The 144,179-nt window shown below is 34.9% G+C and overlaps 10 protein-coding genes, 1 long non-coding RNA gene, 1 other non-coding gene and 1 pseudogene across 16 annotated transcripts in view; 7 read left to right on the top strand and 6 right to left on the bottom strand.

Annotated features, from left to right (window-relative positions):
- The first annotated feature begins 9,874 nt into the window (after positions 1 to 9,874).
- LOC142641512 (caffeoylshikimate esterase-like) lies at positions 9,875 to 13,820 on the top strand (annotated as a pseudogene).
- A 1,337-nt stretch (positions 13,821 to 15,157) lies between these two features.
- Positions 15,158 to 21,438, bottom strand: LOC142639132 (spliceosome-associated protein 130 A). Its single transcript, XM_075813242.1, has 4 exons — positions 18,273 to 21,438; positions 17,485 to 17,976; positions 16,215 to 16,370; positions 15,158 to 15,498 (listed from the first exon to the last, which is right to left on the bottom strand). Exons 1-3 carry the CDS (start codon positions 21,285 to 21,287, stop codon positions 16,233 to 16,235), a joined length of 3,645 nt encoding a protein of 1,214 aa, XP_075669357.1. The 5' UTR covers positions 21,288 to 21,438; the 3' UTR covers positions 15,158 to 15,498; positions 16,215 to 16,232.
- A 36,285-nt stretch (positions 21,439 to 57,723) lies between these two features.
- Positions 57,724 to 58,491, top strand: LOC142640110 (uncharacterized). Its single transcript, XM_075814203.1, has 2 exons — positions 57,724 to 58,142; positions 58,359 to 58,491. Exons 1-2 carry the CDS (start codon positions 57,724 to 57,726, stop codon positions 58,489 to 58,491), a joined length of 552 nt encoding a protein of 183 aa, XP_075670318.1.
- A 6-nt stretch (positions 58,492 to 58,497) lies between these two features.
- On the top strand, positions 58,498 to 58,938 carry LOC142640109 (uncharacterized). The gene has a single exon (XM_075814202.1). The coding sequence runs from the start codon at positions 58,498 to 58,500 to the stop codon at positions 58,936 to 58,938; it is 441 nt and encodes a 146-aa protein (XP_075670317.1).
- An 8,419-nt stretch (positions 58,939 to 67,357) lies between these two features.
- LOC142640108 (dirigent protein 25-like) lies at positions 67,358 to 68,074 on the top strand. The gene has a single exon (XM_075814201.1). It carries the CDS (start codon positions 67,358 to 67,360, stop codon positions 68,072 to 68,074), a length of 717 nt encoding a protein of 238 aa, XP_075670316.1.
- A 1,968-nt stretch (positions 68,075 to 70,042) lies between these two features.
- Positions 70,043 to 71,470, top strand: LOC142641575 (dirigent protein 24-like). Its single transcript, XM_075816019.1, has one exon. The coding sequence runs from the start codon at positions 70,065 to 70,067 to the stop codon at positions 71,364 to 71,366; it is 1,302 nt and encodes a 433-aa protein (XP_075672134.1). The 5' UTR covers positions 70,043 to 70,064; the 3' UTR covers positions 71,367 to 71,470.
- Positions 71,471 to 76,149: 4,679 nt separating this feature from the next.
- LOC142637967 (dirigent protein 25-like) lies at positions 76,150 to 77,169 on the bottom strand. The gene has a single exon (XM_075811957.1). It carries the CDS (start codon positions 77,121 to 77,123, stop codon positions 76,260 to 76,262), a length of 864 nt encoding a protein of 287 aa, XP_075668072.1. The 5' UTR covers positions 77,124 to 77,169; the 3' UTR covers positions 76,150 to 76,259.
- Positions 77,170 to 78,648: 1,479 nt separating this feature from the next.
- LOC142641236 (uncharacterized) lies at positions 78,649 to 83,800 on the bottom strand. 4 transcript variants are annotated; one of them, XM_075815635.1, is made up of 5 exons: positions 83,344 to 83,797; positions 82,409 to 82,512; positions 80,295 to 82,266; positions 79,466 to 79,652; positions 78,649 to 79,350 (listed from the first exon to the last, which is right to left on the bottom strand). In XM_075815635.1, exons 3-5 carry the CDS (start codon positions 82,185 to 82,187, stop codon positions 78,743 to 78,745), a joined length of 2,688 nt encoding a protein of 895 aa, XP_075671750.1. In that variant the 5' UTR covers positions 82,188 to 82,266; positions 82,409 to 82,512; positions 83,344 to 83,797; the 3' UTR covers positions 78,649 to 78,742. The 4 variants fall into 4 exon arrangements, with proteins under 4 accessions (XP_075671750.1, XP_075671751.1, XP_075671752.1 ...); XM_075815636.1 differs by lacking the exon at positions 83,344 to 83,797 and adding an exon at positions 82,897 to 83,289; XM_075815637.1 differs by lacking the exon at positions 82,409 to 82,512 and having other exon boundaries at positions 78,649 to 79,341; positions 83,344 to 83,800.
- A 6,785-nt stretch (positions 83,801 to 90,585) lies between these two features.
- On the top strand, positions 90,586 to 94,928 carry LOC142640487 (glutathione S-transferase DHAR2-like). Its single transcript, XM_075814612.1, has 6 exons — positions 90,586 to 91,003; positions 91,109 to 91,199; positions 91,327 to 91,470; positions 92,545 to 92,662; positions 92,763 to 92,903; positions 94,696 to 94,928. Exons 1-6 carry the CDS (start codon positions 90,946 to 90,948, stop codon positions 94,780 to 94,782), a joined length of 639 nt encoding a protein of 212 aa, XP_075670727.1. The 5' UTR covers positions 90,586 to 90,945; the 3' UTR covers positions 94,783 to 94,928.
- Positions 94,929 to 114,667: 19,739 nt separating this feature from the next.
- LOC142639124 (uncharacterized) lies at positions 114,668 to 116,615 on the bottom strand. Its single transcript, XM_075813232.1, has 3 exons — positions 116,460 to 116,615; positions 116,222 to 116,327; positions 114,668 to 115,078 (listed from the first exon to the last, which is right to left on the bottom strand). The coding sequence occupies exons 1-3, from the start codon at positions 116,493 to 116,495 to the stop codon at positions 114,933 to 114,935; spliced, it is 288 nt and encodes a 95-aa protein (XP_075669347.1). The 5' UTR covers positions 116,496 to 116,615; the 3' UTR covers positions 114,668 to 114,932.
- Positions 116,616 to 126,208: 9,593 nt separating this feature from the next.
- LOC142641287 (uncharacterized) lies at positions 126,209 to 127,068 on the bottom strand. Of its 2 annotated transcripts, none has more exons than XR_012845358.1 (2): positions 126,697 to 127,068; positions 126,209 to 126,436 (listed from the first exon to the last, which is right to left on the bottom strand). It is a non-coding gene; the product is annotated as an uncharacterized LOC142641287 (long non-coding RNA). The 2 variants fall into 2 exon arrangements; XR_012845357.1 differs by having other exon boundaries at positions 126,209 to 126,431.
- Positions 127,069 to 128,878: 1,810 nt separating this feature from the next.
- LOC142641834 (U12 minor spliceosomal RNA) lies at positions 128,879 to 129,030 on the bottom strand. Its single transcript, XR_012845511.1, has one exon. It is a non-coding gene; the product is annotated as a U12 minor spliceosomal RNA (small nuclear RNA).
- Positions 129,031 to 142,262: 13,232 nt separating this feature from the next.
- The window catches only part of LOC142640107 (uncharacterized), a 4,569-nt gene continuing 2,652 nt past the window's right edge, over positions 142,263 to 144,179 (top strand). The window contains exons 1-5 of the mRNA XM_075814200.1: positions 142,263 to 142,386; positions 142,790 to 142,987; positions 143,412 to 143,574; positions 143,677 to 143,728; positions 143,778 to 144,154. Coding sequence (XP_075670315.1) covers positions 142,263 to 142,386; positions 142,790 to 142,987; positions 143,412 to 143,574; positions 143,677 to 143,728; positions 143,778 to 144,154 — 914 coding nt within the window. The remainder of the gene's footprint in view (positions 142,387 to 142,789; positions 142,988 to 143,411; positions 143,575 to 143,676; positions 143,729 to 143,777; positions 144,155 to 144,179) is intronic.

Below are 144,179 nucleotides of genomic sequence, written 5' to 3'. Positions count from 1 at the left end.
GAACCTCCTCGGACGTAAGCCGAGGACAACTTATGTATTACTTCTCTTTCTTCTTTCAAAGGTTACAGTCTTTAATATTTGTCTAGCCCCCCTTTTCTTTACTCTCTTCCCTTCTTAAATACTTTTTTTTTCCCTCTTTATCCACGTGTAACGCAAATCACCCTATTAGACACCTATCCCATCCACCACCCTCTAGAAGTCTTCAAACGATAGCAAGAAGGCTGACTTCTACTATTCAGGGGTCATTTTCCCATTAATGCGGCCAGGGAGGTAGGTGCAGGGTCTTTAATGTGGAGATAGCAGCCTTTTTTTGAGATATTTTCTCACACCGTTGCGTCTGGAGGGTGCTTAAATCCTCCTCTTAACCAACGATTTTTCCAGAACTCTGCCTTGATCTTTTTGACGAATCCCAGGGTCATTGTGGGTCTATCCGAGGATGAATCCTTGGACTCTCAACTCATGGGCCGACCTGCAGTTCTAGGGGGCTTTTAGTCCAAAACAAATTAGCGCCCATTAATAAAGCCCAAGGCCCAAATACTTACTTAGGTCTTTTTAATCCCCACAAAAGTGTTTTTTTTTTTATTAAACCAAGCCCTAATCATTTTTTGTTGGAAGTTTTTTTTCCCTTCAAATTTTTGTGACGACGAACAGTGATATTTAACCAACAAAATTTTCACTAACCATATTTAAGACTTGGTCATTAAATTATTTTCAAATTTTGGAATATTCTGTTATTGTTTTTTTATTTTATTTTATTTTTTTATAAAGTTTCAATCTATAGCGTTTGTTTCCGAAATATTCTGTTATTGTTTTTTTTATTAAAAAAATTAGGCAAAAATGCAAAACTAACCCTCTAACTTTCGCCTTTTTTTCATTTCAATCTTCTAATTTTCAGTTTTGTCAATTCAGTCCTCTAACTTTCAATTTTTGTCAATGCAGGACTCCATTACAACTCAGTTAGTAGCTACCGTTAATGTCACTGAAACGACGCCGTTTGGCATTTTTTTTTAAAAAAATTTGGAATTAAAAGAAAATAAGAAAAATCTGAAAAAATAAAAAAGAAAACATTTCAAAACCGAGGAATCAATAACCACATTCTAATTTAATCGAACCCAATACTCAAAATAACACATTTCAGTTCAAAATTACATCAATTGAACACAATGCATATAACAAAGCAATGAAATCAACACAAAACCTGAGACAAGCTGGCGATGACGGGCAAGAGCAAAGCCTTGTTGAGTAAGTTAGGATTATTAAGCAACCTACAAATCCTAGGGCAGAGCTTCTAGAACGTGGAGACGGGCGGCTCGGCGGCACACTCCACCATCTTCGCCATACACATTGCCACACCGGACTGCACCACCTTGTTTAGCTCCCCCATCGCCTCGAACAGTGGCCTCACGAACAACCCCACCACGCTCTCGTTATTACCATTACCGCTACTGGCAGGGGGCTTGAGGTAGAGGTTAGAGAGTGAGCCAATGGCGTCGCGACAGGCGTTGCGGACGGCGGAGTCAGAGTCCTTGAGGCGCTTGATGACGTGGCCGATGATTTTGGTGAGGTGGGCAAATGAGGAGTCAGGGTGGGCGACACAGGTGAAGGCGAGGAGGCGGAGGGAGTCCTTACAGGTGGAGGGTTTTGGGTTGAAGGAAATGGCGTTGTAGAGGGAGTTGAGGAGCATTGGGAGAGCGTTAGGGGAGAGGTTTTGGATTGTGGTTTGGAGATCTTCAATGGCGATTTGGTGATTCCTCGGAATTTTGAATTGAAATGTGGTCGTGCCCTAAATGTTTTTTTTTTTTTTTTCTAGATTTTTTCTTATTTTCTTTTATATCCAATAAAAAAAAAGAAAAAGCAAAACAGCGTCGTTTCAGTGACATTAACGGCAGCCACTAATTGAGTTGTAAAGGAGTTCTGTATTGACAAAAATTGAAAGTTAGAGATTAAATTGACAAAACTGATGGTTAGAGGACTGAAATAAAAAAATATATATAAATGAAAGTTAGAAGGTCAGTTTTACATTTTTACCAAAAAATTATTAATATATTAATTTATTTCTAGGCTTCAATTTTTGATATGTTCTGTCACTTAAATTTGATAAAACTGAACATTCTATTAAGGTAAAAATAAACTTTCAACAATCACAAATTTCCAAAAAATTAAAATTAAAATTAAAACACACACAACAAAAAGGTGCAATGCAATGTATCATTCATCCATAAAAGTCTAGCATTTAAAATAAATGTATTTCATGTAACTGTTAGATACTAAAAAAAAAATCTCAACCCTAAATTTATATTGAAAATGAGGGTATACTTATCCTTAAAGTTATCCTACTCCAACTCATCCTTGTCCTTGTACGTTATCAATAAGTATCTGAATGGATGCGTCAACCATTTGTGACTTCCAAGTTTCAAGTTGCGTAAATGGCCCATATGGCTGTAGTCAAAAGGCAATTTGGAGAAATGAAAGCAAAGTCTGACCCAAGAAAAAGGCAATTTAGACGTCCGTGAAATTCATGGTACATGACTGGTCAAACCTGCCGTCATCAAGATATCCCCCCAAACAGCATGAGTAAAGGAATATATACACAGTTTTTTTTTTGTTTTTTTTTTTTTCTATATTGGCAAAGTGAAAAATATATATATTTTTTTTAGAAGAAGTGAAAAATAATTTTAAGAATGATTGATAATTACCTATTGAACAAAGAATGATTTACAATTATATGTTATTTAATAACTAATTGTATTCGTTAAGTGGTTAAATTATAAATTTGACAACATCTGGGATCACTGGCGGAGCCAGAGGGGGGCGAGAGGGGGCACCTGCCCCCCTGACTCCTAATTTTTTTTTTTTTTTTTTGTATTAGTAGTCACATGAAAAAAAAAAAGACTTCTACTTGTTAAAACTTGAAAGTGACCAAACCACCTATTTCACTATTTTTTTATTTTTATTTTATATCATTATTTACATCATTTTTACTATTTATGATACTTTTCACAGCATTTTATCTTTGAATGATGCTAGAGATATTACAAATTTTACTACTTATGTCTTACAAATTGGCATGTCACCAATCACAAAAAATAATTTCAAACATTTATTCATTATATTTTTTAAGTAACACTAATCATATTTTTACTCCATCAGTTTGTAAGTTTTTTAGTAGCTATGAATTGGTTGTTTTTGTTTATTTATTTTAATAATATGAAATATATTCATATTTGCTTACAATTTTTTAATTATTTTGTTATTATTGTTGATTAATGTTTTTTAGATAAATTTCACTTTTAATATCGTCTTTTAATTTTGCCCCCTCTAAACTAAAATCCTAGCTCCGCCACTGTCTGGGATCTATGGTTAGTATGGTTAATATGGATAAGATAATTAGTTAATATTGATAATCTCTCACACAAATCCAAGATTAAATATTTTTGGTTTATGAAAATTGTAGTCAAATGAATTAGGGAGAAATGGTTTCTTTCATTGTTGTAACTATTGATTTATAATAAAAATTAGATGTACAATTTGTATTTTTAAGTTATGGGGAAAATGATCTTACCCCTTGACAATTTTATTTGGCACCTAAATTTCAATTTTCTACTAAAAGGCAAGTCAATAAATAAAGATATTTTGCCATTTTAAATATTAAAAGAAGGAAAATGCTAAAAGCAATACGCGTAATTATTTGGTTATTTTTGAATATGGTAAAGTAGCGCTCACTCCTTTCACATTTATCGTAGATCTTACTAATTAAAATTATGCGTAAAATCCCCCATGAATGTGAGTAGAGAAGAGAACAACACCATTGCATATCAGAAGTATCTAATAATTTTTCAGGCACAATAATTTTTACTACATAAAACTTGCAAATTAATATGACAATAAAGGTGAATGGTAAGTTTCAACTACCTAATAAATTAATGACTTGATTATTTTATGGTGATTAACGACATGTCAATTTGTAAGTTTAATAACGACATGTCAATTTGTAAGTTTAATGTAGTAAAATTTGCAGTATTCTTAAAACTATTATTAAAATAAATAGAACCAAAAAGCAATAATAATAACAATATTTAAAAATAATGAATTCTTAGAAAGAACAAAAAATGTTTTATAACTCACATTTTTTACTTGACTTTTTTTTTTCTCCATATACATTCTAAAAAGGTTAGGCCTCTTATGCTATCAAAACAAATAGAGTATATCAATACCACTTACATGTTTACTTCTAAAATTTGAGACATATAATGTTATGCAATTAGCACGAGTAATCTACAATCTATAATCTATATAAAACTGAAAATTTTGGCTTTTGGTTGACCTTATAATATTTTGCCACTTAAAATTTTCAAGCTTCACAAATTCACAAGTCAATATTTTAATATATGTTATTAATTAAATTTAAATTATATTCTATATTTAAACTCCCGATTATAATTTTTTCTTCTTATATTTTATCTATATATATATATATATATTAATGGTCAAAGTTTAGAGAAAATCCAATTAGATTTTAATTAGATCCTTAATTTTATGCCATGTGTCCCATATAATTTTTAATTTTGTGTCAAGTGAATTATTAACGCTCTGTTTGTTTCGCTGAAAAACCTTCTGTAAAGATAGTTTTCCACATTTTCCAGTGTTTGGTAGCACAAAAAAAAATGGTCAACGGAAAACTGTCTTTAGTCAACGGAAAATCTTAATAAAAATAAGGCTTGTTTTCTATAAGTTGTTTTCCAAAAAAAAATTTTGGAAAACAATCTTTCTCATGGTATACTCTCTTACTCTTTCTCTCTTCCCTTTTCTTTTTCTTTCCTCACACCCTCACTGTCACTACCTCTTATCTCCCCTCTTTTATAGATCTCTCTCTCTCTCTCTCTCTCTCCATGTTTCTTTTCCCCTTTATAACACAGTTCTCTAATTAGATTTTCCCCCCCTCATTGCTCAGTAATTATTCCATTCCTCTCTACTAACTTGCAAAGGAGAACATATTTGCAGCAGTAATTATTTCATTCCTCTCTACCAAAATCTCAATTCTTTACTTTGAATTTCAAACTCGATTTTATTTTTTTCTCTAAGAAATTTTTGGTTTGATAGATTCTAGGTAGTTATTTTTTGCACATAAGAGTGCTAAAAAAATATAAAAAATAAAAAAGAAGAAGAAAGAATGAATAAAGTAAAAGACGAAAATTTTAAACATAGTGCCGGATCTAAATTGCTTTTGCATAAGATAATCTTTACGGTAAATTAATAATATTGTTATATAATGAATGATAATTGTTTAGGGGAAATGTATTTGCTGGTAGATACATTATGCAGATACTATGTAGTAATAATATACTATGTAGATACATTATATTAATACATAATTTCGAGTAATATTAAAGACTTGTGGTTAACCATAGTAGACAATTAGTGTACAAGCAAAAAGAATAAACAATTAAAAGTTATTGTTATTTGTACTTATTAAAGATGTATTCCTATGTCAATTTTATGTATATAAACAAATGATTTATATATATATATATATATATATATATATATATATATATATATATATATATATATATACGTATGTATGTTTGTATGGACATTACTGTCCATATATATGAGCAAGATGAGTGGTAGAGATTATGAAAATTTGAAAACTAATTTTGATTGTATCTATTGTCAAAATTTTAGTATGAAAACCAAATTCATTCTTGGTTTTTTATTTATTTTATTTATATTGATAACATTAGTTGGTTTACATAATACACATGTTTTAAATTACACAAGAAATTTAAAAAATAAAAATAAAAATTTGCATACCAAACATCAGAATATATTCTCAAGTTCATTTTCAAGATCGTTACCAAACACTGGAAAATGATACAGTTTTCTAGAAAATGCTCTTTGAAAAATGAACCATTTTCTAGAAAACGTTTATGCTGAAACAAACAGAGCGTAAGTGTAGAAATCAAAGAGTCCAAATCCAATTAAGTCTTGATTTTTGTGGCCGGTAAGTGAATTATTAGGTGTAAAAACCAAAGAGTCTAAATTATAAATGTATGGTTCAAAAAATGAGTAAGCTAAATAATGAGAAACTATTACATATTTTATAAATGTATAGTTTAAAAAATATAAGCTAATATCATGTATAATTTAAACCTCTTTTCAAAAAAATGTATAATTTAAATTATATAACTGTGATTGTTTTTAATTGTGCCTATGCATATGCAGGAGTTTACATACTAGTTTAAATAATAGAATAGACAGTTCTATATACAAATCCAATCAAAATAAAAACCTATTAATGATTACCATAATTATGTATTTAATAGTACTAAATAAAACCATAATCATATATAATAAATACCCATTGATGATTACCGTAAGTTTATATTTAATAGTTTCATATAAAAACAAAATCATAATAAATGTCCATAAATAACTATCATAATTATTTTATTCATATTTAATTATATACAAAATACAAGAGAGATAAAAACATTTTTTAAAGATAAAACCATATTTTATTAAACATTGGTTATTGATTAGGTATCTATATAAAATTGAAGTTGTTTTACTTTTGCTTGATTTTATGATATCTTGCCGTATAAGATTTTGTGTCTCATAATTTACAAGTCATTATTATAAAAATATATATCCAAACTCTCATGATTTTACAATATTTTTATAAAATGTTCATGTGGTCAATCTCTTATTTGTTTTCATTTAGACTCGTCATTAATATCATTTTTTCATTTATCAATAATCACTCACTACATCAATAGTTTGAATTTTTTTTTATACAATAGTTTGTATCTCTAGCATTATTCCAAAAAAAAAAAAAAATCTTATTACATATTATTTCTTTAAATGATATAATAGACAATTCTATATATAAACATAATCATAATAAATGTCTATTAAATATTAACGGTTGAAAAATCACAAACCTTCTTAAATTTGACACCTTAGCAACAAACACCTCATTGGTTAAAATTTTGTATTCCCAAAGCTCTTTCCCTCTTTGAAAGTTAAAACAAAAGATTTTTCATAACAAAAGTTTTTCTTCGACCAATAAGATGGTACATCAGGCAAAGAAATTAGATCCAAAAGTGATATTGTTCAAGGCGTTACACCTTTTCCAGCAGAAATTCTGGAGAAGATACAACTTCCCAGCTCCAAATCATTAAGGATTCTTTAACTTATGCAATAGTTTTTAGCTTTAGAAACTACTGGATATGGATGAGAGCACAGCATGGTGATTGAGTCACCATTTTTTTTAGATGCTATGAATATATATGTACCAAAAATCCAAAACCAACATTGAATTTGTTGCTAAACGATGAAGGGACATCAGTTTTATTTGAGAAAGTAGTCATGTTATGAAAGAAGGATTTTTTTTTTACTGGATTCATCATTTTCTTCATCGATCCAGAAAATTTCTTTTGGAAATCTTTATTGGGTAAATTGCAAATTGCATCCCTAAAGTTTGGGAATGAATGGATTTTACACTTTAAAGTTTCAAAATTTAGATTTTACCTCCTGAAGTTTGGGGTGTTTGGATTTTACACCCTGACGTTTTAGAACTTGGATTTTACCCCTAAAGTTCAGGGTTATTTGAATTTTACACCCCTAAATTTCTAAAACTTTAGGAGGTAAAATTCAAACACTCCAAAACTTTAAGGAGTAAAATCTAAACACTCCCAAAATATAAGGGGTAAATCCAAGTTTTCAAATGTCATGATGTAAAATCCAAACATCACTAACTTCAGGGGATTAAATCCAAATTCTGAAACTTCAGGGTGTAAAATCTATTCACTTCCAAACTTTAGGAGTGTAATTTGCAATTTACCCATCTTTATTTTACATCAATGAGGTGTTTATTGTTGAGGTGTCAAATTTAAGATAGTTTGTGATTTTTCAACCAACAATATGAAAAATGTGTCACTTAAACCTATCTTCTTAATAATTACCATAATTATTTCTTTAGAAACAATTACCATAATTATCAAATTTAATATTTAAATAAAAAACAATATTTTCTTAATTTTTTTTTAGAATCGATAACACATAAATTTGTAAATAGTACGTAGGAAAACTTCTAGTAACCCTATCATCACTCATAACATAATAACAATGGAGTATCATATCATATTCACTGTATTCTACAATTGCATAATAATTTTTCCAATTTTCACTTGGAACACATTTTCTGGCGTTACCAAATAGAGCACCAAGTCCACGTTGGCAAAGTGAATTATTGACAAAAATCAAATAAAAGTAATTAATAGTATGTGAAAATTGGCATGCATGTTTAGAATATATAGAACATCAGGGACGTAGCTACCTTTGGACTAGGGGGGCAATGCCTCCCCAATTTTTTTAAAAATATATTATTATATATATGTGTACTAATTTTAGCAATTTTGTTTTAAAAAAATTACATTTTTTCCCTAAAATAATATCATTGATTCTTTTAAGAGTAATGATATACTTACAAACTTTTTTACAACTTTTTTACAAATTGTTTTGGTAGCAAATTCTTATTGGTTCGCACATGGACCTACCACTCACATTCATTTTTGTTACCTACTAGTAACCATTTATCACATCAATAGTTTATAAAAAAGTTTGTAGCGCTAGTATTTTCCTCATTTTAGTGACTATAAAAAAAATTTATAAATTTAAAACAGAATATACAAGCCCAAAAGAAATAGATCAACAACAAAAATTACAAATGGTAAATCTAAAAATATAAAAAATTAAGCTCAATTAACCAATTTTATATAAAATAAGCAACCTTGCCCTTTAAAAAATTATAAACAAAAATAATTTTGTTCTTACCAAAAAAAAAAAAAAAAAATCTCAATAGCTAAGTAATATCAGAATTAAAGGTTGAAATCGCTGCACACAGCCAATAATAAAACTGCCTCTTAACTCAAAGTTCTGGCTCCATCCCTGCAGAGCATGTAATCTGATAGTGACATTTTCAAAATATAAATTTATTAACAAATTATTGAATAATGTAACATTATTTAGAGTTACACCAAATATAACTTGAACCCATACCAAATATATATATATATATATATATATATATATAAAAAGCAGAAAAGTCAACGATCGAGTACGTAGCAACTTACAATCCAAAACTGCTGGTCAGCAACAGCATGCCAAAGCAATAGACCGGATAAGATTCATAACTTCTTTTTTTTTTTGACAGATTATTAACAACCTATCTGAACCCTCAAAAAGTTAGGCAAAACTTCCTAAAAAAAAAAAAAAGTTGGGCAAAAAATTTGTAGGCTTGGATTTCTCTCATCTTCTTTGCGTTTAACCTATAAAAAGTTAAAAAACTATCATTAGTCTTTCCATTTTTAATATATTATACACTACTATATATATAATAAAATTTTGGAGCTAACAATTCTATCAATGGTAAAATATGTATTTAGTTCATATCTTTACGTTTTTTTACATTATTTTTAATCTAATTCTTAATCTTTTAGTGTCGTATTAATTTAGTCTCTGTCATTATTTCTTGGATGAAAATTGCTGACGTAACTAACAGTTAAAACTAATTTTGTATGTTAAGGACCAAATTAATACAATTGAAAAGTTATGGACTAAATTAGAGTCTCTATCAACCAAAAAAAAAAAAATCATTAGGGTCCAATAAAAAAAAAAAAAAGAAGTCTAAAATTAGGGTCTTTTGGGTGTGAACGGCACTTTATAAGGGATATAGCATTGTAGATGAGGTACACCACTGGCAACGTAGCCTAAAGAGACGGGTATAGCATTGGATATATATAATAATAATTCATCATCTTCTATTGTGATTCACTGATTTGTTTGTATTTAAAACACGCCTTCAACTTTCAAAAGCTCTCCCCACGTTTCTCTGATACCAAAAATTCTTAGTACTAAAAAATTAATGCTTTTTACTGTATCTCTTTACTCTTTTGTTATAAATAGTGTCTCTTCCTTCATATTTTTGGTAAACTCAAAAAGTCCCAAAAAAACCAAAACCAAAAAAACCTTATTTGCTCTTCCTTCTTTTTCTTCTTATTAAAGTTTCAGAACTCAGAAGCCTATTTCTTCATGGTTTCTCTCTCTCTCTCTCTCTCTCTCTCTCTGATCATACACTATCTATTTTTTCTCTCATGCACACAAAGGGTTTTGATATTAATGTTCTTCTCTTTCTTTTAACGTTTGCAGGCACAAGCACCTGACTTAGGAGGTGTTAAATATGAAGAGGTAAGCCTGGTTTCTAATATTATAAATTCTACTATCATATTATATATATATATATGTGTGTGTGTGTGTGTATTGAATTCATTGTTGATTGTTTGTTTCATAATTTTGCAGGACTACATAGTGAATTCCCGTGGATTGAAGCTTTTCACGTGTAAATGGATTCCAGAAAATCAAGAACCAAAAGCCTTGATTTTCTTATGCCACGGATATGCTATGGAGTGCAGCATCACCATGAACAGTGAGTTTTTTTGTTTGTTGGTTTGTTTGTTCATTAATTTTATATGGAAAACCAAATATATAGAACAGCAAATAAAAAGTATTCTAATATCATTTTGGTGATTGGATTAGGTACGGCAACCCGGCTGGTGAAAGCGGGTTTTGCAGTTTATGGGATAGATTATGAAGGCCATGGGAAATCAGCAGGACTGCAGGGCTTAGTTATGAGATTTAACAATGTTGTGGATGATTGCTCTGATCATTTTACAACCATATGTGGTCAGATTTTACTCTCTGTCTCTTTGAACCTAAAAAAAAAAAGCATATAGATCACAAAGTTTCAAAACGTATGTGTTTGGGTGTTAAATAACTGCTTTTTTCAAAAGCTTAATATAATTCTTCCTTCTAACACTTCCTTCGCATCCTCCACGTGCGGGCTCCAACTCCCTTTTAATGGATGAGTTATAGATAAGACTCAACACGTATGATTGTAAGGTGAAAAAAAAAGTGATTAAATTTAAGAGCTGCCACCCTGATACCATGTTTTAAACCATTGATAAAGTTTCTAGGGTCGAATTCTATTAAATGGTTAGAATTTACTCAGTTCTTATCACCTTGAAAACTAACTTAGAAATTTTGGAGAATTTCAATTATAATTCAGCAATAAAGTCTTAGTTTTTGTCTTTTTCTGGTTTGATGGAAAAAAAAAAGTTCAATATTGTGATTCTAATTAGCCTCTTTTTTTTTTGTGTGTGGGTGATATACAGAGAAGAAAGAAAACAAAGGGAAGATGAGATATTTGTTGGGTGAGTCCATGGGAGGTGCAATGTGTCTGCTATTACACAGGAAAAAGCCTGATTACTGGGATGGTGCAGTCCTGGTTGCCCCTATGTGCAAGGTATGAACTTCCATTATTCTTTTTTTTTTTCTTGTGGGGTTCAATCTTGTCCCGCTAGTTTTGGAGTGTGTTGAGAAAAGTATGTATACGGTCCTGTTGCAAACTACTTTGTAGCTTGTACAGGTTATATATTTTCTTTCTTCATTTGTCCTTATACAGTATTCATTGGATGTGACCTGTAATCTTTATGTAATTTTGTCAAAAAATTAACTGTTATAAGAGAGCGTTTTTCATATTTTTCATAATTTTTTTGCGTACACGGTTGGTGACACATAACTAGCTAGAACAACTTTTTATAGGGACCATAGCCATAGTTTTATAGAGTACGTTTGAATAGAGTTTATTGCTGAAAATTAAAAATACGGTAGTAAAATAATTTTTAAATGTGTGAATAGTGCTGTGAACCTATTTTTAATTTTTTTTTGAATAGAGTGCTTGTGGGTCCCATAAACAGTGCGTGAACAGTGTAACTACAGTACGTGAACAGTAAAATTGGTCTCCCGCAAAGTGAAATAACGTGCATAAACAGTACCGGTTACTGTTCATACACGTTGAAAAAAAAAAAAAAAAGAACGACAAAACTCAAAATCTGCAAAACGTAGCAACAATAATCTGTATCCAAACCACACCTTAGTCTTAGACAATAAATCCGTGTGTAATTAGTCAAAAATAGAATACAATTGTTTTAGACCATTAAAAGAAGTAGAACTTTCAAAAAGTACTTTTGATAACATAAAATAAAAGAGAAGCCAAGACGACTTTGGGAGAGCTCGTGTCGTGATTTCTTGGGTGACACTTCTATAACGAAATAACATGGCATTAAGTCTCCATGATCACCAAGTATTAAGGACTAGAAAATTCATGTTTTAAAACGGTATTAGTTGACCAAATCAATTTAAAAGTAGTAGTGGTAGACACTATATATGACAAATGATAATATGTTGAATGTGCGAATAGAAAAATCTGGATCCAACTCATGGTTTGAATTTTTCCAACAATTAATTATTTGGGAAAATCAAAAAGCATATAAGATTAGTTAGCCTCTAGATTCAATCTTGACAACTACATAAAGATAATGACCATTTAAATATGACTTTATTTTATATTTAATTTGTTTTCAATTTTTATATTTTGCACAGATTGCTGATGACATGAAGCCTAGTCCAATAGTCATCTCTATCTTGACAAGGCTATCCACAATTATTCCAACATGGAAAATAATTCCAGGACAAGATATAATTGATCTTGCCTTTAAAGAGCCCGAGATAAGAAAACAGGTATATATCTCCTGCTTTTGTTTTTATTTCCTATAAATAATAATAGGGAAAAAAATAGAAATAGTTTATATTTAGTAACAAATAGCTGAATAAATTTGCAACTTTACTGTGCCAGTGTGAAACTGAGTGTTAATGATAACATTTTAATAGGTAAGAGCCAACCCATATTGCTATAAAGGGAAGACTCGCTTGAGAACCGGATATGAACTTCTCAGGATTAGTACAGACATCGAGAAGAGACTTCAAGAGGTTAGTTCACATTTCTATTTTTGGACCTACAAAGTCTTTTTTTTTTAATTATTATTTTCTGTTCTATTCTATAATCTAGTAGGAAGTATTCCAGCATAAGATGATCATTGTCTATAACATCAATTCTTCGGTTACAATGAATCCTAAGAAAGGTATATATAGAGATTAGGAGGTAGAGTTAGACATACACGAGTTGAGAAATATAATTGAGCCTATTGAACCTATGCGCAAAAACCTAATACCTCTAACAATTGTCGACTCTGTAAGACATTGTACATTTTGTTATAAAAAAAGAAGAAAAAAGAAAGAACTTTGAAGAACTTTTCTACTATATGGAAGCAATTGGACAAGAGCATGAGTTAACATGAGTTTTTCTTTGACCTTTGTTAGGTTTCATTACCATTTTTAGTTCTGCATGGTGAAGAGGATAGAGTGACTGACAAAGCTGTTAGCCAACAGCTTCATGAGGTGGCTTCAAGCACAGACAAGACCATCAAAATGTATCCAGAAATGTGGCATGGTCTACTCTATGGAGAACCACAACAAAACTTGGACATAGTGTATGCAGACATTATCAGCTGGTTAGAGAAGAGATCCACCTTAGGAAACTCGAGGTTGGAGAGGGAGCATAAGCATGAAAATGACCGATCGCTCAAAGACTAACAATGTGCCTGAAAAACAATAGCACTACTGTTTTAGCGGCCAAAATTTGGGGGTGGATGGAAATTAATTAGGCAAGAGCAAGGAAAAATTTATGCCTGCTTTTGCTACTATAAAGAGGGTGAATTGAATATTAAATTTATTTATAGCTCAATTCATGTGTAAAAGAGAGCTTGTTAATAAGTGTGGCCCCAGGTTTGAAATACAGATACTATTGTATCTAAAAAAGAAAGGCTAGACCTTGGAAATTCATTACTATTTCTATTACATATTTGTTTCTTATTGAAAATTATAATTTTGCATTTTGATCTTTGTTTTGCACCTACTCTCATTTTTGTGGTTTGGAAGAATAAAACTCAACCCCAAATCTTAAGATACACAAACCCCTCTTGAGGTTCGGGGAATAACACTCAACCCTAAATCTTAAGATAAATTATACTCCATCTCTTTAAGGTTTAAAGAAATCAATACAATAATTCTCCTATTAATAATTGTAACAAAATACTCTAAATTTTAAAGAGATCCCTTTAATCAAAACATAGCCATGATTATTGAAGGCTTTCTTTTGGTTAAATATTGTTACATGTCACCAAATTGTGGCTAGGGTTTGATTTCGAGAATCTTTTCAAAATTTTGAATATATGGTAATATTATTAACAAAAGGACTATTGTGTTAATTTTGCTCAAACTTCAAGAGAAGTGAGTGTCGTTTTCCTCCAAATCTTAAGGAAGATCGTGTAATTTACCAAAAGTAGAATAAATAAATAAGTTGGAATCAAACACGTGCACTCTTTTGACAACCATGCCTACAACTACAACCACATCCATACCTACAGCTACATTGACATTTTGCTTAATGTACTATTTATTAATTATGATAAGGAGATATAGACGTTATTATAATCTAAAGGTTTCAACTAATTTAGCCCCGAAAAAAGGTTTGTGAATGATTTCACCAAATATTTAAAGAATGGGGGCTCTAAACACACCAGCCAAAGGGAAAACAAAAATGGAGGAAAAGGAAAATAAAGCATAGCTTTTATAGTGATAATTCAGTTGGGAGAGGGTGGATTTGAACCCTTAATATTTTTGTTAAAAACACCAAGAGATTCCAATTGAGTTGAGCTACAAAGCTCTTGGCAAAAAAACATAACTTTTATAAACTCATCAGGCATCAGACTGCATTTTAATCGATTCCCACAACAATTTAAACTTAAACTATAATGCTAGTTACAAAACATATCTATTTTACAATGGTTGAGGAGATATGTTACAATTGGTGTATAATAGAAACAATGCTCCATGTAAGTGATGTTGCACGTGCACCAATCACAACTTGCCACCTCAACAAGTTGCAAAAGTTTTTAATCTCTGAAACTGAAAACACATTACAGACAAAGATTGCATACTACCCATTCTTCTAGATCACCATAAATTGCTAGCTGAATAGCGTTAAAATTGCATGCTCAGAGACAAAAGAAACAGTGTATGAATGTTGATTGTTTCTAACTACAGCAGTGTCTCATTGTTCAAATTCCAAACTAGGTCGGACAGTATTCTCACATTATGCGATCCTGCAGGTTTATGTTAGTTTTTACAACTCCGATTAGTGACAAATATAAGTTCAGAATATATCTAAGCGCTGAGCAGGCCTTACACACATTGACCAGGCAAGAATACCAGTAACTTTAACATACAATCCATGAAAAGAACAAAGTCAACGATTTTTTTTTTTTTTGATAGGTACAAAACAACGATAAATTATAACCAAATACAACAAGAAAGGCTGTCTGGGATTTCCAATATGCTTGGCTTTTCCCAACATTAGGTGATTGCGTCTCCGTGTCTTGTTTAAGAATCAGACAACATTCCTTTGCCTAGCATCTACTGCCTCCTCAGTGCAATTACAACAGCTAATCTACGTAGATCAATATCTAGAACAGTGGCCTGCATATACAAAGTACAAACAAATTATGGGTAGGATTTGGCCATTCTTAAAACCCTAACTTGGTCGCAGTAGTCTGACTCTTGGTACTGTTATTAGGTTTTATTCAGTTTTCAGTGGTCTGCACTCTGCAGTTTGTTTACCATCTATATTTATTAAATTTAATTTCGTTCTACACCAAGAGTCATAATTCTGTTAGACTTGTAGTCCAAGCAGCACGTATAAGCTCATATAATCTGTCAATTTTTTCAGAGTTGGAATGAGAAGATAGCCAGCAGCCTAAAAATCTTCTTATAAAATGTCATTGCCTTCTTGCCTAGGAGAGAAGTGTGAACACTAAGGTTTGATTACATATGCTTCCATAATTCTTCTTCTTTCTTTCTTTCTTCCATCATGAATTGAAACCAGCACGGAAATTCTGCCTAAAGTAGACTGAATCTAAAACCTTGGGATTAACCCCATCAAAGCTTTTCCTAAATTTCTACTCCATTAGTGCATAACGGTATATAAACCTATAACATATCACACCATAACCAGCAAAAGATAACACAGTGCAAAATTTAAAGAACCCAGCAAAATTGTGCCCCAAAAGCTGCACTGTTTTGACACAATGTCAGGACCAATTTGCTGGGTTCACCAATGTCTAATTATTTATATAAAAAAGAAGAAGAAAGAAAGCTATATTGATAAATAAATAAAATGAAGGGGAAAAAGGCACCTTTAAGTTGTTTTTTCTTCAAATGATCTTATTTCGAACTTCTTCAAGTTTCTTCAATATCTCTCCTGGAGTTCTGTCTAATTCATCTGCAATTTTTCTCTGCAAATCCAGAGGCAGTGTAGGGAACTGCTCACATAGATCCCCATCGATCACATCCTGCCAATTAACAATTCAGTACTTCCAGCATTGTTTCACAAAGTTAAGGTCATAAGTAATGGAACCAAATATACATACTCGCTCAGTTACAAATTGTTAGCCCTCTATTCCATTCTGGGTTGTTCAAAAATGAAGTCCCGTTTGAAAAGTCAACTTATAAATTTTCAAACATACCATTTACTTTAATTAAAAAGTCAGTACCTCTCTTTTGCTAAAGTATAAATTAGGAATGGTAGTTTTGGAACATGTACTTATTTTTTTAAATGTAAAAGACATTTTTTTTTTATAGGTATGTAAAAGACAATGTTTTAAATGATGTTCCCTTAAAAAGTTAGATTGTCTAAGCAAGCCTAACAATAGGGGAAAGAGGGTGTATATATATGAAAGGAAGCAACCTGGAACGGTCAAAATTGATCCAATTAATAACTGGAAGTTAAACATGATCACCAAACACTGCTAACATTTTGGATAAGAAACTATGTTCTAATATTATTATGAGTAGGACCAGCATCAATAATAGTAATTATAAATAATTTTAAGGCAATGGTCAATAGCTCATACACAGATCTGTCTTAAACTGTAGTAACAACAACAACATCATCAATAGTAGTAATTGTAAATATCCTAAGGCTATGGTCACAGTTCATATACAAGCCTTTCTTAAACTGTAGTAGCAACAAACAGTAACAATAATGTTTTGGCAGTAACATTAAATTGATGAGAAATAATTCAATTGTCCTTTGAAATCCACAGGTCACCTCCAAAGAAAATTTATATTTGTACATATGTACACATGTATGTGAGATAATAACTTGACTCATTCCAAAAGCCACCCTATTAGTGGAATCTTTTCCTTGCCCATATAATGACTCTAATTTTCTCCACAGAAGAGATCAAAATATGCAGGATATCAACAGCACATGCCCTATATGAGAAACAGCAGACCTATTATAAACACCTAATGTAAAGAAATACAAGAATCTCAAACATCTTTACTAAATTGCAAAATATCATTGAAGAACAAAATAGCAGTTAAAATAGGATTATCCTGCACGTATGGTGGTTATATGGACAACAAGTAATATAACAAAAAAGAATAAAAAAGGCATATTACCTTAACCGGAAAATATGCAGATCTATAAGCCATGTGATCTCTTCCACACAATGGAGGATTATCCTGCCTCAGATGCATCTCCAAGTGAGAAAAGAAGTCAACATCATCACGGGATGTGAATGCTAGCAATGCCCCCAAGCTCCCCATCACTGTGCCATATATGAGGCACTCTCCACCTCCTGGAATTAGAGATGCCTTCTGCAAGCAGGTGACAACATCACCGACATGAAACTGCACTATCTCCTCTACCTTGTTTGGAGCTCCATTCAACTTCCCCTGCTCCCATTTTATCTTCCCACCAGTTGGATCTTCTTCTATCTCATCTGAAACATCCTGTGGTAATCGCACAAAATAGACATTCCCAAACTTGTCTGCCCCTGCCATGGTGTCAAAGTCTATGTGGTATGATGCAGTCAACCATCTTGGAACACTATCATCAGCAAATATATACAGTTGATTCTCATCCCGTCTGTACTTGCAGTAATGGAACGACTGCAGAGAAGACACCAAAAGCAGTTATAGAAAGCACTTCCCAACACCCCACTTTCAGTATACACCACAAGCAATTAAAAGACCAGGATACAGATTGATTCCACCTACCCAACTAGTGATTAGAATGACCACCCAATGGTATGAATATATATGATATATGGTTTACTATCTATCAGTCATTAAAGGTCTGATAAATTGCTATTATTCGAGTGCTTCATGTAATTTTTTTTTTTTGGGATAAGTGAGTGCTTCATGTAACTCAAAGATATAAATAAGAAAAAGAAATAAAACCATACCTCTTGAATGTCACCAACATATATCCGATCACGGTAAGTGTGAATAGAGACAATAGTGTTGGGGAACAGCTTGTTCTCACATTTTCTAAGCAATCTCCTCTTGCCCAAATCATATAATCTGAGCACAGGTCCTATACCAGCAAGTAATCTTCCCTGAAACTGGCACAAAGCAGTAGGAACACCTTCCACTTGTGTCTTGTGCAAAAGTTCAAGGGATCTTCCATCCTCTAAAAATCTATAAATATGAATAAAACCAGCAGTTGAACTTTTTTTGGGCCAAAACTGTAGTCCTTTTGCTGTGCCAACGGCTAAAAGAGTTCCATACTCCTTATCATGGAAATTCACAGTGCATATGCTGAAAGCAGCTTCATTCTCCTGAAGCTCAAGCAGACAAGTTGTACTTGCTGTCTTTGGGTCAAGAACTCTGATGCAAGAAACCCACCTTTCTGACTCTGCATTGGGATAGCCATAGTTCTCATCTGAGAGGGGATCATCTTTGTCTTCATCATCACCACCATTCTCCATCTTCTCTGCATTACCATTTCCATTTTCACCTGTTCCAGAAGCCTCAAAGCACTCCTTTTTTGCAGCTTCGCGCTCTTCAGCAGAGAATGCTTTTTGATCACTCTCAATAATTACCAACAATTTTCGCTTGGGTTGAAGGACAAACTTTCTTGGGGTGTACCTTAGAGGAATCACAGTTTCATTAAATGTTTCACCCAGTCTCTCAATAGTGAAAACCCTCAAAGCATCACCAGCAACAGCAACCACACCTTCTGCACATTGGTCGGAGGCAAATGACGCTGCATATTCAAGAGTCTCATACGACAGGGGTGTTAAAAGAAAATGTCCTTGGTGAATATAACCAAGCCAAGGTCGACTTGATAAGCAAAGCATTGCACGCTTGCCTCTTACAATAATAGAAAAGAGCTTTGGGGCTCTCAGTCCCAAGAATCGAGAACGGGAATCAGAAAGCTGACCAGTCACCATATCTACAACTGTTCTGAACAAAACCCCATTCTGTAGACCAGCATTAAGAAAAAGGCTCGCAGGATGATCAGCACCATCTTCCCCACCTACTGATGCCTGGACTTCAAGAAAAAGAAGAGATTCTGGAGCTGAAGAAACACTTTGTACACTGAGATCCTGCATACCTTCGTCAGGGTCCAACGTTAATATACGAATCGTGTTGTCATATGAACCAACTGCAAGGAACCGGGATCTCTGCCTTCCTTCAGGAACAGGGGCAATGTCCAAACAAGCCACATCACCATTCATTTCATGCTTATCCACCTCAATCAATTGACCAGTGATATCCACCTCAAAATACACCAGTTCACCCCCACTAAGTGCAATGACTACTTGAAGTCTGTTAGAGCCAACCTTGGCAATTGTCCTCTTTCCAGGAGCTCTCCACTCATTGATACGTCCATCCTCCCTAATATGCCTTATGCCATTGGGATGAACTTGCATGAGAGAGTCATCACCTATCAAAGAAACAGCAAGTGAAGGGGTAGTATCAAGAAACCCACTATCACTAACTTCTTCAACTGTCTCACCAATGGAAAGAACAAGAGTTGCATTTGAGAATGACACAACAATGTATGCATCAAACTCATCAGTGACATTCTTTTTAACAGTCCAAACTGCACTTGGTACACCAGGAAGCTCTGACACAGCCATTTCACTAATAGCTAAACCAGGTCTTAATATTCTGAGGGATGAACGAGGACCCCGCCCACAAAGTGTAAAAATCTGAGGCGTTTCTTCTTCAAAGAGATTTACAACTTTCATGTCCATTATTGGACACAAGCTCTCAACTTGGTCAATCCTAAGAAGGTTCTTAAGTCGTCTGGGTTGGAAAAACACTGGCTGGAAACCTTCTTCAGTTTCCATCAACGAAGCCGACGAAGACTCCACATCGGCATCATCACCTATCCCCTGGAACTGATAAAAAGCATGATTCCCAAATTCTGAAGCAGCAAATAAGTGACCCGACTTCAACACACACATGGAAGAAGTAACTGGAATTGTATCAAAATACTTAATCTTCAATTCCGTAACATGGTCATTGTCATGGTCCAAAGTAACCTTAAAAATATCCCCATACTCCGTTTGCAACAGAAAGAAGAACATCGCTTTCTGCTTATGCGTAGCTGCTGAAACAATAAGAACCCCACGCTCGGCAGGCAAATCTGCACGCCTAGGAATCACAGCCCTAAGATCCGGGTGTCCCTGATTCTTATATATCACAAAATTTTCCGCACAAACCAACACACCACTAGGCCCATCCCCACCTCCAGGAACAGTAACAAGCATATTTGCACCATTATCAACAGCCTCCGTCCACTTCCTAGACACATGGTTAAGCCCTAAATCAAGCTCATAAAAAGTCAAATTCTTCTGAGCATCACCTGCTGCCACCCCAGTTGAATCCTGGTCTGCCTCCGAGTAATCCAGCTCAATAGCAGCAAATATGGGATTATCAAATCCACAATCCACCCCACAAATCGAATACACTATTGTATGCGACTTATGCGCCTCCAAAGGAGAAGAAATGGTAAGCCTAGCCGCTGTATCCCTATTCAACACATAAACAAGCTTCTGCTTCTCACAAGCCCCAATCATCACAGCCCTACCTTTCGGATCGATACCCAAGTACTGACCCGGAACTATTCTACGACACCCAGATTTCCCAAAAGTTTCTTGGTGAATTTTATCGAACACATTCTTTTCCTTATTGTATTCAAGTATTACAATCCGACCCGAGTCGGAACCCACAACAATATAGTCTTTCTGAGACCCAGTGAGCCTAAACTGAGCTAAAGACCTAATGGCACCGAAAGTTTCGACGGAGAGAAGGGTTTGGATTTTACCGTTATCGTCGGGTCGAAGAAGCTCGAGGAGTTTGCCGCGCGCGACCACGATCTCTTGCGACTTGCCGCCGGAGAAGCTGCCATTGATGGCGCAGACTATGCCGGTGGCTCGTTGGAGAGTAAGACTGTAGAGGTACATGGCTTAGGGGGGGAATTTTTGTGAGCTAGGGTTTTGAAATGCGAGGGAAAATTTGGGGATTTAGGGTTTTAGAGAAGGGACATTTGGTGGTTTTTGGTTTTTGAGAGGGTTTTGGAATTGGGTTTTTTTGGGTTGTAATTGTGAGGGAAGAAGAGCGTGCTAGTGTCAGTGTGTGATAAACTGGTGATTTAGAAGTGAGTTTAGAACCCTAGTGGACTTTTTGGTTTTGGTGGGGTGAGAAATGGACCAAATCAAATGGTTTCTGGGTTTGTTTGAATCAGACGGTTGAATTCGAACTACTACTGGTGAGATGGGCTCTGCATAGGCTATAGCTGCTGATCCGAAATGCACCTTCACATTAAGATTGGCCTTGGGCCCAAACAAGTAAGAGCATCCGCACTGGGAATGCCAATGCCAAGCCCATTTTACCATTTTCACCCAAAAAAGTGGCTTCATGGGACTTCTAAAATGGCCAAAATGACGCAATACCACAATTTTCAGAAATTTTTAGCAAAAAAACACTGTTTCGGAACTAAATAGAGAAATACCACTTTTATGGTACTCGAGTTTGCCAAACTCGAGTACCATTTGGAACTCGAGTTTAAGACACTCGAGTTCCTAGAAGTTTTGCCACTGTAGCACTGCTGAGGTGGAAATTTGGCGAATAAAAAAAATAATGTGATACTCGAGCTTGGTATACTCGAGTACCATGCAACAAAATACACGAGTATAACATGCTCGAGTACCTTTTATAAAGAAAATGTTGTTTATTTTATTTCTACAGTACTCGAGCTCACCAAACTCGAGTACCTTGTAACTTTTTTTTTTTTTGGGATTATCAACAAATAAACATAAACATAAAATGTTGTTTATTTTATTTCTACAGTACTCGAGCTCACGAAGCTCGAGTACCTTGTAACTTTATTTTATTTTGTTTTGGGATTATTGACAAATAAACATAAACATAAAATGTTGTTTATTTTATTTCTACAGTACTCCAGCTCACTAAGCTCGAGTACCTTGTAACTTTTCTTTTCTTTTCTTTTCTTTTTTTTGGGACTATCGACAAATAAACATAAACATAAAAATAAGTAGCTTTTTTATGTATTTATTTATTTAAATAGAAGAATTGTAAAATACAGAGATTTTAATTTCAAAATATGAATTTAATTTCTACATTAAGTAAAAATGTTCACTGTTTTCTCATAAAAATTGTTCACTCTCTTTTTTGCGTAAATTATTTTTTGTTCACTATTTAAAAAATTGTTCGCTATTTTCTCATAAAACTCCTAGTAAAATCGTGTTTTCTAAATTTAAACGCCAAATCTGAATGCTTTTTCATGTTTGAATTTCACAATAATTGAATATATTTTTCTGCATTGATAAAATCTACTTCTACATTAATAAAATTTTCTCTCTGCACATCATGTTTACTGTATATTTGAATCTGCTTACTGCATTCATAAAATTTGATTTTTGCATTAAGTAAAACTGTTCACTGATTTCTCATAAAAATTGTTCACTGTTTTCTGCATAAACTATTTTTAACATTCTGCGTAAAATTATTTTCTGTTCAGCATTATTTAAAAAATTGTTCACTCACTTTTCTGCGTAAATTATTTTTTGTTCACTATTTGAAAAATTGTTCGCTGTTTTCTCATAAAACACCTAGTGAAATCATGTTTTCTAAATTTAAACGCCAAATCTGAATGCTTTTTCATGTTTGAATTTCACAATAATCGAATCTATTTTTCTGCATTGATAAAATCTACTTCTACATTAATAAAATTTTCTCTCTGCACATCATGTTTACTGTATATTCGAATCTACTTACTGCATTCATAAAATTTGTTTTTTGCATTAAGTAAAACTGTTCACTGTTTTCTCATAAAAATTGTTCACTGTTTTCTGCATAAACTATTTCTAGCGTTCTGCATAAAATTATTTTCTGTTCAGCATTATTTAAAAAATTGTTCACTCACTTTTCTGCGTAAATTATTTTTTGTTCACTATTTAAAAAATTGTTCGCTGTTTTCTCATAAAACACCTAGTCAAATCGTGTTTTCTAAATTTAAACGCCAAATCTGAATGCTTTTTCATGTTTGAATTTCACAATAATCGAATCTATTTTTCTGCATTGATAAAATCTACTTCTATATTAATAAAATTTTCTCTCTGCACATCATGTTTATTGTATATTTGAATCTGCTTACTGCATTCATAAAATTTGTTTTTTGCATTAAGTAAAATTGTTCACTGTTTTCTCATAAAAATTGTTCACTATTTTCTGCATAAACTATTTCTAGCATTCTGCATAAAATTATTTTCTGTTCACCATTATTTAAAAAATTGTTCACTCACTTTTTTGTGTAAATTATTTTTTGTTCACTATTTAAAAAATTGTTTGCTGTTTTCTCATAAAACACCTAGTGAAATCGTGTTTTCTAAATTTAAACGCCAAATCTGAATGCTTTTTCATGTTTGAATTTAACAATAATCGAATCTATTTTTCTGCATTGATAAAATCTACTTCTACATTAATAAAATTTTCTCTCTGCACATCATGTTTACTGTATATTCGAATCTGCTTACTACATTCATAAAATCTTTTTTTTTTTGCATTAAGTAAAACTGTTCACTGTTTTCTCATAAAAATTGTTCATTGTTTTCTGCATAAACTGTTTTAGCATTGGCGCGGTTATTGCACATAAATGGTTTTTGTGTTTTTTTTAAAAAAAAATATGTAACCATATGAATAATGGACAAACTCTACGAAAGAAAAATGAGTGATTCGTATAAATCACCTAATGGTAAGTGCCTCAAATAATTCAAATTTGTGAAAAAGTTCGAATTAGTTGAATGTAGAAATTCAGGAAAAATCAATGGAAAATCAATGAACGTACCAAATCATGAATGTGTACATAACATGTACAGATAGTCTAGACTTGTTGAGAAATTTGACTTCATTGAAAGTACAAAATAATGAAAATTTAATGGAAAAGTATCTACGTTAAATGTACAGATCGTATGAATTTGTTTAAAAATTTGAATTCGTTGAACGTACAAAACTATGAAAGCTTAAGGAAAAATAGTGTACATTAGATGTACAGATAATACGAATTTGTTGAAAAATTCGAATTCGTTGAGTGTGTAAAATCGTGAAAATTCAAATGAAAATTGAAGAACATACCAAATTAAGTAAACTCAATGGAAAATTAATTACATTAGATGTATAGATCATCCAAATTTGTTTCCAAATTTGAAGTTGTCAAATGTACAAAATTGTGAAAATTCAATTTAAAACTGTTTACTAATGTACAGATCATCTTGATTTGATGAAAATTTCAAAATTGTATTGAATGAACAAAATCGTGTAAACTCAATGGAAAATCAAAGAATGTACCAAATCATTGAGCAGCACATGTAGCATTGCAAACATCAGTGTAGCAATGGTTGACAGCTCACCCCCAAAATTGATGCAAAAACTTTCCAGGGATGCTCTGCATCCTTGAAAACGGTGCATTACAAAGGGTTGCATATTTGCGTATTCATGTGAGTGTGGATCGGTACTTCTGGTCAGGGCTCAATAGTACTGAGCTGTTGAACAGCACATGTAGAACTGTTTACTATCTTTGGTCATTTTCAAGGATGCTACTTGAAACGCTCTTCCCATAATCTGTGACTACTGATTAGAAGTAATAGCACATGGGTGTTTCTGGTCAGGGCTCAACAAGTAATGTACAATAAATCTAATTTGGGTGATAAGTGTTATGTGTGTAACATTTCAAATTACACAAACAGAATATTGGAAACATCAACATATCTAACTGGAGGCATTTCACTTCCTAAGGTGTTTCCTACATTACAAAGCAGAGGACATTGTCCAACCAAAGCACAAGAATCATATGTAGCAACAAAGAACAGCAGGGAAAAAATGAGCAAGTGATTTCATATAAACTTAGCCAAAACTAATGAACAGTTAATCTTTAGATTTGCAAAAGTTGAATGTACATAATCATCAGTTGTCAGACATTAACAACAACATTTTGTATTGCACATAATGTGTAGACATTAACAACAATGTTTAATGTTCGTTGGTAGAAATTTTTGGAAATCATCATTACTTGAATCTAAGAAGTCTGAAATATCTCTTTCATCATCTAACGCAGTAACTTCATTAATAGACTTGATGGCTCGCTCTTGCGCCTTCCCCTTTAGATGCTTCCTAGCTTTTTGGATTGCATGAAAACGGTCTAATCGCCTTTGCATTTGATTGTTCTCTTGTTCAAGACGAGCAAGTATGTTGGCAGGTTTATCTCTAGGTAACTCAGCTGAGCGTGCCTTAGGAACTCGTAACCCATGCCATCGACAATACACCTCCAACTCACACCTCTTCTCGTATAGGATTGACCATGGTGGTTTTGCTACGGTGAACTCTATTGCGGTGGTATCTGTACTTAGTTTTGTAGGTTTGCCGACCATGATGTGCCCGACACTTTCAAAACTCTCGTACGTGTATATTGGCATATTAAGGAAATCTCTCTTCTTTCCAACCCATTTCCCTCCATAGTGGTCTGTGTATGTCTGTAGTTGTTGATTTGCTAGAACTTGTGATAATCCATTTGTTGAAGTAGATCTAAACTTGTTTCGCATTGTACGATTTGATGTTGAGGTGTTGCGACTCATAGCTTAGTCAATCTATGAAATTATTGGGGGTAGAAATAAGATCATTATTATGATGCATTTATAACCTCATTTCATATTCCAAGCATTATAATTTCAGTTATTAGGGCTTGTCATGTCAATACAGGCTGGAAAAACACTACATGAACAGGATTTTAAATGTTCCTAATGTCATAATGAGATTTGAAAATGTGGGCGATAGTTGCAGCGTTCTTGAACAGAGAATCATATTTAATTGACACAGTGCTATGTCCCTGACACCAGGGTACGATTATTCATATATTTAAGTATTCTCATGAATGTGGATGATATGGCTGAACAGTGTGTGAAATCGTGCCGAGCTGTTGAGCAGCATGTGTGAAACAGTGGCGTCTGTTGGCACATGTGGTTCGTATGACTACAATTGGTGCTACAGCAGCAGGCTAGTGACGTGTTTTCAAAAAACTACTCATGCCACAGTTGGTGCTGCATCATGTTTTCTGCATACATTATTCACTGTTCATTAGGTGTTTTAAGATCCACATGCTCTAATACCAATGACTACCCAGGAGAGAGCATAACAGTAATATGGAAGCAGAAACAATGATAAAATAGATAATAAACAAGTAAATAGCAAAATAGATATATTCAAAATAAGGTTAAAATGAAGTATGGAATATGAAAACAAAAACTAGTAAAATCTTACTTGAATAAAAACTTCAGTCTTTGATAAACTTGAAAACAAACTACTGTCTTTGATACAAGCTTGAAAATAAAACTGTCTGAAGAGAAAGGTTACAAGATTACAAGATGGGGAGAGAGTTCAAAAGTCTTTCTGAGGGAGAGGGAAGGCTATTACAAAAGGCTTTCTAAAACTTGGAACTTAAAAGTTTAGAATCTTAGAAACTTAGAAACTTGTCTTCTGTCTTCGTAGTGCATCTCTTTTATAGGTGAAATGAACCATGGTAAAGTAATCTGAGTAGGTAAATTTAAATCAAGTTAATTTGTCGGTGGTATGGAAATTAGTACTAATGAGTAATAGTCTGTTTGCGTCTGTCTGGGAATCTTTCAGATCTCGGGAATCTATCAAATCTCTTTTTATCCATGCTAGTAAATAGTAGTAACTTTTGAACATCTGTCTGTATCTGTTTGGACTGTCTTGATTTCTCTAAAAGCTATTCACGCGTGCTGGTGAATAGTGATCTATCTGTCTGTCTTTCAATCTGTATCATTCTAGGATCCTTAACAATCTTTCTTTTCCCAAATAGCCTCCTTGCTGAAGGTATTGGACCATATACGGTTATCCTATTTGTGTAACTATATAAGTAGAAGCCTCTGTCTAATTCTTTCTATATCTCATAAATCTTATTACTCATGAAATTAGACCATCTTGAGCCCGAGCATCCGAATCATCAAGTGGTAAATAAGTATCTCCTGTATACCAGTTGTATTCAAGGATACAACCCCAATCATGAATAACAGCCAAAATGTGTACTGGCCAAGCTTCCATATAATAACTACTGTCCCAAGTAGGAAGAGTACTCCAAATAGTGATCTTCATATAATTAAGTCCTCCAATCTGTGCGGCTACTTCTTGGATGACTTTGGGAAATAAACTAATCTGAATGCCAGCTTGTCATGTTGACTTTATTGTGAAATTTTTTTAAAAATATTTTGTCCATAACTTGCATTAAGAGAGGTAATTAAAACATATATATATATATATATATATATATATATATATATATATATATATATATATATATATATCTTGTCTTTTTTGGTAATTTACAACTCAAACTGCCACTTTTATAAGTATTAGCCAAACACTCAACTTTGTCAAAAAACATTTTTTGATAGTTTTTACCAAACATACTGCTTAAAGAACTGTTTGAAAAAGCTGAACCAAACTCACCTTAGTAAAACTAATAGATTGTGGTTTTTTAGTCCTTTGAACCCACTCTTTTTTTTTTTTTTTTTTTTGGGAATTACACTTTACCCACCTATGATTTGTCTCAAATTTAGCTTACCCACCCATGATTTCATTTTTGACACTTAACCCATTTTTGACATTTAGCTAGAAAATAATTCTAAAATTATGTAATAATAACTCATTTAGTTATAATTTCTCAAAAATATATATAAAGAAAATTCAGGATTAAAGCCATGCAACGCATGGAATTTTCACTAGTATCTTTTATAAATTTAAGCATTATAAAACATTTCATCCACACTTTAAGGGTATCATTTGATTCATTTCTTTCAATTTTAATTTTGAACGAATCCTTCTATATATATATATATATATATATATATATATATATATATATATATATAATCATTCTATTACACTCCTTCCAAAATGGCAAAATGATAGATAGTTTGATAGCCATCCAAACACATCACAAAACAAATATCTTTTTTTATTTATTTATGAAAAACAAAAATCTTTTTTTAAAAAATCTTTTAAATATCGTAGGACATTTCACTTCTGTTATGTTTTTAGTTGATACCACTTCTATTTCTTGCAAAGTGACATTGTCTAGAAGTTCTTGTTCCACGTGTAATAGACAGTTTATTTAATTCAGTGTTAATTGTAGCTATGTATCTTATTAGACTTTGTTTCATAAAATTGCTAAAGAAACATGACTTTTTCTATACCTCTTGTTTCAAATTTATTTGACTTTCCTCTACTAATGGTTACGTTCTAATGTCAACTCGTACTTTTGATTGGAAGATTATTGCATATATTAAGCCTATGTGAGCGGACTCTGATTGGACCAGATATTGTGTATTGTTCCCCATTCAGCAATCAGCTAGAAAATCTTTTGGTTTCTAAAGCATGGAAGCAATAGGCAGTAGAAATCTAAAAGAGACATTTAGCACTTGTATTGCATTAAATTTTGTAGAAATACAATGTAGCTTAGTATGAAAATAATACACATGAAAAATACTTAAAAAAAATTATGAGAATGGCATTATAATGTAATTAAAAATGTGCAATTCCTAGTGTTTGTACAATGCAGTTGTTCAATACTAATGATTAGGTACCCAGGCCATGAGTATGAAAGAAGTTGCAGTACAATTTGCAAGCTAGCCAGCTTTAAAAGACTACAATGGGAGGTTTATGCATCCCTGTAAAAGTAGATTTGTACTTTCTCAACAAGTCTAGACTATTTGTACATCTTATGTACACCTTCACGATTTGGTACGTTCATTGATTTTCCATCGATTTTTCCCGAATTTCTACATTCAACTAATTCGAACTTTTTTACAAATTTGAATTATTTGAGGCACTTACCATTAGGTGATTTATATGAATCACTCATTTTTCATTCATAGAGTTTGTCCATTATTCATATGGTTTACATATTTAAAAAAACACAAAAACCATTTAAGAGCAATAATCGTGCCAAAGCTAAAAACAGTTTATGCAGAAACAGTGAACAATTTTTATGAGAAAATAGTGAACAGTTTTACTTAATGCAAAAAAAAAAAAGATTTTATGAATGCAGTAAGCAGATTTGAATATACAGTAAACTTGATGTGTAGTGAGAAAATTATATTAATGTAGAAACATATTTATAAATGTAGAAAAATAGATTCGATTACTGTGAAATTCAAACATGAAAAATCATTCAAATTTGGCGTTTAAATTTAGAAAACACGATTTCACTAGGTGTTTTATGTGAAAACAGCGAACAATTTTTTAAATAGTGAACAAAAAATAATTTACGCAGAAAAGATAGTGAACAATTTTTTAAATAATGCTGAATAGAAAATAATTTTAAACAAAATGCTAGAAATAGTTTATGCAAAAAACAGTGAAATTTTTTTATGAGAAAACAGTGAACAATTTTACTTAAGGCAAAAAACAGATTTTATGAATGCAGTAAGCAGATTCGAATATACAGTAAACATGATGTGCAGAGTGCAAATTTTATTAATGTAGAAACATATTTTATCAATGCAGAAAAATAGATCCGATTATTGTGAAATTCAAACATGAAAAAGCATTCAGATTTGGTGTTTAAATTTAGAAAACACGATTTCACTTGGTGTTTTATGAGAAAACAGCGAACTATTTTTTAAATAGTGAACAAAAAATAATTTACGCAGAAAAGTGAGTGAACAATTTTTTAAATAATGCTGAACATAAAATAATTTTATGCAGAATGCTAGAAATAGTTTATGCAGAAAACAGTGAACAATTTTACTTAATGCAAAAAACAAATTTTATGAATGCAGTAAGCAGATTCGAATATACAGTAAACATGATGTGCAGAGAGAAAATTTTATTAATGTAGAAGTAGATTTTATCAATGCAAAAAAATAGATTCAACTATTGTGAAATTCAAACATGAAAAAGCATTCAGATTTGGCGTTTAAATTTAGAAAACACGATTTTACTAGGTGTTTTATGAGAAAACAGCGAACAATTTTTTAAATAGTGAACAGAAAATAATTTACGCAAAAAAGAGAGTGAACAATTTTTATGAGAAAACAGTGAACAGTTTTACTTAATGTAGAAATTAAATTCATATTTTGAAATTAAAATCTCTACGTTTTACAATGCTTCTATTTAAATAAATAAATACATAAAAAAGCTACTTATTTTTATGTTTATGTTTATTTGTCGATAATCCCAAAAAAAAAGAAAAGAAAAGAAAAGTTACAAGGTACTCGAGCTTAGTGAGCTAGAGTACTGTAGAAATAAAATAAACAGCATTTTATGTTTATGTTTATTTGTCGATAATCCCAAAACAAAATAAAATAAAGTTACAAGGTACTCGAGCTTAGTGAGCTCGAGTACTATAGAAATAAAATAAACAACATTTTATGTTTATGTTTATTTGTCGATAATCCCAAAAAAAAAAAAAAAAAGTTACAAGGTACTCGAGCTTGGTGAGCTCGAGTACTGTAGAAATAAAATAATTGACTTTTTTATTTATAAAAGGTACTCGAGCATGTTATACTCGAGTATTGTGTTGCATGGTACTCGAGTATACCAAGCTCGAGTACCACATTATTTTTTTATTCGCCAAATTTCCACCTTAGCAGTGCCACGGTGGCAAAACTTCTAGGAACTCGAGTGTCTTAAACTCGAGTTCCAAATGGTACTCGAGTTTGGCAAACTCGAGTTCCATAAAAGTGGTATTTCCCTATTTAGTTCCGAAACAGTGTTTTTTTGCTAAAAATTTCTGAAAATTGTGGTATTGGGCCATTTTGGCCCTTCTAAAATGCTACAATTGTAAAGAATTTTATAATGTTGCTACAGTGCTATTTTACATGTAGAATGACACTGTAGCACTATTGTATAATTTTTTTAATCACTTTTATTTTTTCTCTCTCTCCTCTGTCTTCTCTTTCTCTTTTCTCTGGGGCTGAGATGTTTTCTTTCTTTCTCAACTCTCTCTTTCTGTTTTCTCAACTCTCTGACTCGCTGTTGGCCGAAGCAAGGTCCGACGAAGGTGTGGTGGTGATGGCGTTTGCTGATCGATGATGGTGTTTCTCATGGCGGTGATGGCGTGGGTTTCAAATCGGCATCGTGAGTTTCAAATCGGTGATAACGTATTTTCGACGGCCTGGGTTTCAAATTGGCGGCATGGGTATTTGATCGGTGGCTTGGGTTTGCTGATTGGTGGCTTGGGTTTACTAATTGGTGGCTTGGGGTTGTTGATCGGTGGCTTGTGGAGATCGGCGAGTCGGCGTGGTGGGTTTGAAGTGATTTCCTCGATCATGGGTTTGAAGTGGTTTTTTCTCTTGGTGTGTTTCTGGCAATTTCTTGGCAATTTTTTGGCAATTTCCTCGATCGGTGGTGGTGGTTTTTGGTAATTTTTTGTGTTTCTTTTTCTCTTGGTGGTTGTTTCTTGTGGTTGTTGTTGGTGATGAGTTTGGTTGTGGTGGTGGTTGCTAGCTAGTGGTGTGGTGGTGGCAAGGTGGGTTTTTGAGTTTTTCTTTTTTGGAACAGGGTTTCTGGGTTTTTCTGAGAGTACCTTTGTTGGTTATATATTTTAATGTGTAAATATATTATTTTAATGAGTAGAATAGAAAAATAAAAGTTGGGATGGTGAAAATATTGTAAAATTGTACTGTATAATTGATAAAGTGGTTTTTTGGGATGGTAAAATAGGATGTGATAGAATTCCCAGCTGCGGATGCTCTAAGAACCCTATATTCTCAAATAAGGTATTAACATTTGTGGTGATCATTTTTATGGTAAAGAGCAAGGATTTGCTGGAAACAAGATGAGGTGGCAACTTATGAAGCTAACATGTGTCCTAGGCCATGTGCATGTCACATGACTAGCCAAATTACTCTTAACCACAAACAACCTCTCTCTACCAACCCAAGTAAAACAAAACCCCTATCATCTCTCACTTTATCATCCAATGCTCCTCTATCTCTCAGAGTCTCTCTAGTCTCCACCACCGGTCAGCTATCCTCACATCCTAAAAAATTATAGTAAAAAACAATAAGACCATTTTTTTTTTAAATTTGCAAAGCCACAAGATTTAGAACAAAGAAAAGCTAAATAACTCAAGTATGTTATCCTTTGAGTTTGATAAGAACGCCAAGCATGTCAATGGGTTGCTAGGTTTAGGATCCAGATCTGGGTTTTGTTTTTCTTGTTCTTGTTTTTATTTTTCTTCTTCTTTTGTTTCTTCAACCTAGAATTTTCCTCCTTTCATTCCTCAAAAGAGTCATGTGAATATGGACATGGAATTAAGCTTGGAAGAAAGGAACCCACTCTCTGTTTTGCTTTTGATCTTTTGCTTGAGTTGCTCAAGATGATGGGTTCAAGGAATTTTCGGTTTTTGGTAGAAATGAATTTTTTTTAGATTTGGTTAAACTTCTCAATGAGTAGATTTGGGTTTGGATTTTTAATTTTTAATTTAATTTATATATTCTCAATTCCCATTTCAAGCCAAACTTCCCAAACTAATTCTTTCATTTTGACCTTGACAATTCTACATAAAAAATTTGAAGCAAATCAAAAATATTATATTTACAACTATATCCACCCAATTAAACCATGGGTCAATCACACCAAAAAAAAAATCCTTTTTTTTGTGGTAAAAGAGTAAGACTAAATGGAGGAAGAAATGAGTGTTTTGGCTTAATTGAGAATAGTTGACCAACCACCAAGGGACGGTGGCAGTGACGAACAATGGTGGCCTGAGAGAGAGAAAGGGGAGCTAGGGCTGCAAGGCTGCAAAGAGAGAGATGATAGAGGTTTCATTTTACTTGGGTTGGATTGGTAAAGATATATATATGTAGAGAGAGAGAGAGAGAGAGAGAGAGAGAGAGAGAGAGAGAGAGAGAGAGAGAGAGAGGCTGGTGGTTTAAGTTTTAACTGTGGTTAAGTGAATTGGGCTAGTCATGTGACATGCACATGGCCTAGGACACATCTTAGCTTCATAAGTTGACATCTCATATTATTTGCAGCAACTCCTATAAACATGTTTGCAACAAATCCTTACTCTAAAACATGATAATGACACATTACTCAATGATCAAGGCAATATGAGTCCAAAGTTTTGGATTCATTGTTCAGTTATTGAAAGAATAAATAAAAGGGTCATGAATTTCAGTTAGGCCAATTAATAAAGTTTATTGTCATCTAAGAGAGATATGGATTCAAATGTTGCTTATATAAAAAATCAATTAGTGTCTTAATCTAACGATAAAGAGCAATCTAATCTATATCTATATATTACTAAAAGCTGAAGCATAACGTTTAATGCTGCTGCTCTCACATTGCGCCACATCAGCTGCCACATCATTAAAAAAAAAATTCCTTCAATTTTAAAATAGTTTTTACAATTTTCAGCCCTATAAATCTCAGCTCTATAAATGCAGCCCACTACTTATTTATTTACTTCCACTATCACCCTATAATAAATTTGTATAATTAATCCAGCCCACCTCTTATTTATTTAGTTCCACTTTCAAGTCCAACCCAAAGCCTTTTCAGTTCAACTGAAAGGGAAAAAATAAAAAAAGTTGAAGCCGGTTTTGTGTGAGCCTTTTCAGCTTAAAAGAAAGAAAAAAAAAACAAAAAAAACGCGGAACGCTTCAGGGTTTTGCGTGACCAAGTAGAAGCCTGAGGAGACAGAGAGTTTGAAGATTGTAACGTGGAGGGAAGCTTAAAGGGAGGGGAAAAAAAAACATTGAAGCCTTGCATAAGAAAACAGAGGGTTCGAAACCGACCCACCTTCCTGCTCTACTGTTTCGCAGTAACGGCTGCCTATCTAATTTCCTTCCTTCCTTTATTCCATTCCACAAGGTATATAAATACTGACAGAACTTGCCTGCTTTGGTTAAGGTATCTCTACATTTCAATTCTTTTTTTTGGGTGCAAAACTTTTATGCTCTGTTTATATTAATATCATACCCTTTTTTCCCGTTTGCTTGTGTTTGTGTTTATATTAGACGAGCATCCTTGGCATGCCATTAATGTGTTTGTGAAGTTGCCTGAATGTCGTTTAAAAAATAAAAGGACTTGTTTATGTTGCCAAATAGCGCTAGAATTAAAGCAAATTGTTTTTGGTGTTTCAATTTTTGCGGTAAGTTTTCTGCATAATTTTACTGCATAATCCTTAGCAGCCAAAAAAGCTATTTTATTTTACCATTGTATTTTTGAGGTAAGTTTTCTGCATAATTTTACTGCATAATCCTTGGCATGCCATTGATGTGTTTATGAGATTGTCTGAATGTCGTTTCAAAAATAGAAGGGTGCCTTGAGCAGTAAGTTTTCTGCATAATTCTGCATAATTTTATTGCATAATCCTGTTTCAAAAGTATCTTAGATTATTTTATATTTAAAGGAGTGCTCACATGGAATGAGCCGAACCAGGAGTTGGTTACAAATATAAATTAGAAAGATCATGTACCAAATGTATTAATCAATAATTTTGTTAGTAAATGGAGTGAGGTCCAAATTTAGCAGATCTTCCATCCTATCGATAGTACAGTTTTCAGACTTCACAACAAAAACTTGAAACTTAGCAAAGCTTTTAGATGACCATTTCTTATTCTATTTCAACAATAGAGAACTCCACATCTTGTTGTCATGGGACTTGAACTCACAGAGTTCCTTGTATTCTCATTTGCCATTGTGTAGAGGGTGCTAAAATTCGCGCCATGTTTCAGTTGCTCCCCACTTTGGAAAAAAAAAAAAGGCTTTGGATTTAGACTAAAAAGTTTAATAGATTGGAATGGTATTGAATGATGAACCGTGATTCAATATGGTTCTTATAATTTTCACTAAAGCAAACTCAATAATTCTAACCAAGACCATCGCAATACAATGTTATGAATATGATGGAATCTCAAGTAAAATGAATGCCTAGACAACTAATAAGTTTGCATCTCTCTTTTGTTGGGGTTTATGCCCTAAAATCCAATTTTATTGGCATGTCATAAATAATTAAATTGTTTAATTATATGAGACTATCTATAAATGAATTAATGAGACATTATCTTAGTCCATGAGATGCATAGTATGTGATTTATGTGAAAAGTCATAGAAGATATAAATCACAAGTTCTTTGTAAACTCAGAATTTTAGTTCATAGTCAGTAATGAAATTGGGCATTTTATCTGCAAAGATTATAACATATCAACTAAGATGATTTGTCTTGATTATGGAAGTTGAGACTTCTAGTTAGTATGTTGATATGTTTTAAGAGTTAAGATATATTGAATTGGATCGCTGTGAGATTTATTATTCTCCTAATGACTACTAAATGAATAATAAATCTCACGACTTCTATTTACATCAACTCTATATCCTAAAAGAATAATGGACCTGATCATGAGATTTAGGTTGCTTTGATATATCAGGAGTGCGATCTATTAGTCATGGTCAAAACCTCAGTATATTGGGCAACCGTATTTAGTGTTGATAGAACATATATTCTCAAGATGGAATTTATAATCTCTTAACGGAGTATAAAATATTTCATTGAGATGAGTTTAATGGGTTTAGTTATTCAGATTGTTGAGTCCAACCACTTTAGTAAGGAGTTACTAAAGTATATATTTATGAAATTGGATTTCATAAATATATGATGAATAATATAAAGGATTAAACCGGGTACTCAAGGATTAAGATGTAGTAATCTTCAAAGTGGCAGTCAACATTCATGACTTTGTATTACTACGAATATTTTAATGAAGGGGTTGCATGTATAATAAAGTCTTGGGATATAATTTATTAATAAGGCCTAGAGTGCAATTATATTTATATAGTAGTATTGAATATAATTAATGGTAACTTTGAACTTGTCAAGAGTTGACAGAAAAACCCAAAACCCATTGGAGCTAGAGTCTTATTTGTTCTCTTTTGGTCCTACTCCAAGCCACATACTAGAGCCCAATTGGAATAGTCCAAAAGGTTAGCCCAATTAGATAATCAGTTATATATAAGGAGAGAAACATACAAAATTTTATAAGAGACTTTTCATAAGGGTCTTTCATTAAGATCATATAAGGAATGAAATGGTTTGTATTTGGATGTTGGACATTCTCTTATTCTCTCCTTTGAAACTGATTGAGAGACCACACTTCTTGGGCATTAAGTGGAATTGGAGTGAAGATTAAGAGTGCTCCTAAGTACCTCTATTTTTTTTTTTAAATTTCACCGCACCAAGGTACACTTTCTTGTTCTTAAATTCTGAAACTTACATAGCACATGTTATCAATTGTGAATGAAGTAGATCCGTTAATTTTTTGCAGCATATGTTTTATATGCAATACAAACATGTATTTTTCCAATATCTTTTTTATCATATGTTATGTTGTATCATCATTTATAATCATTGTGGAGACATGAATACCCAGCAACTTACATTACCTTTAGAGAGGGGGGGAAAAATCTAAAATTACAGAATCAGACTCACTTGAGCTAAACTAAAATTAAGTAATAGAATTGGTTATAAAAAAAGTCACACACAACTACAAAATGAATATGAGAAAATTTAACATTTGAGAAGGACAACTTGGAAAAAAAAATTGTAATCCACAAATATGAAGTTCAACATAGTTGACTTTGGCCAATTATTTTATGACTCTATCCTAAGAATTGGCATCTACTGATTGAGAAAAAAAATTAAATAAAAAAAAAACTTTTCAAAAAAAAAAGAAAAGAATTCTTTGCATCATCAGGTGCTCATATTTTGAAATTCTTTTGGAATTTCACAATTCAATGCAACATTAGGCTTGGAGATAAGAAAACAATAAGCAATAAGTGCTTCGAAAGCAATGACTAGGCTTATTACCATCCAGTCATAAACTTTTTGGAAACCCAACTTTGAAGGACAAAACAACATGCCTGAAAAGAATGGTTTGTAAGGTTGCTGACATTAGAAAATCAATTGATGAAATCTCAAGTAAAATGAATGCCTAGACAACTGATAAGTTTGCATCTCTCTTTTTCATCATATGTGGATTCCATCGATTCCCTTATTTGTTGGGTGCTTAGCATGTTTGATTGGATTGTAATGCCTAGACCATGTCTCAAAAGATATTTGCTTTTATGATAATGTACTTACAAAGGCATTTAAGTAATTTTGTACATGTAAAAATTTGTTGCACACCATTATCCTACTTTGGTAGGTAGCTTTTTTTGGAACAAATTACGGTTTATTGTTAAGAGTTAATTGTATAGCCGCTTTAAGCAACTGTATGTTGGTTTTATTAACTTGGGTTGGGTTGTAGCTTAATTTGTTGATTTGGTTCAATTTGGTTTGGTTAACGTGTGAGGAAGTTCTAGGTAGGGATAAGCCAAAAATAGTGTGACAATCATGTAGTGCAAAATCACGCAATATTGTGGCAGCCGAAGAAAATTTCCCAATACAGCATTTATACCTATAAACTTTCATCTGAACCATTGTCTCTTGCCACAAACTGTGATGCAAGAGCCACATCATCACTTTCCATAGTATCCCATATGCCTTTTGGGATATGATTTTGCAGATTCTCTTTTGTAACACACAATAAATAACCGAAGTACATCAAACATATGCCTCCTTGGTCCACAAGTGTCATAGATAGATCCAGAGCTATTACCACTATGGAGGCAAAGGTAGCAGTCTATCTGGATAAAAAACAACTATGCAAGTGGTTAGAGCTTGATACAGTTGCACATAGTCAGAACATATTACTTCTACTTTTTTGCAGTGTATTGTTTAATGAGTTGCTTTGCTGGAAAATTTCACTGTTGCCCGAACAGTTTGTGTAACCAAAGAAAATAACCAAAAAAAATACAACATTGTTGAATGAGTTGCTTTGCTGGAAAATTCGATTGTAAATAAAGCTGGAATGTTTCTTCAAGTATGTCCAACACTCAATTATAAATAAAATGAAAAGGCTATGCTAAAATATTTTTATATTATCTTTTGGTATGCTTGAATAATTTTATATTATCTTTTGGTTGTGTAGGGTGTTCAGTTCAAAAGCTGGATTGTTTCTTCAAGTATTTGTAACTTTTAATTATAAATAAAATGAAATATTTTTTATATTTTCTTTTGGTTGTGTAGGTTGTTCATATTTTCTACTAGTTGATTATGGATTATCTATTAAATTGCAAGTTCAACAGCTGGATTGTGTCATAAAGTATGTCCAAATCTCAATTAATGAAAAGGCTATTATAGAATTGAGATTATATTATCTTTTGGTGTTCTAAACTAATTTTTATACTATCTTTTGGTTTCTACCAAATTATAATGGAATATCTTGGGGGAATTTTATAAATAAAAATTTTTCCAAATATTTTTGAACCACATGATATTCAAATTTTGAGATAACCGTCGCATGAGATTGTAAAATAATTCAGTAAAAATTCCAAATTCTTTAGAATCACATGATATTCAGATTTTGAGATGACCATCAGATGAGATTGTAATATGTTTAGAGATTAGATATTTTCTATTGAAAAACATGACTAGTGCTAAAATATCACATAAAAGGTCTTGGTGTTGAATGATGTGGACACTTGTCATCGTTTTGATTACTATTTTAATCACCAATTGCTCACAAGTCACCTGTTAATTTACATGTTTTTAAGCTGGATTGTTTCTTCAAGTATTTGTAACTTTTAATTATAAATAAAATGAAAAGGCTATGCTAAAATATTTTTAAAATTTTTATTTGGTTGTGTAGGTTGTTCATATTTTCTAGCAGTTGGTTACTGAATATATATTAAATTGCAAGTTGAACAGCTATAAAATGAAGAGGCTATGTTAAAATATATATTTTTTATATATATTTTTTGGTTGTGTAGGTGATTCATATTTTCTACCAGTTGATTACGGATTATCTATTAAATCGCAAGTTCAACAACTGGATTGTTTTGTAAAGTATATTCAACTCTCAATTAATGAAAAGGCTATTATAAAATTGAGATTATATTATCTTTTGGTGTGCTAAAATAATTTTTATATTATCTTTTGGTTTCTACCAAATTATAATGGATTAGCTATTAAATTGCAAGTTCACACAAGCTAGAATATTTCTTCAGGTCTCTCTAAAATGAAATGCTTTGTAAAAATAGTCCTCATATTATTGGTAGGGTGTTCATGTTATCCACTAGTTATTTCAGATGATCTTTTACTGTAATGATAGTTAGTAAATGATGGTTGGTAGGTACTATGGAGTCACGTCAGTAGCTATGGTGTCTATCTTTCAATATGAAATTTTACTGAATTACATTCCCACGATACAAAAGAATATAAAACCCAAAGAAGTTGGGAAAATGGGGGAATTTTATAAATAAAAATGTTCCAAATACTTTAGAACCACATGATATTCAAATTTTGAGATAACCGTCAGATGAGATTGTAAAATAATTCAGTAAAAATTCCTAATTTTTTAGAACCACATTTTGTTCAGATTTTGAGATAACTATCAGATGAGATTGTAATATGTTTAGAGATATTTTCTATTGAAAAACATGACTGGTGCAAAAATATCACATAATTTTTATTTATGTTTTGCAGCCACAATGCTTAATATTTTATTGGATAAACTACATATTTGGTCCCTATCCTTTATATCATATTTCAATTTAGTCCTTAACCTTTTAATTGTGTCAATTTGGTCCCTAACTTTTTAGTGCCGTGTCAATTTAGTCCCTACCGTTATTTTTTGTATAAAAATTACTGACGTGTTAAATGACTAAAATAAAATGCTGATGTAGCATAGTCCACATCAACTAGTTAAAAGATAGATTAACACGTAGGATTTAGGATTTTAAGTTTAAATTATCATTTTTTAAAAACAAAAACTATTAAAAACAAAACCCCCAATTCTCTAAAGTCTATCTCCTCCTCTGCTCTTTACATTCATCGCCGAAGTAAGCTTGAATTTGTTCTCTCCGGTGACTACTAGAGACCAGCCACACTGTTCAAGCCTCCGTCCAACGAAGCTCTTCGTCCCCAACTTTCACTATTAGCTCTTCATTTAACTTCCTTCTCTCTCTCTTTCCCTTCGACCCCAAAAGCCAATGCCCTTTCCATTTTGTTTCTTCTTCCATTTTTCTTAGCTTTACATTTCAAAATTTTCACTATCGGTAACTATAGCCTCCCAAATTTTTGCCTTAGAGTTTCACAATTCCTGAGTTTTGGAACTTGGGTTTAAAATTGGAATGGGAATTTCTTCTGTTGCAGAAGCAGAAATCTGATTTCCCATGTTCTTTTGGATAAAAAAAGGTATTTCAGTTTGGATGAAAATTTTGAGAGTTATTATTGTTACTGAGCTTTGAGCTTTTTGAGGTTTTTAGCTTTGAATCTTTGAATATGAGATCCCTTTATCTAAGGATTTGCTTTTCTTGGGAAAATTTCACAGTGAAATGCGAATAGGTGGTTGGGGGCTTAATTGCTTGGATTAAATGTGAATAGGCAGTAGACTGGCTTTGTATTGGAACACTGAAGCCAATTCTTGAAGCCCTTGTCTGTGATTGGCAAAAAGGATTTCAACTCAAAAGTGTTTAATGTCTAAGCATAACACAACGGGTTATTGAATTTCTTATTTAGAGTTTGATCGGTTCATAAAAATGAGCCAGATTTCCAGTTTTTTACCTTCTTCCTCAGTGGTGAAGAGCGGGCTTGGGCTTAAGAGTGTGGCTGGTCGTTAGTAGTCACCAGAGAGAGCAAATTCAAGCTTACTCCAGCAATGAATGTAAAGAGGAGAGGAGGAGATAGACTCTAAAGAAATTGGGGTTTTTGTTTTTAATAGTTTCTATGTTTTAATTTTTTTTAAAGATGTGATAATTTCTTAAAACTTAAAATCCTACATGTTAATATTTTTTTTTAATAGTTGATATGGACTATGCCACATCAGTATTTTATTTTGGTCATTTGCCACGTTAGTAAATTTTATCTAAAAGATAATAGTAAGGACTAAATTGACACATTGTTAAAAGGTTAGGGCCTAAATTGACACAATTAAAAGGTTAAGGACTAAATTAAAATATGGTGTAAAGGATAGGGACCAAATATGTAGTTTACCCTATTTTATTTATATTTACATTTTGAATGCAATTGCATAAAGGCAGGAATCTCCAAATAGTCTTAGAAAAATGCCCTTCATGTTACATGTGTGAACCTACTTACCAACTAGGAAGACACTATAAATAGATGACAGCAAAATGAATGCACCCCAAAAAAGAAGGCTAAAATATTTTTTATATTCTCTTTTGGTTGTGTAGGTTGTTCATATTTTCTACCAGTTGATCACGAATTTTCTATTAAATGTTCAAAAGTTAAATTGTTTCGTCAAGTATGTCCAACTCTCAATTATAAATAAAATGAAAAGGCTATGGTAAAATATTTTTATATTCAGTTTCGGCATGCTAAAATTATTTTTATATTATTTCTTGGTTATGTAGGCTGTTCATATTGTCTACCATATTATTGCAGATTACTTATCAAATTGCAAGTTCAAAAGCTGGAAGTTTTCTTCAGGTATGTCCAAGTGTCAATTGTAAATAAAATGAAATGTGTTATCTAAAATTGTCCTCATATTATTTTTGGTAGTGTAGGTTGTTCATATTATCCACCATTTATTTGAAATGATTTTTTACTATAATGACAGTTAGTAACTGATGGTTTGTAGGTACTATGGAGTCTTCTTATTAGGCACGATTGAGAAGAAGGATGATTCTTGCATCCAGGAGAAATCGCAATTATCCATCCAATATTCATGCTCCTGCAATTCAACGTATTTCTACTGGCTTACAGTTAAATAGGGGTACTATGTTGGATAGACAAATGAATATGAGTTACTGGGCAGCTAATAGAAGTCATGTAGTAGATGCTAACTTCAACAATGTTGATGCCTTGAGAGGAGAGGTTTCTATAGAAAAAGGATATGCTTCAATTATGATTGTGTCACCTTCACATCGTATTGTTGGTAGGTTTTTCAAAAAGTTACATTTTTTAATTATATATTATTAAAGTCTTCAATTTAACATATATATATATATATATATATCTGTGTGTGTGTGTATAATATATACATATATGTGTGTGTGTGTGTGTATAAATTATGGATTTACTTTTTTTTTTTATTACTCTTTAGGCCATTCAAGAGATATGGAGAATGATCCATTTTGAGGAGCACTTGACAGAGACGACAGGATTATAATAGTGAGACTGCGAACAAAAATTCTAATATCTATATACACACTAATTTAGATGAAAATGGTGATGTCACCACAAATGTATCTGAAGACCGAATTCCTCCAGGTAATAGTCATTTTAGTAATAACGTATTAAACATAAAACGTCATACTGACATGTTACATTTATATTTTTAAAAATATTGTTAGGATGCCAAATTATTCCACATTGCAATATTAACTTGTTATTCAATTATAATCTCAGGAAGTTCATGCATGACTAATGGTGAGAGTTCAGTAAAGCAATCAAGTGAAGCCACTTAGGGGAATCTAGAGGAACTCATCGTAAGTGATAAATGACATGGGTAACATGCTTTATTTGTTTTAGTGGTTTTCTCATTTTAAATCAGTTTTATTTCATTGAATATATTTGTTTGTTTTAGGTAAATTCACCGAAGCTTGGAACTTTGGCCCTCCTACTCATATATGTGAACATTGTGGAGCACAAGTTTGGTATGAAGAGAGGACAGTAAAATCAAGGAAGATTAAAAATCCAAAATTTAGTCTATGTTGTTCTAATGGCATTGTCCATCTACATCTTTTGAAAGATCCACCTGCTTTACTAGCAAAACTACTCAATCTAAATGGTGGGAAAAAGTCGTTCAATTTTCGAGCGGGAATAAGGATGTATAATTCATTGTTTGTCTTTACCTCTTTGGGTGGTAAAGTAGACAAGTCTATAAATAATGGAACAAGCCCATATGTTTTCTGTCTCAATGGCCAGAATTATCAAAGAATTGGGTCACTTCTTCCTATTGGGGAGAAAAACCTACATTCGCTCAACTCTATATTTATGATACAGATAATGAAATAGGACATCGAATTGATGCAGTGGTCAAGAAGTATAAGAAAAATGAAGTAGATCTTGATATTGTTGTTGGATTATTGGAAATGTTAGATAATTGTAATGAATTGGTGAAAGAATTTAGGATGGCAAGGGACAGATTTACTGAATCTGAAATGTGAAATGTCAAAATTCGCTTGATTGGGACACGCAATCCAAATGGAAGACAATATAACCTCCCTAGATAATCTGAGGTTGCTGCTGTTATTGTTGGGGATTTTAATGTTGAAAGCTCCAATCGTGGTATCATAGTTGAAAATAAAATGTCAGGCTTGCAACGAATAAGTGAGCTTCATCCAAGTTTTATGTCATTGCAATATCCTTTACTTTTTTCGTATGGCGAAGATGGTTTCATGAAGAATATAAGTTATAGAAGTAATGGTGAAGGGAAAGCAAGGAAAAGAGGAGCTACTTGTTGAAAAAAACTGGTTTTGTATCTCATACAAACACATAGCGGAAGCAACAAATAAGGATCTATTTCATTCATGATTGATAACGTGCACTATGTAAATTTTAGAATTTAAGAACAAGATAGCATACCTTGGTGTGGTGAAATTCAAAACCAAAGATTGAAGTAATTGGGAATACTTTTAATCTTCACTCCAATTCCACTTTACGCCCAAGATGTGTGGTCTCTCAATCAGTTTTCAAAGGGAGAATGAAAGTGTGTCTCACTCTCACATACACACCATTTCTTATATCACTCATAAAAATTCTGTATGTTTTTCCCTTTATAACTAACTAATTATCTAATTGGGCTGGCCTATTAGACCTTTTCAATTAGGCTTTAGTATGTGGCTTGGAGTAGGACCAAAAGGGACCAATAAGACACTAGTTCCAATGGGCCTTGGGCTTTTCCGTCAAGTCATGACAAGTCCAAAGTTACCATTAATTATATTTAATACCACTATATAAATATAATTGCACTTTAGGCCTTATTAATAAATTTTATCCTAAGACTTTATTATACATGCAACCCCTTCATAAAATATTCGTAGTAATACAAAGTCATAAATATAGACTGCCACTTTGAAAGATACTACATCTTAATCCTTGAGTACCCGGTTTAATCCTTTAAGTTATTCATCATATATTTATGAAATCTAATTTCATAAATATATACTTTAGTAACTCTTTACTAAAGTGGTTAGGCCTAACACTCTGAATAATCAAACCCATTAAACATATCTCAAGGGAATATTGTATATCTCCGTTAAGAGATTATAAATTCCATCTTAAGAATATATGTTCCATCAACACTAAATGTGGCTGCCCAACATACTGAGGTTTTGACCGTTACTTTAGATCCCACTCCTAATATATCAAAGCAACCTACACTTCATGATCAGGTTCATTATCCTCTCAGGATTAAGAGTTCATATAAATAAAAGTCGTGAGATTTATTATTCATTTGACAGTCATTAGAAGAATAATAAATCTCACAGCGGTCCAGTTCAATGTCTTAACTCTTAAAACATATCAACATATCAACTAGAAGTCTCCACTTCCATGATCACGACAAATCATCTTAGTTGATACGTTATAGTCTTCGCAGATGAAATGCCCAATTTCATCACCGACTATGAACTATAAATTCTGAGTTTACAAAGAACTTGTGATTTATATCTTTTGTGACTAAATCACATAAATCACATACTATGCATCTCATGGACTATATGATAATGTCCCAATATTTATGTTACCATTATTTTAGATAATAATAAAACAACTTTATTAATCACAATATTAAGTCATACACAATGTTATACATAATGTCATACATAATATCATACATGGCATCATACAATAGGATTTAAGGACATACATCCTAACACTACCATGAGAGAATATTATGCTTTTAGACTTTAATAGCGTGCTAATGAGGGGCAAACATTGATACTTGGTGGGAGGTTGTTTTAGCAATTTATTGTAGATGCATACACGTGTATTAAGGAAGCACGTCTTTGATATATTCAAGACCATCAGATTGACTTCAGAATAGAGATTTTGAGTGGTCTAATGGATGTCGTACTTAGTGGAGATACAGACTCAACAACAGTTGGAAAATGTGTGATATTGCCTTCTTCATTTACAGGTGGTCCAAGATATATAGCACAAAATTATCAAGATGCAATGGTAATATGCAGATGGGCTGGATATCCAGATCTTTTTATAAACTTCACTTGTAATCCTAAGTGGCCAGAAATTAGTTTGTTTTTGGACTTTATTCCTAGTCAGAAAGCTGAGGACCGACTTGATATTGTAGCAAGAGTCTTTACAACTATTGCACGATCTCACCCATGGAAAGCACTTTGGAAGAGTAATTGCAAGTATGTAATTTTATACAAATTTCTGTCAACTTGTAAGTACGTATAATGATTGTATATTTTTCTTTACTTATAAGTTTAAAATTATTAATTGCAGTTGTCTATACTATTGAATTACAAAAAAGAGGTTTGCCACATGCACATATTCTTCCTTTCCTTGATCCTAAAGACAAATGCCCAACTCCTACGTATATTGATAGTATAATCAAAGCTAAAATACCAAATTCATGTACAGACCCAGTAGCTTATGAAGCTGTGAAGCTATATATGATGCACGAACCATATGGACTTGCTAACATGACATCTCCTTGCATAATCAATGCTAAATGTTCAAAGCATTTTCCAAAAAGCTTTTATGCTGAAACAACATTGATGATGATGGTTTTCCAAATTATCGAAGAAGAAATGATGGACAAACTATAGAAAAAAATGGAATACTTTTGGATAACCAGTATGTTGTTCCTTACAACATAGGCCTCCCCTAGTCAAATACCAATCACACATAAATGTTGAGTGGTGCAACTGGTCTCAATCAATCAAGTATTTTTTTAAGTATAAAAAAAAAGAATCAAATAGAGCGACTATTGTTTTACAAGAAAATCCTTTAACAAATGGTGGTGATAATTCTGAGATTGTTGTTGATGAAACAAAAGGCTATTTGGATTGTAGGTATATTTCAACTTTTGAAGCGTGTTGGAGGATATTTGAATTTAAAATTCAACATCGGAACCTAGCTGTTGAGAGGTTAAATTTTCATTTAGAAAAAAAGAATACCGTAACATTTCTAGAGTCGATTAATCTGAGGCAATTAGTTCATCGTCTTGGAATTGAAAATACCATGTTCACAGAATGGATGAAGACTAATAATTCTTTTGAAGATGCTAGTGAGTTGACACATACTGATTTTCCTACAAAATGGGTCTGGCAGAGTAATGTTCAGCAATGGAGGCTAAGAAAAAATGGAAAATGTATTGGGAGGATTTATTTTGCACATCCTTTTGAGAATGCTGCTTAACATTGTTAAGGGTCCTAGAAATTTTGCTGAAATTAGAATTAAAAATGGCACTGTGTAATGAACATATCAAGAGGCATGTTATGCACTTAGGCTTCTTGATAATGACAAGGAATGACATGATGCTATATTGGAAGCATCAGATTGGGCTTCTAAAAACAACTGCGTGAATAGTTTGTGACTATTTTGATGTTTTGTGAAATAGTTGATCCATCCAATCTATGGAAATCACATTGGAAAATATTCTCAGAAGACATACTTCATATTCAAAGGCGTATCTTGAAATTTGATGAGCTTAAATTGTCAAAAACGTAGTTGAAAAATTATGCCTTCTATGAAATTGAAAAATTGCTTCAACAATTTGGGAAATTTCTTGGAGACTATCCACAAATGCCACAACCTGATATGAATTTGATTTAAAAGAGTAAAAATAGGCTAATTTAAGAAGAAATGTCGCATGACATCTTAGCTTTAAAAAAAGAACTTGAAGTTCTTCTTGCTAGTTTGAATACTGACCAAAAAAAAAAAAAAAATTTATGATTCAGTAATGCAAGCTATCGGTAATGAAACTAGTGGATTTTTTTTTTGTCTACGGCCATTGTAAAACTGGAGAGACTGATCTTTACAAGGCAATTTTGGCTACGGTCAGATCCTAAGGAAAAATTGCTCTTGCTAGTGCAATATCAGGAATTGTTGCTTTGTTACTCCCTGGAGGTAGAATTGCTCACTCACGATTTCATATACCAATTAATATTTTTGATGAATCTACCTGTGAAATTAAGCAAGGAATGCAAGTAGTTGAACTTCTATTGAAAACAAGTGTTATTTTATGGGATGAGGCACATATGGCACATAGAAATTGTTTAGAGGCACTTGATCGCTCTCTCCGTGATATTTTACTTACCCAAATCCTAATTGTGCTAACAAACCATTTGGAGGAAAGGTTGTGGTATTAGGGGGAGATTTTCGACAAATACTACCTGTTGTCAAAAAAGGCAGAAGAGAAGATATTGTGCATTCTGTAATTAAAAAATCATATCTATAGAAAGAATGTCAGGTTTTCAAATTACACACAAATATGAGGCTTCTACATAATAGATTAAACAATTCAAAATATGCATCAATGATGAATTTTAGTGAGTGGATTTTGAAGATTGGAAATGGTGAAATGGGCGAAGGAGATGGAGAGAATTCAATTACTATTCTAGCTAACTTAATTATCAAACATACTAAAAATCCAATGGAAGATATTGTAAGAAGCACATATCCTGATTTACAAATGAAAATCACAGATCATAGTTACTTACAAGAGAGAGCTATACTTGCACCAACTAATGAAGGTGTTGAAGAACTTAATGATTATGTAGTATCATGTTTACATGGTGAAGAGCAAACATATCTAAGTTCAGATTTCATATGCAAAGCTTCCTCGAATATTGCTAACCAAGATGTTTTGTATCCAGGTGAATTCTTGAACACATCAAGATTTCCTGGATTGCCAAATCATAAATTAAAGTTGAAATTAGGCTTGTCTATCATATAGCTTCGAAATCTAAACCAAAATGCAGGTCTTTGTAATGGAACAAGATTGGTTATTACTAAATTGGGTACATGGGTCATAAAAGCAAAGATCATTATTGGTACCAATATTGGAGCACATGTTTTTATTCCAAGAATCACATTGTCTCCAAGTGAGTCAAAATGGCCATTCCTCTTAAAGAGACGATAGTTCCCAATTTCAGTATGTTTTGCAATGACAATTAATAAGAGCCAAGGTCAATCTCTGAAACATATTGGTGTGTATCTCCCAAATCCGGTTTTCAGCCATGGACAATTATATGTTGTAATATCTAGAGTTACAAGCAGAAATGGCCGGAAGTTCCTCATCATCAACAATGAAATCAAAGAAGAGTCGAATACAAAAAATATCTACAAAGAAGTATTCACAGGCCTTTCTTAATCTTTGATACTACAAATAATAGAATTCCTTCTCCAGGTTTGTACCCACCTCTCCTATCATTTATTTAATAATATTTTACTCATTAATGTTAACTTAACTTGGAAAAATTACAGATTATGGTATCTTATTTTTGGGAGTTTTTAAGCTAAAATTAATTTGGAAGACCAAGATGGGTTAAGAAGATCAGTTTGATATGCTTACCCATACTCTCTACACTTTTCCTCTCTAACGCTTTCATTCTTTTAGGTCAAGACAGTAGAGGAAATGGGTAACCAAATTTTGATAGAGAAAAACTTTACGAGGCTTCCAAAGGTGTAGATTTGGAAGCTATAGACATGTCTTGGCAAGTACGTGCATTACTTTTTTTTAAAGTAAGATATTTTGCTGATACATTGAGAAATGAAACTAATGGGAAAAAGATTGTAACAATTCTACCAGTTTGCTGTTTTATTGATTCTAATGTACTCAGGATTTTCCCTTTTTGTTACAACATTAATATTTGTTAGATGATGAAACATAAAAAATAAAAATAAAAAACAAATTCACACATTTTCCACAGTTGGAACAAAAATACTTTCTGTGTGTTTTAATGCAAATACTTAATGTATTTCCAACTTTCAATTAATGAAAAAGCTATTATAAAATTGACATTATATTATCTTTTGGTGTGCTAAAATAATTTTTATATTAGCTTTTGGTTTCCACCAAATTATAACAGGTCATCCATTAAATTGCAAGTTCACACAAGCTGGAATATTTCTTCAGGTCTCTCTAAAATGAAATGTTTTGCTAAAATACTCCTTATATTATTGGTAGGGTGTTCATATTATTTACTAGTTATTTGAAATGATCTTTTACTATAATGACGGTTAATAAATGAAGGTTTGTAGAAACTATGGAGTCACATTAGCAGGTAGGGTGTCTATCTTTCAATATGAAATTTTATTGAATTACATTCCCACAGTACAAAAGAATATAGAACCCAGACAAGTTGAAAAAATGGAGAAATTTTATAAATAAAAAATTTCCCAAATTCTTTAGAACCACATAATTTTTCAGATTCTGAGATAACAATCAAATGAGGTTGTAAAATAATTTAGTAAAGACAAAGGTAGATTAAAAGCAAGAACGGAGGGAGATTAAAAAAAATGAGTTTGGTCAAAAAAACTATTTTAGTTTAAGTTTTTGGGTCTCCAAATAGTCTTACAAAAATGGTCTTCATGATACTTCTATGAACTTACTTACCAAGCAGGAAGACACTATAGATAGATGACATAATTTTTTTTTTCTTTTTTTGAGTGTTTGAGTGTGTATTTGCATGTAAGTGTTAGTGTTCATTCATCAAAAAAAAAAAAGGTCTTCGTGTTCAATGATGTGGACACCTATTACCATTTTGATTACTATTTTACCCACCAGTTGCTTACAAGTTACCTGTTAATTTACATGTTTTTAAGCTCGATTGTTTCTTCAAGTATTTCTAAATCTTAATTATAAATAAAATGAAAAGGCTATGCTAAAATATTTTTTATATTTTCTTTTAGTTGTGTAGGTTGTTCATATTTTCTACCAGTGTATTACGGATTATTTATTAAATTGCAAGTTCAACAACTGGATTGTTTCGTAAAGTATGTCTAACTCTCAATTAATGAAAACGTTATTATAAAATTGAGATTATATTATCTTTTCATGTGCTAAAATAATTTTTATATCATCTTTTGGTTTCTACCAAATTATAACAGATTATCTATTAAATTCCAAGTTCACAAAAGCTAGAATATTTCTTCAGGTCTCTCTAAAATGAAATGTTTTGCTACAATAGTCCTCATATTATTGGTAGGGTGTTCATATTATCCACCAGTTATTTGAAATTGTCTTTTACTATTATGACGCTTTTTGTTGTTGACTACAAGTATTTTTTACATGGGCTACCAGTAGACTCTGATTATCACAATTGGGTATTATCTTAAAAACACCCTCTTTCTTTTTGCGTCATTGTGTGCAAGTTTGAATTTTTTTTTTTTGAATAGTTTCGGTTTTCTTTGCTATTGCATTGGCCCATAACAAATATGACTTTAATTTTTTTTAATGACACTTAAATGATGAATTCGTGAATTAAATAGAAATAAATAATAGGGAATTAAGTATCAAGTTTGTTGTTTTCGTTTGATCAATAATTTGTAATAATTGAAGGCATGAATAGTTTTAAATTTTCATAGAACCTAAAAAAAATTCTACATCTAAATAACTAGCATAACAAATGGTCCATTCCCACAATTATTTAATTTCCATTCAACCATTGTTTTAAAATTGACAAAATATCTATTTATCGCTTTCACAATTTTTCTAATTTATATTGAATATTTTTTCTGTTCCTATGATGACACTTTATTATTAGACAAAACATTAGGCACTTATATTAAAAATATATATATTGCTAGGGTCTCAAAAAAAACTATAAGGGGAAGGAAGAATCTCTTATGCCACAGACCAAGACCATCAATCATGTAGTAAACCAATGAGTGAAATGACACCTTCTTTGGTTGTAAGAATAATGTGTGAGAGGATTTTACATATTCATGTATTTCATTTTTATATTTAAAAAGTTCATCTACTTAATTAAGACATTAATAACTAGACAATTAAATTCATACAAAATTAAAAACTACAAAAATTGTCTATACATATTCATCATGGATGGTTTTAAATTTACATTTAACTTTGCATTTATGTATTCTTATGCTTTAATTTACATATTTATAACTAAACAATGAAAATTATGACGAAAATAATTACAAATTTTTTTTTCTACTCTTTAAAAAGTCACAAATTTTCTGTTAAAAATTTGTTTATATGTCCTCATGTTGATTGGAAGATCCTTACCACTAACCTTCAGTAGAAGAACAAAATTACAAAAGAAAAACCCACCTAATTAACCAATGACTCAAAAACCATATTCAAAAGGGCAAGAGTACCATATATATAATTGATAACGCCTTAAAATGTATATTTGATATATATTTATATGGACGTTATCTCCTTATTATTGTGCTTAATTTGTATAATTAAGCCATGATTTGCATTAGTTTTTTACATAATTTCTTGAATAAGATGTCATTCATTGTGTGTAATTTTCTACTTTCAGGAAATCATGTGTTTACAGGAATTTGTGAGAGAATGGAGGTCAAACTAGAATTAAGTGGAGCTAAAGGACCATGCTTAAATGTCTAGCTAAGGAGGTGCAGCTGGAGTGCTTGGATTATCTACCATGATTGGAAGCTTCAAATAAGGAAAGAAATCAAAGAGGCAGAATCTGAAAAGGAAAAATCTGATCTGAGCATTTATCAGTATTTTGGGCGTATCTCTCTCCTCGAAAATCCAATTGACACAAAGCTAGATGGGTTGGAACCGTAACTTAAATATCTACAACTTTATTTTTTTAAGTTTTTCTAAATTCTCAAGTTTTGAAGGCCGAAATTAACTCACAAGTTACCGCTGTAAGCTTGGACGGAAATTAAAATAGTAAAAGTTTTATTTTCTTGGGACACTTTTATGTTAGGGTTTTGAAGGGAGGCTGGGAGAACGAATTTTGGGCAGAGAAAACCTTGTATTTTCCTTTCTCTAATGGCAGTCTAAAATCTTTGCTAGGGCTAGAGATTATGTTTCTTCTATACGGTATGAATATTCAATGTGATTCTCTCTAAGATTTTAGAGAATAACATATTTGATTGTTCAATTAGATTTCTTTTGATGTATTAGTTCTTCCATGCTTTCAATAAGTTCAACCATGTTTTTCTTATTGTTTAGATGAATTTCTAATAGTTTCAAATAGAAATCACATTTTAAAGTGAATGGGTTTTTCTGAAAACTATTCTAACCGCATTATTAATCGAGGTTATCATGCGTTCTTGAATTGTCTTAGTTCAACTGAATCATAAGTTTTTAATTGTATAAGAACAATCAATTATGAAATATATATTTTCTTAGATCACAAAGAATCTCATATCGATATAGGGAAACACCTCGATGCCCTAGTATTTATATTATTGATTTAAATAAGTTTTTTTTATTATTATTCTTGTTAACAATCACCAAGCAAAAGTAGTTTTCTTCTTCACCCAAATTGTTATTTAATTATATTTTCTTTAAATTTACCCTACTCCTTATGGTTCAACCTCGGTACTCCGAGAATTATATTGCTATGATCTCCTGCATTTGGGAGTGAGCAAGCAATAATATAAATTTTAAATTTTTATGTATATCTCCTTTTTGTGCAGATCAACTTTAGATTTCATCATGGTATCAATTAATTGACCTAACCACAAAAATACATTATATTTAAAAAGTAAGGTCATTATTACTTCCATTACAACCAAATCATTAATTGGTTGAGACTAAAATAAATAAATGCCTTCGTATTCCCTTGAAACATTAGAGGGGAAGGAGGGAACTTTTCACATACCACCAATGTAACCACATTTATAACTATTTAAGATATCCATGATATCTATTTCTATTTTATAACCATACCACACAAATTACAACTACCAAGAGAACGTACTTTGCAACAATGGAGACAAAATTTCCAGCTACAAGATTTTGGAAAGATAAATTTTCCTTATGTACAAGGTATGTATACTACATCTGAAAACTATTTATTTCTATTTCATAAGATGAATAAAGATCATTAGAAATTTGAGATATGCTTAGTTATATAAATCGTTGAATTTTATTAGTCTATTTCCAGTCTAACAATAGTTCAACTCAATTGGGTCCAACTAATGACTATATTATCAGTTCCAAAAATGAGGTACAATCTCATCAAGCAACTTTCAAGTAAAAATGAGAATTGGAAGGTAAGAGTCAGACTTTCAAGAATGTGGGAAGCTATCAACCGAAAAAATCTAGAACTAATCAGTTTGGACATGGTTCTTATAGATGAACAGGTTAGATTTGAATTGAGAATCTATTTTGTCATATTTTCTTTACTCGACTCACACCTTAAAACTAAAATTGTGACTAACAAATTGCTTATTTAACTACTAGGATGACACAATACACGCTACAATTCAAAAAAACAATGTTAAGAAGTTTCAGGCACAACTACGAGAAGGACAATTATATTCACTGTCCAATTTTTGAGTAGATACTTACAAGGAAAAAGATAGCTATCAGCCTCTAAGTAAAGAGAAGAAAATAAACTTTCTACATACAATAGTTATTGAGGAGCTAAAACAGGTTGAAGTTACTATCTCTCAGCGTAAATTTGAATTTGTTGATTACCAAACAATTGTGGATCGCTTTGACAATTACAAACAATTGACAGGTAGCCTAAAAAGTCTCAAATTTATTTTAAAATAATTATGCTTCAAATTACTTAATCAACTTTATTTGCTGCAGACATCATTGGAAAGATAGTTGGTGTTGGACCACTAGAAAATGTTCATGTTCAACGATCTACTGTCCCAATGAGAAATATAGATATCATGAATCCAGAGTAAGTTTTAGCATGTACATATGTATTCATTGTATAATACTACTTCAAGCTCTTTATCACTTACATATTTGTTTGCCACAGAGAAATCAAAATAAGAATTACTCTCTAGGGACCAACATCAAATCAAATCGAGGACAATTTTTACACCAACAATCCAGGACCTTTTGTCATAATAGTGACATCTACTATTGTGAAAACATTTAGAGGTAATAACTTCTTTTAAACATATCTTTTCTTTTACATAATTAACATATTTTTATTAAATATAGGTGAACACTATTTGTCATCTACAAGTGCAACAAAAGTATACATCAATTTAGAAATACCTGAAACTACAACATTGATTGATAGGTATTTAGATTTTCCATACCATACTTTTATTCTAATTTGTTATTTCAAAAATAATCTTGATACTTTTATTTAGTACATTACAATCTTCATATCTAATAATTATTCACTATGTTTTGATTTAAATCTTTTACCATCAAAGAAATGTGGAAAAGACTGAAATTGAAGGAATTCCTCTACAATTCAAGCAAGAAATATCAGTTGAAAAAAGAATCACACAAAATAGAAGAAAAATCAAGCAAATAACATCCTTGGAATGGACGTCAGATGATCAGGTACTCAACATTTTTTCCCAATAACGTTATACCAATAATATATTTAGTTCTCAATAAGCTTAACACTAAATACATTTCTTTTTTTCTTTTATATTATAGGAAAATGTCTTCACATGCCTTGCAACAATTGAAAATATTGAAAAAAACTTTGGATGGTAATATATCGGATGCGCAGAGTGCAACAATCTGAAAATGATTTTTGGTGCAGCCATTGCAAAAGTAACTCTAATTTTCCAATTCCAAGGTAAAATATAAATTACCAATTTTAGAATCATTCAATATATGTAAACATAAAAAAAATATATATATATATTTATCAAACAAAAATGAAACAAATTATGTATTTATACATGCAGGTATAGAATTCAACTCAACGTTGATGATGGAACAGAGCGTGCTGTATTTATTTTGTTTGACAAGGAAGCTGAAAAATTACTTCACACAACAGCAAAAGAACTATCAAACAAATATGCAACTGTAAGACCATACAATTAGCAATCTTTCATTTAATTTGAAAAGAATATACAAAATTATATTTAATATTTTATCAGATGAATGTGTTAGGTTCTAAGACCTTAGGGACTAATGTATTAGAACTTCATTATGTAATGTGTTGGCAAACCATGATCAAAACATTTAGTCTAGGTTTAGACTTGCTCAAAGTTTGGTTTAAATTAAGTTTGAAATCGAGTAATTGCAGGAAATTACTATTCAATTTCTGCAAAGCTCGATCGATCAAAAATTAGATTCGATTGATTGAAAGTCGCAGATCAGCAAAAATCAACAAACGTAAAAAGGCCATAACTTATCCGTTTGAAGCTCAAATCGCGATCCATTTTTTCCAGTATATAAAGGACATCATAAGCTAACCCTAGGGAGGGTTTTCAAAGTTTCTTAGAGAGATTAGAGTGCATCTTATGCCTCTTTTGTAGATCTAGGGTTTTGTACCCAAAAGCTCTCTAAGGTTGTTGTTTAAGCTGTGTGTGTGAATCTCTTGTTAGATCTAGAAGTGTTTGCCTTCATACACACTTAGGGTTATCAAGATCAAGATTGATGTCAAGAGATTGATGATTGTTTCAGTTGTTGCATAAAGAGCTTAAAGAAATACAAGTCGTATACTTGTGAATGTTGTGGATCTGAGAAAGAAGTAGTCTGTGGACTCGGAGCTGTTACGTGGTCGTGGTAGTAAGTTTTTTACTCGAGGTAGCAATAGGATGTTAGTGGTCTAAGTCGCTATTGTAAAATTTCAATTCTTTCATAGTGGATCTGTTTTGCCTTGAGGATAGCTAGGTTAAATCCTCCTCAGATTTTTTACCGGTTTGGTTTTCCTAGGTTATGATATTGTGTGTTATTTACTTTTCCGCTTTGCTTTACATGATATGATTTTTTTGTGTTAACCTAGATTTGAATAATTTACTTAAGTTAATCACTTGGCTAAATAACTAGGTTAAACAACTTGTGTTTTAAGGGGTCTAAAAACGTACAGAATGCAAATTCCACCCTACCAAATGAAATAGAGAAGCTCATTGGAAAAACATTTGTGTTCTAACTAAAGCTTAATGACTATAATTGGAAGGAAGGATGGGAATTATATACAACTGAAAAGGTGTTTGACAACATTTCAAATGACGAAACGACAATGAAACTTGATCATATTACAACAGTAAGATGTCAACTATTACAAACTTAAGCCTATTTGTAAATCCAAATATTATGTTTTAAACCACATATTGTGTTTTAGGAACCACTGCAAAATGATGAAATCAAGGAAAGTCCAGATCAGACTTCTGACAAAAACACATTTGAAATATTTGATAAAAAACCATCCATAAGCGCAAATAATGATCCAGCTGACCCACCCAAAAAAAAAAAATGATGATATCACAACAGTAAGCTTTCTACTTCTACATTTATTTACAAATTCATTTAAAAAATATATATATATATATCTACTATGTACTTTAATAAACATTCTTTGGTGTAGGAAGCATTGGAGAATTATGAAGTCAAGAAAAAACGTAGACCAAACTTCTAAGAAAAACAAATTTCAAGTTCTGGATAAAAAACCATTAACAAGCACAAATAATGATGAAAGTAGATCAAAAAAAGAACACAATAATGGTGCCATCCCATCAATGAGTTCTGCCTCTAATGTTGAAGATGCGGAACCAAGTGATGATAACATGTTCCTTCGAGATCTAATCAATTGTCGAAAAGCTACAAAACACAAGTCATCAAAGAAGAAGAAGCTTCAAAGACGCAAATGATATTGGAATTTTATATTTTCTTCCCTTTATGAACTTATTTCAAGGTTTTATTATATCTTCATATTGCCTCAAATAAGTCAAATAAAAGACTTTGCTTCATTAATAATAAAATTTTTTTGGAAAATCAAATTGGTGTCCAATTAAGCACTAGCACTAATAAAATCAATACCAGCCACCAACTATAGCAACTCCTATTACATGAAATTCACTCATTTAAGTTTAATTACAAAGTGACCCGCTTTTGCACATGGAAACCTTACACAGCTTGAACACTGGAAACAGTGTTCTTCAATTTCTCGATCTCATCTTTCACACCGGTACCCCAAATGGATCTGATCTCTTTGAAATTAGCAGAGCCCAATAATTCAATGATCTTTGGGTACACTTAGGTTAAGATGGAATTCGTCAAAAGCTCAAATAGAATCAGCTTGGAGTTCCAAACTAATTTTATATGAGACATTATTGCATTTATTAGAAAAATTGATTTTGCTTTCCACTCCAAATGGAGTTGATATCCAAACATCAAGCATAATTTGCAGTCTGAGCCATAATTCAAGTCACTAATGTTTGAAGTTGTCGAAGACTTACTAGATGATGGGATTGACAAAATCAACTACAGACGAGTTCAATACGACAGACGAGATCGTTCTCTGACTCTGATCGTGTCTTTTCCCCAAGATGGGCACCTCCCTCAGGAAGCCAAGGAGGCCAAGAAGATCAAGAAGAGGGCAGTCAGATTTACGATCCTAAATGACACCTTATACAAGAGAGGCTTCTCCATGCCTTACTTGAAGTATGTCGATGAAGAAGAAGCCAAATACATCCTAGAAGAAATCCACGAAGGAGTTTGTGGGGACCATGCTGGCCCCAGATCCCTGGTAAGCAAGGTCATTCGAACAGGTTATTTCTGGCCAACTATGCAAGTGGACACAATAGAACTCGTCAAGAAGTGTGACAAGTGTCAGAGGTTCGGGAATGTCCAGTAACTTCCAGCAGAGAGACTGATGACGATATCATTCCCGTGGCCATTCGCACAATGGGGAGTCGACATCGTCAACCCACTGCCCTTAGGTAAAGGTCAGGTAAGATTCCTACTAGTTGCTATTAATTACTCCACAAAGTGAGTCGAAGCAGAGGTGATAGTGACCATCCCTGAAGCATGAATCCGGAGCTTTGTGTGGAAGAATATAATTTGCAGGTTCGGGATTCTAAGGACGATTATATTAGATAATGGGCGGCAGATCAACAACCAAGGCCTCGGGGACTTCTGCTCGGGCCTAGGCATCAAGAACCAGTTCTCATCCCCAGGACATCCACAGGCGAATGGATAGACAAAGATGACGAATCGAACACTGCTCAAGATTATTAAAGCCAAGCTGGACGACGCGAAGGGTGCCTGGCCAGAAGAATTGCCTAATGTCTTGTGGGCCTACAGAACCATGGCGAGAACCCTAGCAGGAGAAACCCCTTTCAGGCTTACTTATGGCACTGAAGCAGTAATCCCAGTCGAGGTAGGAGTGGCCAGCATCAGGCGAGAGGTATTCCATGAAGAAAACAACGACGACCAACTACAAATTAACCTGGATTGCCTAGATGAAGTAAGAGACAAAGCTTTCAACAGGATGACGAAATACCAGCAGAAGATGGCCGATTACTACAACAAGAGGGTAAAACTCAGAGGACTTGACATAGGCGACCTTGTCCTGCGCAACGTCACTACAGCGACTAGAGACTCTGCCCAAGGAAAGCTTGGCCCCACATGGGAAGGACCCTACTGAGTCGTCCACTACTCTAGGTAAGGCAGCTATTACCTGGAAACCCTAAATGGGCAGAGGCTCCCACAACCATGGAACATTGAGCACTTGAAGAAGTACCACCAACAGATGTAACAAATAAATGTATTCATTCCTGAAATTAATAAAAGAATCGCTCAGCTAATGTCTTCATGTAAACAGGTCTGGTTAGCTGTAAGTCACAAAAACCAAAGATGGCCAAGTAATAAGATTCCGCCTAGATGGATGTATATTCCTGACGAAGCCAAAAGATAATCTCAAAAATGGCTAAGTAATAAGATTCCGCCTAGACGGATGTAAATTACTGATGAAGCCAAAAGACAATCTCAAAAATTGCTAAGTAATAAGATTCTGTCTAGACAGATGTAAATTACCGACAAAGCCAAAAGACAATCTCAAAAATGGCTAAGTAATAAGATTCTGCCTAGACGGATGTAAATTACTAACGAAGCCAAAAGACAATCTCAAAAATGGCTGAGTAATAAGATTCCGCCTAGACAGATGTAAATTACTGACAAAGCAAAGAGATTGACAAGATCCTTGAAAAAGTGTAAGTCACAACAGAAAGACAACAAGTGTGAGGAGAAAAACCTCGAAAGTAAGTTAATCGAGAGGAAAAGGAAAAGTCACAGCTAAAAATTTCACTAAAGCACTAACAGATGTAAAATACCACAAGCATAACACAAGTGTGCAATCACAAATGCAAGTAAGTACGCAGCTATAAAAGCCCAAAAACAACGGGCAGTTACCATTTTTTTTACATCTAAAGGCCCATAAACACTAAGCTAAAAATATTGTTCTCGAGACAGATTAAAAGAAAACTGTTCTGAAATTTGAGCCCAAAACATAACGGGCACCCAATTAAAAAAAAAAAAAAGGGAGAAGAAAATTTTCATAAGTATTAGGTTCAGGCGTCAGCAGCAACATCGTCACCGGTAGGGGCGTCACTGGCAGGGGCATTCACAGCGGTGTCAGTCTTAGTGGTCAAAGACTGGGCAGCCTCGTCAGCAACCATCTCCCTGTCTACCTCTTCCAAGTCTAGTTTTTCCAAGTTTACTCCAGAGGGGTGCTTGATGAAGTATCTCCTCAAAAGTTCAAACCCCTTGAAGTACCAACTGAAGAGCACAGTGTTGTACTCCTCAATTTGCTGGAAGCCCTCGATAACCTTAGCAGCAATGACTCTGATCTTCTCCCTGGCAGCCACAAGTTGCTCATCCTTCTCCAAAACCAATTGCCGTTCAACCTTGAGGTCGTCACTTAGTTTCTTGGCCTTTTTCTTGGCAAGGTTAACTTCGCCGATAGAAGCTATCAAATCTTTCTTCAACTCCGAGTTCTCCACCTCCAAGGCCTTTACCTGTGACAACGCAGACTTGACCTTAGCCTCCTGAGCAAGATACTCCGAGGAAAGATGAATGCTCTCCCCCAGCACCTAAAAAACACACAAGGGAATCGAACCTCAGAACAACGTAAAAAAAAAAGAACAGAGAAGGGATAAACTTGCACAAGTGCTTTACCTGGACAAGCTTGTGGAGGTGACGACCCACTAGCTCATTTGGGGACGAACTCGAGAATGCCTTCAAATCTTCCGCAGTCACGACCCCATGAGCCCGGTTCACCGCCAGTCTCTCATCGTCCCAGATAGTAGACGAGCGAGAATCAACCTTCTCCTTCTCACTGTCAGATATGCGAGGCCTTTTAGAAGCGGGGGTAGGGATCTTTTCAATCGAGGTGGCAAGAGAGGCCATCCTCGTCGTCTCAGTACCATAAACAATGGGAGTGATGGAAGTAGTTAGAGTGACGGAGGAACCGTTCCCTGTGACGCGTACCGCCTTCTTCCCGATGTTGGAGAATGGCTCGTCCTTCTTGGACCTCATCTTCTCATACATATCTTTGTTGAACTTAGTCGTCATTTCTACTAAAAGAAAACACTTGTAAAAAAAAAAACTCCAAGTATATATAAGGGGGTCAATACTGACGAGCTCAATACTTACTCTTTTTTCCTTCAATGTCGATACTACGTAGGACGTAGGGGGACGAGTCAGGACCAAGGTTATAGAAGGCAAGGGTTTGTGGGTCTACCAGATCTTCCTAACTTTCGATCGTTTGGGTGTACTCAATCGCTTTCTCAACACGACCTTATGCCTGCTCTTGAGCTTAGGCCGTCTCTTAACTGTGCAAACAAGAAACAAAGGAGTTGGTGACCATAACAGCAAATACAACAAAATTAAAAACGTCGGGAAGAAATACTGACGCACCTGAATTCGAGGTCCTCCATCGACGGAGCAACCTCAGATATCACCCCAATCCCTGCTGGAGGGAGTCTCAAAATCATCCCCGGACACAAAGAAAAATCTTGATTTCCAATACCTGAAGGACGAAGGTAAACCCCTAACAATCCTTGTTCTCCTCTCCCAGGGTAATAACTCATAATATCCGTACTCTCTAGACTCTTTCAAACGATATAGATAGATGAGTTCACCTACCTTAATCATGTCCCCGTTAGTGGCCAACCATATTTCCATACAATTGACCACTATTCTCTATGAATTGGACATAATTTACCTAGGAGCAATACCAAAGTAATCTAAAAGCTCCATCATAAACAAATAGACGAGAAGCCTAAGTCCACAAGTGAAAGCAGCCTCATAGAAGCACACCTCACCAGGGAAAAAGTGGCAAGTCCTATCCTCATCATTGGGCCGACGAACACGAACCCGCTCCGAAAATTGAAACCTATCTTTGAACCTACCCACAGTGTCAACATCCAACCCACACACCTCCACGAGGGCGTGAAAAGCCCTAACCTCTCGAAGGGTCGAAACGACAGTATCTCCCTCCATCGGGTCACCACTAGATGATAACCCAGTCTCGAGTTCACTAGACCTAACCTCAGACATCGTTCCCCGCTCTCTCACCAAACCCTCAAACCAATAAATTGATTGACAAAGCAAAGGTAACAACTCAGCCACGGAAACGCCCAAACTGTTACCCTCTAAAACAAAATTCTCAAGGTTTGGGAAAACACCTAAAGGCCCCCCTAAACGTGCGAAAAGGAAGGAAACTGAGGGGCAAGCTATTCTAACCTCAGAGTTACTAATCATGGACACCCAGAAAAGACACAGAAGAAAGAGGTAAATGCTAAAATCCCAAAAACCAGAAAACAAAAGCAAAAAAAAAAAAAATCAGATGTTTACTACCACCAAAGAAAGAAAACGAGAAAAGGGGAGAAAAACGTACCTCAGAAAGAAGAAGATAAGAAGCCCAACACCAACACACATCGGCTTGAAAAGGAGTTGCAAAGAAAAGTTGAAAAAGAAAACACTCAGAGAAATGAATGAAAGTTTGAGGAAAACGAAAAGTAAAGTAAGAAAAGGAGAAGTTTAAAAATCAAGGCAAAAACTGAAAATTAGCGGGAAACCCAAGAGTCATACAATGGGAACATTAACCCCTCCAACCAGAATACGCCATGTGGCCACGACCAGTATGGCGCCGCCACTACGCATTTAATACGGCATGAAATCCCAAGAGTTTCCTGCAATCCAAAAAACCTTTCATTTTCTATGGTCGTCATGACACGTCACAACAACCACAGATTTGGGGGCAGCTAATGGGACTGACGAAATCAACTACAGATGAGTTCAATATGACAGACGAGACCGTTCTCTGAGACGAGCCTAAGCAAGTGCCCATGTCACCGACGAGGGTATCAGAATCATTCAATGTCGCCAGTAATGCCCCGAACAGTTACAAAACCAACTGCACAGACCGTTGTGGGCATATTAAAGCCCCATTACTTAGCAGGAAGCGTTACCAAGAAAAGCATTAACATCACAATATCAACCACAACGGCTAGAATCCAGAGCAACATATATAAAGCCCTCACATTGCCAACACAAGGTACTGACACAATTACGAGATATATCTAATCATTCTTACATTCTATTATTATAAACTCCCTTGTACTGACTTTGGCATTGGAGGCGTTGTGGTAGGCACCACACCGGTGACCATTTTAGGGAATTGTTACTTCCACTGCAACACAAGCGAACATCCGGCTCCATCTGGACAAATTCACTACAACTGACGAACTTGTGCTTCATCACTAGACATGATACAAAAGGAGTCCAACAAAAGTGGATCAAATGAAGACTGACTTGGATTAGGAAATGGAATGGTGATTTTAGCTTATGAATATATGCTTAATATGTTTCTTCTTGGTCAGTGAAAGAAAATAGAGGAAGATAGATCACAAGGAAGCTAAAAACGGTAGTTGACACTTTTTTTTTTTTGGTGGATGGAAAGCAGTAGCTGAACTTGAAATACCAACTGTGGGAGCAGGCTCCGAAGCAACATTTTGGCCTTTCAATGAGGGATGACTTTGCGTCACAAATATTGTTTTTAATTTTATTATAATATTGACAATGATAAGGTTATGCATTATGCCCGTAATTAATAAAAGTAATGTTCAGTGTTCAATGTTCTATTATCTTTTTATAATTTTCAGATGACAGTTAAATTTTAACTCTTTTATTAGTTATGGAGTAAATTGGCTTCTATTTTAAATGATGCTAAAGCCCCACTTGATGTAATTTACTTTGCTGTGCTCTCTAAGGATTTAATATTGTGCGTTCCTGCAATGAAGAGGTTGCTCAGCCAATTATATTTGCATTAATGGATCGAAGTGCGTCAGAGTTGAGGGAGCCCCCTAATTCAGCTTCTACCTATACACCTTCATCTTTTGTACACACACACACACAATATAAATAAATATATATATATGCCAAAAAAAAAAAAAAACAAATGAACACTGAATAGTCAAACATAATTTACAGGATTTAAGATTTATAGAGAAGGGTATATGAAAGGCTTCTATTCAAAAACAAAAAAATTAATTAAAAATAATTGCAAATAAATTCAACAATTACTCATCCATACAACAATCAAAACACACCAAAAATAACATAAAAATACACTCTCCACAATCACAAAAATGAGCATGCAACATGAATTACCAATAGATTTATTGCTCAAAATATTTTCCAATGTTGGAAGACATTTGCCAAAAATTTTAGGCAACATGAAAATCAGGTACACAAATTTAAATTTAAATCTCATCTTTGTTATTTTCACATTAACTCGCCACTTTTTCTCTACTAATCACAATCAACCACATCCAAAATTGTGGCACAAAATATTGAAATCCTATATTTTCTCTTTTTATTAACATTTTACTGTGAAGTAGTGCGCAATTCTATAGTCATTGTTATATTTCTAAAAAAAAAAAATTATAGCTTCATTAATCAAATATTGCAATTAAAAAAAATGTTTATACACTCCCTAGAGGCCGAACAAATGCTGAGTTTTTCTTTATGGCTATGGCCCTTCACATTAAAGTTTCCTGTGTTAGATAGATGGTGTATTCCAAAGTCATAGCATGAATGACATTACATAGTCAGCGTGATGCGGATATATATATATATATATATATTTTTTTTTTTTTTTTCTTTCTCATTACAATGTTGATCCATATATCCCAAGTTTCAATTTTCTCTTTTTATTAACTTTTTATTATGAAGTAGTGCGCAATTCTATAGTCATCATTAAATTTCTAAAACAAAAAAAAAATTATAGCTTCATCAATCAAATATTGCAATTAAAAAAAATGTTTATACACTTCATAGGGGCCGAACAGATGTAGAGTTTTTCTTTATGGCTATGGCCCTTCACATTAAACTTTCCTGCGTGAACAAATGGTGTGTTCCAAAGTCATGACATGAATGATGTTACATAATTAGTGTGACGTGGATATATATATATATATATATATTTTTTTTTTTTTTCTTTCTTTCTTTCTTTCTTTCTTTCTTTTTCATTACAATGTTGATACCATATATCCCAAGTTTCAATTTTCTCTTTTTATTAAATTTTTACTATAAAGTAGTGCGCAATTTTATAGTCATTGTTATATTTCTAAAAGAAAAAAAATTTATAACTTCATCAATCAAATATTGCAATTGTGATGATAATAATGTTCATGTATAATTCTTAGTATATGATTATTGTCATGTTTTGTCACCATCTGATTTTTTCTAACGCATTAGTTTCTTAATATGTGTTTTCGTTTTTAAAAACAGCTGCAAGCGATTCAATTGGCTAACCAAAAGGAAAAAAGTTCTTCACTACATCAATCTAACTGGACTACTCCAAAATCCCCTATGCCTTCGAAACGATGAAGAAAAACTCATTCATCAATGCTTTAGGGCTGGAAACAAACAAGCACTATTTTGGGTCGGAGCTCACAAATATTTTGTACATGATCAAACTAAAGTGGGAAAAGAAATCCTTCTTCAAGCAAACATAGAAGGAGACAAAAATGCAAAGTATGGACTAGCAATTGCGTTATTATGCGAATCAAATGATGAAGGAATACAACTACTATTATCAATTCTAAACCAACCAAATGGAAAACAATTGCTGCAAAACTATCGACAAATCCTTCAACATACAGTTTTTGGAACAAACCCATTTCGCATCCCAAAAAACCAAGCATGCAAGAAAAATGGAGTGGGTCATTGGGATAGTGAATGCCCTTACCCATATGGAAATGAAGAATTACATGTAACATGCAAAATGTGCTCAATTGACTTGGAAATGTACAAATTAGCCAACTGAGTTTGGTAGAAATTATGTTTCCAATAAACATAATACAATAAAATTTCCTCATCCTATTTATAATACTAATCTCTATCTTTAAAGGAATAGATCTTTTTTTTATTATTAATATTTATTTAAAAAGACTTGCAACAACTTAATTACAGCCTTCTAAAGTTTTCACCTAGCATGACGCTAACTTCAAATTTATAAAATCCTTTCTATCTAATTTTAAGTTAATTAAATTTTACTAACTTAGGAAGACGATTGATCAACTCTGGACTGACTACAAGGCCAAGTATAGTTGTATCCTTTCCACATCTAATTCCAAGACAATACCTTCTATCATCACGAATCCTACAATATATTGTTTATACATATATAATGCAGCTTAAGTAGTAATACATTCAAAAATATTTCAAATAATAACACGATCATAAAAAAAAAATTACCATGCGCAATGCGCGGGTCCACAACTAGTTTATATAATATATAAAGTTGAAGTGTAGCATTTATTATTGTCACACTCTTGTTGATTTCGTCAGGGTAATATTTCAGTCTAGTTCTGTCTACTTTAGTTTAGTTTGGTCCATTTAATGAATGCCTTAGGAGAAGATGTTTGTGCATAAAGATGAGCAACTTTATTGACATTATGTCATATTCTTAGAGTAATGTTGGTAATTTCTTGATAAAATTACATTTTTTTATGTTATTAAAGTCTTACTCCTTTTTTTTTCATCTACCTTCCCCTATATATGTGTGTGTGTGTGTATTTATCAAATAAATAAAAAAGTCTTACTTTTTTTTTTCCCTAATATAAGTGATGAATTTACTTATATCTACTTCCTCTTTTGGTTGTGGGTTGTAGTTAGCAACTCATAAAGTCTCTTGTTGTACATCATAGGTTAAAATTATTTCTACTTCCTCTTTAGATCATTCAAGATATATAAATGATAATTCCTTTGTAAAGAGCACTAGAAACAAATTCCAACTACACATTAAATTATTTACAAATCATCACGCCTTATATAATAATTGAATATAAAATGCATTATGTTTCATTGTAAAAAAAAATTACTAAATTTAAAACACTCTCAAATAACAAATATAGATAACTTAATTTAGAAAATCTAATAATTATATCAACTATACTTTATTAAAAAAATAATCATGTCATTTTAAAAAAGACTTGAGACTAACACTTATAAGTCTCGCCTTCTATTTTCATTTTTCACTATTTAACAAACTGTCAAATTTTTCTGCACATCTATGACAAATGGTTCTCAAACCAAGTTCTAATCGAATAGAACGCGGAGCCAATGAGTTCAATCTCACATGGATCTACGATTAGTTATCATAAAAAGAATGTCGTAGGTTCAAATTTATCATATATATATATATATATATATTAAATACACAAATAAAAGAGTTGTCTTAAGAAACAAACTAGTTAAATTCATCTTGTAAATAAAAGAATTGCTCTCACACCAAAGACAAAAGTAAAATTGCTCAATTATATAAATTTGAAGGGGTCAGGCAACATTTTGCTTATTCATCCCTCAATTAAGAGGCCATAAGATGAAAAATAATTAAAAAAGGCCATAAGATATTGTTTAGATTTAGACTTGATAAAAATACTAGATCCACAACTAACTACCCCAACTAGATCTAACCAAACCAATTCTTCGAGCCCTACCCTTTTATAAAATGAATTGTCTAGCTGCAAAAGCAAAAGCATTATTTCCTCATGAAAATGGCCAAGCTTCCCTCCATGCTAACCATAGCCTTTATCTTACTTTTATTCATGGCCATAATCAATTACTCATCTTCTGCTAGAACTCTTGGCAATCGAACCCCAACCAATCAAAACCATTATCACAAAATCACTTTTCTAATGAGAGACGTGCTCAATGTGACTCACCACCCCTTATCAAAACCCTCAACTGCTAAAGTCACTGGTCAGCTGCCTTTCCAAAAACCACTAGGATTTTTCCCTCCTATTGGAGGAATCCCCTTAGACAATCCAACAATTCAAGGCACAGGATTGTCCACTCAAACACTTGACTTATCAAGCATTGGTCTATCTTTCCCAGCTAGAGCTACTCTTCAAGAATTGGAGTTTGGGACAGTAAAAGCAATAGATGAAGAAATATTTAAGGGGCCAAGTAACATGTCACCTATACTTGGAAAAGCACAAGGGATATATGTTGCAAGCTCAGAAGATGGGAGTAGCCACATGATGGCAATGACAGCATATCTTGCTAGTAGTGACTTCAAAGATGGGTTGAGATTTTTTGGGTTGCACCAAACTGATGTTCCTGAGTCTCATATTGCAATTATTGGTGGCACTGGGAAGTATCAGGGTGCTAATGGCTATGCAACAGTTAAGGCTGTGGATGTAAGGTCTCATGTTGACGGGGAAGGAAAAGGAACCAATAAGGTCCTTTTGTTCAATGTATATCTAAGTTAGTAGAACCTTTGGTAGCCAAGAGACATATCGATTTTGAGCTAAAGCTTGTGCTTTCAGCTGTTACATTTACATTTAACTATATAGTGAATGTTTTAATTGAAAATTGGGTTATTTGGATCATTTTGTTTTGAGTAAAATTTTATATATATCCAATTTTTGTCATGGCACTTGAAAACCTATCAACTATGTATTCTTTGAATGTTGAAACTAGCAAATTGCAGGAAAGATTTAAGATGTTTACGGCAAATTCATCAATATTTTGTTAATTTTTCAAGGCATACAGTTCTGCGGAAAATGCTAATGGAGAAATTTTTACTACCATTGTTGATTAATGATTAGCATCAATGCGCTGGTTTTTATTAATGGAGAGGTTTTGTTACCATTGAACAACTAAAGTTAGCTGCAGCTTCAGCTTAACAGATATCACTAATTTACTTAATTAATTTCATATTCATGGATTTTTTTTTTCTTTGGTCTTGCTGCCTAAACTTCCCTAAAAGAGAAGGCTTCAACCGGCTTTGAATTTTTAATGGCCCCATTCAATTTTTTTTTTTATTTTTTTTTATTTTATAGGAACCCATTCTATTACCTTAGAGCTTGAATGAAATTTTCTATATTTAACATTCCAATACATGATTCAAAGTAACAGGTACCAAAACTCACTAATCGTCACCTGAAAAGAGAAAAATGGGGAAAAAAAGAAAGAAAGAAAGAGAGAGTATTAGGTACCGACTGTATTAGGAAAATTTTCTTGTAGTGGCCTTATGCTTCTTTTAGACAAGCTTCTGCTATGCTGAAAGCCTGAATCAGTTTCACAATTCCAAATAGCCTCTTCAGATTCAGAAAGAATGGAATATCGTAAATTGAAATTTATGAAGAATAACCAGATAATGGATCTTTTTAATGGCACTATATGCTACGAATACTAATAAAATTGTGATTTTTTTATAGGTTAAAATTATGTGAAAAGTCACATCAGGCAAGGAGTATGAATTAATTCACCTCCATTCTCTGCAGGTCATGTAAGTTGTTAGTGCACACCAAAATATGCACTAGACTGCTGCACAATTTATATTTTCAGATCCTATCACTTCAATGTCTCACTGGACTAAATGCAATGCACGTAATTTCCCGTTGTAAAATGCCTAAGATGGTCGTGCGGTTGATGGAAATGCCAAGTTCCATTCAACTTAATAATGGTTGTATAATCTATGATAACTTCTAACATATTAAATTCAGTGATTTTGTTTGAAAGATAATGAATTAGCCTTCTAGTCCAAGCACCAATAGGCTCTGAGACTTGATCCTAGTTCGAGAGTGTATCAAAATACTGGCCATTGGCAAAAATTGATAGGTACCATGGCATTGATATTGGGCAACTCCTCTGCTTCAAACAACCTTGAGTTCCCAACAATTACAGATACTTAGTGGATGCACAGATACATTTCCTATGTTAACAAAATAGGTCGGGAAAGGAACTTGATTTGCTCAATTATTAAACAAACAGAACCCACCAATTCATTATCATTAGGTGCATGATTTCTCTTACCTTCTTGAAGTTTGTTTTTGGTTTGTTGGGATAAGTAATGTTTAAATGTTGTAAGTTAGGAAGGGATCCAATCAATTTTTACGAGGAGGCCTTGTAACACTGATCTACTCCACTAGAGTCCCACTGCCTGTTTTTGAAGTTCTATTATAAGATATTCTGACAAGAGTCCCCACTAAGAAAAAAGGTTATCCCTTGGTTCAGCTTATAGTCAACAGCACTATACTACTATAGTACTCATATATCATCAATGAGTTAGGTGTTTCAACCAAAACACACCCTGGCTAGGGGAAAGGGTATGCAACAACTCCATAACATCAGCTCCACTTCTCTCTAGAAATTCTCCTCATAAAACTCTCCTTAGACTATATATATACCCATAGAGAATTCTCCCTAAGCAACAAAAGCACATTCAATCATTCTCCTTCTTCTTCACATCCCAAAATGGCCAAACTTTCCCTCCTCACAACTAAAACACTCAAAGCCACCATGTACCTCTTGTTCCTAGCCATCATCCTAGGGTGTGCCAACTCTGCCAGGATCCTTGATGACGTGGATACACAACCCCCCATCCTCCCTAATCCATCTCAATTATCCAATCCTGCCACAACAACTGACCCAAATGTAACTCCAACTGTGGGTCCCACCACCACATTGCCAAGTGGCCAAATCCCTGCCACCACCACCACCACTCCCACTACTATAGTCGATGACACTGACTCGCCACTACCCGAAACTGAAACTCCTGATGCAAACACCACACCCGTGGCACCCGTAACTAGTCCAACTGTCGACCCAGTTGCTGACACACCACAGCCTGAACCTGAAACTCCTAACGTAGACACCACACCTGTAGCACCTATAATCAATCCAGTAGCCCAGCCAAATGTTCAAGTACCCAACACCATCCCGACACCCGTTGCTGGCGTGGCACCCGTAGCTAGTCCCACCCCTACCACCACATCTCCAACTGGACCAACCCCAATTACCACCGCCACCTCAGCAACACCTGGCCCACCAATTCCCCCACTAACCTTCTTCATGCACGACGTCCTAGGAGGGACCCACCCATCAGCCAGAGTGGTCACAGGGATCATAGCCAACACCCAAATCAACGGCCTACCTTTCTCCAAACCCAACGACAACATCTTCCCAGTCTCCGGAGGGGTCCCACTAACAAACCAAAACCTCAACGGCCTCCTCAACAACAACAACAACCTCCCATTCCTCGCAGGTCTCAACGGCATTGGACCCCAATCCTCCACCACCTTCCAAAACAGCGGCAACAACGACGTCACTAACGGCGGAAACAGCCAGCCGTTTGTGACGGCGGGCCAGTTGCCATCTGGGGCTTCGCTACAAAAACTCATGTTTGGATCGTTAACTGTTTTCGACGACGAGTTAACCGAAGGACAGGAGCTGGGTTCAGCTGTGATTGGTAAAGCTCAAGGCTTTTACTTGGCGAGCTCGTTGGATGGGACGAGTCAGACCATTGCTGTGACAGTGTTGCTTTCACATGGTGGTGGTCAACAACACCAAGACCAGACGGTGGTGGAGGATACGATAAGTTTCTTTGGGGTGCATCGTACGGCGTCGCATGAGTCTCAGATAGCGGTGGTTGGTGGGACCGGGAAGTATGAGAATGCCAAAGGGTACGCCACGTTGGGATCGCTTCATCAGGAGGATCAGCACACCACGGACGGCGTCGATACCATCTTGCAGTTCAGTGTTTACCTTTCTTATTAGCAGTTTGTAGTTGTTGTTGATTGGTGTGACTGTTTCTGTGTCTGTGTCTGAATTTCAAGTATCTGTATTTGTATGAGAATGTTGTTGTTTATATATTAAAAGAAAGTTTGGATCGTTTTGGGTATCGATTTGAATGAGTCTGAGCATGTAGTAATGCTTGCTTACATTTTTTTTTTTTTAAGGTTAATGCTGTACTCGTTGAAAATTCTTAATCTTTTTGATAAAGTACAAGTGTACAGCATAAAATGTTTTTATCAATGGAATCAAAATTTGAAATAGCCAGCGATTAAGAAGAAATGCAGGATTTCGAAGCCGATCCAGTACTGTATTAGGAAATAGAAAAGCTAATAAAAAAGAAAATAAAATATCTGGTGCATACTGCATATCTCTTAACAGCATTTTCAGTCATTTATTTAATTTTTGTATTGTTTGAACAGTGAACAGTGATATTTAACTTTTACCTACTTATATTTTCAAATACACTTTTCAATAGATTTTCTATCTTTTTCTCCATCTCATTTAAAAATTATTTCGTCATTTATTCTTTACTTTATTTTTAACAACTAAATATCTTCCAACATTTTTTATTCAATATCTGATTATTATAATAAAAAAAAACATTTGAAGCATAAATAGTAAAAGTTGCAATATTCTCTGCTAGTAGAAAAGCACGAGAGCAATTCTAATTTAAAAAATGGAGATAGAGAATCCGTTGAAGTGTGAACAGTGATATTTTTGCTCAAAAAATAGACATAGAGCATTTATTGGAAATGCTTTAACGCACATACAACTGTGACTTTTTTTTAGAGAATTTTAACTTATGGTGTCCGCTCGTAATAATAACCACAACTGTTACTTCAAGTTAAGATTTTGAACTCCAAAACTGTATTTCTCTTGTTTTTTGAGATTACACATATTGGGACGTGGCACCCAATACTCAAGGGACAAAGACAATACTGAGCCTAGGATTTGGGCAAGCCCAAGACGTACCTTTATGAGAAAATGAGTTCAGCTATAGAAGCATGTACTCTGGAAACCAATCTTATAGCTAGGGCTCATCACCCTCGGTCCAAGCATTACTGGACCATTTAAACAATCCAAGATAAATGTTCATAGATATAAGGGCATCTCACCAAACTACGAACTGTATCCGAGGATGCCCAAGGCCTAAGACATCCCACCGAGATACGTATACTATTCAAGGATAACCAAAATGCCTAAGGCGTACCACCAAGTTACGCCTAATGTCCAAGCAATATGTCCTCCAAATCTTCCTGTTAAATCCACAGCAATCTATCTGATGCAATTACATTCAATGCAACAGATAATTTATCAGAATAAAACAATAAGCTCCAAAAGTCTTCATTCATCATAACCTTAACAAAAGAAGAGCCTGATGGGATAGAAAAGCTGTCCAACCATACCAAGACAACACTTAGAATACGTTTGGATGCAGCGTTTTCCAGCTGCGTTCACGTTTTTTTTTTTTTTTCCACGCGCATATGTCACTGTTCATTGGCCATGAACAGTGATTTTAGGCCAATGAACAGTACTTTTTGGGATGAACAGTAATTTTTACACATTAAAAAATTATTTTTGTACAGTATTTTCAGTTTTCAGTTTTCAGCAATAAGTTCTATCCAAACGGACTCTTACTGTGGCACAAGGTGGAGAAGAAAATATGAAGAACCATGCACATAATAAGGATGAGGAAAAAGGGGAAAAAAGGTATAAAAAGGAAAGAAGACAAACAAAGAGTGTGTGTGAAACATCAGGAGTGAATATTGTAATTGAAGGGAATAATATGAATAAGAGTTTTGCTTTTTTAAGTATTGGTACGAATATAAGTTAAATTTGGGATTCTTGTTCAAAGTTCCCATTGCGAATTGTTATAAGCCCATAATCTAAATTAACTATGTACTTAGGAAGGTAGTCTACCTCGGGTTGATTCCTGCCTCCACAACATATTTTTAACTGGATGTTGTGCGGCTAATCAATTGTAATTAAAAAAAAAAAACAAAACAAAACAAAAGTCAACCATAAACAAATACACCTTAACACTTGCTAACAAGACTTTAAAATTATAGGACAAAGTGAAATACTACAGTAGCATCACAATCTAAATTAAGAATAGGAGAGGTAAGATTTTGAAGGTAAATCACATTATACTAGACATGATATACCACAAAATTCTTTCATTGGATATTTATGTTTTAACTTGAAATTCCAATTTATTTTTGTCACTGATTTATGTATAGTTTTTGAAAGACTTTTTTTTTTTAAAGATACATTTTAATTTTTCAGACAAATAAAGTATTAAAATGATCCAAACACACACCATAAGCAATTAAAATTCACTCTTTATGAGGTTAATAATAAAGAATTAAAAAAATAAAATAAACTCTTTATGAGTATCTTAGATAGATAACCAGTTTTTCGTTCTATACATTCAAATCAAGTTTGGGCCTGTACATAAAGTGGGGTGTTTTTTCCAATATTGGTCAAGCAATCAAATTCATCATTTTTTACCATCTTACTTCTAGTTTTGGAATAAAAAGTAAGGTTCAACTTTTGTATAAAAGAAGTAATTAGACAATACTTTGAAAATATTGTACTCCCAAAATATTGTTTAATATTCCTATTTAAAAATTGGACAAAATTTAGTTACAATTTTGGTTGTAGTCTATAAAGTTACAACCTTACTCAATATCTTTTTATTAGAGGTGATTTTTGACAAATGCACCATTGGACTACACTTTCTTCTTATATACTCTATACTTGCAAAACTTCTAAAAATTTGAAGATCAATAGATATGTATTTAATAAATTGTTTAAATTGCAAGTTTTTATAGTTTAAAATTATACATAAAATATAAGCTTACAGATTATATAATAAATAATATCCGATTGACATAAAATTTGATATGTGCATTAAGAGCGTTAAGAACATGCAATTCAACGGTTAAATTTTCAAAATATGTAATAATGTTTATTATATTAAGTAAGGTTGTAGCCTTAAGTTATAACTAATTTTGTAACTAAATTTTGTCCTTAAAAAAGAGAAGCAAGAAATCTAAAAAAATGAGATGGTGTATATCTCATGCTATGTAGCGGATATAAGACCCCTTTTCCCCGTTAATTTGTTCATCAACTAATGCCAAAGTGAATGAACGGGAAATATCTGGGTCTAGATCTAATCAGAAGTCTCAAGCCCCTTTGAATTTATTTAATTACTTGATACTTTATCATCATTCATTAGTAATTTTTTTCTTGATAATTCGATGATTAGAGGAAGGGGGATTTGAATCCTAAAAATTCAATAGTTGAGCTATAAGGTTCTTGTATTTTTTTGTTTGATAATTCAGTAGTTAGAGAGGGAGGATTTGATCTTGAATATCTCAACTAAAAACATCGAGAGATATTAGTTGAACAAAAAGATTGTTGGCACCATTAGTTGTAAAGAGTCTAAAAGACCAATTATGTAATTTAATCTAGTGCATCAGCCAGGCTAACAGCACAAAAGAATCTGTTCAATCATTTTGATCTACCATCTGTACACCTTTTAGATGAATTAAGGACATGATTCTTTTCTCAACACACCTCATTTCTTGTCCGTATTATACGAAATGTTTATCTTTGAGCCCAAAATTTTATTATATGTTAAAAAGGGGAGGTTTGGAGGCCATTCATGTGATATCTAATCCAAGATATGTTGAATATATTACATGTACTTTTAGATGAAGATGAAGCCAGAGATGCAATCCGAGGGACAAGAAAGAAAATTGGTTATTGATGACTTTGAAGACACCTCGTGTATTTGACATTTGTTGTTGAAGGTGTTAATTCAAGCATAAGGGTGGGACTATACAAGTATATATACGACAGGCTTTCCAACTTTAATAATTTATGAATCTCTGCAGATCATGTTAGTGGATGCTGCTATTAGGCACCCCGGCTCCAAGAGTGATATATTTGAACCTATAACATGCTTATAAAATTTTTGATTTTGGACTAATGCTTATTTCAAGGTTTTATTCTTCGGCAGAAGAAACGAATATCCAAACAAAAAGAAAAATGATGTTACACTTATTACAAATTTAATCACGTACGTGATACTTGGATTCTTAGAGTGTGCACTATTGGTCCACGACACTTATGCACCAAGTCACTTTTAGTCATTTCTATTATCTTTTCTTTATAGAGAGATCAATCCCTCAAGTCTCCTAAAAAAAAAAAAAATCTGTCAAGTCTCGACACTCACAACTTTGGTCTTATACACATAAGGCTTAGAGAATTAATAATTCTTGAGAGAGAGAGAGAGGTATTTGGATGTATTTGGAGCTTTAGTTTTGTGTGAGTGTCTTTGTGCCACCTATGAAATCTTTCTATTTTAATTAGTGAAACTTTCTCTTGGTGCCACTTGGGGACTTCGGCCTAAGGCTAAACAATGTAAATCTTTGTCTATGTGTAATTGTTTATTTTTTTTTCTATTTCTATTTTGCATAACCCTGCTATTATAAATTGGATATACTTGAAACAAATGGATTTCAAACCTTTTGCTATATCTATTCTGCTTTCTGTTTGGAAGTTGTCTATATCACATGAGATGAATATACTTTGCAATCTTTGAGATGAACTATCTTCTCGAATTTAGATGATCAGAGGGGAGTTTTCCACCTTGCTTTTACAATACCATCACCATGCCAAGGGAGAAAAGCCCCTCCAAACATTGTAGGGAAAGAAATAACAAGTTGGAATCATTTGGTTTCACCAGAATCACAAATAATCAAACACAATGCTCTTTAAGGAGCTTAAATTCCCAGATTGCATCTGTCTTACAATTACAGCAAAGTTAAAAAACCACAAACTTTTGACATTTCAAACACAAACGCATTAGTAAGAAATATAAACGGTGAACTCCAACTTCGTCTCCACACCATCGGTCTCATGCTGCTGATTGGCCTGATCCGTGAAGGTCTTAACTGTGGCAAATCCCTTTGCATTAACGTACTTTCCAGTCCCACCCATGATAGCTAATTGAGACTCTGACACACCAGTTCTATGTACCCCAAAGAAGCTTAGACTATCAGCATAATTCCCACTCTCAAACATAGCAGTAAAAGCCATGGTCTGACTAGTACCATCCTCTGAGCTCACCACATAGAACCCTTGTGCCTTTCCAACCAATCCTGACCCAAGCTCGTTCCCCTCAGTTAGCTCATCATCAAACACTGTCATAGTGCCAAACATGAGCTTTTGGATGGCAGAGCCTGACGGGAGTTGACCCCCATTAACTACTGGAACGTTTGCACCATTGTTTTGTAACACAGGTGATGTAGCGCCACCAAGGCCAGTGAGGAATGGAAAGTTGTTGTTATCGTTATTTTGAGGTCCATTATTGCTGACTGGGAGGACTGCCCCATTGGGCTTTGCAAATGGGAGTTGTCCATTGAGAGCCGGGCTGTTCACTATTCCTGTCATGGCTTGGGCCGAGGGCTTTGTACCACCTAGTATGTCATGCAAGAAAAATGTTAAGGTATGGGAGGAATCAGCATTAGCACCAGTGGTAGTGGTTGCAGCTGAATTAGGTGTAGTCACTGGGGATACATCGCTGACTGGTGGGACAATTGCATTGGTTGATTCTGGTGGAAACTCGTCAAGGCTTCGAGCTGAGGTAGCAGATAAAATGGTGAGAGTGAGGAACAAAAGGTAGGCTATGGCCTTGGTTGTGCTAGAGAGGGATCTGTGGGTTTCCATTTGAAGTGCTTGATAAGGAATGAAAGATAAGAGAGTTTTGAGGAGATTGTGTTTGGAATTGTGGTGATGGATTGGAAGTCAGGCTAGTGTGCTTATATATAGCTCGAGGTTCCAAATTGGAGTTGATGAGATGGAGTTGGTGATGAATCTTTTGGTTTGACACCAATTGTTTGGGTTGAACAATGGTTTAGGTACCTAAGGAGGTGCATATAATTGTTTGACTTGCACCCACACAGCACTTGCAACTTCAAAAAGGATTCCCGAAGCCGGAATAATGTTCATTCAAAGACAGAGAAGTTGATTATCTTACAAGTTAAATGCAATTAGTATTAGAAAATTTCTAGTGGCTTTTTTAGTATGACATAGCAGTTTATTTTTATTAAGTGTATGCATAACCATTTTTGTTCTGGTTAAGGATTGAAGTGTATAGCTTGAGCTTTGAAATTGGAGTTGATGAGATGGAGTTGGTGCATTGGGTCAGACCCTAGATTTTTATATATTTGATCAAGAGAAAAAGTGTTGAAACTTAAAAAGTGGATGAAAAGAATGATTTGGCTAGAACAAGGTTTAGGTCACCTAATAATAAGACAATCCATAATATTTGTTCGACTTGCACCCACAACGCTTGTGACAGCAAAAATGAGTTTCCAGAGCTCAAGTAAGATCATTTCAAATATTGAGGATGATCTGCCTTAACCAAGAGGCTAGCATTAGGAATGTTTGCCCTCATAATTTTCTCATCTTTCGTTCCTCCATGTTATGGATGATGGAGTAATACCTAGTACGTCATGAATTACCTTCCAAATTTTTTATATTAAAATATTGAAGTGAACATCTAGGGCATTCCTGAATTCAGCTGTAAACATAGGATCTAGTTAGTTCAATTGGATAAGGGGAAAATTCACCTCTGATTTATTTTTTTATTTTTTTTTGGGTATCAATAAAATTATTATTAGGGAAAAAATTCTATAGGTTTTCAATACGGTTATCACTAATCATTATGCATCACTGTCAGAACTATCCATATGAAGTTTTGTAAATCATACTTCTGGACCCTACCACAATATCCCTCTGATTAGTTTTATTTATAACGTTTGCCAAATCCTGTTATCCCTACTTACAAAGATGAGCCCAAAAACAACTGCAACTGCTTCCATTTTACCTGGCAACATCCTGGGACCAAATAAGAAGTAACCTACACCATAAATCTAGGTGCAAACTTGAACATCAAATTAAGTAATTAGAGAAGGGAAAGTTTGAACTTCAAAACATCGTATCTTCAAGGGTTTATGATAGAACAGCAAGTCATCACACAAAAAATGTATATCACTGTTATAACACTTGGCAAATCAAAGTAAAATTACTGCACTTATGAGACATTTTGAAACTTCAATACCTAAATAAATAAAAACAATATCATGATGGTTTGAAAATCCATCAGAAACACAAGACCTTGAAAATTTCAATACACTCATGTATGAACAAAATAAATCTATACCTAAATCCTCTTCACACTTTGTCACTCAGATCAAAACAATTGCTATATACATAAATTTTTTTTTTCCTGAATGGTTCTCATATTTCAATATAGATATCCGCCAAAAACAAAACACTACAGCTCAAGAAATGACAATGCTAAAAACCTCTGCTACAAGCTCCTCAACCAATAATCTCTCTATTTCTCTACCTATAAAATCGATATCATTTCCTAAATCTATAGATGCTAGTTCCTTTCCCAGCATATTCATTGCTGAATCCTTGCTCACTTCCTTTTCTTGGCTGACTAGCAACATCCATAACTCTTCCTCAATCATGTCCAGGCTCATCTTTGGTTTAAATATTTTAGACACAGGCTTTGTCCATGAGGGCACGCCCATGCATGGCTGAAGAATCTCCAACAGCCCTGAATTTATTCGGTCAAAGAGAAGCCTCCTTTCTGACCTTTTCCAGGAAGACTGCTCACCAAACCTCTTCTCTAGGGTCTCAAAAATTGAAAGGCTTATTGGGCATTCTGAAGAGTGCCAGGCACCAAAGTCCATATCCAGAAGCTCACCATGAAAACCTGCCTCAGTTAATACATCAACAACGTAGGAGAAATCCCTGCTTTCTTCAACACCAAACAAGCTCATCAAATCTTCATTTTCTTTAAGGTCATCTACAGATCCTTCATCATCTTCATCACTTGAAACAATCATTCTAGCTGCCTCTGAGAGAGTTTCTGAGATATCTGTTATCAGAAACTTGCATCCATGAACCCAGCCAAAGAAAGGGGAAAAGATGTATCGAAAGAATTTGAACTAAAGGATGGTTAATATAATGAGATGCAGTTATAGTCATCTTACCACTAATGTCAGTGCTGACACTTCCTAAGCATTCAGAACTAGATGAAAGCTCTTCTTTATAAGGTGCTTCCAGAACTGAAATTGGACTAGGATGATTAGCCTCCCCCAAACTTAATATGGATTCTGGATCTGTGCCAGAACACTGTGAGAAAACAGAACCTTCTTCGTGGAATCCAGCATATGTTTCCTACAATTTATGACAGAATATGTAGTGTCAAACAAAAATATTGGTCACATAAATCTATAAATAGGTGAACAAGGTAAGTATTAGCAAAATTGGCGAGAAAATTGGAAACGTTGAACCTGTATGAGAATCATTCATTCAAAGAAACACACACAAGTGCAGTGGCTATAAATAGACAGTTGGGATTTAAAGAATACCATATGCTGAAGAAGAAGAAATAAATGGTATTAGATTCTAGACACTGCAGAAAGATATTAGGTCATACCTAAGAATGAATTTAATGATTTTGAACCACACTTGGATTTTGTATTGTTTTAGAAAAGTCAAGTATGCTTTTCTTGAAAAAGCTGATAAAAAATCTTGAATTTTTCAGTACAATGAAAATTGAATGTTCAGTCTCTTCCCTTACGGTCTTACAAATCATAAGATACTGTCAAGGTGTGATACATATCAGTGTTAGAATATCAAGCTTGACAAAAATATCAATAAAGCAGAGATATTTTGCCGACCCATATAGCAGATAGAAGAAGTCTAATATCTCAAACTACTACGCCAAATTATCTACTGTTTACAAACATCTAGATATGTAATTATGAGAGCATTGCAAAAATAAGTAATATCTTATATAAGAGAGAAACATTGTACCTGTTGAATTGAAGTATCTGAGGCAAGACTAAAAGAATCAGAATTTGCCTCTAGGATGCAAGTTGTTGGCTCAATCAGCTCTTCCTTAGAATTTCCAGAAGGCCTACTCACAACCTTAATCTTTGCATCAGCCACCACATCAGTTACCATGGTTACTGAGGCAAAACTACGAACTGATGGCTTAGGAAGTGAAACATTCTGTTCACACATATTGATATTGTCAAGGTTGTTCTTCAGCTCACCTTCCACCAACCATTTATCTTGTACAATGTGATTATTTTCTAAATCAGAGTAAGAAAAACTGGTAGTTGATGACTGAGGACCCAAAAAATTCTTATCAGATAGATCCTTCTGAAGTTCGATTTTCACCTCATCTACAGTCTGATTATTTTCCAAATCCAAGCAGGAAAAAGAATGGGATTTCTCATAGCTAAATAAGTTTCCACATTTGAGACCATTTTCCTGGTTTAAATTTTGCTTCCTTGACTTGTTCTGTGCCCAAAAAACAAACTCTCCCAAGCTCAAATTCCAGTCACTTTGAAGACCTTCATATCTAGTCCTAGTTCTAGGACTCTCCATGGCAGACGAAGATGCAGAAAGAGATCTGGACTTTGGTAAGTTTCTGATAGACCCATCCTTCAAACCATCCCTGCCGCTAATGCCTAAAGGACCACTGGAGTTCACATGCCCATCATTTGCAACAGTTTGATTGCCCAGGCCATGCTTACCAGGCTTGTAATTAACATTTTTTGCCCCAGTTTCATGATCAGGCATAGCAAGCAATTCACCCAGAGTACTTGCTCTCCCAGCCAGTCCATCTTTTTGAAACTTCTTATTCATCCTCCATCGTTCAGAGATCTGCCTTGTTGCTTCCCTGGTGACATATGACCCATGCGAAAGGGAAAATGAGGACTTGTAGTGGTTCCTCCAATTAGAGAAATTTGTAGGCATCTTCAGCTCAGACTCTTTAGCAACAGTGCCATCAATTCTCAATCCTGACCTTGATTCCTTTGTTGAAATCCTAACTGTGCCATGCCTTGTTTGTCTAGTAACTTCCTCTGAAATCTCTCTTGAAACTCTAGGTCGTTGCCTTGTAGGTTCCATGTCATATGCCAAGTTCTTCCTCTCTCTGACTTCAACGTCTGATTTCCCATTTTCAAGAATAGGAGAATCTTTTAACTCCCCATCACCCAAAAGAGAACCTTCATATGAGCTAGGTGAAGCAAAACATTGTGCATCATTCTCTGGATTGCCATGGTTTGGTTTCAAAATTACAATTGCTGTGGGCGGATGGCATGCTTCACCATTTGACTCCAATTGTGATCTAGTATACTTGCATATATTATCAAGACCAAGTTCTCCATGCAACTTTCTAACAAGACTATTCTTAGGTTTCTGCCGCAATTTAACATTCCCTTGCACTGTTGTCCTCCCAAATTTCCCACATTTGTCAATATTGCTACCATAAGAAGTATGTGATGACTTTGAGACTGTATGATGCTCCGATTGTGAGTAAGGAGGAACACTATGTGATGACTTATCCACTGAAATGCATTTTGCATCTGAAAAATTCTGCCTTATGAAAGCCATTTTTTCTTCTGATGAACTTGAGCTGATTTTCCTGTCTTCAACCGACTGGTTATGTTGCTTACATCTATTTAATGTTTCCCCTACTCTAAAGTTGTAACCTAATTCCTTCTGCTCTTCACTGCTTATCCTAAAGGAAGCACGCTCATGGTATGAACGCTTCTCCCGGACACCTATAGAAGCAACCCTCTGTAAATAATACTCAGAAAGCACTCTTTGCTGTTTTTGAACAGGCTGCTGAGGCGGAAGTTCATCAAGGCCCATCAATCTTGCAATAACACTTGGCATCCGTTCTTTGGATTCCATTTTTGCTGACAAATCTTTGGCTAGTTTCAGTAAACACTCACTAAAACTCAAGCACCTTTTAGAAGATAAAAGTATGCATCTGCACCAAACAGGGAGAATCCTACATGAAGAAGTGAGCATATACTAATAACTGCCAACTAAATCTTATAATGAAAATTTGAGGAAAACAATTTATCTAGATTGTAAATACATAAGAACAAAAGCAACAAGAAGCTGCTAACCAATTCTGGCTATGTCATATATCCACAAGCATGAACAAATATCAAATGCAAAATTTGGAGCATTTGTAAGTCTTAAAACCTCTCTGCTTCCTGGAAGTTCAGTTCTATAAGATTTAAATGAATACTCAGTAAGACCTTATGCAAAAATATAAGAATAATTTAAATAAATAAAAAAATCCAAAAGAACAGGAAATTGCTCGTTTCACATCAACATCTAAGACTAAATTTTAGCCCTAAATACAATTATTATATATATATATATATAAAATAAAATAACACAATAATAATATAATGAACAAATTGAAAGAATCCGGTTTTGAAAATCCCATGTAAGTTTCCTCTACTCCTCTAAGATCAAGAAAAAGTTTCTAGGAGAAACATCATGAATACAACACAGTAAAGTTTCGAGCAATCGGCAATGAAACCACTAAACAAGTGTAAAAGAACAAGAGTAATTGCAACATGCAGGACCAAATGATTGAAGCAACCTTTTTTGGTAGGTAGTTATTGGAACAAAATTGAAACAACTAAACAAGTGTAAAGAACATGAGTAATTGCAACCGACCATCATGATCCTTAAAATGGGCAAATCCGATACAATAAGCCTTCAAAACACTTGCACAACTTTATTAAAAATAAATAAAAATAAAAAAACCTACACAATAATAATTGCAACCACCCTACAGTTCATTGAAACAAAAACTAAACAAAATCATATTGAAGCCACTACAACAGCATATCCCTAGTAAATTTTCCACAAGAAACAAAACCCACTTTGATAAAAGCACACGCAAAATTCAAAACCCAACAAAATTATGGATCCCAATATTCCATATACTAATTGGAGTGGACCATAAAAAATAATTTTAAAAATTTTAAATTTAAAAAAAAAAAAAACCCAGAAATTGATTACTAAAAATAGGGAAACAGCTGACCTTGCTTATTAATTCTCTGCTGTATCATAACAATGATTCTGGATTTTAGTGCGTACCATAATTCAAATTCTGTATCACTTGCAGAAACTCTCATATCCCACTTCATTCCAAACCATCAAAGTTTGGAACTTGATAACAAAATCAATCAACAAAAGGACGCGCCGACATGATGACAAGTTTGGTCAAACAAGTATGCTAAAAAAAATTTAAAACGTCAAAATCACTGAGAAATTTTTTTTTTTTTCTTTTCTATTTGGACACGCAAAATGGTCGGTAAAGCAAAACCTGGGAATTGGGTTACGGATTTTATCTGGATGGAGAAATGGGTTTTCGAAGAAACAGTCTGAGACGTGAATTAAGGAATAAATAACCTGAGAAAAAGTGACTGAAACGATGGGGAACCAACCACAGAGAAAACATGGGAGATTTGTGATTGTGAGTATGTGTTGGATTGGTGGGGTTTTTTTTTCTTTGATTAAACTTCTATTGTCGTTTCTAGAACTACGCGCGAATATTTGTTTGTCCTATTAGCGTAGTTCGCGCTACAAATACATGGGTTTTTTTACCGTGAGTTTGATTTGGGCAATCATTGATTTGCTAGGCACATGGAATGGTAAGTTTGTGGCTTAGTTGTTGTAAAAATGTGCGTTATTACTAAGCATATTTGTCATAAGTATCATCCTACAAATATAAGTGTAGGTATGGTGTGTAACGGTAAGAGCTGGAATTTCGAGTTTTTAAGAGAGAATTTTACTCATATATACTTAGATTGGACTAAAATAAAGTTCTCTACTCTTATCTCAAATAAAAAATTGGAAAAAAATGTATGTGTTGAAATGATTTTTAAAAACATATTTTTTACCTGTATGTGAACGCTTTTTTTGAGAATACCCCACTAACTCTAAGATTAGGATGAAGAATAGAATCAACACTTTGGTTATTACTTATAAGTGAAAGTACCCAAGCTATCAACCTTCTTGTGTTATGCTAGCTATGTTTAAATAAGGAAAATACTAAGGTGGATCTTTATCCTAATCATACAATTATTGCATTAAATAAAAAAATATGAAATACGCATAAGAAATTTTATTTTCAAGACCACATCTCATAAGGGAACATATCTTAAATTCAAATTTGTAATTAAATGACAAATTAAGTCAATTAGTCAGATTAAATCAAAGCAAAGAAGTTGATTAATTAGTGATACTAAATCAAATCACATGTGAATTATATCAAATTATCCTATCTAAGAGAGACCTCCTAATGGAGGGAATCTAAGCAATATAATTCAAATTTCCTCTATTCACTCCAAAAGTGAGACCATGCATATTAAGAAGGATTATTCAAGCCTTAAGACCTAATAAAGAAAAGATCATTGATTTTCTTCTTCTTCTTTTTTTGAGAATCAAATCATTGAATTATTTTAATTACCCTAATCGTGGAGGTTCCTAATCAATGCAAACTAAGTCAAATTACATGGGTAGATTTATAATAAAAAATTAAATTCAACAACCCTTAAATCAAGCCAAGATTTTTTTCCCTTAATACTAAGAATCAGGAAAATCACATTGTGATGCCCCAATTATGTGAATTATATATATATATATATATATATATATATATATATATGTGTGTGTGTGTGTGTGTGTGTGTGTGTGTGTGTGTATATATATATATATATAAGCACCCAATTTAGTAAAATGTTATATCCATAATATTTTTACAACAAATTATAGGTGGTAAATTATTACTAGTAAACGAAAAATTAATTTTAATGGCGGGTTAAAAATAGAATCAACTCTATTTCTTTTTTAAAACAAAAACATGTGTTTTAGGTTTAATTTTAAAATCACAAATTTCTTAAAAATACGAAGTCAAAACTCCAACAATTTCGTACTACATTACAATTCAGCATCATCCACTTAAGACTTTTTCCTAACAAATTGTAGGGCCAAATGGAGTGGAAATAGCGAAACTTCGCGTTTACAAAATTCGGTACACCTCCATCTCCGACATGAACTAGCTTTTTTACTATACTAGGTTTTCGTTTCTCTTTTCCTTTTTTAGCCTTTTTTGGTCAAAACTAGAGTTGTCTGATTGTATCATATTTAACCCTAGGGAATTCTTTGGTGGCTGATGGGCCGACAACTTTTTGTGACCCATTATGGATATTTATTTATGGGCCTTATTGTTTCAGTAGTAATAGCTTTTTGTCGGCTTTAGTTTTTTTGTTAGATTAGATTTCTCTAACAGGGCTGAGTGACCAAGGCCCAATTTATTTCTGAAGTAGGCTTTTGGGCCCAACTTGTACCATGCAGTTGTCTCAAAACTTCGCCTTAATTATAATTAGAGAAATACTATATGCACAACATTTTCTTAATAAATTTTAAGTGGTAGGTTGTTATGAGTAGGTAAAAAAGTAATTTAAATTATAAATTCAAATTAGAACCAATAACAACTTACCGACTAAAGCTAAGTTAAGAAGACGTAATGTGATTGCAGAAGACATGTGTGTTTGCTGTCATGATGAGGCTGAGACGACTGGTCACATTTTTTGGGGCTGTCCGAAAGCACAAGACACCTGGGCTGCTTCAAAATTACAGCTAATGCCTTTGGATGTTCATCTTGATTCTTTTATGGACTTGTTATGGTTTGTTATGAATGACTAATGCAAGCACAGAGGAAAAATGTTCACAGCTTGTAACAACTGTTTGGGCTCTTTGGAGTAACAGAAATGAAGTTCTTTATGGTGGTGAAGGCAAATCAAGTCCGGCCATTGCTCTTTGGATAGCAAATTTCCTTCAGGTGTACTGGTCTGCAGTGGACTCATGTTTTCCTGCTACATCAGATCGAGTCAGCCCCTACCTGATGTACAACAAGAGCCTCTGCTCACGGTCTGGTATCCTCCTCCAGCAAGTTTATTTAAAATCAATGTAAATGGGGCTCTTTTAACATCAAAGAAGCAAGCTGGAATTGGTGTTGAAATAAGAGATAATGCAGGCAGATTGAAGGCAGCTTTGTGTAGAAAAATTTAAGCTTCATTGGGGTCACTCAAGATTGAAGTTAAAGCTTATGAGGCTGGTCTGTTGCTGCCACAGCATTTGGGGCTGCGAGGTGTAGTGTTGGAAGGTGATTCTTTAATAATTTCTAATGCTCTTAAGCGGTTTACACTGCCACCCACTTCTGTTGATGCTATTGTGGAAGACATTCATGAGTTAAGTGCTAAAATTGGTGTTGTTAATTTTTCTCATGTATGCAGGATTGGCAATAAGTCAACTCATATTTTAGCAAGACAAGTTCAAAATCTTGTCAATGATGTAATATGGAGCGAAGAGATTCCTTGCTATATTCAGTGAGCTGTTATCCAGGATGTATATGTATTGTGATGTGGTTATAATAATAGTTTCAGTGTGTTTCCTAAAAAAAAAAAAAAACTTACTACTTATAGTTTGTTATGAAAATATTGTGGATTATAAATATTAACTTGATTGATCCTTGATCTTTCAAAGTTCACACCAATGTCTTTGGGCTTTTAGGGCCCATTCAATATGTTCAGGTTATTTTGTGTTTAGTTTAGATAGAGTCTATACGGATTTACACTAGTTTTGGGCGGGGATTTTTACTTGGTAAAGCTTTGCACTTGAAATTCGGGGGTTAAATTAATTTGCAAATATTAAATTTCTACAAGTTTCATGTATATTTTAATTTTTAAGTGCATGTGATATGCATTTACTATTTCAAACCACATGGGTCATTTTTCAGGTTATTATCTCCCATTCTCCCTCCAACTAAAATTCTACTTGGGCCATTTGGTACCTGCCAAACCCAAAGGCTCTATTTGAAAATGAATGGCAGGTATGGATATTAACATTATTAAATTGTGTTTCTCAAAAAAAAAAAAAATGATTAAATTGCAATTTACATCTCTAAGTTTGGAGTTATTTTATTTTGCCTTTGTTTATGAATTGTAAATTATTGGGCGACTTTGATGTGAGCGGGGTTAGATACTTAGATAATAGATATAATGGAAATAGAAGTAAATGCTTTGGGAAAAGGGTCCCCAAGATTATTTGTAGTTCCATATTTAATGGAAACAGCAGTAAATGACTCCTTACTTTCACAATAAGCTAAAACAGATGACTCTAACACAGAAATTTTAGTTCATGTTATATATGGGAATTAGTGTACATTTGGGTAGAAATTATTTCTACCCACGTCTGCGTTTTGTAATTTCACGCCTCTTTTTTTTTCTTTTTTTTCTTCTGGACGTGCACCGGTCACTGTTCATTGGCTATGAATAGTGATTTTAGGCCAATGAATAGTAATGTTAGGCGTGAATAGTGTTTTTCACACATTAAAAAATTATTTTGCTATAGTGTTTTTTAGTTTTCAGCTATATCCAAACGAACCCTTAGTCTCTACAAAAACCTGGGGAAAAGTTGCTTACTATGATCTCTCCTAGATTCTGCAAAAGTGAGAGTTTTGTCCACTAGACACACTGGTGGAGCCAGAGGGGGGCGAGGGGGCACCTGCCCCCCCTAACTCCTTTTTTTTTTTTTTTTTTTCATTAGTAGTCACATGGAGGGGGGGGGGGGAAACCTTCTACTTGTTGAAACTTAAAAGTGACCAAACCACCTATTTCACTATTTTTTTTAAATTTTTTTATATCATTATTTACATAATTTTTACTATTTATGATACTTTTCACAGCATTTTATCTTTGAATGATGCTAGAGATATTACAAATTTTACTACTTATGTCTTACAAATTGGCATGCCACCAATTACAAAAAATAATTTCAAACATTTATTCATTATATTTTTTAAGTAACACTAATCATATTTTTACTCCATCAATTTGTAAATTTTTTAGTAGTTATGAATTGGTTGTTTTTATTTATTTATTTTAATAATATGAAATATATTCATATTTGCGTACAATTGTTTATTTATTTTGTTATTATTGTTGATTAATGTTTTTTAGATAAATTTCACTTTTAATATCATCTTTTAATTTTGCCCCCTCTAGACTAAAATCCTAGCTCCGCCACTAGACACAACTTATTTATTATTAGTATTTATTTTGCTTTGTTTTGTATAATCGTTGTTTGGACAAGGTTGAGTTTGTTACTGGTATCATTTTATTATAGTTGCGAGTTCTCTAATTTTCATTTTTAATTGCAATAGGAAAGTAATGGTTCAAAATCACTCTGAAGTCCATAATCTAGTATCTCAGCTCTAGATCTTAGCAATATAGCTTTGAGAGAGAGAGGGTAAAAAAAAATTTATGTAGTTTTAGAGTGAATTTGGTTTAGTTTTCTAGAACTATGTCATATGAAAAAATTGTGGTTTTATATTGCATTTTGTTGCAATTTGAAATTGCTGCCCAAGGTGTCCATTGCAGCAACACACAAAAAATCATGTTTATTGGACCAAAAAGCAGACTAGAAACTTTTATTAAACATAAAAAATCATGATTTTTTTTGAGGAACCCAAAAAAAAAAAATCATGATTTGAAAATTGAAATACTAATTTTGACCCTAAACACGCTAACTCTAAACTTAATTGCCACCTACCAATCTCACTAATGATGGGTAACCTTACGGGTCCCAATCTAAAATTATTAAATTTTGAAAGATGTAAAATCAAAATTTCCAAAATTTTAAGATATAGTCTATTAATTTTGAGAATATGCCAAAATATCATCTTGCCATACAAAGTTTTTTGGTGCATCGGGGGAATATTCCTACTTTAGCAATTGCCAAGAAAAAAAAAGAGAGAGAAAAAAAGAAAAAAGAAAGAAGGAACTTTAGCAAAAGTAGAAAATCATTGATGGGTCACTCTCAAGCTCAAAAGTAAAAGTCATTACGCTTTTGACAATTTAGGGAGGAAAGAGAAAGAATATGTGATAGATAGAGTTTAAGATAGAAAATGTAGACAAAATGAACCCATTCTATTGGACAAGTTGACAGTGAGATAATTCCAATAATTGCATGGACCATGACCATTACTTTGCATTGAATTGAAGTTGCTTTTTTTACATGACTCCTATAAATCCTGACCGTTTCCGATTGTGGGATTAGGACATAAAGCACCACCATGACATCTTTTTTTTTTTTTTTGGGGTGCCGGGTGGAGTGGGTGATTGAGCGACATCACAAATGACATATCCATAGATTTTAGCTATTTTGATAGTTGGCTTGTGGACATGTTAGATTGTCATGAGACTAACCTCAATCGGTTGTATTTAATCGGGCGTTGTACTTGTACTGTAATCTTTTGTTTCTTTTTAGTTGTTTTATGCTATTCTGTTTTTAACCAAATAAAAAAGACATATCGAGTCTAATGACATATATTCAAAACTTATCAATTAGGCAAGTAAATATTAAATATATATTTTTTAAGTTTTCAAATAAGATGACTCGTATTAGGTTTTTTTTTTCTTTGATAATTCGATAATTATAGTAGGAAAATGATGATTTGAATTTTAGATTTTTTAAAATATACAAAAATATATTATTAAATAAGCTACAAGACTTTTGATGGATCTTAATTACTCTTTTAAAGAATTTGTTTTTAAGATACACATTTTGTCCCTATTATTGAGTAAATTAAAATTAAACTTTAGTAATATAGATGAGAATACAAGAAATATAAAAAATATATAAATAATAGAGTAATGTTAGAGATATAATTTTTTTTACAAAATGTTAATATGGTGAGTGGTTATTGACAAATGATAAAGTGATATTAATAATGAATTTAAATAAAAACTAATAAAAAATTAGTCATATCAATGATTTGTAAAAATGTTATAAAATAATTTATAACTGTAGTATTATTTTAAATAATATGGTTGATATTAAAATGTTAAATAAAGAAAAATAAAATAATGTTTCTAAAAAAATAATAATAATAATAAAATCCGATAAGTATACACTCATCTATTTTAGTTTAAAATCTACTTTATTTTCACTAGTGATTCAAAAAAAAAAATGGAAAGATGGACTAATAAAAGACATGTCCGTTACCAAAAATAGATAAATAAATAAACAAAAGACATGTCCTAAATCACTATGCATCACGAATTTGACCACCTTTATGACCAGATTCATGGTAGTAGAGTTGTACGTTCAAAGAAAGCAGTTTAACCCCCTTGTTTTTTTGTAAATTTTTAATTTTATTATTATTATTTTAGATAAGAAAAGCAGCTTAACTTTCAAGCTATCTTTTATCAATAAGGATTCCCATGAAAAATCAGGGTCATATTATATCATATATCTGATGTAAGAACCAATTCCCATTCTTTAATTTTTTTGATAGGATTTAAAATTTTAAAGAAAATAACTTTCTTTCCATAAATTAAAAAAGAAAAAAAAAAGACAAGAACTTTCTAGTACGAGACTGGGCATCCTAGTCCCGAGTCATAGTAGTAATTATTAGGATCATCCAGCTAACTTTCATGAAATTATAAAAAATACCATTCTATCCCCAACACACAACGCTATTAATATAATCAAATCCTTCACAATCCCATAGCTGATATCTCAGTTTCTACATTCCATTCCAGTAAAATACTATCTGTGAAGTCTCTGTAACAAGATGGCTTATGAGGTCGCTGCCAAAGCTGCTGTTGGTGCTCCTGATGTTCTTGGAGACTGTACGATCACATTTATTTTTTTCTCTCTGATTACTTCGTTTCTGGGTTTTGATTGAAAATCTTAATTTGTTTGTGTTATAATCTGGGGTGTGCTTTTGGTTTCAGGTCCATTTACACAAAGGGTTCTCCTAACTTTGGAGGAGAAGAAAGTCCCACACAAGGTGCACCTCATCAATCTCTCTGAAAAACCCCAATGGTAATCACAAAGCCTGTGCCTTTATTTAAAGAAAAAAAAAACATGTTTTTTGGTGTTGTTTAAGTGTTTGGGCAGATGGGTTTGTCATTTTTTTTGGTGGTGGTGATGATGATGATTGTTTGGATAGGTTTTTGGAGGTGAATCCAGAAGGGAAGGTCCCTGTGGTGAAGTTTGATGACAAATGGGTGTCTGACTCTGATGTTCTTGTTGGAATTCTTGAGGAAAAGCACCCTGAACCTTCTCTTGCTCCTCCTCCTGAATTTGCCTCTGTGTATGTTCCTCACTCTCTTTTCTCTGACTCTGTGAGTTTGGATTTTGTATTTTAGGTATCAGATGGTTCTCTTGATACGCATAGGGTGCGGAAAGTCCAAGGCTTGGGTTATCCATTTGTTTTTTATTTTTTATTTTCTATACATGACAGAATTAGCTGTGTATGAAACTATCCCAATCCCGGCCTGTGCCCCTACACCCAATAAGCATAAGTACTTGCGGAATTATTATCGCATCAAGAGGCATGCAGTGATGCTATCCATTTGTTTTTAAATGTGGTGGATGTTGTAACTATATTAATATACTTTTTGTTTACGCCATATTAATATACTTTAGACTTTACAGTCCCTTGTTCTTTGATTTATAGTTAATTTCAAGGACAACTACATTTTACCTACCTTTGTGTTGGACCAAATTCATTTAGGCACCCTTAGGTTTAAAAAGTTGCACTTTACACACAAAACAAATAAGTCTAACTCCCTAAGAAATATGAGCCCAAAATAATTAAAAAGTTGCCTGTTTAAATCACGTTTTTTCAAGGTAAACCCAAAAACAAAATAGCAATCTCATTACGATATAAATTCATGAAATTAAAACTTATATGGGTAAAGTGGGACTTTTTAAAGCACAAGTTTACTGTTTGCAGATTGGATCTGACCCAAATCACAAGGGGAAAAGTGTAATTAACCCTCATTTTAACAAATAAGAGTTAAGTGCACAAATGTAACTATTCCTAATTTTAATAAATGTGTGTTGGGTCTAGCGAACATGTGATAACTAAGCACATGATAACTAAGGTTTACTGCAAGGTTTATTTGGGAATATATTTTTATAAAATCTTATTAATATTTATGACGTCCTTTTATTTTGCAGCAGGAAATTTTTTTTTGTTTTACATGAAGTTCATTGTTTTTTTGGTCAGAATTTGTTATCGACCTCTTATCATTTAATTTAATGTGTTTATTATTTTCTAAATGGTCTCACTGAAAAGGACCTTCATTGATTTGCAGTCTGGGTTGTTATCCTTTTGTAAATATTTCTAAATTTCTACCCTCCTTTTATGGTGAGCTTGCAGGGGATCTAAGATTTTTGGGGCCTTCTTTAAGTTCTTGAAGAGCAAGGACCCCAGTGACGGATCCGAGCAGGCTTTGCTTGATGAATTGAAGGCATTGGATGAACACCTTAAGGCACATGTATGTGTGTTTACATTTAAGGAAAACACTTGTAAGAGTTATTAGTTTTACTTCGTTTTTGCTTTGGAAATGTATGCTGATAAGTTGGAGATGGAATCAGGGGCCGTATATTGCTGGAGAGAAGATAACTTCTGTTGATTTGAGTTTGGCACCAAAGCTGTACCATCTCGATGTTGCTCTTGGTCATTTCAAGAAGTGGACCGTGCCTGCAAGCTTAACTCATTTCCACAAATACAAGGAGGTATATAATTTTTATACGTTGTTGTGTACTGGGCGCAGTTTTTTTTTTCGTTTTTTGTGTTAAACAATCAGATGGCTTTTTGGCATGCGTGCCTCGATAAATAGCAGATATCGGTATGATGAAGTGTGGAAACTAATAAACCCCCCCCACAAAAGGCATTGTGTTTGTTACTGTTGTTTTTGTAGTCATCCTATGCTTGGACTTTGGTCTAGGATTACTATAGTAGTATCAATAATTGTTATTGTAGCGTGGTAGTCATATGGATATAGTATGTTGTTGTGGCCATGAATCATCCATTGCATTTGGATGTATTCTTTGCTGGGCAAGATTTAGTGGATCACTTTTCTGGAAATTCTTCAATGGAAGATAGGCAGGGTGAGATAAAGATACTTTGGACTGTGTTTATTAATCTGTCTTAGACACCTTTTCTTTTCACATGGTTCCATTTAAGTAGAATGCATCTGAGGGCGAATCAGTGAAAGGTAATAACAGGTAGCTCATGATATGCTAGTGACGTTTATGTTTGTAATATTCTTTATCAAAGGTTGAGGTGCAGAACATCAAGTATTGCATTTGGAAATTTATCATGATTTGGAAGGACTTTGTCCAGTGGAAGATTAAACCTCCAAAACTCATAATATGCCATAATTTGGAAGGACTTTGTCCAGTGGAAGATTAAACCTCCAAAATTCATAATATGCCAATGATGCTTGTGGTAGCTAGCTCTCACTTCACTTATTCTGCATTGGAAGTTGAAATTCACTTATCAAAAAAAGGTGCAGAGAATCAAGTGGTTGAGTTTGAAAATTTATATACCGAATATGGAATTGGAAATACACAGTCCAGTAGAAAGTTACCTCCGTAAGGTACTCCATTTTGGAGATAGTTTCACCCAGCCTGACCCTGTTCTACTGCCCTGTAACAATTAATATCTTTCCTTTCTAAGAGAGCTACCTGGTTATAGGTTTCAAAATGTGAACCCACATTAGAAACAGATCTGAATTTCTATCCAAAGAATGTCTCCTAGAATAACAACTACCCAAGATTTTTAACTGGAACTGCATTTTCTACCAGCCAATGCACCCAACAGAAGTTTCTCATTATGAGAAGGGGTTTCATATATTTAAAATTTTAAATACTAGAAGCGGTTGCTAATGACAATGTATGGCATTTTAGTGACAAGAAATGCATGTTTATTCTGCTGTAGCATTAAGAATAGCAGTAATAAATACTACTGCTTATGGAAGAGGTGTATTGAAATTTATATATATTTTAAAGTTTTCTAGATATTCATTGCTGTTTCACTTTTTATTCTGCATCGTGGATTTAAGGGATAGGTGACGTAAAATACAGTCATAATTTTTGTACGGTTCACATATTTAGTATGGCTCAGTCGTTGTATTTGGCAAAATGATAAGGTTTGAAAATTGTTAATACTTCAAACCAAATTAGATCTTGTGGATCGGTATTCAGATCCATTAAGATATATGATGCATGTAATGTTTCTATTTTAATTTTATTTTGCCCCTTTTTTAAATCCAGCATGCGGATGTGGACCCATATAATTGATGCACACACTTTAGGCCCTGACTACTCTGAAATTACAATATTGATTTTCAATGTGCATGCATAGAGTGACATTATTCGACTTTGTACTTTGTAGTAGTGAAGCTGGAACTAGTCTCTCTCCTGTATTTTCTCATGCGCAACTGCTAGTTTGAATAACAGTAGATCATTAGAAGTTATTTCAGTTAACTAATCGTCAGTTATGTTTTGTGATCATATTTTGCAGTTGCTTTTCTCTCGAGAGTCTTTCCAGAAAACCAGGCCTACAAAAGAGCACGTAATTGCAGGATGGGAGCCGAAGGTCAATGCATAAAATAGTTCTAAATTATAAGGCTTCTGAAGTGTAGTTATGTTGATTGGACATGGCTTGTTTCCATGCCTAATAAATGTATGCATCTGTGTTTGGGTTAACTATGGCATTTGCTATTACTTGAGTAACAGCTGCTCTATTTGTGCTTCCTTTGGAGTGTTACCTGAGAATTGTGATTTTGATTTTTTTTTTTTGCCATGGGGGCGGGGCTGGGGTCATTTTTTTTTGGGGATAAACTACAACATATATAGAAGAGATACAGTCTCTCATACAGGCAAGAGTCTAAAACTCTGGGGAGATTGTTTTTATTACAACATAAAGACTCATTAGAATGGAGAGTGAATTTTGCAGCAACATGTGCAGCTGAATTACACTCCCTTTTGACCCAACGAAAGCAACAACTAGCAAAGGAAGACTTAAGACATAGAATACTACCAACAATGTTACTAATAGATCAGTCAGGTAGTGCATCATCAGAGGAATAGGTGGTCTAAGCAGCACTTTGCATCTCCTTCAATTACGATATGGTTCCAATGCTCCTGGCTTGCAATTTGAATTGTCCAGAAGAGAGGGGGTGGGGGGGGGGGGGGGGGGTGGCGCATTGTCAAAGCTACAAAAGTCATTATTATGGGCTCAAGATAGAGAATTGGTAAAGGGTGAGTGGATGACAAGGTTTGCAATTTGTTTGTAAGCTTATTGACCAAGCTCGACATACATGAAACTCGAACCTCATTGATGAAGTCTCCCCCTTTTTTGAAGTTAATATGATTAAGTTAAGAATAGAGTAGTTTTACTGCCACACCAAAATGTCAGCATTTGTTCTACAGTTGGAAGTGTCAACCTATCATATGTTAAAATAAAATAAGAAAATATTATATTGGAACTTACCAGTTATCACAACAATTCCTTCTCAAAAAGAAAAAAGTTATCACAACTGAAAACAAGGGTAGTGTGAAAATGTTGTGACATTATGTTATGTCCCTGCACTTTTTCTAAAGGATAATCACTCGAGTACTGGGAATTGGGAAATAGAAGGATGTGTTGGTTTGGACAGGGACAATGGGGGGTCATTCAACGTGTAAAGTGCCTACCAGCTCAAGCAAGCATTTGTTAACAGTATCAACATAAAAAATTAAAATAAAACAAAAAACCCGCAAGATGATCATGCTTTTTGGTAGGGGCTAGCTTGTGTATCTGTACTGTCCCTGTGCCTAACAAGATCAAAGCCTTTATATGTAGAGAATGTCATGGGATTCTGCCAACAAGAGCTAGATTATTCGACCGTGGCATTTCCTCATATTACTTGTGTGTGCTACGCTCGGATGCTGCAGAGATTGTCAACCATGTGCTTTGGGACTGTCCTTTTGGGATGCAAGAATTAATAGTGGCAAGTTACAATGCGATGCTCCTTAGCGCCTTATTTGAGGTTGGTCTGGTAGTAGAAGAGATTAGAGGCTTGGCATTTTTTGGGCCGCATTTGGTCCAGGCCTTAAGGGCTTTGTTTCTACTCTTTTCGGCCCATGTTGTCAAGCCTTTCTAATGGTTGAAGTGTTGGAATTTACAGCGCGCGCGCGCGCACATATATATATATATATATATATATATATATATATATATATACATGCACAAAAGCCAAGAAAACACACCAGCGAGATATAAGGGATTGTATTTGAGATTTTGTTTTTCCATTTACCATGGTCAGTCAAACTCAATAAAGCAAGTGTCTCAAAGGTGTTTGGGGTTCTCAACCCATGGATGTAGGCCTAGTGCCGGAACGTGTAAATCTTGTGTATGCATTATGCGTGCCTTCTATGTGTTTTTTTTTTTTTTTTTGGTAAACAAAAATGGGGGCGCTTATGGTTGTATTAAACCCCCGGACAGGGCGCCGCAGTTTTTTGATTATTTGTTTCGCGTGTGAGGGTCACCTCATTGCTGAGAACACCCCTCACTAAGGATGTCCACCAACGAAAGGCCGTTGGCAGGACTCGAACCCAAGCCTTGCAAGCAGGGAAGCGAGAGCCTGACCAACTCAGCCATTTGATACTTTGTTTCTTTAGACTTCATATTGAATATCTTGCTAGTTTAGCCTTGGTATTTGTTATGGGCTAACATCTATTACATTTGTATTGGTAAACTCTCACTTGTATCGGTAAATTCACACTTGGTTGACAATATTGGTGATACTTTGGTCTCACTAAGAAGTGTGTGGTTTTTCCCAATAACTTTATAGTTTTAGAAACAAAAGTTGTAAGTGTGTTGCCCAAAAGAGTTGTATTTTATTTAAGAGATACAACTCTTCAATAAATAACTAGCTCTAACAGTTAATTAATTCTCTTTATAGATTGGTGAAGCAACACCATCTACCAAGTGAGGATAATTATCTAAGTGAGAGTACGTCATATTATAGTGTAATTACTTATTATATACTAACAGTTCTGTCTAAGGTGCTAAAGAGAGGGAGGAGTCCCCTTTTTTTTACTTCCCATGGTACAAAATGATGTTCCTTAAATAAAAATTATTGTGTTTCAATTTTAAAACAAATGTATATTTAGGGTCCATGAGTGCCCAAGTGCATAAGGTTGAGTTTTATTATTACAATTGATCAACTTGTTTTAGGACGTTACACAACATTTAGTGAAATATTTGTTTGTTTGCTTTTGTTACTTTCCAATATAGTGTGACCTGCTTAATTTCTCTTTAGTGAGTGCATTCATGCACCCATCAACATATTCCACATATATATATTAGGAAGTCGCACAATATTTAGTGAAATAAATATTTGTTTATTTGTTTTTGTTTCTTTCCAATACAGTGAGACTCGCTCAATTTCTCTTTAGTGAGCGCATTCATACTCCCATTAATATATTCTACGTGTGTGTGTACACACATGTAAGAACTAAAATCATACGACTATGATTAGTATAAAAGGCAAACAAGTTCTGCAATTGACAAAGCATAAATTAATAAATGGATTTTTACACGGAATAATGAATTGTAAACAAAAATGAAAAATTGCATCCCTATAAATTTTTTTGATAATCTTTTTTGTTTTTTTGTTGATAATCTTGCATCGCCCTATAAATTAGAGTTGATTATTGGTTTTTGTTTATAAATTTATTGTACTGGCATGATCGATGACATCACATGCATGATTACTAATCTTGTGCAAGTGAAACTACGCAAGTATTACCATGCAAAACATCACTAAATTGTCTATTTTATACAATTACATGCAACATTTCTACTTTGTTCTCGTAATTGACGCTTGCTTTGGTGCCTCAAAAAGTTTGACTTAACAAGTCTAGGACAATCCCCCCATCCTTTCTTGTTCACAAACTCCATCGCTACGTTCGAATCGGCCAAGAAGCAAGAAGACAGTCAAAATTTTCTGTCAGGTCTCATCAAACATCTTAGAAACTTGATATATTAATGTTTCATGTGATGTCAAAAGATAAAATGAGTTCAAAGTTCAAACATGATCAATACACATTTAAAAGACAATTGTGTTGCACTCAGGAACGGAATCAGGATTTGAATCTAGAGGGGCAAAGCATGAACCAAAAAAACTTCATGTGACATGGTTTATTAAAAAAAAATTCATGGTAGACAAAAAATTGCATTTTATTACCTAAATATTTAAGTCAAGAATGATATAATATGAACAAAAAAAGTTGAAAGTTACAACATGATATTTTAACCTTTTTCAAAGAAGAAGAAAAGAAGAAGAAGAGGACTTCAGATTTCTAGATTTTGGGTAATTGGAATTAATATGTTGATTTTATCATATTGACCGACTCACCAATATGATAATCCTATACTTTTGGATGTAACTGAAAATCACACTAATGAAATTTTTCAAAACTTTGTTTGAGGATTTTAAAAAATTGGAATATCAATATTAAGAGTTGACAATGTTGCGTCATCAATATTGGCTTCTAAAATAATTTTGGCATTTTATCTTTTGAAAAAAATATAAATATTGTAATTTACTTTCCCATAGTTTATAAATCAATTTAAAAAGTCATATAAATTGTTGTAACCCCCCGTAAGGGAATTTCTTTATCTATGAGATTTTTTTGGTTATGAATTATTGAATTATGATATTAGTGAATTGGAGATTTTTTGTTCATCCTATATACTATTTAAATTTTTCAAAAAATCAAGGGGGGGGGGGGGGTCGGGTGGTTAGTGGGTCCGTCCCTGCAAGTTGCACCATATCTAGCATTGGTATATATGTGGCAAGATCTGTATCAACTTCAAGAAATATTCGTGAAAGAGAAGAATAGGTTACACATATATATGTTTATAAGCCAAGGCTTGGACTTGTATGACTCTAGCTATAGGCCTTAGGAAATCAAAGGTTGAATCAGAAGCTAGCTAGGGAAGAAGCTGAAGCCGAGTAGAGAAATCTGCAATGATTGCAGTGGAAGCTTGAGAGGCTGGCCTACAAGCTACATGCTTTTTCACCATATTCCCGTAACAGCTTCAAGCTTTTGTCTTCATCAACCTTATCCTCCCACCATTCACAACTCATAAGAAGAGATATCTCACTTGGCATTAGGGCTCTAAATGAGCCACCTACATATTAAAAGTTTAAGATTGATCGATTTAAGTATATATTTCGAACACAATCCAAACTTAATTTCATCACTACTTAGCTAGATTATATGTTCAATATTGGTTTTTTTTTTTTTGGTTTGTCGAATGAGTTTGAAAGCTTGTTCACATGATGCTTGATTAACTTTTTTTTTTCTTCTTTTTTTCTTTTTTTCTTTTTTTTCTATATATAATAGTACTAAACACCATAACTGAATTTTTTTACCCTTTACAATTTATTTTTAATAATTAATAACTAAATTGTACTTAAAGTTATATCATTCGAGTTAATTAGAATGAGCAATTGTAGTTTGTTTATGAAATTGTAATAATTAGGTAATATCAATAAATTACAAATAATAATTCAATATTTTATGAACTTATTTTATTTATGATCGTAATGACTTGTTTCATGAGATATTCTTTGGGTTGGAGAATTATAAAGTTACATAATATTCTAGTCCCAAGTTCATCTAAATATATTTATATTCATGTATATATATGAACATATTAATTATATTAAATATACCTTGAACCTTATACGTACAAATTTTTTTGTTTCACAAAGATATTTTTATATTAAGATTGGCTTGTTTAATGGTTAAGCTTAAATCTAAGCTTGAGTTTGGCTCACTTGATAAATAATTAAATAAATTTTATTTATTTATATGAAAACTTTCATAAATAACATGATTCATTAATATTCCTACTCATAACTCATAATTTTGCAAGAAATTCACTCAGTTGCAATTGAATTTCTTTCTTTTTCTCCAACTTGAATAGACAGTTGCAATCAATCGTCTTCAAATTCCTACAAGCCACAAACATATAAAGTCACAAGGATTAATCATAATCTACAAGTCAATAAGTTTCGCACAAAACAATGTTACCACTCGTGTTTTGTTACTAAATAGTTAGTATATGATTGACATTACTATTTAAGAATAAAAATCCAACCAATGGTCCAAAACGCCGGGAAAAAAAAACCAAGAAGAGAGGAGACAGATGGCTCAATTATTGTATCGAATCTATCACACACTTCTAATTTTCTTGTATTTCAAATTCAATTGTACTGCCCCTCCCCACCCCACCCCACCCCAAAAAAAAAAATTCCACTACTTAAATTTAAAATTTTATATCGAGAGATTAAGGCCCTCAACAATTTTTTAGATAAAAGGCTTCTTAAAAATCTGGTGTGAAAATATTTAGAGGGGTATATCAAATTTATGTTTATTTTTAGATGCATTTATGTGTAGGCTTGGACCAACAAGCTATAGTTAGATTTAGAGAAAAAATCAAAAAGACAAATAGTAAATTGAAGAGAGGAACAAAAGTCAGGAACACACATGCAGTACATCCATGGCACAAATTGCGTAAAGGGCTATATTATCTTTATATTTAATCTCTTAATTTTTTTTTACTAAGGTACACTTTTAAGTTTTAACCTTTAAAGTACACATGGGGTTATTTTCTTTTTATTAGGTCTTAACATAAAAAAATTTTGTTTTTATACTTTATGTTTGATTCCCTTATCATATTAACTTCATACGTTTCAAAGTTTTCATTTTTCATAAAGGGCCAATTAATTAGAAAACTCAATCAAACATAAAGAGTTAAAATTAAAAATTGTTAAATGTAAATGGATAAAAACAACTCTAAATTATAAAAGTCAAATGTATACTTTAATCTATTTTTGTACATTAAAGCTCTATATTTTAAGTTATATGAGGTTAAAGGCTGTCATACATATAGAACGATATTGATGGATTGGTTTGGACCATTTGGTGCAGCCTACTTTCAATGGTTTATTCTTTTTAAATAAATAAAAAGAACAAAAATATAGTTGTACTATATATATATATATATATATATATATATATATATATATATATATATATATATATATATATAAATGATGCTTTAAAAAACTATAGATAAAAAAATCAGTAAAGTCCCCCCTAAAAAATAAAATTATGGTCCCAAATCATAGAAACAGTAATTTGGATTTTTCTATCCAATGTAAGGCCAATATACTCATCAATCCTTGAGCATAATTGACGTAGTACAATAAATCAATAAAAGCAAATCACCTGAAACAAAAATCTAACTTTTTTTTTTTTTTACATGATAGAATCATTTTAACTTTATATATATCATACTTTTTTGTGTCACGTAAGTTGTTTTTTTCTGGTTTGAAATATCATGTCAAGCATGTATTCCGTGAAGTACCTTGCTAATAATTACTTCCATTGAAACTCTCGTGTCCACTCAATCCTTGAACAATAATTTCTACGATTATACTTTTTATTCAGTCATGGAAAGTTCCATATATACTTCCATCTATCATTTCTTTCATATGGGTGATGCGTAACATCAACTTTTATTTTTTTGTTGAGGGGTATTCTACTTTTCGGCTTTCACTCTTGAATGATCAAAGTTAAAAAAAAAAACTAATCGTGCCTCAGTTTATTAGGCTAGCCATCAATCCAACCCAAGTTCATATAGGTTAAAAGCTACAATGTATTGAGTTTTGTACCCATTTGGAACCTTTCCCATCATTTCAAAGCAACATATTTCACCGTCAGAGTTAAAAGTTTCACATATATATTTCCAAGGCTCATACAAAACCGCTAACAGTCTAACATCGCCCTCACTCAACAAGAAAAAGTTCGTGACTGCGACGATGCTACTATTGTAGCCCCCACATTATTTGCTTCATTCATGAAGCGCTCACCACAAACAAATTTTAGTTTTACGCGCGCGCGCGCATATATATATATATATATAAAATTCTGACGCTACATGAATTTACAAATCCCCCAACACACATCGTACAAATATATATTCAGCTTAATGTAAAGAAAAAAAAAAATACATTTGTATACACCTAGCTAGCTAACTAGACAATATTGACAATAATAAGGCAATGTGGCATGGCTGTGATTGTTGGAAAAACATAGTTTGTATCGCATACAAAATATACCCAGTTGAAAATTAACAGATCTACTTCATTCACAATTGTTAACATGTATTATATAAATTTCAGAATTCAAGAACAAAAGAGCGTACCTTGGTGTAGTGAAATTCAAAACTAAAGATTAAAAGTACTTGTGAACACTTTTAATCTTCACTCTAATTTCACTTATGCCCAAGAAGTGTAGTCTCTCAATCAGTTTACACGTATGTGTTTAGGGGAGAATAAGAGAGTGACCTACACTCACATATACACCATTTTCATCTCTTGCAAAATTCTTTGTGTTTCTCTCTTTATATCTAACTGATTATCTAATTGGACTAGTTTTTTGGGCCATTCCATTTGGCTTTAGTATGTGGCTTGGAGTGGGACCAAAAGGAAACAAATAAGACTCTAGCTCCAATAAGCCTTGAGCTTATCTGTCAACTCTTGACAAGTCCAAAATTACCATTAATTGTATTTAATACCACTATATAAATATAATTACACTCTAGGTTTTATTAATAAATTATATCCCAAGACTTAATTATATATGCAACCCATTCATTAAAATATTTGTAGTTGATAGGACTGACGAGACCACTCTCCTTGGACGAGCTCATGATACTCCTTCGTCCACTCATAAAGCGGCATGGACGAGGGCAGGCAAGTCATTAATAAGAAGATTCAATACTTCGGACAATTACTAACCAGCTGTCAGACTGTTGGAGCCTCATCAAAACCTACAATAATAAGCCCTAAGGCATTACAAGAAGAGCATTAAAACCACAATCAAAGGCCCCAACGGCTAGAAACCTCAAAACTATATACACATACATTAGGAGCATAAAAGGTACATAATCCTTACCCCTAAAAAATACTTTTGCACTTTTCATTTTCTCTCAAAAGATTTCTACATACTAACTTTGGCATCGTAGACGTTGTGGTAGGCGTCACACCAGTGACCACTCTCAAGAAAGCCTTTATCCCATTTTGCAGGAGTGGTGATGAGGGTCCTGCACCATCTGGACAACCTAACTTGACTGACGATCTACACATTATCAGTTTGACGCCGTTTGTGGGAAACGATATTTTCGTACTATTGTTCGAGAATATAGTTCCAGTCATTCTCTGAGTTCAGATGGAGTCCAACCAAGACCCTGCAACACTGGCCCTGCAAATCCAAGCACTTACAGCTAGCGTGGAAGAACTCACCAGACAAAACCAGGAGATAAGGCAGCGGCTCCAGCATGAAGCCAACCGGTCTAGAGACAATCAAGAAGACGAGGGGGATAGCCAGAGACAAAGCTATCAAAGGCTAGCCATTCCAGATGAACCGAGCTCAGAGCTTCTTCGGGAAATGAAGAAGGAAATGGAGGAACTAAGGAACGCTATCAAAGAAAAAATAGATCGAAGCTTAGACAGAATGGTCAGGACAACAGATTCCTCCTTCACGGTAGTAGTTCTTGAATGCCCAGTACCGTCAAAGTTTCGCATGCCCTAGCTTGAACAATTTGATGGGCTTAAAGATCCCTTGGACCATCTCAACACTTTCAAGACAACACCAGGTCTCCAACAACCCCTTGACGAAATACTGTGCCGCTCTTTCCCTACTACTCTCAAGGGAGTTGCAAGGGAATGGTTCACGAAGCTACCCTCATCGTCAATCGATAGCTTAGAGCAGTTGACCAGTTCCTTCCTACGCCACTTTGTTGGAGGACAGCAGACCATTTACTCACCATCAAGCAATGAGAGAAGGAGACCCTGAGGTCGTACGTGAAGTGCTTTACCCGTGAGACTTTGGAGGTAGACGAAGCCAATGACAAGGTGCAGCTCACAACCTTTAAAGCCGGATTGAAATCCAAGGAATTTGTGGTCTCACTCGTAAAGAATCCTCCAAAAACGATGGCCGAGATGCTCCTAAAGGCACATAAGTACATGAACGCCGAAGACTCTTTAGCCGCGATAAAAGATGAAGGGAAAACCAGTGAAAAAGGAAGGAAAGAGGATGACCGGAGAGGACAAAAAAGGGAGCACTTAGATCGTCAGACTAACAACGAGGGTAAAAGGAGAGACGAGAAAACTCATCGGACGGTGAAGTTCACTCCTTTAGTTATGCCAGTTGATAAGATCCTGGCGCAAATTAAAGATAAGCATTACCTCAAATGGCCTAGGCCATTACATTCGTCACCTAACATACGTGATAGGAAGAAATACTGCCGCTTCCACAAGGATCACGACCATTACATAGAGGATTGCAGAGTCCTGAAGGAGCAAATAGAGGAGCTCATACGAAAAGGGAAACTATAGCGGTTTGTAAAGAAGGGAAAACCCAATAGGATCAGGGACGATGACAAGGGCAATCGTGAAGCCTCACCAAAGGACGAGGATCGCACGACCCAGCGTCCACCAAATGTGATCGAGGAGATAAAGACGATCACAGGTGGGCCATCCACAGTAGGGTTGTTCAAATCCCTCAAGAAGTCGTATCAGAGACAGGTGAACAACGTCCACAGGATACCCCCTTAAAACAGAGACGAACGGACAGGGATATGTTTTTCTCTAAAGAAGATGCCAGAGGAGTGAAGCAACCTCATGATGACCCTTTGCTCATCATGTTGAATATAGAAGGGTTCAACACTAGGAGGATCCTTATGGACAATGGCAGCTCCATGGATATCATTTACTTCTCCGCCTTTCAACAATTGAGGCTAGATCCAAAAAGGCTGCGCCCTTTTGAGTCCCCCCTCGTCAGCTTCAGTGGAGACAGGATGTATCCCAAGGGCATAGTGACTCTAACAGTCACAGTGGGGTCTTATCCACAATAGTTGACCCGTCAGTTGGATTTCCTGGTGGTAGATTGTCCATATTCATACAATGTGATTATTGAGAGGCCCACACTCAACCGCTGGAAGGCTACCACTTCCAAGTATTTCCTGAAGGTGAAATTCTCGACAAAAAAGGGTGTAGGCGAAGTGAAGGGAGATCAAGTACTGACCAGGGAGTGCTACCAGGCCGTGTTAGCTTCAAAAGAAAACCATACATGGATGATCGAGGAGAGGGGAGAAGATAAAGTGGAAGCCTTAGAGACAGTAGAATTGGTCAAAGGAGAAACCACAAGAATGACCAGAATAGGGATGGCTTTGAGTCTTGAAATGAGGACGAAACTCGTCCGGTTCTTTAAAGAGAACATGGACGTCTTCACATGGAGTCACGAGGATATGCCAGGCATATCCCCAAAATTCATTGAGCACAGGTTAAATGTGGACCCTGAGAAGAAGCCTGTCCAACAAAGACGACGGGTCTTCGCTCCAGAATGGAACCAAGCAATTACAGACGAAGTCAATAAGTTGTTATCAGCAGGCTTCATTCGGGAAGTCTACTATCCAGATTGGCTCGCCAATGTCGTCCTAGTGAAGAAGGCAAATGGGAAATGGAAAATGTGCGTGGATTTCACGAACCTAAATAAAGCTTGCTCAAAGGACAGTTTCCCTCTGCCCAAGATAGACCAGCTAGTGGATTCTATAGCAGGGCATAAACTACTGACGTTCATGGATGCATTCTTGGGATACAATCAAATAAAGATGGCTGAAGAAGACTAGGAGAAAACTGCTTTTATCACGAGCTAAGGGCTTTATTGTATAAGGTAATGCCCTTCAGATTGAAAATGCAGGAGCAACCTACCAGAGGTTAGTAAATAAAATGTTCAGTAAGCAGATCGAGAGAAATATGAAGGTATATATGGATGACATGCTCATCAAGAGTAAAGAAGAGCTTGCTCACCTAAACGACCTCAAGGAAACATTTGCCACACTCAAACAGTACCAAATGAAGTTGAACCCCAGTAAGTGTGCCTTTGGAGTAGCCTCGGGGAAGCCTTTGCCTAGATTTACGAATGTGAGGCAGAATTTCAAGAACTTAAGCGTTACCAGAGCAATCCATCTCTCCTAAGTCCGTCCAAGGAAGGGAAAAACCTGTATTTGTATCTGGCAGTATCAGTTACAGCCGTAAGAGCAGCCTTAATTCGAGAAGATGACAGGAAACGGCTCCCAGTTTACTACTTTAGCCAAGCTTTCCAAGGGGCAGAAGCCAAGTACCCAAGAATTGAGAAGATTGCATTCGCATTGATAGTAGCTTCGTGCAAGCTGCGACTGTATTTCCAAGCGAACCCCATCTTGGTAATGACAGACCAACCCATTAAAAAGTCCATGAACAAGCCCGAGGCAGCAGGAAGAATGGTCCAGTGGGCGATTGAGATTAGCTAGTTCGACATTGAATACCACCCCAGGATAGCAATTAAAGCGTAGGCTTTGGCGAACTTCATTGCCGAGTTCACCCTCCCAGACGAGGACAACCACCCTGACGAGATCGAACGTTGGACGATACAAACCGTTGGTTCGTCAGCCCAAAAGAGGGAACGAGTAAGGGTCGTCATCATCACCCCAGGCAGAGAAATGCTTAAATATGGAGTCTAGCTAAAATTCCCGGCCACCAATAATGAAGCCGAGTACTAAGGAATATTGACGGGGCTAAGGGTCGGGAAAGCCCTAGGAGCAAAAAACTTGTTCCTCCAAAGTGATTCTAAGCTGGTAATAGGGCAAATAAATGAAAAATATGAAGCAAAGGAGGAGAGAATGCGAAAATACCTTAGGCTGATGAAGCACTTAACACAAGAGTTTGACAGGTTGGAATTCATGCAAATCCTAAGAAGCCAGAACATGATAGCAGATGAGATCGCGAAGCTAGCATCATCGGAAGAAGGATTAACGAGCATGGACTTAGAGATGAAAGTCCAGAAACACCGCAGCATTGAAGAAGTCTTTACATTTGCAATCTAGAGTAAAAATAGCTGGATGACTTCGATCATATCCTTCCTCCAAGACAGACACCTCCTATAAGATGTTGAGGAAGCCAGGAAGGTCAGGAAGAAAGCTGCTAGATTCACGATCCTAAATGATGCCCTGTACAAGAGAGGATTTTCCATGCCCTACTTGGAGTGCATCAATGAAGAGGAAGCCAAGTACGTTCTGGAAGAGATCCATGAAGGGGTTTACGGAGACCATGCAGGCCCCGGGTCCTTGGTAAGCAAAGTTATCCAAACAAGTTACTTCTAGCCTACTATGCAGGTAGACGCGAGGGAGCTCGTCAAGAAGTGCGACAAGTGCCAGAGATTCGGGAATGTCCAACGCCTTCCAACCGAGAGGCTGACGACGATAGCCTCCCCTTAGCCGTTTGCACAATGGGGAATTGACATTGAAGGTCCAATGCTACGAGGTAAGGGACAGGTAAAGTTTCTACTAGTCGCTATTGACTACTTCACAAAGTGGGTTGAAGCAGAGGCATTGTCAACCATCACTGAAGCAAAAATCCAGAGTTTCATATGGAAGAACATAATTTGCAGATTCGGGATTCCACAGACGATCGTATCAGACAATGGGCGGCAGTTCGATAGTCAAGGCTTTAGGGATTTTTGCTTAAGCCTAGGGATCAAGAACTAGTACTCATCCTCAGGACACCCACAAGCGAACGGACAGGCGGAGGTGACCAACCGAACACTACTCAAGATCATCAAAGCCAGGCTGGACGATACTAAGGGGGCCTGGCCAGAGGAAGTGCCCAATGCCTTGTGGGCTTACAGGACTACAACAAGAACCTCGACAGGAGAGACCCCTTTCAGACTTACTTACAGCACTAAGGCGATGATCCCAGTTTAGGTGGGAATAACCAACATCAGATGAGAGGCATTCCACGAAGAAAGCAATGACGATCAATTAAAGGTCAACCTGGATTGCTTGGACGAGGCCAAAGATGAAGTCTTCGACAGATTGACGAAGTATCAGTAGAAGATGGCCGAGTACTATAACAAAAAAGTGAAGCTCAGACAACTTGACATAGGGGACCTTGTCCTGCCCAAAGTCACCCTGGCAACCAAGGACCCAGCCCAAGGGAAACTCGGCCCAACCTGGGAAGGACCCTATCGGGTCGTCCATTACTCAAGACAAGGTAGTTACCACCTAGAGACCTTAGACGGATAGAGACTGCTATGACCATGGAACATTGAGCACTTGAAGAAGTACCATCAATAAATGTAACAAATAATTGTATTCATTTTTGAGAAGTAATAAAAGGACTATTCAGCCAATGACCTAATGCGAGCAAACCTAGCAGCCTAAAAGCCCAAAAATTGGCTTAGTAACAAGATTCCGCACAGACGGATGTAAGTAACTGATGAAGCCAAGAATGAAAAGATCCCTGAAATAGGGTGTGAATCACAAAAATTGGCTAAATAACAAGATTTCGCACAGACGGATGTAAGTTATTGACGAAGCCAAGAATGACAAGATCCCTAAAATAAGGTGTAAGTCACAAAATTTGGCTAACAAGATTCTGCATAAACAGATGTAAGTTACTGACGAAGCCAAGAACGACGGAATCCCTTAAATGGGTGTAAGTCACAAAAAGAAAAATGGCTAGGTAACAAGATTCCGCCTAGACAGATGTAAGTTACTGACGAAGGCAAATGAATGACAAAATCCCTTAAATAAGGGTAAATCATGAAGAATGGCCAAGTAACCAGGTTCCGCCTAGACAGAGATAAGTTATTGACGAATTAAAACCCCTTCAATAAAAGTGCAAGTCATAAGGTACTGACGCAGAAGGAGTAACTATAGGAATGAGGCAAACAAAGATCACACAAAAACAAGAGTACAAACAAGTAAGTATACAATCACGGATAAAATTAAAGGCCCAAAAACAACGGGCAACCACCATTGTTTTCATACTAAAATTAAAAGCCCATAAACGCTGGGCTAAAAACATTATTCTTAAATTAGAAATATTGTTCTGAAAGTAGAATTAAAAAAGCCCAAAACACACTGGGCACCCAAAAAGAAATATATATATATATATATTTATATGAAAGAAATCATAAAGAAAAAGCAGGTTCAGGCATCTGGAGGAGGCAGAGGGGCATCCCTAGGAGCATCGTCCCCAAGAGCATCACCCTCAGGAGTAGTTTGACTGAGAAGCTTCATTAGCTGCCATCTCCTTGTCCACCTCTTCAAGGTCCAGGTTCTCTAAATCTACTCCAGCTAGATGCTTGACGAGATACCGCCTCAAGAGCTCGAAGCCTTTGAAGTACCAGCTGAAGAGGACGGTGTTGTACTCCTTCGTCGTCTGGAAGGCTTCCACGAACTTAGTAGCAATTGTCTTGAGTTTTTCCTTCACGGCCAAGAGCTGCTCATCCTTTTTCGAGACTAGCTGCTTTTCCACCCTCAGCTCGTTGGAGAGACCCTTAAACTACTCCTTGACGGTGTTAGCCTCTCCCATAGCAGTGATAAGATCCTTCTTTAATTTGGAATTTTCTACCTCCAAAGCCTCCTCCCGTGACACCGCCAATGACATCTTTGCCTCCTGGATAAGAAACTTCGAGGTAGTGTGAAGGCTCTCCCCCAACACCTACAAAAGAGGAGCCAAATCTCAAGATAATGTAAAAAAAAAAAAAAAGGATGAATTTGCACAAGTACACTACCTGGACAAGCTTGTAGAGATGACAGCTCATAACCTCATTAGGAGAAAGCTTGAGAACACTTTCATATCCTCGGCAGTAAAGGTCTTTTGCGCCTTCGTTAGCGCGACCCCAGCATCGTCCTAGACACGGGATGAATGAGAATCAGCTTTATCCTTCCCCTTGTCACTACTATGTTGCCTCTTTCGTTGAGGATGGTCTCTTCAAAAGAGGTAGCCTGGGAGGCTGTCTTCTTCGTCTCAGTCCCAGGGGTGGCTAAAGTACCTGGAGTGATGGAAGCCCCCTTATCCGTCACATGGACAGCCCTGGTTCCAAGGTTCGAAAGGGGCTCGTTCTTCTTGGCCCTCATTCGTGCATACATCCCTTGATTAAACTTCATCATCATCTTTGCAAGAGGAAAACACTCGTAAAAAAAAGGGAGAAGAAAAGAGTCGCGCGGACAAACTCAACAAACACTTACTCTTTTTCTGCTCGATGTCTATATTTTGCAGGACAAAGGCAAACAGCTCTGGACCGAGGCAATAAAAAGCTGGGGTTCGTGGATCAACTAAATCGTCAAAATCTTCGATCCTCCTTGCGTAATTGATGGCCTTCTCAACCCACTCCTTATACCTACTCTTAAGCTTAGGTCGTCTCTTAACTACACGAGACAATGAACAGAAGAGTTAGTGACGATAAAATGAATACAAGAGGATTAAAGGTTAAGGGGTTAGAAGAAATAACGACGCACCTAAAATCGGGGTTCTCCACCGACGGAGCAACCTAGGGAGATCACCCCAAACTTCGTTAGAGGGAGTTTCCCAGTCATCCCCGAACATAAAAAAGAACCGAGACTTCCAGTATCTAAATGACAAAGGTAGGTCCCGGACGATCCTAGTCCTCCTCTCCCAAGGCACCAGTTCGTAGTACCCAAGCCCCTTAGACGGCTTTTTACGGTACAGGTTAACAAGCTCGTCCACCCTAATCATGTCCCCGTCTGTAGCAGTCAGCCATATCTCCATACAGCTAACCACTATCCTCCACAAATTGGGCATAAGTTGCCTAGGAGTAATGCCAAAATGTCCTAGAAGCTCCATAGAAGCACACCTCCCCAGGCGAGAAGTGGCAAGCTCGTTCCTCCTCATGAGGTAGACGAACCCTAACCCTATCTGGGAATTGGAATCTATCTTTAAATCTGGAGAGTGTCTCCCCGTCCAAACCACACAGCTCCTCAAGGGTGTGAAAAGCCCTAACTACTTGAGGGACAGAGACGGCGGTATTCCCCTCCACGAGGTTGTCACTAGATGACAGCCCAGTCTCAAGTTCGCTCGATCTCACCTCAGACATTGCCCCTCTCTCACTTACCAAACTCTCAAACCAATTGATCGATTGACAAAGCACAGGGAATAACTCACCCAATACAACACCTAAACCACTACCCTCAAAAACAAAATTCCCAACCAATGGGAGAAAAGCACAGGAAGTACCTAAAGAAGCCCTCAAATGTGCCAAAATGAAGAAAATCGAGGGGCATACTACCCTAACCTCAGCACTATTGACCATGAAAACCAGAAAATGGAAGGAAAGAGATGAATCCTAAAACCCCCAAAAAAAAAAACCAAAAACAAACACACAAAAAAGAGAGAAAAAGAAAATAAAAAATCAGAAATTTGTCATAATCTATGTCTATGTCATAAAAGAGGGAAGGGAAGAAAGGCCTACCTTAAAAGGAAAATGTAGAGAGCTCAGCCACAAAATGCACCGGCTCGGAGAAAATCACAGAGAAAAGTTGGAGAGGAAGAAGCTCAGATCAATGATTGGGAGTTGGAAAAAGTGAAGGGGAAAGAGGAAAGGGAGAAGATTTAAAAACTAGATACAAAAAACTGAAATTCAGCGGGAAAACCAAGAGTCACCCAATTGGCACATTAACTGCACTGGCCAGAATGCGCCACGTGGCCATGTTGTGCGAAGCACCGCCACTACGCATTAAATGTGGAACAAAACCCCAAGAGCCACGTTTAGTCAGAAAACCTTTCATCTTCCGATGGCCGTCTTGACACACCACGACAACCACGGAACCTGGAGGGAAGTTGATGGGACTAACAAGACCACTCTCCTTGGACGAGCTCATGAAACACCTTCGTCCACCCACAAAGTGGCATGGACGAGGGTAGGCAAGTCATTAATAAGAGGATTCAATGCTTCGGACAATTACTAACCAGCTATCAAACCGTTGGAGCCCCATCAAGACTTGCAGCAATAAGCCCTAAGTCATTACAAGAAGAGAATTAAAACCACAATCAAAGGCCCCAATGGCTAGAAACCTCAAAACTATATATACACACATTAGGAGCACAGAAGGTACATAATCCTTACCCCAAAAAATACTTTTGCACTTTTCATTTTCTCTCAAAAGATTTTTACTTACTAACTTTGGCATCGGAGACGTTGTGGCAGGCACCACACCTGTGACCACTCTCAAGATAGCCTTTGTCCCATTTTGCAGGAGTAGTGACGAGGATCCTGCACCATTTGGACGACCCAACTTAACTAACGATCTACATATCATCAGTTTGGCACCGTCTATAGGAAATGACATTTTCGTACTATTGTTCAAGAATATAGTTTCAGTCATTCTCTGAGTTCAGATGGAGTCCAACCAAACACTAACAATATGCCGTATTAATTTTAGCCTCTAAGTTATAATAACATAGCTCCTTACACTTAATCTAGTGTACATCATTATCTAGAATCATGTGTGGCCACATTTCATCTTCCTTATAGTGTTTAAACTTGTAGTACCATGAAACAAAACACCCTCCTTTGGGATCGTGAGACATATACGTCAAGACGAGGTGCTTGTTCACACTACTTTAAATGCGTAAGTTCAATTTTGTAGTACTATGAAGTAAACACCCTCCTTTGGGATCGCGAGGCATATACGCCAAGACGAGGTGCTTATCCACACTACTATGAATTGATAATGGAGGCCATGAGATCCAACCCTAGTATCTCTCTACCACTAGATATTTTAAAAGAAAGGTTTTTGATTAGAAATCATGTGTAATCTCATTACACACACCCTTGCACTTTTAAATGTGAAAACACTTAGTGAAAATTCAAAATTCAGTTCATTCAATCGATTGAAGGTATTTCTCAATCGATCGAAATCTTCCCCAAATCCGTTCCGAAGTTTCTGGATGACTCGATTGACTCTCGATTCCTGTTCGATCGATCGAAAGGAACATTCGATCAATCGAAGGGAATTTTTGATCGATCGAAATTTTAAAGAAAAACTTCACATACTTTCTGTTCAATTTAATTGACTTTTGATTGCTAGTCAATCGATCGAAAAGGAACACTCGATCAATCGATCAAAGCTCGTGAAACTGAATTTTCCAAAATTTTCACCAAACAATTTTCAATGGCTTTTCATGAATAAACTATCATCATATGAACATAATAGATCGAGTTTGAGATCAAAAATTGAATTCCATTGATACTATAGCCTTAAAGTTCAATCTAACATATTTAATATCAAACTTAAACAACATCATAGCATCAATATCAGTTTTTATCAAACAATAATTTCAATAACCATGAAGAAAATTGATTGTATAATCTTCTAACATCATGAAATTATTATCTTTGATTCTAAAACTCACAAAACATGTTATACAAATTCGAAATTGAAGACCGATTTGATACCAATTGTTGGAAAAATGTAGTTTGTACTGCATACAAAACATACACAGCAAAAAATTAACGGATTTACTTCATTTACAATTGTTAACATGTACTATGTAAATTTCAGAATTAAGAACAAGAGAGCGTACCTTGGTGCAATGAAATTCAAAACCAAAGATTAGAAGTACTTGGAAACACTTTTAATCTTCACTCAATTCCACTTATGACCAAGAAGTGTGGTCTCTCAATCAGTTTACACGTATATGTTTAAGGGAGAATAAGAGAGTGGCCTACACTCACATACACACCATTTTCATCTCTTACAAAATTCTGTATATTTCTCTCCTTATATCTAACTAATTATCTAATTGGACTAGCCTTTTGAACCATTTCAATAAGGCTTTAGTACGTGGCTTTAGTATGTGGCTTGAAAATTACTACATCTTAATCCTTGAGTACCTGGTTTAATCCTTTAAGTTATTCATCATATATTTATGAAATTCAATTTAATAAATATATACTTTAGTAACTTCTTACTAAATTAGTTAGGTCTAACATTCTAAATAACCAAACCTATTAAACTTATCTTAATGGAATATTTTATATCTCCGTTAAGAGATTATGAATTCTATCTTGAGAATATATGTTCCATCAACATTAAATGCGGCTGCCTAACATACTAATGTTTTAATCGTAACTTTAGATCTTACTCCTGATATATCAAAGCAACCTACACTTCATGATCATGTTCATTATTCTCTCAAGATTAAGAGTTGATGTAAATAGAAGTCGTGAGATTTATCATTCATTTGACAGTCGTTAGTAGAATAATAAATCTCATAGCGGTCCAGTTCAATATGTTTTAACTCTTAAAACATATCAACTAGAAGTCTCAACTTCCATGATCAAGACAAATAATCTTAATTGATATGTTATAGTCTTCGTAAATGAAATGCCCAATTTCATCACCGACTACGAACTAAAATTTTGAATTTACAAAAAACTTGTGATTTATATCGTCTGTGACTAAATCACATTCTATGCATCTCATGGATAATATCCAAATATTCATGTTACCATTATTTTAGATAATAATAAAACAATTTTATTAATCATAACATAATGTCATACATAGCATCATACAATAGTATTTAAATTGCACATATCTTAACAGTGATGGTTACTGCTTGGAGATTCCTGCAAATAGTCCGTACAGATCTCCCACATAATTCCATAATATTTAAATTGCATCTATGCATATATTATATATAGGCCATGGGGGATTTTGGGACCACTGTGACACTAGACTTGTCTTAAATACTTTTGTGTTTGGCTGGATGTAAAGAATTTTTGAGGTATTGATCAACTACCAACCAGAACCCAAAAGAAATATCATTTTCAGATGGCATGTTAATCGTCGGAGTCTTTGGACGAATCTGATATCATCTTCTGGATCATTTGGCTTGTCTCTTCCTCGGACATTCGGTCTTCTTTGCTCTTTGATTCAGCATAAGCCTCAAAGAATTCCTTGTTTTCTTTCTCTAGTTCATTCCACACTGCAAAATAATTTGATGCATGGCTTCACTGTAAAGTTATCATAATAAAATAATCCTCAAGATACACCAAAATATGTCAATTTAACTACTAAACTCTTGGTTGTGTATGCATAACTGAATATAAGTAAAAAAGTGTGCACTTGCAATTAAGATGGTGACAAATTAAATAACATCCTCACCATTTCACCGGAAGGGTTAAGATTTAATTTATTGAATCTAATTATATAAACAGACTATCATGTCAATTAAATACTGATTACACATTTAAATTTGTAATATTTAGTATAAACCAAACTGAACCATATTCCGTCAGTTTGTTTTGTACTCCTTTTCTTATTTTTGTTTTGTTTTTTTGTTTTTTTCATGTAAAATAACTCATGAACTTGAACATGATTAAAATGAGGATTTCTCACTATCACTGAAACTAGTGTTTCCAATATTAATGGGCTCCACTAATGCTATGTTTGGATGTTGGGGGAAGAGGGGGAGTAGAGTAGAGGGAGGAAGAATGGATGTTTTTTAAGGAATGAGGGGGAGGGGTTAGGAGGAGTTTGAACTACTTTTAATTCTTCATTTTTAATTCCCCCAAATTAAAAAGATTTGGAGGGAGAGTAAAGCATAAAAATGCTTGATCAAATGAATTATCAAAGTTACCCTTACCATATTAATAAAATTACAAATAAAAAGACTAATTATTTCCCTCCCCTTACTTAATTTTAAAAACATCCAAATAAGGTAGAAGATAATCATTCTCCTCTACTCTCCTCTCCACTACTCTCCTTTCCTCTACTACCCTCTCCTGTCCTCTCTCCCTCTCAAAACTTCCAAACGCTTGATCAGGCTCCGTTAGAATTCTAGTTCACCAAAATACTCGAGCATAGTTTGTGATCATGTCAACTATATATATGTCTTAGGTCAAGATCATTCTAGAGACTAGACATTAATATGCCAAGGTTAATCCAACTTGAGATCTTGTCAAATTTTCAAGCCAGGCTTAATCAAGTTTTTACTCAACTAAGCTTTGTTCTTTTGCAGCCTCTTTCTCTCGTGTGTGTGTGTGTGTGTGTATCGATGTACAAATATGCATCTGTGTGTGAGTTTGCATGTGATGATGAACAATATATACACAGGCAGTAAACAAACCAGTGGAGGTGATGACAGGCTTGATGTTTGCATGTTTTGAAAGGGCTTCCATGCACTCTTCTTTAGTCATGCGGAAAATCAGACACTTCTCTATCAGGTGCTGCACCTACACATAACAAGTAGATTCCGATCATAATCAACACCACCCTATCAACAACAAAATAAATTAATATCCTTTGAAAATATGAGTAATGAAATCAAACAAAAAAAGTTCTAACTGATATATGATCATCAGTACCAAGTGTATGTATGAGGCAGAAGAAGAGTCCCCCATGATCCTATGATCTCTGATCTCTGTATATGTAAACTCAAAAAAGAAAAGGAAATGGTTATTTAATTAGCTAGTGAAAGAAAAATGGTGCAATATGATGGAGTAGTATACCATGTTGCAAAACTATCGGATATACATAGTATATAAAAAAATTTTGAAAAAAAAGAGAAGGGGGTGGGGGTGGGGGTGGTGTGGGACCAAGAGTCCCACGTGGGAGATAGATGATAATTGGTTGGGAAGAGATTAGGGGAGATTGTAAATGACCATCACTATAAGGCGGAATCGTTCCACGTGATAAGTGGGCCAATTCAACAAAGAATCCTCCAAACAGACAAAACCCACAGTACCCACATGGCATCCTCTCATATTGTAGCCATAATGACCCTCTCCTTTGGTTAGCCTCATAAAGCACCACACTTCAGTTGCATATATACAAGGGAATGTTTTTTCTTCTTTCCATCACCGTGATAAATCAATTCCAATGCTTAATTTCTCAGTTCTCATCACCATGATAAATCAAATCCTATGCTTAATTTCACAGTTTTCATCACCATGATAAATCAATTCCTATGCCTAATTTCTTAGTTTGCAATAGCATAGGAATAATTTGGCCCATATATAGCATGTGATGGCATGCAGGGATTGGTCGACTTTGTTACACTTTATATATACCAACCATAGTGCAGTAACATCAAAGGTTAATTCAATTATTCAATGATAGAGTGAGACATTGATTCGGTGGGTGGAAAGGATATTGGAAGTATTACACAAATAATTTACTCTTGTTATTTTATGAACACTAACAATCTTCTTTTTGGGAGGGACGCACGGTACAAGGTTTAGCCAGCCTAACTTGACTTATACATTTGTGGTACGTAGAAGGCCTATTGGTAGGTCATTTCCCTTCCACTTTAAACCATGTTTAAGTAAATCCTTTAGAAGTTAATTTCTTATTTACTTTTTAATAATTTTGGACAAATTACGACATGACATTAATCTCCACAGAGAGGAGAACTCGTCCTAACTTGGATCCGTTTCGAAGGACATGTGGGTTCCAAGTTTATTTTCTCACCTCAAACGCAAGTCACAATTACTAATTTTTCATTCAATTATCAAAAAATGTTTTTTTTACAATGCTATAACATGACTGTACTTTCTATGTCAAGATTTTTTGAACTCAACTACACCGGCTGCTATTTCCAACGTCACTGAATTTGTCACACGCCAAAATAATTACCACATGTCTAAATCATTTAACTAACTTCTAAATGAATTACGTACATGCCTAAAATATTTGAGCACACGTTCTAGATAGCTTTACTTGGATGGCTTGCCCTTGTGGAATGCCTTCATTTGACCAGCTCATCAAGGCACACGTAGCCACATCATCAAACTTGAAATATTAATGCCTTTATGCCATTTCAAATTCAACTTCTTCTTTTTCTATACTATTATTTAAAAGGTTTTTTCTGTTTTGACCGATTTTTTTTTTGTTCCAAAATACCCCTACAGCCTACGTTTAAGTATGGGCAAAATTTGAGAATAACACTGTAAAAATATATCTCTAACTCTCACATAAAAAATTTCTTACAAAATAAAATCACTCTCCAACTAACCCACTTCTTCAAAACAACTATATGTTTGTTGTTGTTTTAAAAAAAAAAAAAAAATCATTCTCATGTTTATTTTCAAATCATTTTTTTAAAAATATCCTCAAGTTTATCCAAAAAAATTAAAACTAAATAGATATATACAAGTTTAATTACAATTTAAATTGGTTTTAACTTCTTTTTAAAAATTAAAAACAAGAAACCTAATTAAAAAAAAAAAAAAAAGCCCACATTCTATCAAAAAAAAGTTATATACCCTGTTAAAAAAAAAAAGTTATCTACCCACGTTTTTAATTTGAAAAAAAAAAAAAAAAACACTATCCCACGTTCTATCCAAAAAAGCCTACCCCGGCCATTTCTTTTTACAAATTTGTAAATAACTACACGTTTAAAAACTCTTCAATAAAAAAAAATTGTATTGTAAAATTATTTTACCCACAAACACATATTACTTATCACACCCCTAAGAATTTTTTGTAATTAAAAAATATAGTATCTCAAATTATAATGAATGTAAATTATTAACATTTACAAAAAAATAAATAAAATAGACTCTGAACACGCGCGTAAGCGCGTGTTCAGAAGCTAGTTTTCTTTTATGTGTTTACTGAATGATATATATTTTTTTAACAAAAGCAAACACAAAGAGAACCATCTACCTCGATCACCATCCAAAAACAAGGACAACCATAAGAAGATGGGAAATCCTTCTCAAGCACAAAGAGACAGATTCCCATCAAGCAATATCATGTGCCAAAAAGTTTGCTTCTCTCACAACGTGGTTTACAAATGACAAGGAAACAGAATGTAATAAAGTTCTATTATCTAAAATAATAGAGGCTACTGATTAGGAGGGGAAAGAATAAAAGAGCAGACTATAAGATTTATTACATTTACCTCAGGGGTCCTCAACGCATACATTGAACTTGTAATTACCTCACTGGCTTGTCTAGTTTTACAAGGGGGAACAGAACATAAGTCACAAAAATTTATTAGTGGGGATCACCGACCATTTGTTAGTTATAGGATCTTAACTCTGCTAATTTCGATAGCTATCTTCTATGTGATTTGATAACCAGCTAGCTAGCTAGTAATAGTTCGATTTATACCAATATTCTTTGGTATATTTATCACTTAAAGATGCACGAAGTCGTGAAGATTGAAAATAGAATGAGTAATTAAGTTCGACTAAGATTGAAAACAATAGGCCCAGTTACTTGATCAGACTTGTCACGCTAATAAAATGAAGGTCACAGGTTTGAGACCCACAAAGAGTAATATACTACTATATTTGTTTTCTTTAGAAAAGTCACACTTTAAAAACTGAAAAGTAGACTCAATGACAGTTTTGTCTTCTTCTTTTTTTTTCTTCTTTTTTTCTTTTCTTTTAGTTCATTAAGCTGCAACTTCAAAATTTCCCACTTCAAGAATATTTTAAAAAAAGAGGAAGAAGAAGGTCAGAGAGAACAAAGAACATTTAGGCTCTAGTGGCACAATAGGCCAGCCAATACTGGACTATATATGCATCCAGAAAATGAATTGTTTGCTACCCCGTAGATATTTTTAAAACAAAAAGAAATAATAAATATATAAACACTGACACCGATACAATATGAGACAGGATAAGACATGGTGACATTATATTTTTTGAAAAATTAGAACACAAAACCTAAAGAATATATCAATTAATTAATATTTAGTTTTAAATATATTATATATATTTTTAGATACAATTTATTTTTATATGAGATTTTAAAAATGAGAAATACTAACTTCAGACGATGGTTAACAATCTATTTAAAGAAATTTTTTATAGGAAAAGAAAAAAAAAGCAATTAATATTTTTTGACACCCTTCTTAAAATGAATTGTTAACCATTGTCGTAAAAGCACTCGTTAGCATGTTCATTTAAAAATAAGTACGAAACAACTAACAACAATAAAAAGATAAAAACATATCTAATAAAACAAAAGTAGTCAAGATAATAAAGAAGTACAATGATACCAATTTTTCCGCACTCATGCCCTTACAAATAATTCAATATAATAACAAAATTAAATAATGCAAGTAATGTTGTGTACAATGAGTTTATATCTATACACTATATCAATTAATAAACAAACAAAAAAATGAACTGAGCTCGCATACACATGCTAACCCGGCCCTCAAACTTATTAATAATAATGACCAACACTTAACCAAACCAAATTTCTTTTTCAAAAAATATGCTAGTGATTTAGCAGCGTGAATGGAAGATGTTCTCCTATACATTTGTTATGTACTTTTAGCGGATTATAGTTGAGTTCTTTTTTTCAATAAAGTTTCGAGGTTTTCTTCTGAAAAAAAATTCTTCTCCAAAAAAAAAAAAAAATACACAAGCAATGCAGTCCATGAATTCTTGAATACACAAGCAAAAGCAGATAGTTCTTCTGCGGACTGTCATATATTCTGTCAAGTTGGTTTGCACTTAATTTACAGATAGTTCCAAAATAAGAATTGACAGTGTGTGCACAGTGCATGTATGTAATGAATGGTGCCGCAAGTTCATCTTATTTTGCCATGTCAATACACCATTAGCCATGGTTAGATATCATTTTAGATTGAGCTAGGTGACGTGTCAGATGAGGATTGGTCTACCATCACAAAGTCAGAAAGATAATGTTCTGTACTCTCTTATCAGTTTTCCCTATCTCTCGCTGCTAGCTAAGAAGTTGAAACTTCCTCCAACTTCGATAAGAGTGATAATGAAACTTGCTTCGCCCCTATAAGAATGGAATGGAGGGTTAGATCATTGATTTAAACATCCACTAAATGCTTACCAATCAATCAAAGGGAAAAACATTGTTTTTTTGTGTCAGACAAACTACTATATGGTGCAGTAAGATATATAATGCACATATGAACTGCTCCTATGGCTATGGACAAGAAATGAGCTCTATTTGTGAAGCACGCTTATGCATCAGACAGCTGTATGTACTATGTGGGCTCAATCAACATCATAGAATTACTAGTACGGTTGGATGACTTGGTGTGCTAGCTATCATATGTGGTTTAGCTCAAATCAAATGAAAAATCAGATAAAACATTAATTCTGAAAGTTAAATAACTTTGAAAACACTAGTATTAAATTGTACCCCTAAATAACTTAATAAGAGCAGATTTTGACATTTCGTGCACTTTGCACGTGTGGCTTTAAGGAAATAGCTAACGCATTGCATGCATGTTAACATGCACAACAATTATTCAATATCGAAATAGCTCTATCAAAGTATGTTGTGGGGCACAATAACTTTGAAGATTTTTCTGTTAACGATGAGTACTATTTTTTCAGAACAAAACTGAGAGAAAGGAGCAGTGATCTTTCTCTTTCGTCCTTTTTATGTGATTATAGACTTCTCCAAATACATAAAGATATCTTCTCAAGCATAAATCACAGCCTCACTTGTTTAACACACACCCAACTTTTTTTTTGAGTAAAACACACACCCAACTAAATGGTAGTAATATTAGACATGGCAAAACAGGCGGGCTGGGTCGGGTTCAGGTCAGGTCAATTGGGTTGCGGGTCAAACGGGTCACGGGTCAAAAATGGGTCATCTTAAGCGGGTTAGAAACGGGTTCGGGTCAATCGGGTTGCGGGTCGGGTCGGGTTGATTCTGGTTGAATCGTATTTTTCACATGAATTTTTTTTTATATAAATTAAATAACATGTATTTGTCATTTAAAAAGTTATGCAACAAATTATTTGATGTAAAATGCATTATTTTGACTTCACCACTTATATCAAGAATGAATTCAATTAAATTTATTAATACTTATTCAATAATTTTAAAATTATACAAATCCTAACATTGCTATCTAAAACAAAATTACACAAACATAAGTAAAACAAATACACATGTTTTATTTCTACACGATATCAATATTCCAAAATATAAAACAAAATTGCAAATGACTTATTGAATAACTCATTTGATAAAGAATAAAAACATATAAGAAATTTACAATCTTGAAAAATTAATTTTATAATCTATTATCAATTATGGTTGACACTCTATTTCAATTTGAGATATACATTAAAATTTGATTGCTTACTTATTTATATATGGTATCTTTTATGAATATCGTATCATTGTTAAGTAACATACACTCTAGGAAATATCATAATTTATTTTGAAAAGCCGTTTATTTTGGACATAAATTGTTAAAAAATAAGTCTAAGCATTCATAATTTATGCTAATTTGATACATTAGATTCACTATTCTTACACTTGTAAATGTTTCCCACACATGTCTACAATTTTAAATTTATAGTTTTAACTCTACTGTAACTATATTATCTTGACATGTACTTTGTTATTTGATATCTAAAAATTTTTACTCATTACAGAATGCTCAACCTTTTATCTTTCAATTAATTTGCATATGTAAATGTATCAATTGTTTCCTTAAAGCTCACAATAAACAATTAAACTACTATTGTCTTTATTTTATTTTATTTTTTACCAAAAAAAAAGTTTTAAAAAAGTGGTTTGGGTTCGGGTCGGGTCGGGTTGACCCGCAAAAAACTCGGAAAACTCGGGTCGGGTCACAGGTCAACCCGTTTTTGTTTCCGGTAAAAAAAAATCGGGTTCGGGTTGAGTATTTTTTGGAGTCGGGTCGGGTCGGGTCAGAAACTTTTGAGCCGTTTTGCCATGTCTAAATAATATGCAAGAAAGTGATAAAAAGTATATAAGTTATAAATACATTGGAAACTACAGCATGCATTAAATTTTAACAAATTCATGACCACGTTTGTCTTGCTAAAAATTGTTGCAACCCAAGAGTCATTTGCAACTTACAATTTAGCTTTGATAACCAATCAACGTACAGGTTTTTAGCTAAAAGAACCACTTAAATCCCACACAAAAAAAAAAAAAAATATATATATATATATATATATATATATCTAATTAAACAGATTTCATTGGTACCAATCTATTTGCATGCTGCGAAAATTATGCACCATGAATCACATCCTTCTGACCTTCCCATACATCGTTTTTTTTTTTTTGGAGGAACCTTTCCTACTTAATTCATAAATGTCCTAATTATGTTCCAGGAAAGAGAACACGCTACAGCTTTGGAAACCTTTTTCTTCATTTCTCCAAAGAATGGTTGTAATGATAAGTAAAGTGCTTTACGGTGGTGCTTTCCCAATTCCCACATTCAACAAATTCCTAAAGGATTTGTCTAATTAAATGACCATCAATATTTGCCTTCTTTATTTCTCGCTAATAAACTTTTACCTAATAATTTCAAACGACTACTACTAAGTACTAATGATCCTTACTAATACGAGTCAATCCAACATCATCAATGCACTAGTCCTGTCCTTCAAGCGGGGTATCTAATTGGTGATACTCTGATAGGCATTCATCTTTAAATATTGGCCATATTTACGACATTATGAATACTTGACACTCTTTATCTTATAAAGTAAACTGACAAAATTTGGATGTTACTCTGTCCTCTGTTTTGATATCATAATGTAATTTTAGATTTTTTTTTTTGTTGAGAATGTGTAATTTTAGAATCTAAATGGTTAATATTTGCACATATTTTTTATGACTTTGTACTACATGTTTTTTATGTGTTTCTTTATCTTTTATTATTTTTATTATTATTATTATTATTATTATTATATGTTTTACATATATTAGTCGTAACTTCCCCTGCAACAAAATTGTCATATTATAGCATTTTTTTCCCAGCACTTTTGAAAATTGCCGTAATAGAGGAGCCTATAGCAGCACTTTTTGAAATCGCTGGTGTAGGAAATCCTATTACAGCAACTCAAAAACGCTAGTATAGGAAATCTTATTATGGTAGCTCAAATCACATAATAAGAATTCTTATTATGCCGTGAATTAAGGCATGTCATTTTATACTTGATCCAAGCATAATCCATGCCCCTATTGGTCACTCATTGTGCGTATATCTATCCTATATACACAATTTATTACGACAACTCAAAAACGCTAGTATAAGAAATCTTATTATGGTAGCTCAAATCACATAATAAGAATTCTCATTATGCCATGAATTAAGGCATGTCATTTATACTTGATCCAAGCATAATCCATGCCCCTATTGGTCACTCATTATGCGTATATATATTCTATATACACAATTTAGAGTGGTTTTTTTTTTTTATAAGAATTTAGAGTGGTTGTTAGTTTATGCAAATGTTTTTATTTGAGATCTGCCCTCTATATATTTTACGTTGTACGGGTCCTTCCTTGTCATTTTTCCTTTTTTCCTAAACAATTAAATAGATTAATTGATTAATTAATAACATAATAATTGATAAAGCATCAAATATATATTCTAATTATTAGGTGACCTATCATAAAGATTAATAGACCTTATGACCATTCAAGATAAATAACTCCAAAAAATTAAAACCAAAATGAGAAGTCTATAAAATACTCATAAAACATATTTTTTAATTAATACGCAAATTGTATTCATTTTTTTAATACTTTTTTATGTCATATATCATACCATATAATGTATTATATGATACATGAATACTATATAAAATTTATAAACATATATAAGGTATATTTGTTACAAACTTGAAAAATATTCAGTGAATAATTTATTTATGAAATATTATTTAATAAATCTAACTAAATATGTTAATTAGAGAACATAATTATAAGGGCTAATTACAACTTACACACTTGTACTTTAGCTGAAATTTAAGATGTCACGTGTGGTTTAAAATTTGACACTTTATCCGCTTAAAGTTAGCTCAGTTAGGGTTTCAAAATAACTTCTGTTAAAAATGAGACTAAATATATAATTTTATTCTTATTTTATATCTCTCCTTCCAAAACATAAAAAACATTAAAAAAAAAAAAAAAAAAGAGAAAACAAGATCAAAGAGTAAGGGTTTTGAGTTTCAAAAAAAAAAAAAAAAAGGAGTAAGGGTTTTGTAAAAATTAAGATTAAGAGCTACCTTCTAAATTCTGTAGGACCTGAAATGAAATTATACCCACTCGTTTAGATAAAACTATACAACGCATTTTGCATAAATTTTTACAAAACTCGTCAATTCAGAAGGTAGCAATGTTTACTGTATATTACATGGCCACCCACATGGCCAAACAGCTCCCCGTCACCACTGACCCCACCCACCTCCTCCAAATCTACAACTCTCTCCACCGAGCCCACCACCAGCTATCTAACTTTCTCTCCAAAACCCATCAACAATTCCCTCCTCCTCTCCTTCTCTGCTGCCTCTGCCACACGCTGCCGCCGAGCACTCCCTCTCCTCTGAAACCGGTGGTGTTGACACTGACACGATGCAACTAGCGGATGACGATGGGGAAGATACTGAAGAGAATTCAAAGGGCAGAATTGAAAAGGTTGAAGAGAAGATGAGGGATTGCTTCATTAAGAATAAGCGGCCATAGCTGGAAATTTTGTTATTAATTGATTTTTGGTTTTCTTTTCTCTCGGCCAAGATGGATTTTTTTTTTTTTCTCCATGAACCCTCAGTTGGGATTTAACTCCTTGATGGCTCATTGGTTCTTTTACAACAGAGAATGAACAGAACTGGCTCCTTTGTCATTTCTCGTAAAAAGAACGCAACATTGTGGCATTTTGTTTCGAATCATTATTAATCTTTATTTATAAAGAGTATTACATGTAATCTATTGTAAACATTGCTTATAATTTAAACTCATCAATTTAGAAGGTAACTCTTAATCTTAATTTTTACAAAATCATTACTCTTTGATTTATTATTTTTTTTTATAATGTTTTTTATGTTTTAAGAAGAGAGACATAAAATAGAAATAAAATTACATATTTAATCTTATTTTTAATAAAAATTGGTTACGGAATCTTAAATGAACTAATTTCATATGAGTAAAGTATCAAATTTTAAACCATTTTAAATTTTGGCTAAATCACAAGTGAGTAAATTATAATTAGCCCTAATTATAATACTTGAAATTGATATATTAAAAAGTAATGGTTCCATTGTGCTACTATAGTCTCATTACTCCCATAAATAAAAATCGGGAAAGAGAAGGAAAAAAAAAAAAGTAGAGAAGGATATCATCAAACAATCTGATGGAACTGACGAAGTTAAAACATAGATGAGGAAGCTTTCACGGACGAACATGACCAGTATCTGCGTCATCAGAGAAAGAGTTAATGCCACTCATTGGAGTCAGGTTACTAAGAATTAGACCCGTATTCGATCGAACATACGGGTTGAACCAGATGTTTCGGATCGTCGGTTGGGCGGGTTGGAACCATCGGTTTGGCGGGTCTGAACTACAGATTAGGTAACAATATAAATCAAACAAATTATCAATGAAATTTATAAAACAAATGATTTATTTTAAGTTTGGGTTTTAATTTTTTAAGTTAAGTTTTGAGTTTGCTAAGTGATAACTCAAATCTATGACTAAACAAATCAAATCAATAACTATAAATTTTTTGATAAAAGATAGGAATATTATTAAAAGAGAATAAGAGTTTACAAAGAAAAAGTTTACAAGTAGAGGCCCATTTTCAAAAACAACACAACCCACCTAAAAAAATTCCCATGCCAGCAAAATGAAAAAAGAAACTGTCAAAGCCGTGATCAACTATAAGGAAAACCACCACTAGTCTCTTCTCAGGAGCTTCGCTGTGTTGCCATAAGGTGTTGCTACTCCGTCAGTAAGCCAATAGAGGTAGAGACATGGTAGAAAGAGAGTGAGGTCTAGACATGGTGATGACAAGGGTAGTTGGAGAAGAGTCTCAAGACTGGGGAGAGCTTAAAAATGAGAAGTGAAAAGTGGAAAGTAAAGAGAGGAGGAGAGAGATGCGGATTTTTTTATTGTTAGTTTGAGTTGATGTTTTTATTTTGCATGCAAGTATTTTACTGAAGTGCAAGCCAGCTGCATACAAACTGCCTAGAAACTAATGAAATGAAAAAATTAATAATTTTTGAAGATAAGTGGTAGATTTTTTACCAACGAGAGAAAGACATGTGCTGGAAATTTTTTTAACCTTATCACTTTGCCTTAAAACTGGTGAGGGCTGCAAAAAAAAAAAAAATTTTGGAAGATAAGGTGGTAGATTTTCTACCAATGAGAGGAAGACACATGGAGGGAGAGAAATTTAAAACATATATCAAATGCACTTCGGTCGGGTCAGTTTTTGTGAGTTTAATTCTTCAACCTGCCACCCGAACCAAAATTTCGGTTTTCAAAGAAAGTAGACCCGCATTTGATTGATCAGGCCATTTGGATCCACCCGCTGGGCTTCGAGTCGGTTGAATTCAATCGGGTTGATCTGGTCTCTGGCCCGCTGGACAGCCCTATATCAGATTAGTTAACCGCATCAGGCCTTCCAATAAATGAGAAATCGACTAAACCTTTTTTTTTTTTCTTGACTTAGAAATCGACTGATATAGTATACAGGCAAGATTACAAAACATCTAGTGGTCTAGGACAATTATTGAGGTTCTGCGCTATATCGTACACTAAAGTTCATGGCTGTTAAGAAGCTTTGGGATTAGGAGTATAACTGTTTTCACAGTACATTGCAATTAAGTTTGTGTCCACCAAGGACTATTATTGAATAATTCTAGTAACAAACAATACAGCTCTTTCCAAAATTGTATTATATGACAGGCTTTGATGGGTTGTTTATTAATTTAAATAAAAAAATTTATTTATTTGATAAAAGAAAATGTTAACAACCACCGGACAGTACTTGTTAAGGTTTTCTTTTTTATGTTTCACTTAAAAAAAAGAAAAAAAAGCTGTCAAAACAATTGTCAAAAAAGGTAAAAAAAATTGCCAAAAACTAAAAGATTGCCAAAAGTTGAAAAAGTTACCCAAAAATTTACCCAAAGTATGTTGTTAACGGGCACCTTACGGTGCCCGTTAACACAACCCTTTGATAAATTATATCCTACTTATTTGTAGTTTGGCTGAAATTTAAGTTGTCTACTTATGATATAAAATTTGACATTAACCTAATATTTGACCAAAATTTAAGTTGTCTACATGTGATTTGAAATTTCATAATGCAAGTGATCCGATGGATAGTTTTTTATCTTGTATTTTTATATTTTTTTGTGTTTTTGGAGAAGAGACATAAAAGTAGAGAAATATTACATATTTACCTCTGTTTTTAATAGCTGTGAGTTATAAAAATCTAACTTAGTTAATCTCAAGTAGGTAAAGTGTCAAATTTCAAACCACATATAGACAACTTAAATTTCGGCCAAAGAGTAAATTGTAATTTACCATTTTTTTTCCTTTCACTCACAATCAGCTAAAATAATTGTGACAATGATGTGTGGTACTAAAATTATTCACAATTAAATTTTGTTTTCACATCAAATTTCACAATTACTAAGTTTTATGTCCACCATTCAAGATCATTTTGAATATGAATACCATTATTGTTGAACTAGAGTATTCACATTAATGGGTATATATAATAAAAAATAATGTGTCAAATTTATACATTTTTGCCACAACACCATCCATATCAGTGGGTATATGTTTACATTTTTGCTATAGTAACTATTAATATTTTATTATTTTATTCTATCTCGTTTTTGTTTTTTTAAAAGATAGGTAAAGTAAGTAGGTAAAGTCAGCAGAGTCAAACAAACGAGTTGGGGATTTCTTTTCTTCATGGGCTGACAAGAGATCAAACAAACGAGTTAGTCAGAGTCAGATAATTGGGCTTTATGTTTGGGGATGGGCTATTGGGAGGCCCGCTCAAGCGAGTTCTGCAAAGTAAGCAGCGTCTACACTTGGCCAGCCTATCACCCCTCCATAAATTCTTGCGCACGTTTTGATCGGCGCGGCGAGCGGCTCCCACCACTCGCTTTGTTTTCCTTACTCATTAGTTTAAGGCAGTTTGTTTAGTGCTAGCGAAGCCCTATTTATAAGCCTTCAGCCGGCCCAAGTCGCAAGCTCTAATCGATGTGGGACAAATGAAACTCTTGCTCAATTAAATTTACACACCATAAAGATTGTGATATGTGCAAAACTGCAAACAGTTTTTCTCTCTGTTTATTGTGTATCCATCAGGTAACTAGCTACAACATAATAGATTTTACATATTACTTACATTCCAAGGTCCAGATTAGTTTAATCTTCCTCAAAAATTCTGCTTCCTAACATACTTTATACACACATTTTTAAAAATCTTCCTTCAAATGTGGAACGTGGCCAATAGATATCTAACACAATGGCATTACTCAGTCATCTTGATGAATAAAAATAACGTTCGAATTCTTCTTCCCCTGCTTATTATAATAATTAAATTATAAAAAAAAGAGTCGAATATCTTATGAAATAGACCATAATCTCCAATATGCAGCTTTCAAATCCAGCATCGTTCAAACTACTCCTGTATTTGCCACCAGCAATATAATTTACTCCAGCCGCCGGAGCCTCTCGACTCTCGAGTTGCAAAACAAAATAGCCTTCATTCTGCACTTCGAAAAACTGCCATCTTCCTTTCCTTATTTTTACAAATAAAGCTGACCAGAATTTACACTTGCCATCCCATATGCAGATATGCTCTATAAAATTACTTGCCTTCGGTAATTTCTGTCTTAATTTTGGTTGCACCCTTCAAAATGCTTCATGAAATTTTGAAAGTGCTGAAGAGTGATTTAACATGAAATTTTGAACTTTAGGATTAGATTTAAATTCATTTAACGAATGCTTCAACTAAATATGAATTGAAACTGGACTTAGCATATCTGATTTCAATCCCAATTTTTAAACCAATCCAAACTGCTCTTGCCAAATCTCTCTTTAAAAACATACAACTAGCAATGCTAATTGTTTTCATTTTCAACAATTCAACTTTGTTAGGAGGTGCACCCACTTTAAGTTTCCAAAGAAACAAAAAGAACTTGGAACGGGAGAGGTGGAAGCCAAAGTTCAGACCACTTCAAACAATTGAACCCAGCATTTGAGATGTTTCCTAAATTACCATCTTTAAATCTTTAGTAAGTGAGAGCATTTCTTAACTAAAAACTCTCCAAGTTTTGACGAAGGCCAAAAACTAAAAACATTTCTCTTGTCGTCGAATAAGAAATCTAAGACACTTAATTGATTTTTGGTGTAGGTGAGAATCAAATCTTGCATCTCTTATTTGACGACAAGAGACTTTACCAGAGTTCTAAAAAAATGTTCAAAAACCATAAACATGATTAAAAACAACAAGAACATTCCCTGCATATGATTAAATACAAACAAGATGGGGGAAATCTTTTAGAGCATTTGAGAAGTGAGGCAACAAGGTGCTTGGCTACAACCCAAGACAAGGAAAATTGGTGTTGCCCAAACATCACCAACCATACGCAGACAATAATGAGTGCCTTACTTTGTTTCTTTCTCTAGAACCTAGATAAAGTCTCTTGTTGTCAAATAAGAGATCTGAAATTCAATCCTCGCTTACACCAAAAACCAATTAAGTTTCTTGATTTAATAATAAAAAGCAGTTATCAGAATCGGATGTCATAGGTTGAAACTATATAAGATAATTATTTCTAAGATCCTAGAACTAAAGCAAGAAGATGCTCACTTTCACTCCAAGACTAGAAAGACCGCATGCATACAAACATATCTTACTCCTTCTAGAATGCTAGGGGGTGGAGTCCCTTGAATGGTGAGTGTTAGATTAAATGAATGAATTCACCATCTCTTAACAACTTACATTTTTTGGAGAATCAGTAGTTTAATATGATATCAAAGCAAAATGTCTTAAATACAAGCCTCTGTCAGACTATGACTATCACCACCTCACCTTACATTTAAATTTCCTCGTTATTTCATAACAATAATCAATCACAAAGGCCACGAAATCCCCTTACATTTTATACACAATTATTCACACAGATTGATCAATTTTTCTCCTTCATTCACGATCAACAAATTGTTGGTGAAGAGGATAAAATTAAGGTAGACGGACTCATTCAAGAAAACCTACCATGGGTGACGGTACTAGGATAATGGATGATCAAAACATAAGAAGAAGATGACGGATCATGTCCAAGGAGGACGGACTCTCCCTGATGGACGGATTCCAAGTAGACGGATACAAAGTGGACGGGTGGCAAAGCCACATGGCATCCACATGGCTTAAGTGGTCTTCAAGAAACATTAAATGAAAATGTCTTGTGCCCCACGATCAACCCTAATCAACAAATCTCTATATGGAAAAGATTCCGTAAAATACGTGTATTTATGAGGATCTTCCCTACAAGGAAACATCTTCTTTGCTAAGAAACAAAAGTCTGTTCTACACTACTTTAAAAACCCAAAACCCTCAAAAATCAAGGTACGCATAATTTACCCAGCTCTGGCACTCTAAAGTTGTGAAAGTTCTCTAACTTAACCTTCGGAGGATATTTAACCGGTACCACACCGGTACTCTCTGTAGGGTCTTCTTCTTTTTGTTGCGCAGGACTTGTTCAAGAAGAGCACGTAGGGACTGTGTAACTTACTGACGATTTTTGGCATCATCAGTTGGCGCCGTCTGTGGGAAACATGTAAGACATACTCCCACTTTCCAGACAAAAAGTTGCATGGTACTTACTTACTCGATGGCAACCACCAATAATAATCAAGGAGACGCACCACCACGCTCGAAAGACAAGTTTAGACCCTCGCCACGGCTGTAGAACGCCTCACCAAGCAAAACCATGACCTAGAAGAATAGCTACGCCAAAAGAACGCAAGACTTAACACTCAGGAGGAGGACCAAGAAGGTACCAGCACGGAGCAAAGGGATCAAGAAGGGCCGGAAGGCAGCAATGCCCCAAGCAGACTAGAGCGACAGGATACAAGCCGTCCATCTGCCATACATGGTTGCAGAGATGTAGATGATGAAGAAATAGATGGACTTCATGATGAACGCCCTAAGAGGACGGGTATCGAACGACCTCGACAAGTTGGTCCATCAGACGGACTCACCCTTCACTGCACTCATTACTTCATTCCCCCTTCCATCGAAGTTCCATATGCCACAAGTAGAAACCTATGATAGGTCAAGGGATCCTTTGGACCACCTGGAGTCGTTTAAAACCTTCATGCACCTGCAAGGTGTGGCGGATGAGATTATGTGTCGGGCCTTTCCCACTACGCTGAAGAGCCCCGAAAGGGCATGGTTCAGTAGGTTAACACCAAACTCCATCAGTAACTTCAAGAAGTTGAGCGCCCAGTTTGTCTCGTACTTTATCGGGGGGCACAAGTATAAGAAGTCTACTGCCTACCTGATGAACATTAAGCAACGGGAGGATGAGACACTGAGGTCTTACATCACCCGCTTTAACAAGGAGGCTCTCTCAATTGATGAAGCTGACGACAAAATACACGTGGCTGCATTCAACAATGGATTATGGAAGGGGAAGTTTTTGTTTTCCTTGTACAAAAACGACCCAAAAACCATGTCAAATGTACTTTACAGGGATACTAAGTACATGAACGCAGAAAACGCGTTGCTTTCCCTAAAAGAAAAGCCCAAGAAGAGGGAAAGACAAGAAGAAGCACGGTAGGATAGGGGGCGAAAGATAACAATGACTGGGGACAAACGGGAGGATAGGCGCTCCAAACCCCCCACTATAAGGTTTTCGAGCTTCACCCCACTAAATGCCCTACTTGATCAAGTCCTGATGCATATCAAGGATAAAGGAGCCTTGACATTTCCTGGAAAGCTAAAAGAAAACCCAAGCAAGAGGTCTAGAGACAAGTACTGTCGCTTTCACCGTGATCACAATCACGATACATCTGACTGCTACGACTTGAAGTAGCAGATAGAAGCCCTTATCAGAGAAGGAAAATTGCAAAGATTCATCAACAAGGAAAAAACGGACCAACCATAAGAGCAAGCCACCCGAAGGGAAAACGAGCGTCTAGGCCACACCTAGGAGACATAAGGATGATTGTGTTGGGCACCACAACCTCTGATTCAACTAGGAAGGCACGCAAGACCTACCTCAGGATGGTTTAGAACGTCCAGCTAACAGGTTTAGTCCCAATGATTGCACACATCAACAACCTTGTAATTGGGTTCACAGAGGAGGATGCTCAACATCTCCACCACCCATACGATGATGCACTTGTAGTTAGCATACGGATCAGGGACTACGACACTCACCGGGTCCTTATAGACAATGGGAGCTCTGCTAATATACTCTACTACTCGGTGTTCCAGCAGATAAGGATTGAAAGAGAATGGTTGGTTCCAACTAATGCACCACTCGTTGGATTTGGAGGAACAAGAGTATACCCCTCGATGCGGTCACTTTGCATGTAACTGTCGATGACTACCCTCATCAGATCACCAAAGATGTCACATTCTTGGTTGTTGATCATTCGTCCACTTACAACACCATCTTAGGACGTCCTACCATTAATTCATGGAAGGCCGTAACTTCAACTTACCACCTGATGATCAAATTTCCCAAGTACGGAATGTGAGAGGTACGAGGAGATCAAGTAGTGGTGCGCGAGTGCTACATTGCCATGCTGAAGATGGACGACCATTTACAAACCATGTGCATAGAAAAACAATGGACGGTGGCAGAGCCCGTGGAGGGGTTGGAAGAGGTGCTCCTTGATGACTCTAGGCCTGAGCGAACAACTAGGATCGGCACTCTCGCTAGCTTACCAGTTCGTCAGCACTCACAACATTTCTGAAGGAGAACCAGGACGTCTTCACTTAGAGCAATGAAGACATGCCCGGAATTGATCCTTCAATCATAGTCCACAAGTTGAATGTATCGCCCTCTTTTTAAACCATCCATCAGAAGAAAAAAATGTTAGGGCAGGAGCGGGACAAGGCCATAGAAAAAGAGGTTTGCAAATTACAGGAAGCAGAATTCATACGAGAAGTATACTACCCCGACTGGCTGGCCAACGTGGTTATGGTCAAAAAGGTCAACGGGAAGTGGAGGATGTGCATAGACTTCACAGACTTAAACAGGGCATGCCCCAAGGACAACTACCCACTTCCGCGAATTGACATCTTGGTGGATTCGACAACAAGACACCAACTGCTAAGCTTTATGGATGCATTTTCTAATTACAACCAGATCAAGCTGGACGAAGCTGATCAGGAGAAGACTTTATTCATCACCAGCAAAGGTCTCTTCTGCTACAAAATAATGCCATTTGGACTCAAGAACGCGGGTGCCATGTATCAAAGGTTGATGAACAAGATGTTCACACATCAGATTGGGAGGAACGTTCAAGTCTACATGGACGACATGTTGGTAAAAAGCCAACAGGAAGACAACCATTTGGAAGACCTCAAGGAAACCTTTGATACCCTTCGTTCTTAAAATATGAAACTGAATCCAAACAAATGCGCATTTGGGGTGACGGTCGGAAAATTCTTAGGGTTTATGGTATCCTAAAGAGGTATTGAAGCCAACCCAAACAAGATATGAGCAATAATGGAGATGACGCCACCAACAAACATCAAGGAATTACAAAGCCTCAACGGCAAAGTAGCCGCACTAAACAGGTTCATTTCAAGAGCAACGAGCAAATGCTTGCCCTTCTTCCGCACATTGAAGAAGTTATTTGAGTGGACAGCTAAATGTCAGCAAGCATTCGAAGACCTGAAAGCATACCTGTCCTCCCCACCATTGCTAAGTCCTTCTAAACTAGGGGAAGAATTGTTCCTCTATTTGGCTGTCTCCCCAGCTGCTGTCAGCGCAACCTTAGTCAGAGAAGAAGACAGGGTATAAAAGCATGTATATTACACTAGTCGGGCACTTCGAGGTGCAGAAGAGAGGTACCCCTCGATGGAGAAGCTCGTCTTCGCGTTAGTAACTGTGACTCGGAAGCTCAAGCCATACTTCCAGGCCCACACTATGGTTGTCCTTACAGACAAGCCTTTACAAAGAGCAATGAGTAGCCCTGAAGCCACTGGACGAATGGTGCTATGGGCAATTGAGTTGAGTGAATTCGACGTTCAGTATCGCCTACGTATGGCCATGAAAGGGCAAGTCGTTGCTGACTTCATCGTGGAATTCACCAACATGGAAGACCAGGGGGCAGGAGCGCAGCCTCAATGGAGAATCCACATGGACGGGTTGTCTAACATACAGGCCGATGGAGCTAGGATAGTACTCCATTCCCCAAAAGGGGATGAGATCGAATGCATGATCCGACTCGATTTCCCTACGACCAATAACAAGGTGGAGTACGAAGGCTTGATAGCAGGGCTGGATCTAGCCAAAGCAGCAGGAGCCACAAACGTGGTCGTGTATTGCGACTCTCACGTAATCACAAGTCAAGTAAACGATGACTATGAGTGCAAGGGCGAACAGATGAAGAAGTACTTAGAGCAAGCGAAGAATCAAGTAAACGACCTCTAAGCAAAGTTTGTTCAAATCCCAAGGGAGGAGAACGAGCAAGCCGACCGTCTTGCCAAGGCTGCATCAGCTGAACATATGCTCATCCCTAGTCAGGTACTGTCCTTTGTTCAAAATTTACCATTAATAGACAGCGCCAGTGTGTAGGAGATAGGTTCCTAAAGCAGCAGGACTACATCAATAACCTCCTACTTAAAAGACGGCATGCTATTGGACGACAAGGAGGCCACTAGGAAGTTAAAGGTTCAGGCAGCACGGTTCGTGCTAATGAAAAGCGTCTTGTACAAAAGGGGCTTCTCCTGTCCATACCTGAGGTGTCTTAACTCCGACGAGGTAGACTATGTCATGAGAGAAATCCACAAAGAAATCTGTGGGAACCATTTAGGATCACGGTCTTTAGTGCATAAACTGATTCTGGCAGGATACTGTTAGCCTACCATGCAAAAGGATGCCCATGCATATGTCAAAGTTTGTGATAAGTGTTAGAGGTGCAGCAATCTCATCAGACAACCAACAAAGGAGCTTACCCCAATGACGGCCCTATCACCTTTCGCTCAATGGGAGTTAGATATCATAGGCTTGTTCCTAACAGCAATTAGACAGTTGAAATTCCTAGTAGTCGATATAGACTACTTCACCAAATGGGTAGAAGCCGAAGCCCTAGCCACCATCACAAAGAAAAGTGTTCAAAGCTTTGTATGAAGGAACATCATCTGCAGGTACGGTATACCTAAAGTACTGGTCTTAGATAACAGAAAGCAATTCGACAATGATTCATTCAGGGATTTTTGCTCTTGGGAATCAAGAATCACTACTTATCACCAGCCCACCCTCAAGCCAACGGACAAGTCGAGGTCATGAGCTGATCCTTGCTCAAAATCATCAAGACTTGTCTTGAGTGGGCAAAGGGAATATGGTCGGAAGAATTGCCAAGCATTTTATGGGCTTACAAGACGACGGCATAGACGCCTACAAGAGAGACTCCGTTTCAACTAGCATATGGAAGTGAGGCAGTCATCCCGACCGAGGTTGAACTTACAAGCTACAGAGTTGAAAACCATGATGAGAGTAGGAATTATGAGGCTATGTGCCTTCAGGTTAATTTGGTGGACGAAGTCAGGGCAACGACTGAGCAGAGGTTAGCGCAGTACCAGCACCTCATGGCCAAGCACTACAACTCCAAAGTCAGACACAGGGACTTCCAAGTTGGAGATCTCGTCTTGGGGAAGGTAATGAGCACCACAAGAGATCCCGCCCAGGGAAAGCTAGGACCTAATTAGGAAGGACTCTACAGGATCGTGTCATAGCAAAGGAAAGGCACCTTCCACCTAGAGATGCTAGACAGACAAAATTTGCATCACCCATGGAACACGAAGCACTTGAAGAAATATTTCCAGTAGACGGCGGCATGAACAACTGCACTCCTCATTTCCAATTTATTTTCTTTTAGTTAATTTTAACTATCTACAGTACTTTTTAAGCCCGAAGGAGAAGGACAGTTTTTTATTCTTTAAGAATAATTTCTACATGCGTATTTATCACAATAAAAGGAGTTATTTAGAAATGTCATGTGTATGTCTACAGAGATAATTATTAAGTCCACAAGTGGACTGGTTCATCCCAAGGGATGATTTACATCTATGATGTCCACAAGTGGACGGGCTCATCCCAAAGGATGATTCAAATCTATAAAGTCTACAAGTGGACGGGTTCATCCCAAGGGATAATTTAAATCTGTGAAGTCCACAAGTGGACGGGTTCATCCCAATCGATGATTTGAGTCCACAATGAAGTCGACAAGTGGACAGGGTCATCCCAAAGAATGATTCGAATCTATGAAGTCCACAAGTGGACGGGTTCATCCCAAGGGATGATTTAAATCTATGAAGTCCACAAATGGACGGGTTCATCCCAAGCGATGATTTAAATCTATTAAGTCCTTAATAAGTCCACAAGTGGACGGGTTCATCCCAATGGATGATTTAAATCTATGAAGTTCACAAGTGGACGAGTTCATCCCAAAGGATGATTTAAATCTGTGAAGTCCACAACTAGACGGGTTCATCCCAAGCGATGATTTGAATCTATAAAATCCTAAAGTGGACGGGTCCATCCTAGAGGATGACTTAAGTTTGTGAAGTCCACAAATGGACAAGTTCATCCCAAGGGATGATTTGAAATTATTTTCATAAGTGAATAGGTGAATTTGCAAACATATATTGTCAGATATATAATCAAAATACAAGCGATGGATATCAAAATATTATAAAGGTCCGTAAAGTGAAAATGTCTACATGCGAGGACTAGAAAACAATAGGTTCAGGACCGTCACAATACCAATGGTACATGTCCAAGGTAACAAGCTTTGCCCACGTCCTCTCTGCCAATTTAATCTTAAAGATTTTTTCCAAAAAACTCCATTGCTTCAAGGTCACCTCTAGACGGTCTCAAGCTGCAAAAGGGGACGGTTAGGCCAACAACAATAAATAATAAAAAAACAAAATTTATACCAGACGAGGACATTATACCCCAAGTTTTTTCTACAGGCATGTACTCCTGATCGTCGGGGTGACGCATCCAGTCGTCACCCTGAATGAAGAAGTATCGGCTCTTCCAATTTCTGTTTGAATCAAGGGTGTCACACACGAGCCTAAGTACAACCTTCCTTGGTAGGAAACTATACATACCCTTAGATTGGTTGATTTCTGATGGATGGTAGCAGTGGAAGAACTCCTCCACCATCATCCTACGCTCCCCATTAGACAAAACTCCATACAAAACTTCCGCACCAAGGAAGACTCTCCAGGCATTCAAAGAAATTTGGATGACGGTCAGCCCCAGGTATTGAAGTAGACAATAGTGAAGAGCATTTAGAGGGAATCTGAGTCTCACCTTAAACATCTGCTCGTACACCCCGACGTCCTCGACACCCTGGTAGTAGTACTTTTCGGATTTAAAAGGCAGACGGATAGGGATGCCGACAGGATTCTGGTATCTTTCCCTAAAGGTCTCGAAGTGTTTTACCTTGATGCTAGAGTTGAAGTCTTTTACCGTCCATAACGGGAGAAGGATAAACTCCTTAAGGCCATCAGGACCTATGACAGATTAGATGGGAGGATCAACGAAGTATAGGTCTTCACTGTTTGAATCCCCACCTGAACCACCCTCTAATCCGACCATGTCCACGTCCTTATCCTCCTCCACGAAAGGAGAATTGGCAGACGAAACCCTTTCATCATAAGAGGTGTTAGGATCATCCTGACCTGACGAATACGCCTTATCATAGCCCACTCCTCGCAGACACGCGATTGATCACTCGACACCTCACTAGAAATCTATCACCTACACGTGACGGATAAACCCCTAAGACTCTACATGTCTACATAGGCGACGGGCATACAACATTTAAAGTGAATAGCAAAAAAGTTCAGCATAAGGAGAAGGATACTTACAGTTGAACGACGCAAAGAAAGCAACGGAGAAGGCAGGGCAGACGGTCGCACCAAGCAACGAAGAAGACGTAGCTGAAAAAGCAAGTAGACGGTAGTGCTCTGGCACTGGAAACTTGTTATGGAAAGTAAAAATTAAAGGGAGAAACAACATATATATAGAGGGAACGACACAGAAGACGAAGGAACGCTTCGGTCCGAGTGATTAACCACTAAAAATATGCCACGTGCCCCTACTGCATTAATGGCTCTAGGCTAGCCTGTCAATCAAAATGCATTTCCCAAGGGTTGAGTTAGATTATCACTCCACGGGTCCGTCCGAAAAATAAGGCGACGAACCCATAGAGTGAGGGGGCAATTGAAGAGGATAAAATTAAGGTAGATGGACTCGTTCAATAAAACCTATCATAGGCGATGGTACTAGGATAATGTATGATCAAAACATAAGAAGAAGACGATGTATCGTGTCCAAGGAGGACGGATTCTTCCTGATGGACGGATTCCAAGTAAATGGATACAAAGTGGACGGGTGGCAAAGCCACGTGGCATCCACATGGCTTAAGTGGTCTTCAAGAAACTTCAAATGGAAATGTCTTGTACCCCACGATTAACCCTAATCAACAGAATCTCTATATAGAAATGATCACGTAAATTATGTGTATTTATGAGAATCTTCCCTACAAGGAAATATATTATTCGCCAAGAAACAAAAATCGGTTCTACCCCAAAAATCAAGGTATGCATAATTTACCCCAGTTCTGGCACTCTAGAGTTGTGAAAGTTCTCTAACTTAACATTCGGAAGGTGTTTGGCCGGTACCACATCGATACTCTCTGTAAGGTCTTCTTCTTTTTGTTGCGCAAGTCTTGTTCAAGAAGAGTGCGTAGGGACCATGTAGTTTACTAACGATTTTCGGCATTATCAAATGGAAAGAAGGCGGTGATAGCCTTTTTGTCCCTCTCAAACAAAACCGCTAACATTGCTCTCACTCGTCAAGTGGAAGAGTGTCGTGAGATGAGACACAAAGACTTTTAAGAAGATGGGACCCATTATCATAAAAACTAAGTAGACTCGACCCCACAATATTGTCTGCTTCATTCATTGATAATTGAATCCTCTTTTGCCAAATTATTTTTCAAATGTAAAAATAAAAAAAAATAAATAACCTCATGCAATACAATAAAAGAGAAGGCAAAGAGATTCTACACAGCCTCATGCAAACAATATGAATTCAATTATTGTACCGCATTACGATATTAATTAATCTTTCCATCAAAAAAATATATTAATTAATTTTAATTAAGTAACCTTAAACCTTAATGGAGGACATATATAAAGACATGTAAATGAGGTTTTTTTTTTTTTTTCTCCATCAATAAAGTATTCTATCGTTTACCTGAAACAATTTTTTTTTAGAAAACCTAAAACAAATTAATTGCCTTGAGCAATAAAAAAAAAGATAATATTTTTGTTCACAAAATCATATTGTTACCAATTTGTATACGTGAACATTCTATAATAGTCATAATACTACCTGTAGGGACAAGAGGCCCAAGAATGCATATTGGGCCTTAGGTTTTGTCCAAGGATGTTCATTGGTTTGAGGACATATAAACAGTAATGAAGATATCAGACCTAAACGTCCACGAGAGAGTTGCGACTAAGAAGGCTAAGGAAGGTAGGCCGAGGAGAGGTGTCTCCTCAGCTAAGCGAAGCAAAGGTCAGATGATGCGTCTCGTTATCTAGAATGAAGTTCCAGGAGATTCTATTGATGAGGATATGCTTCATGGGAGCATAGAGCAAAGAAACAGCTACAAAATATCTAAGAGAAAGCTGCTACTACCGCATTGAATGCTCTATATCCAACTCTCTAACCGCATTAATGAGGAAATGATATCTGAACAATGATTTTCAGCCTTACAACTGCTCCCAAAGACTTTAGGAAATGGCAAATGGGACAAGGATCAAGACCATTAAACAAATCTACACGTGGAGGGCAGAGATGGAGAATGGGATATAGTATAAAATAGAAAGACGTCCCTAAGAGAAAAAGGGGGGGGAGTGATCAAGAGAGGAATTGGTAATCAAACTGATCCCCTCGAATTGTGCAAGGATGATTTTCTTTCGATTTAATCAATTTATCTTCACTTTCTTGCCATCTGGATCCACTTTACTTGTTGTCTAACTCATTAAAGCCCAGTTTTTCAATCTACTCTCTACAAATTCATTGTATTGGGCTCTTTGGGCCAAAGTTCATCCGTTCTTTGGGCTTAGGAACCAAATTACGTTCCTACAGTTGGCGCCGTCTGTGGGATTAGAAATTTATGGTGTTTTAGTGAGTTTAACATCCAGTTATGGTAAGTTGAGGTCCGCACCAGGCAAAGTCTATGGGGTCCCAACGTCAAGATCATTCCCTTAGTCTTGAATGCAGGGGGGACCGTGAGGGGAGTGTGCACACCACCCATACTGGCAAGAGCCAAACTTGGGGTGGAAGCCACGTCTCTTATGAGGATAGTGTTAGGGCCATGTAGTTGGAGATTGATCGTTTGAAGAGGAAGTTACGCCACAAATGGCGGAAGCGAACTCCTTCCATTTCTAACCTTTCTTCTGATGATGGTGGGGATAGCAGTTACAGGCCTAGGTCAAGCACTCCCCCTAGTGAGTCTTTCTCTTATGAAGAGGACAGCCTTCATGACCTTGTGCACTCCAGAAATGAAGATTTGATGTGCAAAGTTTTCCCATCCAATTTGGGACATGTGGCAATAAGATGGTTTGACGGCCTAGGGGCAGGTTCTATTGATTCCTTTAAGGAACTCACCCGGGCATTTGGGTTTTGCTTTATTACATGCTGCAGAGTTTTTCGGCCTTTAGATTCATTGCTGTCTATGACCATGTGAGAAGGGGAAACCCTGAAAACGTACTTGGACAAATACTAGGAGATTTTCAATGAGATTGATGGAGACTTTGACGATGTAGCCATAAGGACTTTCAAGGTTGGCCTACCTGCCGAGCATTTGAGAAAATCACTGACCAAGAGGCCTGTGAGGAGTGTGCGCTGGCTTATGGACCGTATTAACGAGTATAAGCAGGTTGAGGAAGACCCACAGCAAGGGAAGAGGAAAGCGAAGGCTATCCCTCATGAGAGGAGGGATTTCAGGTTGGATAGATACAACAATAACAGACCTCAAAGGGATTTTGCTGGGCAATCTGGGTCTATAGCTCCTTAAGCGGTCAACACGGTGTTCTAAGAGCCGGTACATCAAGTCTTGGAGAAGATCAAGAACGAACCATACTTCAAATGGCCAAACAAGATGGGAGGAGACCCCATGAGGTGCAACCAGAGTCTTCATTGTCAGTACCACCAGGAATGAGGGCATACCACCAAGGATTGCAGGACTTTGTGGAATCATTTGGAGCAACTAGTCAGAGATGGAAGATTAAAACAGTTTTTGTATTGGCCCAATAGGCAATGAGACCATGCAGGGCTAGGAGCTTAGGGGAACACTTCTTCAAGGCCTCATTTAGGGACAATTAATGTCATCTTTGCTGCTCCTGAGAGGACTGGTTCTTGTCCCTTCAAAGTGATGTCTATAGCTCGAACACCCGCCGAGGACTCTAATTCTGAGCCGAAGAGGGCTAAAGTGGATATCCGACCGGCGTTGAGTTTTTCGGAAGAGGACAAGATTGGAACTATATAGCCACACAATGATGCCTTGGTGATCACACTTAGGATAAGTGGGTATGATGTGAAGAGGGTGATAGTAGACTAGGGTAGTGGTGCAAAGATTATATACCCTAACTTATACAAAGGGTTGAACTTGATAGCCTATAATTCAACATTGATAAGCTTTGATGGGAAAGTTGTCATTCCAAGGGGTCAGATTAGACTACCCATGCAAGCAGGTTCAGAGGTGAAGGACGGTCGACTTCATCATGGTGGATGCTTACTCTCCCTACATGGCCATTGTGGAAAGACCCTGGCCTCATGCCCTGGGAGCTGTTTCTTCGACTCTGCATCTGAAGGTGAAATATTCGTTGGGGGACCAGATTGAAAAGCTGGCTGGGAGCCAATCCATGGTAAGGCAATGCATGGCAGCTATAATTATGTATCAGCCTGAAGCTGAATCCTCGGCCCCTGCTGAGGGGGGCTCATAGCAATCAAGGACTTATGGAAGTGGTGTTAAAAAGGCCCAAGTGTGAAAAGTTGGAGGATGATGACCAGTGATGCCCTTTGGCTTGAAGAATGTCGGGTCTACTTATTAGAGGATGATGACCAGGACATTTGAGCCACAGCTAAGAAAGAACATTGAGATTTATATGGATGATATGGTTGTCAAGAGTAAGATAGAGTCTGAACATGTTGGTGACCTCGAGAATATATTTGGGATATTGACGAAACACAATCTACGCCTTAATGCTTCTAAGTGCTCTTTTGGTGTTGGTTCAGGAAAATTCTTGGGATACATGGTCACTCACCGAGGAATTAAATTCAATCCTGACCAAATTAAAGTAATCAACAATTTACAGCCATCTTGGAATCCCAAAGAGGTCCAGAAGTTGACGGGGATGACTGCTGCTCTAAACCAATTCATTTCTCGATTAGCAGACAGGTGCAGACCTTTCTTCCAATTGTTGAACAAATGGACCGAGGAGTGTGTCTGGGCCTTCCAGCAGTTAAAAGAATACATTTCTCGGCCACTTATCATGTCCAGACCCGAGATGGATGAAGATTTGTTTGCGTACGTTGCTGTTGCTTCTTATGCGGTGAGCTTGGTGTTAATACGGGTTAATAATGGTGTGCAAATCATTATAGGAATCTGAGGTTTGTTACTTTCCACTGGAAAAGGCCATTCTGGCTGTGGTGCATGCTACACGTAAGATTCTTCACTATTTCCAATCTCACACAATTGTTGTTTTAACTCAACTTCCTCTTAAATTACTTCTTCAAAGTGTTGATTACACTGGAAGGATCGCCAAGTGGGGGACAATTTTAGGGGCTTTTGATATCAAGTACATGCCCCACACCTCTATAAGGGGCCAAGTCCTTGCCGACCTCATGGCTGAATTCGCTAAGCCCTCATTAGAGGAGAATGTCAAGAGGCTGGACATGGATGAAAAATCAGTTGGCATGATTTCCCTAAAGGAATCTCTATTATGGAAGGTGTACATTATGTTGGAAAATCTGGTTTTGTATCTCATACAAAACACACAGCGG

The sequence above is a fragment of the Castanea sativa genome, chromosome 6 (genome assembly GCF_040712315.1).
Source record: "Castanea sativa cultivar Marrone di Chiusa Pesio chromosome 6, ASM4071231v1".
Taxonomy (NCBI): domain Eukaryota; kingdom Viridiplantae; phylum Streptophyta; class Magnoliopsida; order Fagales; family Fagaceae; genus Castanea; species Castanea sativa.
This window is presented reverse-complemented; position numbering and strand designations above follow the sequence as displayed.

Bases quoted from the DNA above. Each gene is read 5' to 3' on its own strand.
- LOC142640110 (XM_075814203.1), top strand. From the start codon at position 57,724: ATGTTTGAAGTTGTCGAAGACTTACTAGATGATGGGATTGACAAAATC. The intron at 58,143-58,358 runs GTAACTTCCAGC...TATAATTTGCAG, and splicing joins CAGAGGTTCGGGAATGTCCA to GTTCGGGATTCTAAGGACGA.
- LOC142637967 (XM_075811957.1), bottom strand. From the start codon at position 77,123: ATGGAAACCCACAGATCCCTCTCTAGCACAACCAAGGCCATAGCCTAC.
- LOC142640487 (XM_075814612.1), top strand. From the start codon at position 90,946: ATGGCTTATGAGGTCGCTGCCAAAGCTGCTGTTGGTGCTCCTGATGTT. The intron at 91,471-92,544 runs GTATGTTCCTCA...GTGAGCTTGCAG, and splicing joins CCTCCTGAATTTGCCTCTGT to GGGATCTAAGATTTTTGGGG. The intron at 92,663-92,762 runs GTATGTGTGTTT...AGATGGAATCAG, and splicing joins ATGAACACCTTAAGGCACAT to GGGCCGTATATTGCTGGAGA.
- LOC142641236 (XM_075815635.1), bottom strand. From the start codon at position 82,187: ATGGAATCCAAAGAACGGATGCCAAGTGTTATTGCAAGATTGATGGGC. The intron at 79,653-80,294 runs GTACAATGTTTC...CATAAATTGTAG, and splicing joins CAGATACTTCAATTCAACAG to GAAACATATGCTGGATTCCA. The intron at 79,351-79,465 runs GTAAGATGACTA...TTCTGATAACAG, and splicing joins TGTCAGCACTGACATTAGTG to ATATCTCAGAAACTCTCTCA.
- LOC142639124 (XM_075813232.1), bottom strand. From the start codon at position 116,495: ATGGGGGACTCTTCTTCTGCCTCATACATACACTTG. The intron at 116,328-116,459 runs GTACTGATGATC...TGTTATGTGTAG, and splicing joins CTGCCTCATACATACACTTG to GTGCAGCACCTGATAGAGAA. The intron at 115,079-116,221 runs GTTTGTTTACTG...ATTATTTTGCAG, and splicing joins GCCTGTCATCACCTCCACTG to TGTGGAATGAACTAGAGAAA.
- LOC142639132 (XM_075813242.1), bottom strand. From the start codon at position 21,287: ATGTACCTCTACAGTCTTACTCTCCAACGAGCCACCGGCATAGTCTGC. The intron at 17,977-18,272 runs GTATGGTTTTAT...TCTTCTCTGCAG, and splicing joins ATGTTGGTGACATTCAAGAG to TCGTTCCATTACTGCAAGTA. The intron at 16,371-17,484 runs GTAATATGCCTT...GTTAATTGGCAG, and splicing joins CTGCATATTTTCCGGTTAAG to GATGTGATCGATGGGGATCT.
- LOC142641575 (XM_075816019.1), top strand. From the start codon at position 70,065: ATGGCCAAACTTTCCCTCCTCACAACTAAAACACTCAAAGCCACCATG.
- LOC142640109 (XM_075814202.1), top strand. From the start codon at position 58,498: ATGACGAATCGAACACTGCTCAAGATTATTAAAGCCAAGCTGGACGAC.
- LOC142640108 (XM_075814201.1), top strand. From the start codon at position 67,358: ATGGCCAAGCTTCCCTCCATGCTAACCATAGCCTTTATCTTACTTTTA.